Source organism: Oenanthe melanoleuca, chromosome 5 (genome assembly GCF_029582105.1).
Source record: "Oenanthe melanoleuca isolate GR-GAL-2019-014 chromosome 5, OMel1.0, whole genome shotgun sequence".
In the NCBI taxonomy this organism is placed as follows: Eukaryota; Metazoa; Chordata; class Aves; order Passeriformes; family Muscicapidae; genus Oenanthe; species Oenanthe melanoleuca.
In genome coordinates, this window is record NC_079339.1 from 30268197 (window position 1) to 30390092 (window position 121896).

Here is a 121896-nt window from a genome sequence, read left to right on the forward strand (position 1 = left end):
CTGAATGCAGACAGTGAACTATTCTGATGACTGAGAAGCTGCTTTTTATATAGTTATGTCTCATAGATTCATTGAAAGCAGTAGATTTGTACTAATGGCTGGCAGTGAATTAGCTGAAAATTATATCTGCCTCAGTGCAGGGATGGGATTGTCATGCACCTATTTTTGTCATAGTTGTGGTGATGTATTTTTGGGCATGACTCACATATGCAATTCGCTTTCTGGAATGAACCTGGTAGATTGCTTTGCAATTTTCATTTTAAGTGGAGATGCAACATATGGTTGTGTGAATTCATGAGCTATTTTTTCACCATAACAGCATATTTTTGAAATTTTTGGTTTGATATGTGTAGAAGATGTAACAGTAACTTCTGAAAGGTTATTGTATTTAAAGGCACTATTGGTGAAGCTATTATAGTCCAAGGCCTTAAGCAAGACCAGATTTCTAAGTAGTGATAATACCTCTTATTACAGAAACCAAAACAGATAGGAATATTAGGAAAAAACCCACACATTGAATCTAAACAGAAGTAGCAGATGTTAAAGGTAAATACAAGCTTAACTAAATTTTTATTAATGAGATAATTTTGGAAAATTAGAGACAAGTATCTTTTATCTTTCAGACAGAAACTCCCTACTTATTTTTCTTCCCTTGCCCACATAACCATGAACTTGCTCTTCAGGTGAGGTTCTGGAAAAATGAAAACTGACAAAGTTGAGGACTGTTTCATATTAAGGGCCTAAGTTGAGGGGCCTTGAGGAGAAAGCTACATAAAGACCTATAAAGACAATGAACATAGAGCAAGGCAAAGACATTGCAGCGTAGCCAGAAATCAGTTCTGTTTCAAAACACAGATAATACCAGAGATTTAATCATAATGCTCACATAGTTTCTTGATAAACAAAACCAACCTAGAGAACACACAATACACACTACGTGTACAGCAACACTGTGGTGAGTTGTGTGGGATATTTTTTTATCTAGAAATGAGACTTTGTGACAAGACCTCTTTACAATAGACAACAAATTGCCATTGCATGGCTGAAATTGTCTTCCATTGACTGGGCACATTTTGAAACAACTCATAAAAATTTAATAATCCTACTGTTTTACTTAAATAAAATAAAGGTTAAGACACTTGTATGGTTGATGAAGAAATCAGTATCTTTGCCATTACCCAGTAACAACCACTTGGCAGCCTTTTGATAAAAAAAAGGCAGGTAAAAAGATGGTGAATATTACTCTTATCATTTATTTGCCAAGTCAATATATTAATTGATTTGGGTTGAGTTAGTGGTTGCTTAGGCAAGGATTCAGCTTCACTAAAGCCTGGGAGTAGTAGAAGAAATTGAGGAGGACTCCTCTCTCCAGTAGGAGATATTCTCTATCAGCTTCTAATGACAGGGAAAGTGAGCTGGGGTTAGGGTAGGGCAGGTCAGGAAATCATCAAGGGGCAGAAGAGTTCAGAGGCAGGAAACAACAAAGGCTGAGTCGACCTCCTGTTTTCAGAGTTCTTCTTTCATGACCTCATAGGCCAATATTCTCCTAGGTCTGCTAATGGTGAAAGACAGAAGTGCTTTTTTCCTAAAGTTACAGGCTTTATCTTCTTTCATGTGGGTTCAACATTTTTATCAGCCTTAAGGAAATCTTCATTCAAAAGAGATGAGGAGACCTGGCTCTCCCCAAATTCCCTGTGCAATCAGAAAGATATAACTGTGCTTATGCTAAGGATAGAGGGACAGAGTACCTGTGCTGTGTCCTACTTCCTGCTCAGTCAGCTGCTGTTCCAGTAATCTGAAGCCATTAAACTGACAGAGGAAAAGGAGGGCTTCCCAAGGCAGTGGCTGTGCCACAGCACAGATATCAGTCAGTTCAGAAATGGCCTTTGGTGCTCTTCTGTAGATGCTTTTCAGCCATGCATGTATGATTTCTGCTCTTCATGAGCAATAGAAATGAGCTGCTGCTGGTGGGTTCTGCTAGCATACCCTTGAGTCTTTCTATTAATTCTACTCCTTTTAGGGTATCAGAAAGTGTTAGGCACACCCTGCCCTCACACTTGTCCCCTACAACAACAGTAAAAAGGAGTGTCTTCTGTTGCCTGAAGCAGCATCCTCTCTGACAAGAATCATAGTTTCAGCATTGCTTAATATTAAGTGACCAATTCTTTGATCAGAGCAGAGTCATTTACTGTACGTCCTCCTTCCTGCTAGTCTAGGCACACTGAGATCATTAAAAAGCTAATTTATGTCAAAGTTACCTAAAAAAATGGCTGCTTGCATAGACTTAGGGTCTTCACAGACAACTGAACACTTTAGAGTAATTTGCAGGTGAAATTTAAAGAACTGATTAATATCAACTGCAAAATACATGGGCAGTAAACATCTGTTCCTAGTTCTTTTCAAATGTGGCAAAACTAAAAGCAAAAAACCTTTTTACAATATAGTCCTGCAGAACTTGTTCTAGGCACGCTGAAGTGGAATAATATCATGGTTTCAACTTTAAACTGAAATGATTTTTTTCTTCCTCTCTTTCATTTTTTAATTTTTATAATTTTTTTTTATTTTCTGCCTAAGTATCAGTCAAAGCTTATATAATGTTAGTGCACAAGATTTCATTAAGCAGGAATTCAGCATGCATTGCTGTTTATGGGAAAAAATTCAGGTCACAAGCATCTTTTTTCTTCCCCCTTCACTTAAATGTGCTCCTTCTCTCATAGGTCCTTAGCAATTTGAACTAGTAGAAGCATCTTCCAAAGAATGGGAAAACAGACAAAGAAAGTAACAGGTCTGTTTTCCAAACTTTTTTTTTCTCTTCTACCCAAAGCTGGCAGGAGTAAAGCCTTTACTTCTGTGGAAAATATTTTCAGTGAGAAGTCTTAGATAGCATAGCCTTTGTGGCTCTGATTTGGTGCAGAATGCAGAGTGGATGGACAGCAAACCAGCTAGACTGAAATCTTTGTCTCTGCTACTCTAGTGCAGTATCTATTGTCTCACTGTGGCTGACATGCCACAAAGATCTTGGAACTGGGAGGTGTCTTTTTTGTAAATATGTCTGTTAGATAAGGGAAGATGCTGCTCCTTTTCAGAACAGCAAAGAAACAAGCTTCAGAATGCAAGACCAGGCCTGTCCCTTCAAATTAAATCTTGGCTCTCAGGAATCCTGCAGCAGAGGAAATCTTTACCTTTATGGAGGACAGTGTTTATAGAGCAGATTATCTATGTTTACTGTAGCTGGCAACAAAGTCACCACGGAGTGTTTTTCCTAAAAGGAAAATCATTATTGTCTGTCCATACTGAAGGTGTTTCATTAAGATGAGGAGCTGCAGACTGCAAATTGTGGAGGGTGTTACTACATTTCTTTCCTACAAAAGCTGCAAACACCTTGCCAGCTGCACTACTGTCCTTCCATTAGCTTTTCTGACTTGTATTACACTACTTCTTAACCCCATTGTGCCAGCTAATGCAGAAATAAAGAATAAAATCCAACCCTTTTTTAGCTGAGCCCCCTTAATACTCCTTGGTGGGGCATTCTCAAACATGAAAAACATTTGCATGAATGAAAGATTGCTGTATGTCTTTGACATCAATCTGAACTGCAAAGAGAAATTACATTACCTGGAACTGGAAGTGATTTTACCTTAGACAACCTCAACACCCAACAGTCTGAGTCAGCAGGAAAACTGTTTCTGAGTTCTACACACACTAGAACAAAAAGTGCAGATTAGTCTCCAAAGAAATACAGCAATAAGCTGTTCACCTAATGAACCCCCATAACTTTGGGAAGAAATTCTGCTGCTACTGAAGTTTAGTAGGATTTTCCCATCAACTTCTGAGAAGCCAATAATTCACTATTAATTCTTAGAGCTATTTTTGCCTTCCTGTGTCTCTTCCTGAGGTGAATGAAGAAGACTGGTGCAATTACTGATGTTAAGATTCAGTGCTTTGGATAAAATTCAAGATATTTTAATTCTATTCTGGTCTGAAAATTTTATGTCAGCTTTCATAGGTTGTTGGGAGGATTTTTCAATGTTGACTATAGTATAGTAAGCACACCTGTATGCTGGCTAATTTTTCAGGAATATGGTAACATTACTGCTGGAAAGGAGCTGGATGACTCTCTTGCTACCTGAGAAAAATTAGATCATCTCAGCCTTTTCAAAATCCCCAGGTCAACATCACAAATAAGAGAAACAAGTAATATTGTTTATTTTTACTACAGGCATATGATTTCTGCTGTCCAAAATCAATATATTCATTAATCCTTCCTAATTTTTTTTTTAATAATAAACACATTGAATATTATATGTCTTCCCATTCACACACACACAGACACAGACACACACAAGTCACAAATTCACGCTACAGCTCCTCTTGAGTCTCTTTAGGAATGGCTATTCTAGTTCTGTTGGTATCATGCATAATTTCTGATTAATGCCAGTGCTAGTATCTCAGACTTTAAAGTATGGTAACCTTCAGGGAACCTTCCTTCAGGGAAGATGTCAGTTCTTTTAATTTCTCTTTAATCTCCACTGTCTCAACAACCTCTACCTTCTTTGTTTAATGTATAGAAAATCTATTATGAAAAAAACTGGAGTAGAAAAAAAACATTAGTTTGGCTAAGCCTCCCAATCAAAACTTTTAGGTCATTTTGAAATCTCAGAAAAGGAACATGTCTATCAGATATAATCTCAAATGTTTAAGTGAAACAGAGCCTTCTGTAGAGTTCAGCCAGACTGTAGAACCCTTCTTCCTGTGACTCCTACTGAAGAGTCCTCAGAATTATTGAGTGCCTTCAACTCCCCTGGAAAAAGTGATTCAGTTTTATCCAGGAATAATATAGCTTGAGAAAAGATTGTGTCAAACAAATGTCAGAAAGTCAGGGTTTATTGGATTTCTAATGTACAACAACAAAACCTGAGGATGTGAATTTCTGATGTTTCATTGTTAGAAAATAAAGAAAAGATATGAACATGGCTAAAGATGTGTCACTTTTCTAATTGGTAGGCAGATGGGAAGTGCAATTTCTGTGATACCGAATCTTCTGAGAATTTGTGGTTTTGTCCAGCTGAATGTCTGGTCTGAACTTGGCTAGATGATAAAAAAAGGAGATCTAATTTTTTGGCCTACAGTATCACAGAAATTGTTCAGCAGGAACATGAAAGCCTGCATGAGCTGAACTGGAAAGCAAAAGGATATTGTGTAATAAATAGGAGTTGAGAAGGTGACTGGGGAATAACATTTTCCATTACACCAATTCAAAGCAGAAAACTCAGCCTCAAGTTTTTTTTCTCCCTGTATGTTCTCTCTCTTGGTTTCTCAGAAAGGCACTCTCTCTGTTCAGATATAGATTCATTTTTCACTTCTTATGCAAATATTAACAGACTGAATCATGAAGCTAAGTTCATCACAATGAGCACTTTTAAACAAGACTATAACTGCCAAGAGTTCATGGTGGTTCAAGGGCTTTGCTTTTACAGACTTCTGCAGAGATTAAAAGTTAGTTCCAACACAAACAGCCCTTTCACTAGAGTCTCACTGGTGATGACAATGAAATAAACTCTTCAGAAAGCACACCATTAATAACATCCTTTCCTTGTTTCCAAAAGAACTATCTGTGGTAAATAAGATGGATGTTAATTTTAGATACTTAAACCCAAAACTCATTGAGGAATAATGTCTTTAGAAGACAAGGCAGAAGGCAGTGTTCTCTCTTCTACTGATGACTCACATAATATGTTGCTAAACAGCAGCATCATCTCAGAGGAGAGGAATACTTCTGTTGGATTCTAGTCTTTGGAAACTGCCTCTTTTTTCTGCTTCTAGGTACCCTCAATAATTACAGTAGGCAGCCTCTGATTTCTTTGATATATCACTGGATGTAGTTTGACTTTTGAGATCTGTGCAAGAAAGATTATAACTAGCAACTCTCACAAGCTTCAGAAATGGATTTTGATACTGAGTTGTTTCTCTAAAAGTGCCTACAAGAATGCCAGTCAGTGGGAATTTTGTTTGAAAGTTGTGCTTTTAACAGTTAGCAGTGGAGCTATTGACAAAAAATGAAAACTTAACAAGATATTCTTCTCCCAAAATAACCAGGATTTCAAGTCAAAAATGCAGCTACTACTTATTTGGAGATACAATTCTAATTAATCCAAGCCAAGATAGCTCTTTCAAGATGACAGTAATGGTCTTGCCTCGTGAAGCCTTTAAAGCTCACTCATTTAGCCCTTGATCCCTTCCTGCCTGATATTACCTTGCCTTGCAGTACGTTCATTTGTTTTTATAATTTCTACAGCACCTTGTCAAAATCTGCTATACTACTTTTCTAATGTAAATTTTGAAAATTAATTTATCAATGTATTATTGGTGAGAAATGGATAAGGGCACCAAAAAGTAGATTTGGTACTATTCTGAGATTTCCTGCTAGAGCAAGGATCAGTCAGCACAACCAGAAAGCTGCTGTGTTTTGAGGGCAGGATAGCAGTGCACTGTGCATGATGGATGGTGATAATCTGGATGTCTCAAATATGAAACTACTTTATGTAATGCAGATATACTGTAATTCAATTTTAGAAAATTTCAATGATTAGGCATTTAAATTATTTAAGTGAATCTTAATGTATCAAATTATCTCAGATTATAAAATCACCATTCTGAAGGTTTATCTTCTTGGAAAGAGCAGGAAATATTTAGTCCTGCTGTTCTTTTGAGGGACTAGTTTTGTTCCCTCTGCAGGACTCAAGATGTTGGTTTATAAAGCAGAATGGGAGCTGTACCCAGCTGCAGCTGTCTCCCATGCTCACAATGCTCTTTCAGTGCACACACTGCTCTCTGCTGGAAGGTTTTTGTGTGTGGATTTGACATGAGAGACCCTCTGGAACCTCTCAATCAGCCTTCAGTGCCATTCATGCTTGGTTTTGTATTTATGCCAGCAAACCATGTCTTTTAAACATGGGATAAGTAAGATTATGTACTGCTAATCTTTTTTCATCTGCATCATCATCTGATAGCAAAATGCTCCCAGGTGAGGTTCCTGTGGCCATTCCTCACTGATTTGTCCATGACAAATCAATTTACCTTCAAAGCATGGTGCAATTTTTCTGATCCTTTTTGCTCTTGTATGGATACCTCAACATTTTCCTTCAGCTTAAAAAGTTTATGGCATGTTGTTTCTGTGGAGTAAATGGCAAAACTCCTACCATGTTTAACAAACACAAGCTGATTCTTGGTAGCACTGCCAGGTTAAAGATCTGTTTCTTTGGTAAATGGTTCAACATTGACTCAAGCCTTGGCAGTGGGGTCTGGGTCAGGTGCTGCCAGTGTGTGTGAGCACACACATTGCTGCTTGGCATTCTTCAAGCATGGTTCTGTCTTTTGAGGCTGTGAGAGCAATTCCTGCCAGGAGGCATTAGCAAAGAATGGGTTAAAGTGGCTCTACAAGAGAAAAGAAGATGTGGGAATGGAAACTGAAGTGGTTTAGCTGTTCACAGGACACAGTAAAAAAACTATGCCCAGAGTGTTCTGCTGCCTATTCCATCCTGTTCAACAACCGAAGTTTTGAAACACCCAAACTCCTTTTGTGTAGATTGCCATAAACTTCAGCCACCTTATAGTTTTAACTATTTTAAAGTGCAGAAAATAATGCATAAAATGACATTTTATTTGTTGCTGGCTAGCTTCATAGAACACTAGTGAACATACTCAAAATCAGCCAAAGTGTCACTGCATGTGCTCAGTAGCTAATATTGAAATGATATTTATAAAAATACATCTTGAAGTAGCATTAAAGTTGTCACTGGCATCTTTGTATGAGTGTAAATAAGGTTTGCATCTGGACTATCTCTAGTCCAGTTGCCTCTGACAGTAACCTCAAAACTTTTGCTGCTCTTGGAATTGCATCAAAAGAAATTTCTTCTTTTATGGAATTGTTTGTCCCAGTGTAAAGGACATGGAAGTGCTTGTGAATACATGCATTTGCATGTGCCCAGTCCCTCAGCTGCTCATTGCTGTAAGACATCCTGGTCTCCTTTGAAACTCAGAGTTAAAATTATGTACTTAGCTGTGTTTCATCAGAAAATTCATACCAAACTATTTCTAGGGTGAAAAAAATGTTAGTGATTTCCAGAAAATTAATAAAATTTTAAGTACCTTTTGTATGTGTGGTAGATTGGACTGGTGGCACTGTCTACTAAAATTGCCCAGAAATTCCATTACAAAATCATTTTCTGTAGCTCCTAACTTTGCCAAACTTTAACTATTTGGCCTGAAATTTTGCATACTGGGTAATCTGCCTCCGGCTGAATCTTTCTGGAAAATTTCAGTCAAAATTACTATTTCCAAGCACTAAATTAGGAGAAAATACATCATTCTGTCCATATCAAAATGTTCTGGTTACCTCTTTTGTGTGAAATTTGAATGATTCGAAACAGAAACATAACATTTGGAAGGGGTGGTTGAAGTGTCCAGCCTGTGCTCTTTGTTGTTGACACTGAACTGCATCTTGAACAGCTTAAGACTTTTTAAAATAAAAAAAAAGAAAGGCAAAGATTAAAAAAAACCAAACCAAACAAACCAGAATGCAAATATTTTAGTCTGCAAACAGTGACTAGAGGTTTGTGAGGCTTCTAAAGTCATGGCTTTAGAAGGCTGCTACATGTACTGATGGAGATTTCAGCTTGAAGTGAGCTGAGATTTTCTTTGGACTAGATCAAGTCAGGGAATGGTACCAAGAGTGCATGTGACAAGAACTCAGCACTGTCAGTTCCAGGTGTCCTTGCTCAAGCTGTGCAAGGGACAAACCTCTCTATTTTCAGCACATAGATGGCCAGAGGTGTTTGCAGGAGAAGCTTGTTAGGACAAAGAGTTTGGTGGACCAGACTGAGACTTGAAGCATCCATCTGTAAGGAGGGAAATAGAGATAAGGAGGGAAATGGAGATCACAGAAACTTGGAAATAGAGAATAGGGCTGTGGGATGACCAAGTTATTTGACTCCAATGAGACCTGTGCAGGGCTAACTTTTTGGGCTGGACGTTGAGTGCCAAAGGACTAAGAAGGGAACTTGAAGGCTGGAGTCCTGTGAAAATAGCACTCTGCAGTCCTTTAAATAAATATTGTAGTAATGCCCATACTCAACAATGTTGAATTACAAGTACAATTTTGACATTTACTGATATGTACAAAATTATTACTGGAATGGGTATTATATTTTTAATGCTCTATTTTAGTGTGCAATGTAAATGAATTCCATAATTTCCACTGTTAGGCTCTCATGATCCTCTAGATTTGAAAAACTGAACTTTATACCTCACTGGAAGACTGGTAGGCTTTCCTTCTGATTTGTATAATGCCCACATCATAACCCATTTGAGTGGCAATACATCAGACTTCATCTCACTCATTAAGAAAGTGCTATTCTGGGCTGAAATTCCAGGTTAATATTGTTTCCAAAGACAAAAGCTAAATAAATAAATTTTTTAAAATTTAAATTGAAAGGCATTTATCCAGGATAGAGTAGTGTTTGCTGTGGTGAAGAAAGCAGTTCATTAATCTGGAAAGGGCTCCCATTGGATGCAAGAAATTAAAATTGCTGAGATACATGATTTATAAACCTCTCCTGTGGGAAACAGGTTAGAACTGGATGGAAAAGTAAGTCAGGATTAGTTCCATTCAACTGCTGAAATTGGTTCCTTCACAGTCTGGGCTGAACTGAACTCAGAGTCTAAACTAGCTTTTAATTCAGCAACATTTATGGAAGAATTTGGGTTAGAATGGACATTGGAGGTCATCTGGTCCAAACCCCTGCAAGAAGCATGTGTTAGTAGGAATACAAGAAACCAAATTAAGTCCTTGTGCAGAAAACTAAACAAAACTTTAGACATTTTAGCTAAATACTGTTTTTCTTATAAGAAATTACTCCCTTTGCAAGAAAAACACATTTTTGAGGTCAGCAGATCAGTTTATATCTTATGTCATATGAGAGCAAACAATGAGGGAAGAATTAGTAAAATTCCCAATACAAGAAACACAAAGTGTGAGATTCTTGAAAACAGCTGTTGTGCTATTAACATTCCTCAGACACTGAATGATTTTCAAAGTGGCTTTAAGCCTTGCCAAGTTAATTGACATTATAGCTGGGTTGGTTAGGACAAAGACTATTGGAAAAAAGGCCTTATTATTGTTCACATGGGTCAAATGAGGGCAAGTCTTAGCTGATCTGTGACCTGCAAGGTTAAATGTTTGACCCCATCAGATTGTCAGGATGGCAAAGAGAGCAATAGAGAGAGCTGCTGGGTTAAGCAGCAGTAGTTCACCCATCCTGTCCTTTGCACAGTTGCACAAATATAAACATAAAGAGAAGAATCTGTTTCTAAGGTATGACAAAATAACATCTGAGAAGTTTAGTAACACACACAGGCTCTGTCTCTGAGAAGTTGATCATATCATCCAAATGCTCTATATATGGAGACACCTCTGTGAAATTTAAAAATCCTCCACTACTATTTGCTTCTGATTTGTGATTAAAAAGAATGTTAGCAGCAGTATGTAAGCACCAAATAGTTCAATATAAATATCATAGCATGCAATCCTTCAAAAACATTTAACTGTTAACAATGCTTAAAAACAAATTTCTGCTATGACTTATCAGCTGGCCCCATGAGCAAAAATGATGGGATAGTTTAAAACTGTTATCATTGTGCTAACCATAGTTTTTAAAAAAATGCTAGTATGGTATGCTTGAAAGCAAACATAAACATGGAACTTTATGCTGGAAATTTCCCCAGCTACTTTCCTTTGGTCAGACATAAATAAATCTGTGTGGCCCATGTTTTTAACATGGTTGGTTTTTAAATAATAATGGATCTGCACACACCCTATCCTGCTGCAAAGACTCAACAGTTGATAAAGTGGGAACCTGGAGGTTAGTTAGCAGTGTGTGCTTTGAACTGTGAGCTGCTGTGATGGGATTAATGTCATTTAACTCCAGATACCTGAGATACACTCATTAAATTAGATTTGAGACTGAGGGGAGACCTTGTTGTCTTCAGCATCCTCACGAGGGGAGGAGTCAGGGAAGGCGCCGATCTCTTCACTCTCGTGAGAACTTGAGGAAAAGGCATGAAGCTGAGCTGGGGGAGGGGGGTTTATCTTAGATATCAGGATAAGGCTTTTCACCCGGGGGTGTTTGGGCACTGGAACAGGCTCCCTAGGGCAGTGGTCACAGCACCAAGCCTCTCTTTGTACAAGAAGTGATTGACAATGCTCTCAGGCACATGGTGTGCTCCAGTGCAGGGCCAGGAGTTGGAATGGATGATCCTGATGTGTCTCTCCCAATTCAGTATATTCTGTGATTCTATGATTCTGATTCTAAGTTATTGTGAGCAGCTTGATTCTGGAGGACAGGCTGCACCCTCAAATTTGTGTGAATCACTGTTTTCCTTAGCCCAGGACTATCCAAACATCACTATCCAATATCCAACAAACCTTCCTGTTGCACCGGACGGTAGGAAATTTCAGCAGAAGACCTGTTTGGTTAAGCAAGAGATTCTTAGCCTGTGGAAGTGAAAGGGATCTAAATGCAAGCTGCAACAGCTGAAGAGGAATCAGGAACAGTCAAACTCCTCTATATTGTTGCAGTCAGCCTACGAAGAGAAAACCAGCACAAACTGCAGCCCTAGAGGCTCAAACCAAATGAAAGGAGTAACTTTTTAAATCAGGTAGCACAGCCCTGGAACAGGTACCTAGAGAAGAGGAGGCAATCTCCCTGGAGGTTTTCAAGATTTGACTAAAATGAAATCAACAGTCAACCTGAGCTAGGGGTGTGAGAAGGAGGTTGGAGTAGACTGAACTTCTGTCATTTTAGAAATGTTCTCAGACAATTATAAAGAATCCATTTCTCTACTATACATCTGTTCTTGGGGAGGAGATCCACAGTGGCTTGAGGCCCTGTAAATGCCTAAGTGTTTTGGGCTATCTGGGCCAAAGGCACTGCAAGGGACAGTGGAATGACTGCAGATCTGTAACTCCTGAGAGCTAGAAGTCTGCAGCTCCTAAGAAAAGCAAGTGCACTAAAACAATACACAGCAACTGCTACATACTTACTTATTACTGAAATTTCTAAAGGTTAAGTTTTTCCCAAAATTTTAACATTAAAAATATTCTGCGTGTTGCCTTTTCAAAACTCCATCTTTTTTACATCTACTCTCACCTGACAGCTCAAACTTTTCCTCCATTCAATCTCTGACTGTACATTCCTTCATTATTTGCAGTGCTTGCTAATTAAGTGCTATCTGCAAACTTGGATGCCTTTGCTTTCCACATCACTGTTACGTTATATTTGCGTAAATATTTGAAATCTGGACCTCTAACACTGACTCCTGTCATCTTCTACTACTGGCATTTTAGCTTGAATACTTTCCATTTATGACTACAGTAGATTTCCTACTAATGCAGCCAAATTTATGTTTAAGCATGCCAGTTTTCTTCCTCTCCTCTGACTAGAGCAGAGAAACTCAGTAGCAAGAATCAGCCAGATTTCATGCATTTTTAAAAATTAAAGTGTCAAAACCAGCAGGTTTTAAAGCTATATGCTCTCTTACTTCTGCTAAATGTATTGATCACTTTCAAATGTTTTCAAACTGAGTTTGTGTCATGTGAAATACATTGTCTTTTGCAATTTTTCTCATAAAGTTCACTATTATAAAAACTTTTTGTGATATTTTTTCATGAATAAGATCCTATTTCCTTTTACATCTCGGTATGCGCAACTGTATATGCTTCTGACTGCACAGGAATACATACACAGCACATATTCAGGATGTAATAATTTTATTTGGAGGAAGTATGTATTTTTTTTTCTTGCACGTTCCCTATCATTGAAATGCATATCTTGAAGTTTCAAGTTATAAAAATAATCTTATTTCCTCTAAAACTCTCTACCATGCAGCTGTGCTTGTGTATATGCCAACTGATTCATCAGCCTTCCTTTCAAACCACTTCAAAATCTGCACATCCCTAGGGATCTGTGGTCTTCCAGAAAAGGTGCTGTTTTCACATGGAGCTTCTTCATGGCCTTGCTTGTCATATTTATCCTTCTTCTTCAATAATTGCGTCTAAATATACTTTTATTGGCTTCATTTTAAGAGTATGTTTCTATATTTACATTACTGATGATTTATGTGAAATACAAAAATTAATTTTCTTATTTGAAGCACATATACCTGTTTTTCACCTTGTAGGGATTTAAATTAAATTCTTCACAACTCCTCAGCAGTTTGTAATTTCCCACAGACAAAACCAGAAGTGACTACTATTATAAACAAATAGAATTATTTTTTATGAAGGATTGCCAAACACTGCACTTCATAGGCTATCCCAAACAGTGCATGAAGTGCACATCACTAAATAGAATTTTGAGGTGTGCTTTGCATATTGATAGAAATACTTCAATACCTAAAAGACAAAGGATAACAGGATATTTTAAGCAACATTTTGAAAGAAGTGTTGAAGACAAATTTAGAGTACTTAACAAGTGCAGTTCATGTTAAACATGAAACATTCTCTCAAGCAAAGGTGACAAGTTAAACAGTAATTTTTTCTAAAATATCTTTTAACAAAGCAAAACCATGGTCCGGGAAATGCCTTAATATATACTAAGAATATCCTATACAGAGAAAATAGATTTAATATCTCCTCTTTCTTCCCCATAACATGGTCCTTTACCTATAATTCAAAGGTCATTGTCTTTTATGATTCTTACTAACTAATTTCAGCCAAATTTATATTCTCATGGAGGAAGGAGATTTTTTGCTGAGATTTGATTGTCAAGTCTGGCCACTTTATCAGCTTTAAAGATAACCAGGTTATCTATAAAGTTAAAAGATGATTCTTCAAACAAAGAAGTTATGAGCCCCTGAAAATAAGGGATCTTCACTGTGAAGTTCATCTCACAGAATGTGAATTAGTCAGAAATTGTATGAAACATGCTTGCTGCATGAATATCCTTTTGTATCTAGACTTTAGCAGAGCAATATAATACAGCTGTACTTCACATTTTTTCTATTTTCATTACCAGGTGACATCACAGGTCTCTGCATACATTTAATTCATTTTCTCAGGTATGTTTGACATTAAAAATACAGAAACAGATCACATACACTAAGCTTACACTGAAAACAAAACAAAACAAAACAAAACAAAAAAGTCAGTTTTAAGGAAAATCATGGGACTTATCCTCCTGACCCACCACAGCAGTCTAGCTGCTGGAGGGCTCCCAGTGAGGAATGTTTAAGAGATGCTGGGCACATGGAAACAGCAGAGTTTCCATGCTGGAAACAGCATGGTGGCCTCTTCAATGTCAGCACCTAACCACAAACTGATTCTGAGGGCTCAGCTTGAATGTCTAAGCATGACTAGCACCTAGATAAGGCTTTGGACTCTAATCCAAGTCTGTTCTCAGAAGCCTATCAGGAAAGCATGCCAAGACACTTCCAGTTAATATGAGGAGTGTGTCTTTTGCTACCAGAGTATTAGCTGCAGAAATATGCTCTGAAAAGGCATGTGTGTGGGTAGCACACCTCAGCCCATTGTTCTCCAGTCTGCTTCTCTGGTTTATACAGCTGTACACAGTGGCCTGAGCAGGCAGAATTCACATGGCTGTTATCTATCAATAATCAGCATCACTTGGTGCAATTACAGGAGAACCTGCTGTCATGTGGAGTTGTGGGACAGCTGTCCCCTAAGGCTATGCCCTAGGGCTAAAGAGAGGTTATGTCTCAATACAACTCTCATATGATTAATTTAATAATGTATTACATGCCATGCTTCCTGAATGTTCCATTGTGTTCTCTTTTTTCCTATCAAAGAGCTATTCAAAGTAAACAGTGACCTCATCAATACCGTCTGAAACTTACAGTAAATGGAAATCTTCCAAAACCATAATAGAAACCATATTTCAACAGATGTAAAAAGCAAGATGAGGAGTGAGAATTAATTTGGATGTGAATGTTACAATACTTGATACTCAACTTTGCTCAACCTAGTCTTTTTGCTACGTGCATTAATCTTTGTCATGTAAGGATCTCGATTTAAAAAAAACAAAGAAAGAAAATCACTACTTCAGCTTTCTGAAACAGTCACGGCTTGGTGAAGAAGAGAGAAGGAATTTTACCTCAGAAGATAAAAAAACAAAGCAGAAAAATTTGTCCTGCAGGAGAGAGGAGCATGAGTACTGTCATGACTGAGATTTTCAAACCTGCAAAGGTATTTGGAAAAAGAATAATTTTTAAAAGAAGTATTCGTTAGCCTATTCATTCATGACCTCTAAAATGCCACCCTTCAAAAGCATGCAAGGACTGCTAGAATAGGAACAAAGTTGCTATTCAGGCATTTTTAGATTGATCACAGTCCACAAGCCAAGTAAAATAAAAGATCCTATCAGAACATCTTTGTGTTAAGCTGCAGGTGCTTACTTCCAGCTTGGAGAAACGGCTGTCTTTGCCTTGCTGATAAATTTGGATTCTCTTCATCTCTGAAACTCAGTAAATTGTCCAGGCTACAGTAATTTTTTATTTTCTATATAGAGCGGAACACTTACTAATTTAAAGGAAAAACATCAGAGGTTTGCACCTTGATTTGGGATCTACACATTCAAAAAGTTTTTTAAAAGCAGCACTTTAAAATAGCAAGGAATTAGAGGCTTGGATTCCAGCTGGATGCCTTTATTTTGGTTGGGTGGGTTTTTTACCTGTAGATTAGCATCTCATATAATAAATTCTAAGGCTGGCTGCATTTTCTCTTGCAGTGCTAATGTGTTCAAAGTACTGAACACAATACTGTGATTTCTATCACATTAATAGAAATCTCCTATCAGAGTTGTCCATCACTGCTGTAATATCCTGTCATGAAATCTGTGCTATTAGGTGATATAACAGTGCTTACACCCATTAGGAAAAAATCTGAATAAAAAAGTCATGTCAAATCTACTAAAGACATGTCACACACAGCAGAAATATAATATAAGAAAATAATATATAAATTTTATAAAGCCTAATATACAGTCAAAAGTGGTTTCATTATATTTGCCTGTATTTCTATATTCATATTTTCATCATATGCTTTCTATCTGACAGCCACAGCCATTCTAGGTGGATGAGATTTATCCCTCAGAGTCTGAAGGATGTCTAGTAAGTATACAAGGGGTTTATCACATTTCTATAAAATGTATATCTCCCCTTAAGAAAATTATGATTATTTGGTTATTCATGGTACTGGGAGAGTAGTATTTTCTTTCCTTTTTTTTTTTTTTTTAATAACCATTAAAAATTGAAGAAATCTCATTAGAACATGTGTCAACTCATGGTCTGCTTGCTGATGTTTTTATCCTTTCTACAAGCTGTAATCCTTTGTGGACAGCACACTCCCCACTCCCTCCACTGGACTCTATCCTAGAAGAAGATGCTAGTTCTGGTCTCAGTAGCATTTTCATTTTAGAATAAAATAAGAAAGAGGATTTCATGTAGGTAGAGAAGGGTGTACAAGAAAGTAAGGTTGTAGAGTGTGATAAATAACCAGATCAGCACAGTTAGCAGCTATCCTGGAAAAGAAGGCTACAAAAATCAATAGTATATATATTTCCAAATAATAATTTTCGTGACAACCTGAAAAATACTATATGCTAAGTAGCAAGATCTTGATTCAATGGAAGTGCAATTATTTTAATGCTGTGTAAGTTCACATACCTGTTCTCAAATTGTAGTTGTTGCAGAATGGGGAGAATTTTGTTGTTTTATTTAGGCCTCACAGCATGAGAGCAAAAGGCTTTTTCTTGGAACAGATCCAAGGTGGTGTAAGTATATGGTACTTTTTGTCTCTATTCCATGTTTTTCAGTATTTTCTTCACTCCAGCTCTGTATCACAGGATAAGTGCTCTTCTGTGTGTAGTGGGTCTGGAGGGGAGTGACATGCCAAGCTAGAATACAAATTGGCAGATTTCAGTAAATAAAAATTACTTCTTCATTTCAGAGTCTTCATTGGTTCATCCTGTGGGGTGGCTTTTTCCTCCCACACCACATTGCTAAGAAATTGTATAGACACTTTCCTTTTGTCCAATTCTGTCAGCATTGCTTTCTCTCAACAGAATGACTCACTGTTGATCTGGATTCCCTGTGTATGGTATCACAGTTCTGTGAACAAACTTGTTCTCGTGGTAGCCTGACATCATCTTTATTACGTGGTTCTTGTCACAGGACGGGCCAAAGGAGACTACCTGTGTCTTGTCATTTCAGCAGCACTTTGACAGTATGCCTTGCACACTTTCTATTTTTCCTTTGACCCCATTCCTTGCCTGACAAAGCTATATAGTAAGTCAAGCACTTCATGGGTATCAGCTAGCTCCAGTTAGGATTTATATCCCTCACATTTCATCTCAAATGATCTCAGGGCACAGAGGTAAAATATTTGCGTGTTTATTAACTTCTGTGGAAGAAATGTCTCATCTAGGTTACACAATTCACAGTTAAACTTCTCTTCCCTAATAAGCAAGATTGCTTTCACTCACTTCTGTCATCCCCAGGCTCTGTTGTGCGTGTTGGTCTGGAGGCCCATGCTGGCCTGAAGTCTCATTTTCAGCAACCAGCTGTTGCTCCAGTGTAATTTACTGTAAGGCAAGGAACCTCTCTTTCCTTTTAGCTTCATCAGGATAGCATTGGGATGCAAAATGCCTTTCACAAAACCTCCTCAGCTCATGGTCTTTAGCATGAACTTTTTTTTCTTAATATCTTGAACCCAGGTCCATGGCAGGTTGACAGCATTTAGCCTGAATTTGTCCATTCTTTGGTAATAGAACCTAGTTGTTTAGTGAAAAGCAGTGGATAGGGCACACTGTTCTTTACTGGGCAAGAATAGGAGACATTACACAACATGCTCACAAATTAAAATAAATCTACTGTTATGTGGGTACCTCGAGGGAAAATGTCTAAACTAGAAAAGCTTTGTCTTTGCTACAGCTTCAGCCCTATCAAATCTAGGTCCTTACTTGAAGGATACAATCTGACTGCTTGCTGTTGCCTCTTCACACCTCTCTTCCTTAATACTTAGAAAGCAATAAATGTGGTCAAGTGCATGTGAGGAGCATTGAGTTCTGACCATGGTCAAACAGGTTACATATGTTAGCAATTTAGCAATTAGCAAGTTAGCAATTGCAAGTTAATGGGGCCCTATTTTTCTTAGTCTGTCTCAGTCTCTTGCAACTCTGATTAGTGTCTCACACTAAAAAGTCTTTAGTACAAGCTAAAATGTGTTTCTATTGTGACCTCACATCCACTGGTCAACGCAGAAAGGGACAACATGTAAACTGTTGCTGCAGAAAACAAATTAATGCAATGTGCATTTTGGAAGAGCAGCTCCTGCAGCATCCTGCACTGAGATGTATTGTGCCTTTAAAGTATTTTCTTCTAGGCTCCCTGTTTTGTGACTGAGAGGTTTGCTCACAATATATATCTTATAGACACCATCTATTACAAGTACCATACATGAGTTGGATAATGGCTATGAAGTAATTTTTTTTTTCCTATAGGAATATGTGACTTCCCATTCAGAAAGAAAAAAAAAAAAAATAGAAGTCCACAAACTAAAAATGAATAATGTATTCCTGGAAAAAGACAAAATATTTCAGGAGTAGGGGATGTTTTTAACTGCCACATTTATTTGATAAAAAAATATAATCTCCTATTTTTAAAACTTAAAAGATATATGTACTTTTTAATCTATTGTTCTTTCTCTGTGCAATGTACAGGTGAAAAAGAACATGGAAGGAACTGTGTGGTTCTAAAGGCAAAGTCTGGTTTGCATGTTTTATAACTGCATCCTATTGGGCCATGCCAATTTTCTAGTTGTGTGGAAGAAAAGGATATTCAAATTTTCATAACTGTCACTCTTATATAACAATAAAGTGGCATAAGGAGTTTGCAAAGGTATGAGAATTAGTTTCACAAAAGTTGTATTTAATTATTTTTTGAACATTTCTCCTTCACCACTACAAGAGAGAAATTCTTGTCATATATTAGACAAAGTTTTCTGCATGGCCAGGGTTCAGGTGCTATCTGCTGGCCTGGTCCAGGCATTTCTGCTCCAGCCACAGACTGATAATTTCTGATGCAATTGCTTCTCAGAATCCTGTCCCAGTGTCAAAGGCATTATAAGCAATTTTTTAACCTTCATTTCAGTTATGGGAAGGAATTCTAAAGCAAGAGGAAATTTCTTTGCTATTTTATGGTTCGAAGTTGGGATGGAGAGGATCAGCACCAATACCACCCCACCTCCCCTAATATCCAAATGACAGCACTGGTACCCAAAAACATGCTACATGCAGCACAGTAATCTCTTTTGTAGTAAAACATAAGTCTTTAATACAAATGGAAGAGACTGGAAAAGTTCTGACAAAACATTTTCTGGTAGGAATTTGCTGGTTCATGCAGATTGAAATCTGTATCTGAGACACTGGTATTTTCCCCTGGTTCTCTCAGAAGCCTGGAAGCTGGGAGCTGCTATGGATCTGGGGCTCCAGCAGTGAAGAGGGCAGCTCTGGAACAGGTCTAAAAGGAGCAACCTCCAGGGCAATCCTTTCCTAACCTGTCTTGAGAAAACAGCACTCACACTACTAATGCTTTTGGGGAAGCCCAGGGACTGACCTGCTCCTGAAGCTTCACTCCCTTTCACAGATAATTATGAAATGTTTGGCTTTTGCTACCAAGTGGAACAAAGTCAGATTTCGCAATAATCAAAATCCGGCATGAAAGTCAATTAGTTTTCTCTGCAAAGCTGAAACTATGACCACATACTTCCCACTTGTAGCACCTGCATGAAGATGTCAGTGCTGAAAACCTGGCAATCCTGGTGAGGTTGTGTTCAACTTAATTGGAGATCAACCTCTTGAATATAAACTGTTTCATTGCCTATTAGATGTTAAGGTCCTGTAGAGCTCCCTGATGCTAGAAAGAATAAACAAGGATGACACTAGATATTAGATGATACCTAATATTGGAACTTGGAATTTTCTTGCATTTGAAGTTTTAAGATGTGGCATTAGTAAAAACATGAATAATCTCAGTGGGAGATAAGAAGAAAGATATAAATTCTCTCCAATGAAATAACTTTAGACTTCTGTAACCTCATATATGCAAATACATCTGAGCTTAAAAAAAATCTGCAAACAAAACAACACATTGCAGTTTTAAAAGAGAATTCATAGAATCACAGAATGTTTTGGGTTGGAAGGGACCTTAAAGATAATTCAGTTCCAACCCACCTGCTGTGGACAGGGACACCTTCCACTAGACCAGGCTGCTCAGAGCTCCATCCAACCCCCAGGTTAAACACCTCCAGTGACAGGACATCCACAACTCCTCTGTGTAACTTGTGCCAGTGCCTCACCACCCCCAACAGTAAAGAAGTTTTTCCTAAGGTTTAATCTAGACCTAAGCCACATCTCAGTTTTTTAGTGGCTGTCAGTCTGAACTTTGGAGAGAAGAGCTGGAGCTGATTGCCTTGGGGAGTGACAATTGTCTAGTGATGGAGGGGTCTGTCTTAGGCTGAATATGAACAAGGTGTTTTCAATAGATTGCACATCAGCTGATGCCATCTGCAAATGCCTTGAATTGATACATAGAGTCGTGTAGGACATAGTTTTGTAGGAGAATTTTATTGAAACCACTCAATCAAAAGTAGGAGAAATGCCTTAAAATTCAATTAATTTTGTGGAACAGTTCATCGAAACCCATAGAAGGAAGATCACTCTGCACTGAATACTTGAAGTTTCCAACTTAGACAGCTGAACTTCAGTTTCTAAATGGGGCCTTTGTTCCTGAACATATCTGGTTTGTGTTTGAACACTACTGCATCTTAAAGTAGTTCCATTTCATTGACAGGAATTATGTTTTGTTACTTAATCGATACTGTTAAAAATAAGCTTATGGAAGACCCAGGTAAATATATTGTCCTTTATTCTGTGTCAGTTTTCTTCTAAAGCGTTTTGTGGTGTAGGTTTAAGTTTTTGTATGAAGACAACTTTAGGAATGTTCTATTACTAGATTTCAAAACAGCAAAGCAGGATATTAGTACAAAAGTTGTTTTTATATATCTGAGAAATAGACTGATACAGATGTTACAGTAATTAACCTCATTACTCAATCAGTGACCCCTTTATTGAGCCTAGAGAGCAGAATTAGGTGTTCACATAGCACAGTAACACTTCTGAAATATACAGAAAACTCTAATTCTGGCCAATAAGGAAGGTGAAATACTGTATTATAGTGTGTAGGAATATGAAACTATATTTCATTATAGAAATCTCAGAATCCTGAATGCAGTTAAACTTACCAAACTTTGTTTTGCTATGTGAACCCTAACCTCATAAAGCTACTCATCAGAAAAAGGGAGCCTTAGAGGAAGTGTACAGAACACACATGAAATATGTTTTTCTAGGGTGAATAAACAGCAACATTGTTACAAGGTTATTTTCATGTTTCCTTCTTATATGACTAATGATTTTTTTTTTAATTATTGAATGGGGCTTTCATATTTCTCAAGATATTCAAGAACCTCCCCCTCTCAGTGTCCTCAGAGATTTGCAGCCAGCCTTACTCAGAGGACATTCCGGACTTGTCACTGCACAGCTGCTCTTGGCAGTCAGCCCTCCAGGCAAGGCTTTGCCAAAGCATTGCTTGGACCCCCCAACCACTCTGCTGAAACAATCATTAGTACTACGACTTTTGCACAAATGCTAAATATTTTTTGGCTTTAAAATTAATTTTATTTACTTCAATTATAAAATGCACTCTATCTTTGACATCACGGGATTTGCTTCTCCAGCCTACCGTGTTAGCTGCCATTGATATTTTACATTCCAGATGTAGGCAGCAAGGTAGGACAAGCTTTAAAGTCTGACTTGGTGAGAAATAAGATTCATTACATTTGTTTAGCTGCATGCTTGCTTTTTCCACAGGGAGTTATCTACTTCAGAGAGTGTTCCCTTTCTAAATCTTTGAAATGCTTCAACTATCAGTGGCGCAAAGAAACAGAGTAATAAACCTTACCTGAATAAGGTTTCTTGTCTTTCCATATTGAATTCCACTCTGGTAATTCCATGGGTCTGGTCCCAAAGTATTTGATGCCAATCAGTGAAAGGCAGAAAGGTGTGTATTTCTTTTTGTCCTCCTCTAGACTTCATAGAATGGTTTGGATTGGAAAGGACATTCAAAAATCATCTAATCCCATCCTTCTGTCATGGGCAAGGACACCTTGCTTGAAGCCCCATCCAACTTGGCCTTGAGCACTTAAACTTTCAAACTTCCTGTTCTGTGTGAATGCCAATAAGTTTGATGCAGGTTCTGATAAGGCATAAAAAAGAAACAAAACGAAAAAAACAAAGTAGATTGGAAATTATTTTTGAAAAAGCTATGCTAGGGTTGGATATCTTGGGCATTTCCAACATCTATTCTTTGTAACATCTTCTAAGGCTGGAGCATTTGGAACCAAAACATCAGGGATTCTTCTTCCACAAGTAAAAAATTCCCTGTAAAAAAAGTGGCAATAATGTTTAGAGAATTTTCAGCATAGTTTAATAATAAAATTTATGATAGATTCTGCTTTTTTTTTAGTTCAAAGCAAACTTTCTTGTTTATTTGTTTACTTTTATTTGTTTTAAAGTTAATGTGGTGAAAAGAGAGACAAGAAAAACCTCAGAAATCTTTTCTGCCTCTAGCAAGAAGAGCACAAGGCAATAACAGTGAAATCTTGCCCCCTACCAGTATGAGGTCAAGGGATTGTATTTGGCCCCAACTGAACAACATCCCCCAATACACCATACTGATATACTACAATAACTATGACAGTGTCCCTAAAATGCTGAGAGGGAATCCATGTCTGCCTCTGTTCCTTTTTCAGCTGTCTGTTTCTCTACCCTGGATTTCATCCATGTCCTGTGTTCTACTCATACAGTAGTGAAGTTTTTTTAAGGCCAAACTCAAGTTAACATTTTAGGAAAAGACCAATTTTTATTGTGCAAGGATTTTTTATCACTACTGATTTAAACAGTTGATCAAGGGGATGTCTTAGACAATATTAGTTAATGAGTAGTAAATGTTTTTAATGGCAATTACTGGAATATATGTGAGCTTGTGAAGCTGGAAAATAAAGTTCAAATTCTTAACAACTGCTAAGAGGTTGCCTTAGACCCTTTTCTCAATTGCTATGGTACCATTGTCTTTGTTTGTTCTTAGTACCTAAATATCTTGTATATGGTTATTTTAGTTTCATGAACTATGTAAGGTAAACAAACTCTAAATCTGATAAATTCTTAAAAAAAAATATACTATTTCATAGAATTTTTTGTTTTAGGTATGGACCTAATAAGTTTTACCTTCCAGTAGTACTCTGCCTATGTCATCTGGATTTTACCCAATCAGCTTTTGAACTTTCCTGTTGTAGTAGTAAGATCAGAAACCTAGCATAAAGAAAGTGTTTATTTTTATTTTCTTTGCTTAAATTGCAAGTGCTATACGTTTATTCCCTATCTCCAAATTTTCAGCCTATCACCAAACCAAATGGAAAACCATGATATGAAAAATGAAAAGACAAACAATACCAGGCACAAATTTCTCCAAAACAAACTTTAGTTCACTTAGAACAGGATGACTCAACCTTCCCTGATAAAAAGTTTAGTGACTCTTTCACAGGGGAATCAGAAAATTCTCAGAATGTACTTTTATACCACCTCCTGTAATGTAGGGATTCTTTTTCCATATACAACTTGTCCTGTTTGTCACTCACAACTTCTAACCCATGATTAAATATTCCTGTTTATTGACTCAGCCAGAAAGAAATCCACAGGCCTGCTACGTAAGTGACCTTTTACAGCTGTGCTGATGTCTTTGTTATTCTGACTTCAAGTCTGAAATACAACAGATGTGTACTGGAATTCCTCCTGTGCTTTACTATTATTATTATTATTATTATTATTATTATTATTATTATTATTAATTTATGTATATGAAGACTTTGAATGGAATAGCATTCTAAATCACAGAAGACTGGAGAGTTATCTGAAATTTTGCAAACTACTTTTCATTCTTTGCGGAAAAGAGCACAGACTAAAGTTATTTTGACTGTTCCAAATCTTAAGTGATTCCTTTGGGCTTCAAGACAGGTGAAGTTGGTTTCTCTTTTATGTGTTAAAAAGCCATAAAATTCCAGGCATTATTGACACGATAGTTCTTATAGTTTTTTTAGGACCATTTTAGAGAGCTGACCCTGGACTTGTGTGGGATCTGCTGCTCCAGATGGATCCCTACAAATCTATAAAGTCTGATATGAGAATCCTTGACGAGCTGGCTTGATGTCATTTCAAAGCCTCTCTCAATGATTTTTGATCCTTGTCCCCATTTTCAAGAAGGGCAAAGAAGGAGGACTCACACTTTCCATATGACAGAGATGCTCCAGTCCCCTGATCATTTCTGTAGCCCTCCATTGGGCTGTCTCCAGTAATTCCTTGTCTTTCTTGCATTGAGCCCAGAACTGGACACAGCACTCCAGGTGAGGCTCACCAGGGCTGAGTAGAGCGGCAAGATCACCTCCCTTGACCTGCTGGCCATGCTCTTCCTCATGCACCCCAGGATCCCATTGTCCTTCTTGCCCACAAGGACACACTGCTGGCTCAGGGACAGTTTGTTGTCCACCAGCTCCCCCAGGTCCCTCTCCACAGAGCTGCTTCCCAGCAGCTCAGCCCCAGCTGTGCTGGTCCATGGGGTTATTCCTGCCCAGTGCAGGACCCTGCACTTGCATTTGTTGAACCTCAGACAGTTCTCTGCCCATCTCTCCAGCCTGCTAAGTTCCTTCAGAAGGGCTGCACAGCCCTCTGGGGTATCAGCCACTCCTCCCAGCTTTGTGTCATCAGTGAACTTGCTGAGGAGGCATCTGCCCTTCATCCAAGTAATCAATGAATAAATTAAACAATACTGGGCCTAGTATTGGACCTTGGAGACACCACCTAAAGCAAGCCTCAAACTAAACCCTGTGCCACTGATTACAACCCTCTGAGCTCTGCTGCTCAGCCAGTTCTCAAAACACATCACTGTCCACAGCTCCTGAGCTTGCCTGTGAGGATATCATGGGAGTGTCTAAAGGTTTGCTGAAGTCCAGGTAGACAACATCCACTGCTCTCATCTATCAGTTTGTCCCATTGTAGGAGTCAATTAGGTTGGTTAAACAACAGCTAAATCTCCAGGAAAAAAAATCAAACACCTAGGCAAATGTAGTATGTATTAGGAGAGGCACTTTCAAGGGAATGCATTAATTTATTTTTCCACACAGCCTGGATTGCATACCCAAACTGAGAAAATATGTACAATTCTGCTCTCTCCCTTGTTTGCGGAAACTTAGGTAACTGTAACAAAATTACACAGTTTATCAAATCTAGATAAACAGAGGTAGAGAAGATGGACAGTTCTTTTCTTGAAACACAGCCAGAATAAGCATCTGTGAGGAGGAAAGAATATTCATACAACATGAAGAATAAAACATGAATTTAGACTGGAATTTAAAAAGTTTCTCACTCTCAATGAAGTGAGTTTCTGAAACAACCAATGAGAACATAAATTGAATAAATATGATGCAGTTGTTTTTACTGCAGCTCCATAGATTTGCTGAGCTTTTAATTTTGTATTTGTGCAATAAAAATAGAAAGCAAAGAAAAGGTTAAAAATGAAAATTTACAGGAATGTGCCTGAGATTTTTTTTTTAAACAAGCATGCTTTATTTCTTTGGAATGACGAGTTACATGGAAAAACTTTATGTAAATATGCAGAGTTAAACACTAAGCCAGTAGCTGTTCCTTCACTGGAAACCTGAAAAATGGCAAAATTAACATAAATACTACCTGCAGGAAAAATGTATTCATCTAGATTTACACAGCACCCTTTTTTCCAAAGGATCTTTAAAAACTCTTTAGACTGTACCAAACCAATAGCCTGTGTGAAAACCTAACTATCCAAACTGAACTACACTCTTACCTAGGAAAGGTTCTCATGAAGATCCTGGTTTTTGAATCCATGAAGATAAAAACCAATCTGAGTGTGTGCAGTCTATAAACTTTAAAAAGAAGTTTGTATACTCTTTTCTTCTTTGCTTGCTATAATCCTTCAACCCCTTTTTTTGAGATAGAATATGAATCAAAATATGTGACTACTTTAGACCATAGAGTTGTCTATTTTCCCCCATTCATTCCTGACTCATTCCTTATAACGTCTGACATCCTTTTTTATCAGCAACTGAATGAGAGCAGAGGTTATCTCTGACCATGCAGTTAAAGCTTTGAACATTGCTGCACAAACTTGCAGACTTATGGTTTTCATGGTAATTTTACTTTTTCCCTTTCCTTTTCACTCCTTGTTTGTAAATGATACCAAATCAATTCTTGTTTGTCTTAGTATTCAGTTAAGACACAAAAAACAGATTCTGAAACTTCTTAATCTCTCAGTGTGTTCTTAATCTCTCCACTGTGTTCTAAATTCTCACTTATATCTAACTCAGAGGCATTTGAGGCTTTTAAGAAAAATTTAAAAAAATAGCAGCTTGTTTTTGACTCACAATGAAATATGATATATGCTATTTATTTATTTGTTTAGCCATGGGTTTACCTGTGCTGCAATAGTCCCTGGGGACACTGGTCAATTGCTAGACAATGTATGGAATTAGAAAACAAGCACCCAAACATGTCAGAAGTCAAAGGGTGGGAAAAGAGAGGCTAATGAAGAGAGACTACTGGAGAACTGAAGGGGATCCATCAGCCCGTATCAGGACAATAGCTTTTGGCACAAACTAGCAGTACCTAACAAAGAAAGATGTGATCCATGGCAAAGGACATGAGTGCAGAAGCACTCCAAGGCCAGACAAGATAGCTGCAAATTGGGAAGGGTGGGAAGATAGTAAGGAATTGAGAACAGGAATGGTGAACAAGGCAGTATGTGAAAGGAAAAGTGTGAAGTCAAGTAATGTGAGAAGAAGGTAATAAAGAGGGCACAGAAACGGGATCTGAAAGTTTGCAGCTGGGAGAAGACAGCATTATTAAGATGAAAAGCAAGAAACAATCAAGTTAATTTTCACAAAATATAGGGAGGCAGAGAGGAGAGAGCGATGAAGAGAAACAAATGGGATCAGTATGGGGAAGGAAGAGAGAGAGAGTCTTTAAAAGACTGTCCAAGTATCAACTGTGGGACGTGTCAAAGAAATATGAGCACACTATGAAACTTTTCAAAACTGGGCAGCACAGTGAAGGTGCTCCTGTGCAGACCTGCTAGGAAGCTGTTTTTCAAGCATAATTTTCCTGTCCATGACTGAATCATGTTTTTCCAAGTTGAAGAGAAAAAACCCTGAGATGTTTTCTTGAGACTCTAACTGATGACAACATATTTACTGAACTTCTCACAAAAATCATCACATAAATATTTGACTCTGATTGTGATTTCAGCAAGTTTATTTCCAAGAGTTTGATTTATAGATAAAATTTCGTGTGCTATGACTCCAAGCAAAACAACAAAACTGAGATTATATGAGAGGCAAAGTTATTAGGCTTTGTTGTAACATATTATTTGCAGATACCATTTTTTATTTTTAGGGTATAAGTCAGAGAAACTAAATTAAGCTGCAGATGATCCTTTCTGTTTTAATGATGTGAATTTCAATATTGACTTCTGCTCCCCTGATAAATTCCTTGCTGTAGTTTTTAGATACAAAGTCCTGCAAAGCAATGCAAAATCTGAGTACTGATGAATTTATAGATTTAAAGTAATGTAAGACTATTCAGTACAAAATAAATGTAGAGTACTAGTTACAATCTGATTTATGTGATTGCATAATGCTGAGACTTTGTTTATAGCTGTGGAGTAAATTCCTGACTTATAAATGAGAACTGAATCAATTGAAACATTTCTAACTTTTTCCACAGTCATATTTTTAGAAAATGAACTGTTTGCCATAACGAGAAATGCAAGGAACAGGTTCTATCTTCCATGATTACAGAGCTGAGCTGTCTGCTTGACAGCTGAGCTCAGATTTTACTTGTCACTGAACTTGATGAAAATAAGTGTAAAATATATTTACTCTTTTGCTTTCTACACCTTTTGGACCAAAATCTCATTGCTTTAAAGTAGTGTTATTGAAACAATTTGAATTACAAGCCTGTAATACATGTCCTTGTTACTTGAAATCAGTTCTAATTCTAGTAGCAGCTGAAAGAAGCGTAATTTCAGGACTGTTGAACTGGTGCAGCAGAGATTATAAACATTTGTAATTATAAATGTTCTCTCTAGTGCATGAAAGCCAGTGAAAGTTTTCTCTGGCTAAGGACGTAGTATCCAACATGTCAGGACCTCATCTGGGCTTTGCTCTCACTGCATTTTGCCCATTCTTTTTATGAGTTGCCACAGAGCATGTATGAGGACCCTATTCTTTTTTAATGACTGAAACACCTTTCAAACACTGTAAGTAGGCTATATGTTTTCTTACTTCGTCAATTTTCCTACTTCGTCAATTTTCCTACATCTAATTTTAATATAAGGAAAATTTTGTAAATTATAGGAAATTAAGGGTGATAATATATAAGTTTTGCAGCTCTGCCATATAGGAAACAGTTAGCTAATATGAGAGATGAGAAGTATTTAATGTGTTGCTTAAAACAAAGGCAGTGAAGTCCTTGTCCAGACACTGGACTGAACAATATTTGGGAAGCAAGCTCTCCATAAAGTAAACTGAATATACTAATGTACAAGCTTGGTAAAGGAATTCTAACTGTGTATATAAAATATTTCCTTGATGAATAGTCAGCAGCTCTGGTTTCTGTTTAAATTCCTCCTTCCACAGTCATGCATCTAGGAAACCAGACTGGAAAAGATTAATTTCTGGCATTACCAGATTTACTGGAACAAACAGAAACACATTTACTGTGAAGAAACTCTTTCTGAAATAGGCACTGATGTTGTCATGTCAGATGGGGTGGGCACTGTTAGTCTGTGTCAGGGCCTTCAAAGAAAGGTTGGCAGGAAAGGTCAGGATGCACTGAAGAAGCATGATGTTTTGTTTTGTTTTCCCAGAACATGCCACCTGCTTAATATGAAAAATGACACCAAGCTTGAATATCAGACCTGTGCTAGTGGAAATGCTTGATCATTTAGGCATAAACATCTGATATATGTGGCCTGGAAATGTCCATAAGAGCTTTATGAGGAACACTGCTCTCTACAGGGAAAATGAGGACATAGAATGGCCTTGACTGGAGTAACTACAGTATCCTGGCACGTTTGTCTCATTTTGCCAACCTATTTTAAAAAATAAGCAACATGTTATTGAAGAAACTACTTTTGTATTTGAGATTTTTTCTCCTTAATAACCAAACAAAGGGGATGAAGTTTTTAAGAAAGATTCCTAAATATATCCATTAATCGATGAACACGCTTAGTTTGTTGCTTGAAAGACAGTAGACAACTGCTCATTGAATAAACACAAGAGTAAAGTGTAAAGAGTAAAAGGAGGGTTGAACTAGGAATTGTTTTTGTGTGAATCTGGAGTTGTGTAGTGGAAAAAAACAAATTCTTTGAATACACAAAAAAATTAACCATTGGCATCTAAAGAAGAAAAATTTTAGTTAGGCTATTGAAGACATTTTTAAATGCCACAGTTTATTATAAAACATGAAAGAAAACAAGCTTCAACAAACCACAGTAAAAGAGAGATAATAATATCTTACATTACAAACATTTGTAAGAGTTCACTTTCTGCTTCTTGGGAACAACTATGTCCTTCTTCATCTTTAAGCTTCCAGTAGGACAAAGGTACTGCAAAAATAAGTGATATAAGCAGCATTAAAACAGTACATAATAAAATCCCTGTATGCATAGGACAAGGGGAATAGTTTTAAACTGAAGGGGGGTGGAATTAGATTGGGTATTGGGCAGAAATTCCTTACTGTGAGGGTGGTGAGACACAGGCACAGGTTACCCAGAGACACTGTGGATGCCCCTGGAAGGGTTTTGAGCAGCATGGTCTAGTGGAAGGGAGCTGAGAACTAGATGATCTTTAAGGGCCCTTCTGACCCACATGCTTCTTTGAGTATATATATATATATATATATATATATATATATATACATATACATTGTATGAAGCAAATTTTATTAATGAATGGGACTAGCAGCTATTAGAAATCTACACAGAATAGTGGAGCAAATTTTTTTAAGAGGTGTATTTGTTTATTATATCTCAAAATCACCATTTTTATAGTGCTTATTTCCATATCATTGTTATCCTTCATGGTGTAATACACTGGAGGTTATAGAAATGTCACTTTAATATTGAAACCAGATGCATATATACAGATTTTTTATTAGATGCTGGCTACCATATATTTATAGCAAGACCACTTACATTTCCAAGAACTAAAAGACAAATGAATGGAAAATTTAAGGCAAAAGTTTCCTGGGTTATCTTTATCCTTGCAATTCTATTTATATTAGCTTCTGAGCAAGTAGTAGAAAAAGTGTGACTAACCATCAACTCTGGTCAACTGTGGCAATTTCTGGAGTCTCATATGAGAGCATATGGTTTATAGTTTTTTATTATCTTCTTGTAGTTTTGTACCCAACGACCAGTTAAAAGCAATAGCCATTTCACTGATCTGTGTTCCAGACATTTTTGTTTTTGTCTTTTATGACATGAAGAGAAGCAGCCAAATCTATAAAAGCCCTATAACAAACTACTATTCCATGCCATTTTCTAAGATCATCTGGGTTTCTCCCATTAATAGTGTATCTCAAACATTCCAAAACAATGAAAAATGTTATTATCCTATCTCAAATCAGAATAGATTATTTTAGTTCTCTCAGCTTGAGAATGGATTGAGGTATCTCAGAAGCTCTCAGCTTCTATACTATGGAATGGATAGCTATTTTTATGCATATTCTCTTGAACAAGTCAAAACATACTTCATCCAGTACATGGGGATGTTTATATTACTTGGTTTGCCTCATGTTTTGTTTTTTCACAAACAGTAAGAGCTTCTGTGTTTTTTAGTGTTGGCTTTGATACTACTCCTGTGCACAAGCTAAATTTTTGTGGTTTTTTTTACCTATTTACTACACTGTAGCTCAGAAGCAACATGACAGTCCTAGCAATTTCTCAGTCTTAATTCTCATTAGTATTGCAACACTTGAGTAATGTTCTTATGTTCTCTGGATCAGCTGACTACAAGAAAATAATTTACTCTTTAATATTCTCAACAGAACTGGGCCTAACTTTTAAGTGCTCTTTTGAATTAAAGAAGCCTTGCTGATGCTGGCAAAAAATACTGTATGATGGACCTGCTCTAAGTACAATGGGCTAGGTGAATTCCAGACATCCTTTCCAGACTATATAGTTCTGTATCTCTATGTTCATCTTACAGTTACATGCACCATTATTTATGGTGTGTGTAGTCCTACCTTTAAGAAACTCTTTGTAACTATTTTCAAACCTAGAGCCATTGCCAGTGCTATTGTTCCTGTAATGCCACTTGTTTGCTGTCTCAATTACACTAAGAATATGAAACAATATTGCTATCTCAAGAAAATGCAAAATAAAGCAGCATTTTTTCATGCTGATTTCACGTTGTTAAAAAGAAATAATGTCTGGTGAGACCTTTGAAATTTATCAAGAGATAAGAGAGATAGTGATGACACAATTTATTACTCAGTTACTTTGGTTTCCTACAGTTAAGATGTTCCATTAGAGTTACCATGCAATTTCTGCAAAACAGCACATGGTATTTTATCTTTTCAAATAATTTTATCCTATTGTAAAAGTGGAGACTATGAAAAGAAAATTAATGAAAAGTGTTTAATTGGGATTTGTACTGTTATTTGGTAAAAGATGATGGCTGAGGCTATGCTCCAAAGATATATCAGTCTTTTTACTTGTATCCTAGTGGTAGCATTTCTATGAGTTTCTAAACCAGAAAATTAAAAATGGGAGACTGTTCTACTATAAAGGAGTGTGTGTTAACTCTTCACCATTCTATTAAGAAATTGTAAACTACATTATTTTCTACCAATGAAAAGAGACAGAGCAGAGATGATCTAACCTGGTTTCTATTCTCATAATTAAATAAATAAATATAATCTCTCTAATGACTCTTTTTGGTCTGTTAATCTCAACTGAATTTAATAATAAAGGAGTATTTGATTACTTCAGTTGTATGGCTAGTGAAACTTAGGCCATTCATGACCTACTTTCTTAGAGGAAGTCCAGTGTAATTAGAAGAAATGGTGTATAAAAAATCCAATCCAGCCTGGTGAAGATGAGTGTGAAATACATACTTTCATCACTGGAGTTAAGAATCATTTTCCTTAAAATATAGACCAAGCAGAAATTGGAACTGTAATCTCTACAGTCAATACATACACATGCCAATGTTTATGTATGTGATATTTTAATGCAATGATGCTGACCAAAAGCCAAATGGATTTTTTCATTTGTGTTTGGACATTTAGACACCATTTGTCTAATGTGGAAAATGTCTGGCTTCCTGTCAAATTATGAGGAACTGACAGTGTAAGTAAAATAGGTAAAATAAAGCTAATATCTATATATCTGAACATTCACTGAATATATACATAGTTTGTATAAGCAGAGAGTACAATGGACTGTTTCTGTGGCAAAGTAAAAGCTTCTAAAATGTCATCTATCTCCTTTCAGCTGTACTCTTTACACAGAAAAGCAAAACCCACATGTATACAGTCAAAAAAACATATCTATGTATAAACATCAGAAATAAATGTATGTAAATGTGTTTTGGGGTTCCATGAGTACATCTCTGCTGCCAATTTCTTCCCCAGGTAATAATTTTTTTTAGGATTTGAAGAAAATTTCTCTCTTAATTAAAATATTACTGCTTAACCATAGCAAGATTTCCTATGCTTGAACCTTCACTAGACAAATGTGGGCTCTTTTTTCTGTTTGAGTTTTTTTTTGCTTTGTATTTTTGTTTGTTTGTTTCGGTTTTGTTTTGCGTGGGGAGGTTTTTCTTGCTTTTTTTTTTTGGTTGTTTTTTTTGTTGGGGTTTTTTAATGTGTGTTTGTGTGTGTGTGACTCAAAAGCAATGGAGGAAACACCTGAACTTGACACAAACTTAGAAGCTGCAGGATAAAGAAAGAAAATCATCCTACTCTTCAACAGGCAGCTGTGGTGGGAACCCACTTCAGGGAATATGGATCTGATCTGCTATCCATATATGCCAGTTGTCAAATTCATAATTAAAGATGCATTGGTGCATAGATGATGATGATGATGGAGTACTATGTTTTATTATGGAGAACTTGTCCTTTCAGGCTTAAAGTATGATCTTAATCCATAAAACGTCTCTGTGGATCATACCATTGCTGAAAAGGACAGAAAAATTTGGTTTTGCCCACAGTTCTCTCTGTGTTCCAGGCTGTATACCAGCTGCTGTAAATGCTTGAACTTGCAAGGTGTCAAATCTTCAAAGAATTTTGTAGATTATTTAGATTTACACACATGATTAACACATTGAAGTAAATACTCTAGTGCCTTTAGGCTCAAGTGCACGGCATTTACAGTAACAAGCCCTGAGCAAGCTGGAGAAAGGCACTGGAAATTTATTTGTATTTCTTTGACCACTTGCCTAATGTAACTGCTTAAGGGCAGCCTCGAAAATTTACATCTCTTGTTAACTTACTCTACTTATTTACAGATACAGATATTTATTTTTTTAAAAAACCAAACAAATTCCAAAGTTAAAAGTTTATGTTTCTTTTCTCACTGTCAAACCATATTCACATTCTGAAAGGATTGTAACAGGGTCTCAGAAGCAAATCTGTAGTCCTTCTACTACTGACTGTCTGTCACTGAGCATTTACATTCATCATTTATTACTTTGACTGTTTTTAACAGCAAGCCAGTAAAATTTTGCTCTTTAAACCTATCCCTGCTTATGATTCTGATCTGCCATTTCACCTAGATTACTCTAAGGAGAAATTGTAACTATTGCTAGATTGAAATATATTATTTCAGCAATACATATCAGCTACAGTGGGCCAAAAGACAACACTAGGCAAAAAGTTTATAGGCAAAAAGCAAACAGAAATAGATATGCAAAACCTGATCTCTTCTTTAGAGGATTTAATAATATAACTGAAACAAATAATTGCCTATCCACGTATCTAAGAAGCCCATCTCTATTCTGAAGAGACCCAGATTGCTTTGTTAAAGAAACTTATGCAATTGCTGACGTGTGACTTTAGCCAATAGCTTCCTGCTGAATAAATGCTGAGGGCATTCTTGACATTCCTCGAGGGAGGTTCCTGGCCAAGCTTTGGCAGCTCTGTCCATCCCAGTTCTGTACTGAGTGCTGAGCTGCACCCATGCAGAAGCCAGCTCGTGTCAGCACACGCCGGAATTTCCAGACATATATGGATAACACTCATATGTGAACAGGGTGTTCCTCACCCCCACACACAAACCAGGACTGGAACGTGCTGAGGTCTCACGTCATAGATTCCCAATGAGTCAATCACATGAATCCAGTGCTTTAATTTGGTACCTACATCACCCAGGCAAGGTAGATGCCTTTCTCCTGTCTTTATGTTTGTTTTGTTTAGTTTTGTTCTAGTTTTTTTTTTTTTTTTTTTTTTTTTAATAGAGTGGAATTCCTTTGAATAAGATGGAACTTCAAAGTTTTGAGCATTTGATTTTTTTTTCTAAGCTTTCGACAGAAATACTCTGGATCTCCAATAAAGTTTATTTTTTCTCAGCAAACTGTCTAAAATTATTACTTGTGCTATTTCACAACTTTTGCTTTCTTCAAAATGCTTTACCTTTGCAAGTCTGATTTAAATGGAATCAGAAAAATAAAATAAGCATTGATTTTACACCTTCATCTCATATGTCTGTGGAATTCTACAGTTTTCACTAAATTCCTAAATAGTCATAAAGGTATATTTATGACTTCTTTTGGCTTAGAAAAGTGAACATTCCCATTCAGAGTCAGTGGTAAATTTTCTTTGAAGGGCAGAAGTATCAAATGTGCATGAAAAGCTCTTTATCAACTGAGCATTTTTGGCAGCCAGTTATAAATGTGTTGACACCCTTTTCTTCAACAAGTACTGACTACCCGTTTCTTTCATTCCTTCCCAAAAGTCCTTGCCTACTCTGAAAATGCACTCATGTTACTTTGTATTAGGAAGGACTCAAATAATAAAATACATCCCTCCTGCCCCTCTTTCATCTTTTGCTATCTCAGTGTTGTTTCCAGTCTTGTTTTGTTTGTTTATAAGACTTCCCTTGTTATTTATGCCCTTTTCCTACATTGCACTGACAGTATTTGTGCTGAAGTTCACTACCAATTCCTTGGTCCTCTTCCAGGGATTTACTTGCTTCTTAATTTTTTCCAACAGCAATTAGTATTTGCATTCACACTAGAGTATATATATAAATTGCTACTCCTCTTTTACATTGTCAAGAGATCCATGACCTCTTGTATTATGTTGCATATGAGGAATAGGCAGGACCAATAGTGTGGACTCTAAGTATGGAATAATACTGAATGTTACAAAATGGTCTGCTGCTGTAGGTGATTCCAGTCAAAATGTCAAGTAAAGAAAATAAAGTATCCCAGCATGGACCAAGCCTTGTCAAACTGGAGACATGCTACAAATACTAATTTTTCTCAAATGCATATCCTGGCATTATTTGCCTCAAGCCATTGTTTATATTCAGAACCATCCAGGTGCATTTATATGTTAGATAACAGAGAGTCTGGGGTTTACATAGCATATAAAAATTTGTAAATTACCCATGAAAATGTATCATCAACATGACCTGTTTCTTTCCCTGTGTTCTTTGTGAATGGATCATAAAGAGAGTCTATTAGTTTTGGTGAGAAGTAAAACAGAAATATAACAATAAGGTATATATAAAAGATGCTATGAGAAAGAGATACAAGTTTCACAGTTAAAACACCCAGAAACAATCCAAATGTCTTTGAAAAAATATGGCTTTACAATATTGAGCTTCTTGTTCCATCACAAAGTATTTAAGAATAGTAATTTAAATTAAAAATCTGAAAAAATCTACATATACAAGGGTTCAACAATAGATTAATCTGTCTATTTAGTCTTATTCAATAAATCCCCTCTTTTTTTTTTTTTTGTCTTTTTCTGAACTTCCACCAGCTCTACATTCTGAGTCAGAGATTTTTTTCTTGCTATATCTTTTAGTACTTAGTATTGTGGACCAATGGTTAAGATCAGGAGCCCCTAGGAAGACTAGCAGTACAATTAGTATTTTAAATACAGAAAGGCAAATAAAATAATGTTTTCCTTTGTTATATTTTATTTCCTTTTATCTAGTCATACCTATGCATTAATCTCTACAATGTCCAGGACAAATGTGTATAACAAAACATATACCAAGCTACTGAAAAGAGAAAGGCCTTTTCATGGTAGTGCTCACTTGTCTAAGGTAGGATAACGTGGATATCTAAGAAAGAGAGTGAAAACAGGATTAAACTAAACCCCTTGGATTAACATGGTAATTATAGGACATCCCTTGCTTTTTTGGTCTCTCTGTATTTCAACTAAATGGAGATGAACAAGTCCAAGCAGGGATTAAGTGAAACCCAGCAAAACATCCAACAACTGCTTTTGAACTACATACTGTTCTAGAAACTTGAAGCTTCCTTATTGGAAAATGCTAGGAATTGTTCCAAACAAGCTAATGTCCTGGTAATTGTATTTTCCATCATTATACCTCAGACTACATTTAAACTAAAAAGGTTCTCTGAAGCCAAAAAAACTATAACTTGCTGTTTACGCATTTTAAGTACTCTTATTTAAATAAAATTTCATCAAAATGTCCTATTTGATCAGATACAACTTTCAACATCAATCCTTTTTAGTGACAACTTTGGCCTGAGCAAAAACACCATCAGTTGCTGTCTCTCATTTCATTACCCAGTATAACTACTCTACTGTTTGTAATCTGTTACTATATCATGGGTGTTTCTAAATTGCTGTTTAGCTAACACATGTATTTCCTGTGTGTATCTTCTGGCTCAGCCAGAGGAGTTTCTTTGAATCTTTAACACATTTTGGTATTTTTACACTCCTGTCATGTTTGCTTGATGGCCATTCTTGCGAATATTCCCCAGAATGTTTCAGAGAATTTCACATTGTCAGATAGATGGCAAAGGTAGCAGAGAGACTCTCAAGTGAGCAGAGTTAACACAATAAACAAACATGGTAGCACTTCATCTCTCTTTGTGAGCATAATCAAAAAAGGATCAGTAAAACTGGCATGCAAAAGTGGTTAATGTGCTTTTCCTGTATGTTTTTTCTGCAGCAACGCTATCAAAACATTAAGGAAGAAAAATCCATGACGTTACAGGATCAGGATCTCCAGCCATTTGAAAACTTAAAACAGTTTTTAGAATAGTAAAACAGGAAGATGACGACACATGAGAGTGTAAACAACACAAAAACTGATGTGAAATGTTTTACCACCATATCAATCTGATTTAATTGTTACTCTATATCCTCCATATAAGCACAGTTGCCCACAGTTCAGTAGGGTACTACTGGTGCAAAACTAGGGCAGATCACCTTTGGCAGCAAATGGCTTTGTCCCCATCCCCCATGGCATTCTATGGGAAAGCTGACAATAGGTAACATGCTGATGGGAAGGTCTTGCAGGGGGTACTGAGGGGTGAACAATGAAAAGTTCCTGCAGGAGGTACCTTTCAACAATGAAATCCTTAGAGCAGAAATCCTCCTGCGTGATGAGAAGAAACTTCAAAGTTTTTTAAATAGTGGGAATGGTTTCACAGACACTGATTCATGGATCCACATAACACTTGCTATCAATGACCAAAAAAACCTCATACACACCTCAGAGCGCCTGTTCTTGTTAAGATACTGTTTTTAATTTTTACCTCTATCCATCTGCAGGAATTTATTCCTATACTTTTATTTTGGATTCTTCTGTGGCTGTGTACAAATTCGTCAGGAAACCTGTCTGCATGTCATTAGGCATCTTCCCAGGCTGCAGTGCCTGAGGCAAGCACACTAATAAGCTCATAATATATTATTTCATTCTAATACCAGACATTTTTAAAGAGCAAGATGAAAATACTCCTGTTAGATGTGAGCTGCCTTTCTAATACGATTTTGGAGAAAATAAATAGGCACATTTCTTTTGTAAGAGTTGCAATGAGACAGGAGAACTAGAGTGCTTCTTGGAGGGAAAAATATGTAGTAGAAAAACCTTGAGACATGTAGCCAGAACTAGAACTGTAGTTTAAGTAGATTTATTCCCAAGGTTGATGTGAATTTCATTTTTAAAAAATCTTAGATCATATGAAATTATTTCTTTTCAGCTTCGGAAAGGTAAAAAAAGGAAGCTTGTGCAAAAAAAGAGAAAAATTCAAATGGATCTGACTTCATTCTTAAATCAGTGTGTTCCTCAGTTTGGCAGATCACAGAGTAACTTAGGAATTGTGTAATATAAGTTTGACTCCAAATCCATGCAAAATGCAGGGTGGCCACTAAATTTTTAAACAAGTCTTAACACAAGATGTTTAGGCTTAGACATATATTTCTTTCTTTCACTGATCCTTAAAAGATGTTTTTTTAATTACTTGTATGTAGATAGGTGAATAGTAAAACATTTGTGAAAAAAAAAATTAAATCCTCTTATTGATTCTAAATAATTGTAATTATTGATTCTAAATAAGCATGATCACCTATGTTTTATACAAAGTATATAGAAACTACTTTCTTGTTCCAGAAACATCTCTGATTATTATGAAGGTCACATAAAAGCAGAGAAAAGATTTCCATACATCATAGTTCCATTCCTCAAATCTTCATCTTCTACAGATCACTTAGTCAATTGAACCAGATACTGCAGAGTGCCAAACAATGGACAACTCTGTGAATAGGGGATGTTTCTCATGTCATAATCTATCCTCTCTGGCATTTACATTCAGTTAATGGAATGTGGAGTACCAGTCATCCCTAATAACTAATTGAGACTTAAGATCTCTTAAATTTAGTGTTTCAAGGAATATAAAGGCCAGCTGAAGCAAGGATCAACTTGGAAACAGGACAGACTTTCTGAAGAGCAAACACAACTGGCCACAGTTCTAACCATCAGGTGGAGTCTTCCATGTAAGAGGTCCTGCCCTTGTGAAAGACAGATTATGATTCAACTGCAGGTTTTGGGGCTTAATGCAGAAATGGCTGGGTGAAATTGTGTGGCCTAAGTTATGCAGGAGGTCAGACATCCTGTCCAGAACAGACTCTTCTGAGAAGGAAATTTATAAAAATAGAACTATGTAACCCAGTGAGTGTACCAAGAATTTATTTAGGCCTTGGGTTCAAAATTCTAATGTACTTTTCCCCCACAGATTCCTAAAGCCATTTATAACAGAGCAGATTCTCATGACTACTTATATTTATAGTTTTTCTCCCTGGTTGTCACTGGTCACATTTTTAGGCTTTGCATTGCATTTTAAATAACCTGAGTCATTTCATGTTCGTGTTTACCACTCTAGTCCTTATTTTATGAGGTTTTTCCATGAGTCTGAAATGATAAATGTCCTTTCTTCCTCTCTGCTGAAAAGTCACAACCACAAGTCATCCATCACAGCTCAAATTTGTCCCTTAAAATTTTATCAGATCACTCACAGAAGAGATAATTCCAAGATAGAAGTTAAAGCTCAATTTTTCTTTAGTTCTCAGAGGAGATGAAAAGACCTGGCCTTTCTTCCAAAAAATTATTGCCACTTTTTTCTTCAAATTCTGCATAGAAAACTAACTAAAAAAATATATTTTCATTCCTGGCAACACAAGCACTTGCAGCTCCTTTTAGGGTTTTTTGTATGCTTTTTATACTGGAAGGAAGGGAGCTGAGAGGGAAAAGGGTATGTTGTGGTTGTGTCCATCATCTGTCTCTCTCTCATACACAGTGCACTAGTTTCAAGCTTAAAAAAATAAACACTTCATTCACAAAGTGCAAGAAACTAATATCAAGCACTGTGTCCAGAAACTTTCTTTGAAGAACTCAGTACACTCAGCTCTATGTTGTATACTATCCTTCATTTTACTCTGAATGATGAACAGTCTCCAACCTGACTGAGATGTATCATTTACAGCATCACTCTTCCCATGTGTAATAGACCCCTTCATCCAGCTTTCTGAAGATATTCCATACATGCTATATATGTAATACATAGCTAACATAGCTACATCCATGCTACCTGGCCAGCAGTTGGCTGCAGTGCTGGGACCTCAGTGAAGCACATGTGCCTTCAGCTTCCCTGTACTTTGGCAGGGCTGTGGCACTCACTCCCAGCATGGTGAATACATGAGTAAGGTTTGCAGTTCAATCTTTTGGTTTCTACGTCTTCATATTAAGTTATTAGTTTTAAAGGCAACATATTACAGAGGGAAAAATAAAGTGATGTGTGGAATTGGCAGTAGAGATTTTTCTCAAATGTTTGTGAGGATCCCATTTCTCACAGATGTTACTGCCAAGAAAGAGACTCTATTTTTTTTTTAAAGAAAATAAGGATTGTTAGCAATAATTTTCTGCCTAAAGTATTTCCCCATTCAAATGCCAACCTTACTGTAAAACAAGAAAGACTTATTCAAAAATATTTATTATTTCAAGTGGGAGAAGAAGGTAAATAGGCTTAATATATGGAACTGAAAAAATTAATCCAACAGCTGTAGAGGTAACTACAAAACTATCTTGCAAAAGACCTTGGAGGAGCAGAAGGAAGGATGGAAGGAAGGAGAGAGAGACCAGACACCTTTCCAAGGAAAGAGTCTGTTGCCTTTAATTGTCAGCTGCAAAAATGAGAAATTACAAAGCTGTGTGTCCAAGATTGAAGCCTGAGCCTTTATTAAGCAGGCAATCTTATATTAACGTACTCTCAGAGACCCATAAATGGCTGAATCACGCCTACCCTGTTTTGTGTATTCTTTCATAGTCTTTCTTTTTAACTGATAGGCAGAAAAAGTGTTTCCTTAAGGAAAGATCAGGCAGGATGGTGGGTCATAAATTTTTATTCCTCTGACTGCTGTTTAGGGCATTAATAAACAAGAACTGTGAGTACTTATATACGTTTGAGGAAGAAGTCCTCTGCTGCAACTACTGACGAGACCTGCTGACAGTGAAACTGATGCAGGGCACTGTGCAGGCCCTGGCATTAGGAACAGGAGGGAAGCACTCAGCAGAGCCTGCTTTCAGTAAGTTGAAAGGATAAAGCAGGTTTCCTCCTGACTGAACAACTGTCAGTGATCACACAAAGTGAAAGGAAGTCAGAAACCAGAGCAGCATGACCTGTTGGGATTAACTACAAAAGCTAATTTAGAAGCCCCTGCTGCTGCCAAAATTATGAGGACAAAGAATTTGGCTTAAAGACACTTTCTTTCTCTTCCTTTGTAACTGAATAACTCCAAGGTGATGCAGAACATAAATCTGCTAGAAAAATATGGAAGCCAGCAGTTTGTTTTTCATATACAGATCTGATACAATTACTGGTAGCAGAGATGAAATTGAGGTAGAAACTATGAATCCCTAGGCAAATCTCCTGAAAATTTAGCGTGTGTTTTGGGAGTGAAGGTTTTGGTTGGACTTTCCACTAATGGGCAGACAGAATGTGCTAAGTCTGAGTCCAATTCCATGTTTTTCTTTGTTTTCATTGTTATGATAGTCATGGCTACTGCTGCAAAATTAGGCCATTAAAAAAAAGGCAAGCAGCCCATGCCAAATGGTTCCCATTTGAGCTAAACTCCTTGGGCTCAGCAATAGACAGAAAGGTACCTATTTACAACATGTGTTTTCTGCTTATTTCTGCCCTTGACTTGTTTTGGATGATACAGTGAGTTGACAGATGAAATTTCCTTCCTAGGGAAAAAGGCTGATATTTTCCAAACTATTTTCATCCCAAATTGGCATTTTCAGAGACCAATATGTTTAGGAAAAAAATCAGTTCAGAAATGTCAAAATATTTTTTTTAAATCAAACCCAAATATTCAACGTTTCCCAAACTCTTTTAAGTTTGCTCACACATAAACTGGAGTCATGTTGCCTTCCTAGGGAGTGCCAAGGGCATTATATGGATAATTATACCTATGCAGTAAGTGTCTCATCAGATTTTGAGCTAATGGAAAGCTGCTCAGAAATCAGAATCAGTATTTGTCTCACACCTGTGCTATATATGCAAAGAACTGGCCAGGATTTATATCCTGGACCAGCACTGTGAGATCCTCACAATGTGAAAATCCCAAAGCAACGTAGCAACCATATTGTGGCACAGAACCCACAAATCCTTGACTACTCTTCTCAACCAAACAGCTAAAAAATTCTGTAACTTTCATCTGTTGCTGCAAAGCATCAATGACTCACAAGACAAAATCACAATCAACCTGGTCAACTTCACCATAGACCTACTCATATAAGTTACACCAGCACTTGCAGAGCTAAAAAGTAGGAATTAAATGGTCTCTTGGGATCTGTGGAAATGAGGGATGGTATTATTCAGAGGGGGGAAAAGCAGAAATATTCAGATTTTGTCTCCAGAAGAATTTATGGTATTTTCTAGAGGCTTCACACGTCCTTTAGTCTGAGCTATTCTTTTAGGAACATTAACTGTTATGTTTTGACTAAAACATGAAGAATGTTCTTTTCTTGCTCATTTCCCCACCTTTTAAAAGAAAGTGCATTTTGTAAGGGCAGTGTTCTCATAAGAGCATTTAAATGAAAGAGAAGTATGACTATGTTGTCTTGCAAACTTCATTAAATTGTGCCTAGAACTCATTTGCTTTGTTGACTCAAATAATGGAATCAATTCTTGCTGTAGGGATTCTTTATATGTCCCAGAGCATTCATAACTCACTGAGTTCAGCCACCTACAAGTGTTTAATTACAGACTGTCTGTTTCATATAAAAAAATGTGTGCCAGCAGTCTTTTGGCATAGTAAGGTATGAGCTTTGTAGATCTGCTCATGAGCACCAGCAGCAGAAATGGGGAAAATTACTTCCCCACAGTTACTTGAATATCTACGATTCTGGATTTTGGAATGATTAGGTATTTTATCCTGGAACTGTACTAAATTTTGCATTGAAATATATTGTTTTCCCTACTTCTCTAGCCAGAAATGTATGTACACTTAAGAATAAAATATAAAAATTAAACTCACAAGACAGCATTGCCCAAGATATGAGCTCAAACTTTGTCTAGAAAGAGAGAGAACCTAGGTTTTGAAAATACAGATCATCAATATGCTACTATGTGAAGATGCATCTCACAATTCATAGGCTAGACCTGTAAAAATGTCCTGCATTATTTCATCCCTGAACTGACTATTTTGAATATTTGAATTGACTAGAGGATGGAGGTTTCTTAATGTCCACATTTCTAAACTGGTTTTTTTCCATCATAGATTTCTGCACAAAATCTTGTCTTGTGGTAAAATGCTGAATTTCTCTGATAGAGTGCTTTTAAAGCTAAACCTAAAGATTTGAGTTGAAAAAGACAGATTTTTTTTTTTTCTTTTGTCTTTTCCCTTTTTTTTCCCCCTTGACATTTGGAAATGCCATTATCTTAAGTCCTGTGGTTTTTTATACAATACCTTACCTCTCCTGTCTCTGCCTTTGAGACTCACGGCTGCAGCGGCTGTACAAAGCAAAATTTCCTTTGAATGTCCATTTCTGAGGAAAAAATTCTGCTATTCTTAACTGCTGAAGTTTGAGTCCCCAGTGTACCATATAGAAACCTCAGCCTCCTCTACGTGAGACGCCGCTGCCCCACCGCAGTGAAGGACCCTGTGTAATCCTTTGTTGGCAAACATTAGATAGACCAAGATGTGAGGACCTACTCTGGAGAGTGATGTTGTCTTACCTCTGTCTGGAAGACAGAATACAAAATTGAATTAGGCAGGACATAAAGAAAAAAGGCCAAGTTGTTTCGATACTTGAGGACTAGGTGAGCAAGATTTTTGTACTGCAAGTGGAAGTTTAATTGGAAAGGTGAGGAGAGGAGAAGGGCTTCCCAAAGCTACAAGGGCAAGCACAGTGAGTCTGAGTGAGGCCCCGCCAAGAAGGTGCCATTTTCACCATCTCCCCTTTCAGCACATGTCACCATGTTGTCAGTCAATGGGAACATTTGCATTTTGGGCTCCCAGATCCTGCTCCTCACTGACCGTGACGGGCCCTGTCGTGCCTGCAAGAGGTGTTGGCAGGGAGGCCAAATGTCCAGGGGGCCCAGAGGCAGCAGGAGCTTTGGAGAAGGCCCTGCTTCACTGCTGTGGGGATGTCCCAGGGGAAGGGACAGCCCCTGGTCTCCCAGTGCTCCCCTTTCACTTTCTTCCAGCAGCTGGGTGCCCATGAAGTGCTGAGCTGCACAAAAACCCTTGGGTGGCAGTGTCTGACCGCAGGGCTGTGGGTGGCATGTGCTGGGGCACCGGGCTGAGGCAGCCAGTGTCCCCTCCATGGCCCCTGCCAGAAATGCAGGAAAGTTCTCGCAGCAAGCAGGGAGTTATGCAGTTTCACACCTAAGCCCTGAGCCAAAAGGGTGGAAGTGGCATTTTCAGGTTCTCACCATCCAACCAGCTGGAAGGCCAAGGGTCCTCTGTGAGAGAGGCCGAGGGTGAGATATTCCCCTCTGGCAGCTCCCGCTGTGGGCCCGGTTTGCTCCTCTCTAGGCTGTGCTCCAAGGTACCTTGAAGTACACAAGTCCTTGAAGCGTGAGCTCATTTGTTAGCATTTCCACTTCTGGGGAAAAAAGGTCATAAGAAGAGATCATTAAATGTGCAGTGTTAATACAGCATGGCCTCTAACACAACATGCGTTTTGCAGTGTTATCATATCCAGGAAAACAGCAGCTTCAAAATACCACCCAGAAACTCTTGTTTGGAAAGGATAACTCATAGCATCACAGCCCAAATGGATTTGCCAAACAATACTTTACCCTACCTCCAGGACACCAAATGTATCCCTTTAAGCAACAATCCACTAGGCAGCATGGTGACTGCTTCTGCAATGGGTTTGCTTTACAGAGGTCAGGAACACAAAAAAAGCCCTACACATATTAATGCTTGGAGAGAAAGATGGGGGGTTTTCCATATGAAATCAGTCTGGTGATAATTTGTTAGTAAGCCTCAAAAATACCCAAAATCAATATAATGAATAGTTGTGAGGTCAAAGGAAATTAATGAAAATTTAGAAGTTTTGGATTAATACTTTAAGAACAAAAATAAATGAGACATAAGCATGTAATAGAAATCTCACTGAGAAAACAAATTACAAAGCAAGGTATATACCCATACATTAAAAAAAACAAAGGGAATGCCCTGGTTTCTATCTTGCTTTTTCAGACTGTCCTCATCTGCAGTCTTTCATATAGCAGGGTATGTGGAATAACTTCCTTCAGTATCTGGAAAGAGGGAAAGGGAGGGAAGAGCTCTTCTTTGTTCCCCTGAGCCAGTCACAAAGAAATGTCACCTCTTCACATCTGAAAGCCCTGCATCAACACACTCTGCATACCAAAACACAGCTATCCAAGCCTGGCCCATCAGACTTCTGACACAGCATACATCCAAGTCAGGTCTTGTCATAATTATAATCACAGTATCTACTGACATTCTGACTGTGTGCAAGGCTATGCATGTGCACACATCCTGATCTGAAGAGAATGATATGCCTGACATAGCCCTGCAACAAATGTATGCATTTTGTTTGCCAGGAACTCTTGGTGGGAGACAGAGGAATAAGTCATGGAAGAAGTTTGCTTTTGTAATGTTTTTCTTCTTTTCTTTCTTCCCAGAGATGCATTTTGTACTCTGCATGCATCTTTCAGTACTCATCCTTGGACTCCTGGAAACAAAAATCTAGAATGTCAAAACTTGATAAGGGATTTAAACAAACAAAAAAACCCCACACACAAACTCTATGGAAAATAGATACTTCAAATATATGTAGCAGATACACATTTTATACACATACATTAGTAGGTGTATATATATCTGTCACATATGAGAATATATGTGTATACATGAAGACATGATATTTAAAATGTGCATACACCAAGGTGAAAATCCTCCAAAATCACACCAAAGGGATAGTCTTGGTCAGAGAGGGAGTAGATTGGTTTTGCCTTTTAATACTTCACCATCTAAACTCAGGGGATAATAGTAAGCAAATGTAATTTTGGAGTTTAGTCATCTAAGACTCTTACAAGAAGTTTGACTCTTGATATATATTGGGGGGTGCTTGTCCATGTAAACTTCTAGGAATTACATATATGTGAGCTTGCACCTGGAATGAATCTCTTCTAGGTATAATTAAAAATGTTTTTACAGATCAGCAGGTCCTAAAGCAGAACTCACTGGTTTTTTTCCCTTTGACTTCCTTTACTCTGATGGATCTTAATGACCATGTTTAGCATCTGATAACCTAAAAGGGCATTGCTTAGCATAAGGGTGAAATCATGTTATTTGTGCTTTGATGGCTATTACTGATTCTCATATGGGAACAAAACATTCTGTGCAGAGAACTCATAAATTTATGTCTCTTTTATTTATAACCTGTTCACTTCTAGGACATAGGACATTCAGATTTACGGGGAACAGGAAAGAGAGGGTTGTAGTTGTTACTCCTGTTCCTAGCCAGAAATGAGGGTGCTTGCAGATTTAATGGTGCTAACCAACCAAAGAATATTTTTTCCCTAATATTTTTATATCTGTTCTCAAAAAGAGCTACATTTTAAATCACCTTCAGCTCATGAGCACATAGGATAAGGAGATTTATCACACTACAACTTTCTGAGTCTGGAAAGTCTTATAAATGCCTAATCACAGTTTTGTGTACTCAATAATGCAGAAAAGTCCAAATTTAAGGTGTAGCAGTTGAAATGCTGCTATATGCATATGAGGGGTTATAACTGGTCTCAGCAGTTATATGGCACAGAAACAATAAGGTGCTGAGCTGGTTGCAAGGACTCCCACAACTGGCACAGCATCAGCACTCTCTTCAGCATTCTGCACCCACACCAGTAGGCTGGGTTTGGGCAAGACCCACTCCCAGTAGGCTGGGAGTGAATAACCAGGACAGCTGACCCAAACTGAGCAAAGGGATATTCCATACTAGATGACATCTGCTCAGATATAAAACAAAGGAGGAAGCATGGCCATACATTATGTATGATATTTGTCTTCCATTTTAACCACTGCTTCCTGGGAAGTGACTGGATACTGCTTGACGATGGAAAGCAGAGAATAAAGGATTTTGCTTTTTTATCTTCGTTGTGCATGGACAAAATTTGCTTTTGCTTTATTGAACTGTCTTTTTCTTGATCCATGAGGTTTTTTCCATCTTATTTTCATCCTCTCCCTGTCCTGTTGAGGAGGGGAATGATAGAGTGACTTGTTAGGCAACTGGTGTCCAGCCAAGGTCAACCCACCACACATGAACATGGATAAGTTCCAGCAGCATGGAATTATAGCCATCCTTAGTGCTGTGTATAACATTACTTGTTAATATGAGCCACAGTACTGACAACTTCCTGGAAACCTTAGCAATGCAGAGGTTTGAAAGAAATTGAATGACCTGTAGTTCATAAACAACACAGGCTGAATAAACTGCTTCTAAAGGCATCAGAAACTCTTGCTCATAGATTTATCCTTCACTTCTAAAACTAACAGTGCTAAAAAGTGGCATGACTAAAAAGCCAGTGCAGCAATAAAAATTCCAGTTTGACTCTAGGGATAGCTTCAGAGACATTGTGGTTAGCATTTTCTCCATTATTTGCAAGCTGCCAAAGAGGAATGTTCTTTATTCTGGATTGACTTTGGGAAACCTATTAAGATTTTTAATTGCATTCAAAAATATATTTATGTTTTGAAATCTAGTCTGCAGGAAGTTTAACCTTCATTAAGGTCTCTGAGTGTGGCTGAGACTTATGTATTAGGAGGTGCTTAACTTGTCTCTGCCCAGTAAAAGTACAAGGAATAATGCCAGTTCAGGGAATGAATAGAGCAGAAGGGAAGGGGGGGAACACAAGTTATGAGCTGCTTTGGTCTTCATACTCAGGAAGTCCTTACCAACTTCCATTGCCTCATCTCATCTCTTCTATTAGAAGGCCTTTATAAATTACAGGAATAAGTCACCCATCGCAAATAACTTCACAACAGAGAGCAACCAAATGGGACTGAGACAGGATAGGAAACTCCCTTTTCCTACTGCAGATAGTTCTGAGCTGCTTGCATTTTTTCCTCTCGGGTAAGGATGACAGTCAAAAATCTCAATAATTTCCACAAACTGAAAATCCAAAAAATGTGTGAGCTTAGTGCAAATGGAGCATTTCATTTCAATGCTTTAATTACATCTTATTACCATGCTGATCTTTATTAATTTTGTATCTAAATTTGCTAATATTTCAAATATTTTACTTCTGTAAAAAAAATCCTTGACAAAACCAAAAGCTTTCTAATTCAAGAGGTTGAGACATAAAAATTAATAATTAAAGAGCAAAGGGAAATGTAGGGATTCTTTTCTTAGCCATCAGTCTGAGCCATAACTCAAGTTTATAACAAACACTCTGTATTTTGGTGTGATGGCTCTTTGGTGACCAACTCTTTTTCCTATCTGCTTGACTGCAGCAAAATTTGGATCAGGCCTAGAAAGAAGAAGAAGGCTTCACTCATGTACTAATAAGTCAATGGAACATCAAGGAGAAATATTAATTTTTTTAGCCAAGAACGGTGGAGCTGATCACAAATAGAGTGTATCCTTTGGCAATAAAAATTTTCCTCTAGTCAATTCCATGATTAAGCCAAAGCCACTGCTTTGTTCCTCCACCTGTCTCAGTGAGTCAGAAATGGTTTCCTCTTGTTTTCCCTTCAAATCAGATGCCAATGCCCTGCCTGGACTGCAGAGGCACAGGTGGCGTGCCCACATTTGTGAATTGCTTAGCCCTTGCAATCTTGGCAGCCTGTCTGAGCTCTGGCAAGCATTTTTACTGAATGAGATAGCAAACAGAGGGGGAAATACACTTTTCATGCTGCTCATAGTTTTTTTTACTCTAAAAATAAGGAGGTTGAAAAATCTCATCAGCATAATCTATAATCTGTTTGTAACTGTGACAAACTAAAATTCAAAGGTTTGTTTGTTAACAGAAGTACTGAAATGTTTTAGAGTTTAATAGAATTCTAAAAGTTGCAGATGAGATATATATGTGTGAGCCAAATTTTCACATTCATGTTGTAATGCTACTCCAAACACTTCACAAGCATAGGTAACTTTGTACCTGTGAGTTATGCTGCTGTATTAGAGACATCTTTCATTTACTGTATACATTTTAGCTTATCTCCTAACTGCATTTCACACCAAATTCTCACTATTAAAGCACAAAATTGATGGGTTTTGCTGAAAGTTCTTCCAAAGCCAATATGAGTATGAACAACATGAAGAGGTGCCATCTATACAAGTGTCATGTCAGCCCAGGCACTGTGCTTCCCACCTAATCACAATGGGAAAGAATCTGTATGACTCAGAAGTAGGAAAAGGAAAATAAGCATCAGACCTCTGGACTGAGTAGTCAGCTTGCCAGTGAGGAGAGCTGTCAGAACCAGTGAATTCTCCTCTGCCTTATTTGATGGACTGTAGAACTGTGATTTCTGTCCCTATGGCATCCATCTCCACCAGAGAAAGGGAGTTCTGATTATCATTGTTTCAGTGATGGCAACAGATTCAGACACTTTGAGGCATGGAGTTGCTAACACATCCCTAAGAACATCAGTAAACAAATCAACCCCCAAACCCAGAAGAGTATGCATGTGCCCACAGTGTGTGTGCATGAACTTCAGACTGACTCGTCTCATGCCATACTGATGAGCAATATATTCTGGCCGTCCTTTTCCCATGCAGGCTTAGCATAGCTGATTTGTGTACTCAGCACTGAAACCTACACTTTTCCCAGGACCCATCAGGTCAGATTGCCCAGAACCTATTGCTGCTTTGATGGCTCTCATCCTGCTTTCAATTGATGTGGCAGTGCCTGAATACATATGACCAAAAGCTTGATATAAAATTCATTTGTCTAAACACCACCTATTTATGTTTGATGGCCTGAACAATTATTAATCCTGATTGGAAATATAAGTCATTGTGTCTGCAGTATCCTGTCACAGCAGCCCCGTTAGCTCCCCTGAGGCCAAATTCTCTGACAATGCACATAGTGTCCGGTTCTTTCTGCACACAGTATCGTGCCCTAGCTGAAATCCCAGGGAGGAAACCTCTTTTTCTGTATGCTCACTAGTGTGAATGATCCCCAGGAATTTTCCTGGTCTGCCAGTGTATATCCAATAGGACAGGAGACAGACCCTGTGTGCAATAATTTTCCACGCTCTCAAAAATGTTCAAAAATGCCTTGGCACATGCACACCTCATCTATGGTGGGCACAACCTGTATCCTTCCTGCTATAGCATGAGCTCCCACACTAGTCCTGCATCTGGGTAGAGCCCTGAAGGAACTGGAGCTTTCTGTAACCTATAAAAAGAGTGGAAAGCTCCAGAGCAGCAGCAGGCCTGCTCTTTGTGTAAAAAAAGTGATACATTCCTCCTCCCTTCCTGCTTCCCTCCCTTAGAGTAGACTCTGCTGCATCACTGCCAATGAAATGCAAGTTCTAGGCTGTTAGATGACCTAATCTGCCTAGCACACCATCACATACAAAATCCAGAAGAGCAGGCACCCTGTTGCATGGATGGCTGGCACCACCCCCTCCACCCAAAGCTATGTTGTCAGCGGGTATTCCACACAGCCCCACGAGCCAGCCTGTGCACAGCACGGTGAAGTACAGTGGTACTGGACCAGCCACCACCAGGGACTGCTGTGGGAGAGCCAGGCCCTGCTAGATTCCCAGTGCTCATGGCCCCACGGCTCCTCTGTCCCCCTGTGCCACCCATCCACAATACTGTGATGGGGTAGGGGAGCCCCATGGCAAATATCCCCCCTCCCCACCCCCAGACACACAGCTATGTCTCTTTCCCAGGCCAGGAAATGGCTGGCAAAACCAGGGGAGACAGTTCAGACACACGCAGTTCAGGTGTGGTGGAAAAGCATGGTTTGGTTTCTATTGACAAATATCCCAGGACTGTTGAGTATTTACTTGATATGATGTGGTGGGAGGCTTCTAGGCAGCCATGAACCTCAAATGTTGATCTGCACAGAACTGAGCACATGAGAGGTTAGTTGCAGGGCAAAAAAACGAACGTGCTATCAGTTGATTATTTTGCCTTTCATATGCATTCTTCTGCAATGCCACCTTTCCTCTGTTTCCTGTGAAGCAATAAAAGGATTATAATCTTCTGTAAAAGATACGATTATGGAGAATCCAGAAAACCCTTTAGTCATAGAGTAAGCTAAATTTCCTTAAGGTCAGAATGGAAATGCCTATAGATTTTTTATTTATTTTTTTTCTATATGCATCATACACTCATTTGCTAATTTTGCTTACATTTCCTCTGCACAAAATTAAAACAAGTAAATTCCTAAAAGACAATAATGAATCAACCAGAAGAACCACAAATATGGTTTTAACTCTCCTAGTGTTTTCAGTCTAGCGTTAGCAAAAAGTGGTAAAATATTATATCCAGAATATTTTGGATATCTTGCCCTGTGAAAATTATTATTATTAGTCAGAACTGCCCACTACATAAAATAAAGCAATTTTAAGCTCAGTTTATAGAGAGGTTGAAGATTGCCATTGTTTTTTTGGTTTTGTGATTTCTTTGGAGGTTTTAGTGTTTGGATTTTTTCTTTGGTTTTGTTTTTCCCATTTATGAAACAAAATATCCTGCTTGGTGAACTGGTTTGATGATGGAATTGCTCCTGAAAGTTATTTGTCAGTGAAAGGAGTAATGAGAACATAATAGCTAATCCCTGAAAAGTTCAGTTGGATTAAAAACAATTTGAATGTTTTTTTGGAACAAAAAAAAGAGCTATTTGCAGATGGTCCTCATTAGAAACACTGGTGGCAAGAGTTATTTCACAGCTCTAATAGAATGTCTAGTCAATATCCCCTAGGCCTTAATATTTTCAGTTTCAGAGATTAACATTCTTGTAGAATTCTGCTTGCATTGAAGAAATATACTCACCATGCACACATATAGAGATACATATATACACATATATACACATATAATCCCTTTAATGCAAGCTGATAACTATTTATAGTAATATATTTACATATATTTATATTAAAGAAAAAAAATTAAATGGATATGATGTTGAGAAGCCTACTGCTTCAGTTTAATTTTTCTTCTTTTGAACCTGAAACTAAAGCTAAGAAGGTTAGCAATTGATTTTATGCTATACTGGCAGTGTCAATTTCACATTATCATTGCAAAACCAATTTCCTGCTATGAGGAAAATGGATGTACCCTGGAGAACACATCAACTTCCATGTCACCCTAATGCCTTGACTTTAGCTATGGTACCACACACAGGCAGATAGATATATAGCTATCCAGCCTGCATATATTATCTGATTGGCATGTTCACTTGCTCCTTGACTGCCATAAATGAGTGGCTGTGCAGGTGCCATTAGCACATGCATCTTTTTCTGAATGCACCATTGTAGGAGTAGCTGAAAAGCTGTTTGTACTACACAGTCAGAAAGTTGGCAGCAGGACTGGGTGAAAAATGGCAAGTATGTTTCAAGAAAAAAATAAAAAACTTAATGTTTACTCAACATTTTTTTAATCAAATACTTTTTAGGTTTTGATTTTACAATTATTGTATTTTATTCTTCTTACCTTTCTTCCTTTGACACTTTTTTTTCCTACTCATTTGATTTCCTGCCCTTTGTTTTTAATGACCAAGTAGAAAAGAATTTCGAAAAAAAGGAACTGAATGAATGAGAGGGAGGAGGAAACAATAGCTATGAAACTGTAACACTTTTAGTGAGTTAATTTAATAGAGGTATCTTTGTCTACCTGTCTTAAGATAATAAATATTCCAGTAGGTGAAGCTCAACTTGATAAAACATATTTGGCTTGCTCAGCTTGTTTAGCTGGGTATAGATTTTGACCCTATCCTTTTTCTCTCTTAAAAATGGAATTGTGCCTTGTTAGATAACACTGTAAAAAATTACTGCTTCCTTTTGTTTCATTTGTTGGGTGTTTGCAATTTATGACATGAATCAGCAGATACATATGTTTCATGCATATGTATAACACTTTTGAAAAATTGGCAAGAGTAATCTTTGAGTTAGAAAGGAAAAGAAATAAAAATTTTATGTTTACAAATCTGGGCTTAAGCTTTTCCTCCATCTCAAGATTCATGTGTTTGCTTTCCATTTTAGCAGCTGCTGGAAGCACTCTTCAATAGGAACCAAATAAATCCATACCACCTGTCTGTCTGAAATGGAGGCCAAATCATTCTGTTATTCTATCTCAACATTTAAGAAGCAATAAAGCATCTCAACCTCAATTTTCATGCCATGAAAAAAACAAACCAGAAGGGGAATAATAAGATCTTTGTTAGGCAATTTACAGGCATGTGACTTGGAATTACAGTAAAATCTTCATCATTGCTCCAAAAATTCTTTGCAATCTGAAGTGCAGTGTCTTCCTCTTCAAATTTGGTAAATGCTGATATGTTACTGCTTGAATTTAATGCTAACCTATATCTATATTACTGCAAGTTACAATTTTAGGTCTTTTGATATATATCTTCTCCCTCTGTTATGTCTCATGTCAAGGTGGCTTTGCAGAAACTTACAGATTTGTGAGTATATAAACAGTTATCTGAGAAAACCATCAAGATTCTTCCAGAAGCACATGCTGCTTTTATCCCTATAGACTCAAAAGTTATTCTGTTCTAAACTCTGCAGGTCTCCCACACAATTTTCATAAATAAAAGCAAACTTTGAATCCCTGCCTTTAGTCCTAAATCCCAAGGTAAGGATTGACTGGAATATACTGGAACAGATCTTTAGGTTTGGATGAAATGCTAGTCTTAGGTCATTGCCATGCCTTTCAAGCACTCAAAAAAACTACTGTAATATGTTATTTTGGTACTGGGCCATGCAAACCTTGCCCAAATTTTGAGTGCAGGAGCTGTCAGCAAAGAACTGTATAGTTGTAGGCAGGAGGTGCTTCAGTGCACTTCAAATGAAACTTGTCCCCTCATTTCGCTTCAAATCAGCTGATTAGAAAAAATGCATTATTGTGCCAAGATGAAAATACATAAGCCAAACTAATAATTTGTTTTTCCAGTGAGAGTTTCATACAATCTATTAAATAAAGTATCCAGAGCAGTTATCAACACATTCACTGGGGTGTTAATGGAGATATGGTAAAGCAGTGTATGACAGCCAAGGGACAGAGTGCACTTCTTACTCACTCTCTCCAGCCATGAAATCAGTAACTCAGATCATTTGTCTTAGTCATCTGCTATTACTTTGGGGTGAATCAGTGCGTGGACGTTTAAGGACATCCCAAGCAGATTTGTTCATTTAACAGGGAAAAAAACAAAACAAAAATAACAACTGTTTTATTTGAAAGCCAGGACTGAGAGAGATTTAGTTTAGCTAAAGCAATATTTGACATTAGTTCAAGTTGGGCAGGAGTTCAGCCAGAAGTTATCATATGATTGGGTTTTGGGGTTTCTAGTTTTTTGGAAGTCTGTGTGAAATGATCTAGTAGTGGTCTAAGTCCAAATTCCGAAACATAAGTGCCTCCCTTCCTCCCAAAACCCCACAATTTGCAACACTGTTAAGAGTCTCTAAATAGAAGGAAAGTCATACAAGCCCTAGTCTGCTCCAGGTCTGCTGTGCACGTCTGAAATAAGGAGACTGGGGACATGAAATGACATCATTACCTCTGATCTCTTGACAATCCCTCATTAGGAAAAAAAAAAAAAACCTCTGAGAAAAAAAAAACAAGAAAATAACTACTAACCACACAAACTACTCTGTTAAGGTGATTGTCTTTACTCTATAGATGTCAGCAAGCACTTATTGCATTGTCACACTGTTGTTGAGCCTGGCTTAGAGTCAGCAGGATCTGCAAAGTTAGGCTGAAACAACTTACTATGACTTCTTTTAGAGCTTTGAAAAGCATGCGCCCTTGAGCTTTGACAAAGTTGACTTTTCAGTTATTTGCCTTCTAGGAAGTTTAAAATAAAATATATTAAAAAATACAGAGGTTGAGAAGAAAATACAACGAAAAACACTGCCATATTTAAAATACATGGAGTTTTCCACTTTTAAGGAAAGTTTTTTATGTCTATCACTCTAAGCTTCACTGCAACCCATGAAACACATTTAGACTGCATTTAAAGTAAATATCCCATGAAATTGTTTCAATAGGAAAGGGAATAGTTCAAAGTAAAGGAAAAGCTTTCACTAATCTCATACATGTAATGCTGTCTTTAACTATACAATTTGCCCATTCCTGTCAGAATTTTTCAGAAAGTATTTCTTAGAGAACTGTAATTAAGAAGGTAATTTTCTCAGTAGTATTGTTGTTGGCCTCCTCAGTAAACAAGTTCTATTTCTAAGAGTACAAAATGATTAATTCAGCACTTAAAAATATTTGCAAACCAAATTCCACTAGTCTAAAAAGTAATGCAAAGTGCATGAAGACATGGGATATTTTCTTTGTGAACACCAGTAATAACACAGCAATAATGATTATATACCATTTCTCCATTTGTTAGTTGAATTGTTTTATCTCTCTTCCTCTGCCTTCTTCTACATCTCTCCTCCATCTTTCCAAATGAAATTTTGGACTAAAAATTATGCTTGTCATTCAGGGTTTCAATTGAAAATGAAATTTCAAGCTCCAAAATATGGCTTCAACTTCAGATAAATACGCAAAGTACCATTAAAACAAGTGTTGAAGTTAAGAGTTATGTTCTGTATCTGTTTAGTTATATTTGCTCAAACTTTGGAGTAGCTAAGAGTATCTTCTATCCTGAACGAGCTTTACCAAATCACATGCAACCAAATATTGAAATGAAGAAAAACTGAAAGTTATTTTTTCTACACAGTTTAATTTGACTTTTTCTCATTTTTGTACCGTACTGAAAACAGCAGATTGAACTGCAAAAGTTTTTGGTCATATTTTATGTCTGTTCCATTGCAACAAGCTGTGAAGGCTATGTGGCTGCAGCCTATTTTTGATTCACATCAGTTAAAAAGTTAAAAGCTGAAATCAGGAGAAGAACCAGGCCTATGTAATCCTACAAGGATTGCAGAGATATATGGTTTCCTGGCATTGATCACAACTGTTGGATAATGGCTCCCCTCAGAGGTAGTACAGGAAGCACGCACCAGTCCAGTAGGTCTCTTTGCTACTTGATGGCAGAATGAAAGAGATAGTGCATTATATGTGAGCTTTTGCAAACATGTATTGCAAACTCCATCCTACAATGTGATAGAGTATGCCAGTTTAGTTATTTTCTAATAACTAAATAAAATAAAATGGGAAAAATAAATGACTATAGCTAATGAATACAATATATTATCATTAATGATGGAAGTATACACAAGAAATTAAAAATGAAAATGTGATATCAAGGATTAAGATTCATTTTACAAAATATAGTGGGCTTTTAGGTTGCAATAGAAGCATGCAAAGGACAAGCTTACCTTACTATTTTCTAATATTTCAGCTTCACAAAACTAAAATGAAGGCAAAATAAGGAACAAAATATTTCTATTGATTTTGCAAGCTAGAGATGTGAATGTTTGTCCAAACAGATGTTTAGAGTGACTCTGTGCCAGGCTCTGTTGTGTTTTTGAGAATGCTCCTTCTCAGTAATGTCTTTTAGAGTGTCCCATAATATCCTTTAAAGCTTACAAGCAAACTTTCTTGCCTCAAAGCTGTTAATTTAGGATAACACATCACCATGAACTCTGTCCTATACTTCTTTGAGGGATTCTATTAAAAAACATGAAGATGACTCCTTCCAATATTATTTCCTGACACTTTTATGAGTTGCATAAAAATGTCATTAAACTGACTTTAAAAAAAGTATTCTAAAAGATTTCTAAAAAGAAATTATAGTTTGACCATCAGATCATTGTGGAATGCATTAGCTTGACTGGTTTATTAAGCAAGATAATAGAATAAAGGATAATTTAATACATTGAACATATTTTTGAGGTCTACTTATTCTTCAGATTTCTCCAATAAAAGAAATGGAGAATATCAAATGAAACTAGCACGTGGCAGATTCAAAAATATCCAGAAGTAAGTGGTTCTTCACAAATGAGGGGAAACACTCCAAGTCAGAATTTTCTGAGATGACCACCATCAGCACAGGAAAAGTCTGGAAGCTATAACTGGTGTAAGAACTAGGAAGTCAGCTTACTGCTCAGTAGCAGCTAAAGTAGCAAATAAAATTGTAGGAATTATTAGGTAAGGAAAAATGACAGAGAAAGAAAAGAACAGAGTTTTGTCCAGTGTAGACCCATGCTGGATAGTGAACCCTATGTGGAGGTGAGTCCCTTGTCTCTAGAATGAATACAGTGCAGTGGGAGAGGTATGGAGAGGGACAGCAGCACTAAAAGGATGTGCAGCAGCTGCCATGCACGGAGCAGGCGAGTACCTGGGGCTCTGATGCCTGGAAAAGACTCAGCTGGGCAAAAATATGACAAAGCTTTATAAAATCATGAGTAAAAATCCCCAAAACAGTGGATGGGGAGTGACTTGTCATCACCTCTCCAAATATAGGAAGCATAGACCATGAATGAAACCTAATGGATGGCAAATCTAAAGCAAGCCCTGGCAGATATGTCTTGCCTGAATACATCACTAAGGTGTGGAACAGCCTGCCTAGTGTGTAAAGCTTAAGTGAGATAAGCAGGAGACTGGAGACATCATGTATTTCATGTCTGGCCCAGCAAAACATTTAGTGACAAAGTGCAGGAGGCAGGGAGTATTTTATTTAAAAATTATTTCATTATTCTGTTGATAAAGGACAAGTCCAAGTACATTTTTGATCTCTAAAGGAATTTCAGATTTAAGCATAATACTTAACAGAAAAAAACACACAGAAAGGTATTTTATAGTCTCTTAGAGATTATGAAATGGCAAGCATCACCTGGAAAACAGAAAACCAAGATTAAGTGTAATTTCTCTTCTGTCAGTCCTTGCATTGGTAGTTCCGAAACACTTTTGCACACACACAATTTTTCTCACACTGTTATAAACTTAGCCAGTAGTATTCTGCATTTGTATTTAAAATGGATTAATAAAAAAAAGAATTGCTGCAGCACTCTGGTTTTCAAAGCTTTGGTCCATCCCTCTCCCCCACTGAAAATTAAATCTGTCACTACAGTTGTGTGCTGGTTCTGGCCAGGACAGGGTTAAGTTTTTGCAGTAGCCAGGAAAGGTATGGCCAGGACCCAGAGGTTATTCTATACCACCTCCCATCATTTTCCAGGGCTTGCTTCTGAGCCAGGATATTGGGGTCTGCTGTCACTGATATTGTTGTTACTGTTCCTTTTATTATTTAATTGTAATTTCCAGTACATTGTTTTTATCTCAACCTGTGCTCTTTACATTTGTGCCTCCAATTCTTCTCTCCAGCCACTGGCAGGGGAAGGGGAGAGGGAAGTCACTGAGAGGCTCTTTCACTGGGAACACTAAATTGAAGAATATTATTCTTAAACCATGATACATTGTCAGGTTACAGTGGATGGCATGGGGAGAGCAAGTCTTATTTAGTAGGTAGGTCTGAACATAAACCAATAAAGAAGGTGTGCATAGTTCTAGCTAAAAGAATAACAAATTAAAATTCGGGTTTTTTCCAAACACTCAGGAAAGGGTTTTTTTTTCCCCAAATGTGAGCATTAAGATGTGAAAAAATTGTTTTGTGCATCTTCTGTCATCCAAACAATAAACTAATTAATTTCCTGGCCACAAAAGCTGAAAGAACTTAGCATTAATTATTGCACTACAAATTTTAAGAGCCAAACACAATACAAAAGGATTTCTTCATAACCCCTTGTTGAGCACAATTTGAAACTGAAAAATGAAACAAATGAAGAGGCTGTTCTCTTTAGTAATGTATGCTATGTTAATTAAAAACAAGATCTGAGATGCCAGTTGTAGGATTCTTCGTGTGTTTTCCACAAAGAAAACAAAAGTGCTGTTTTTGTAAGTCAGTGAATTTCTCTAGTTAAAGAAGCAGACACCCAAATCTCAATATAATCTTAGGACAGACATTTAACTGAGAATATTCCCATTAGAACATATGTAACAACTGCTAAATGGATGTTCTAAATGTCAGGATATTTACCAGGGATTATCTCAGATGTCAAGTGTCACTGTGGAGTCTGAGTTCAAGCAGGATGCATAGTAATTCCTGAAAAATCAGAATCCACTACTGTATTGCAAACAATGGGCTATTAAGCCAGAGCTCTGAAAATCACCTCTCCTTTCAAAACTCTATGTTTTGAGTAGGTTAAAAATTCACAGAAGTTCCGAATACAACAATGCATCTCAATGATGGAGTGATAAAATCTCACTCTCCAGAAGTGAAATATTGCTCACATGAGCGAATGAATTAGTGCCTTATCTATCCTTTAGAGATCTGTCCATTACAATTAAGATTTAAGAATTAAGACCATTATCCAGCAAATATTCTGACAGCATTATTTTCTCATAATTTTTGTCACCTCTCAGTATGTGACTAGTTTAGCCTCTATTTTTGTATATTTCAGAACATAGAACCTGCATGAGAAAAAAATCTACCTGAGCAATTTTTTATTGTGTTATGTTATGTTATGTTATGTTATGTTATGTTATGTTATGTTATGTTATGTAATATTTTCTATTCTATTCTATTCTATTCTATTCTATTCTATTCTATTCTATTCTATTCTATTCTTTCTTTTATTATATTCCTACAGCTAAAAAAGCCAGTACATACTATGCAAATGAAGGCCACAATCTTTCAAAAGCATCTCTATGTTGCTGACTGCTCCAAAGACATCTCACTCACTGTGAGCATGGAGGTGACATGCAGTGCTGGCCACACAATATATGTGGCCTTGTGAAAGTAGTTCCAAAGTAAACCTCAGAGATATTCTGTCTCACCAGGGGACAATCTGTCTCACTGCCACCAGTATGTTACAGCTGACATTTCTACTTAACAACATATGGAAGCAGTGTACATATATATATAAATATATATATTTGTATACATACTTTATATGTGATGTGAGGTGCCATTTCTTTCCAGAAGTCAAGGGATGGAGAAACCCAGTACTGCTTCTTCTCTCTACTAAGTGTTCTCACATGGCTGTTGTTGAATATGGCCATTACTGGCTTGAGAAATAATGGCTTCATGTACCACATTATAAAAATAGAAATTAGTCAGTTTTCCAATTCAGCTGGCAGTTTTTGTTTTTAATATTTTTATTACTGCAGACATCATCGTCCAGCCATCTGCTAAAGATGAGACAGACAATAACTGAGTAGAACTGGAATGAATTTTGCTGTATCTGCAGCTGGGCATTTCATTACTGTATTCTGATGGGGAATTGATGGGGGAAGGTATTTTGTTCTTTTTTTAGAGGCAATCAAAATGTGATGCACAGGAACACTTTAGAGTGAAAAAAAGATACTGTTTTTTACAGGAAGACTGGAAGACCCATATTGACCTTTGTTTACCACTCTCCCATCACTGTTGTGAGAAGCAGCAAGTCTGTCTCAGTTCCTCCTTCTGTCATTCCTGAGGCTCTTCTGATAACTGAATTATCAATGTTTCTGCAAAACTAAGAGAGGTGTTAGGCTAATCTGCCCCAGATGCTGCAGCTCTCTTGTATCTTGCTCTAGCTCTTCATGCTTCTTTTCCCTCTCCTCCAGAGTTACCCTCCAAAGGAAAAACATGACCATCCTCCTTTGCAGAAATTGGCAGTCAGCATGCTCTTCCTTCCTTAAATCCAAAACTACTCCAGAATAGATAATTAGGATGAGTAGCTTTGGCCAGCTACAGACCATATTGTTTATCAAAAGGGCAGAGCACTTGCACTGGGGTAAGTGTGCTTTACTATGTATCAAATATCTCTAGGAAAACCACATTTTTTTAAAGTTTGGCAAAAGTCAAATAAAACAGTGCCCATTAGGGTTAATATTAAGTCAAATATAGTGAATAGGGTGCAACCTGAAAGCACAGCAGCAGCTTTCTGCACACAAAAGTTGAAAGTAAAACCTTGAACTCCTTGAAGTTTTATATTAGAAGTTTCAGGGGTTTGGTGGTCTTTAGCCAAAACTGCTCCTACACAGTTATCCTGTTGATCTATATCCTCTCATTACAAATACAGTTCCTTCTTTTTTAATTTCTATGAGATTGTTAATTAACTAGAAAAACTCACTGGATTAAAAGATGGTTATAAACAGAGTATTTGCCACTTGTGTAGAATTACAAAAAAATGGAAGAATTACCTGTATCAACTTCAACAAATCTCATCATGAAAACACTGTAGAATAAAAGAATGGAGGAAACACAGCTAGAAGTAGGACATAAATGAGCCCTGATCCACTGCCCACTGATGTCAGTGGAAAGACTTGCACTGACTTTACCAAATGAGGCCTGTTGTGAAGGTCTGAAAAATGCTAATGGTATCTTTATGCAGGATATTTTCAAAACAAAATGAGGTCTTTTTTTTTTTTTTTTTAATCAATGGGTTTTACAATACGTCATCACTTCACAGAATATCTGTGACCATAAGCAAGAAAAAGCAGACAATGAAAAATCTTTTTAATTAGCCTTCAATTAGTCAGAAACTTATCTATGTCAAGAAATAATATAACAGAGGAAAATATGTAGTAACATGTTACAGCTGTTCATTTTGGAAGACAGAAATAAAATAATTTAATTGTTGTCTTCTTACATTTTTACTTCCTCCCTCATACCATATTTCTCTTTGAGAAATCTCTCAGCAGAGTAAAATTGGAACACTATACAGGAATTCTTGCTCCTTTTTATTATTTTACCATATGAGGGTTCAGGCATGTTGTCAGGTCATTTGACCTCCTAAAGTGCATTGGCAGAACTCTGATATTCATGGCCAAGAAATTTTCCTTGTTTCCTTTCCTAAAAGTTGTTTAAATGATAATTTGTATTAATTATAGAAAGTACATCCTAATTAACTGAGGAAAGACTTTTTTTTTTTTTCCCCAGGCATCTCTTATATTTTAGCTGATGAATCCAATGATGAGAGAGATGGAAGCTGACTTTCAAGTTGTTATTTTAACTTATTAATAAAAGGGATGGCAGTGATGGAGCAAGAGGTGATCAATACACAAAGAAAAGATCAGACACATTTGCATTTTGGGTCAAAAAATATCCATATTAATAGGAGAAGATATGAGAGTAAGCTTTGAAACAAAGCTTATATGGTGAAAAGTGATATATGGGATCTTGATTTAGAAATTATTCTGCTTACTGTAATGACTAAAAAAAACCAAATCAAAATGAATGGGGATGACTCTTCCAAACTGAAGTGCATACAAACAGACCTGAGAGTGTGCTTTTTCTGTAATATCTATTCACACCAGAGGAGGTTGTATCATTGGTGCATATTAACCTGAAGAGGGGTTCCCTTTTATTACAGGACATGTGCTTCCAGAAACAACAGGATATTATTAAATGCAAATTAGTATCAATTGATTACCTAGATAATTCTTCAAGCTTATATACCTTTTCCAACACAATTTTTAAAACTTTAGTGACAGAAATCAAGAGCAGAAGACATATTGCAACAAATAGAAACTTTTTTACACTTCCCATCAAGAGCAAACATGTATTTGAAGTCAGTTTTAGATAAAGTATTTACAGCCACTGAAGCAGTCAACCTTTTTTATTTGTATAAATAACTCAGTATAACTGAGCTTAATTTTTTTCTCACAGTTATGAATTTTTTCCCCGTGGAAACTTTGGGTACATTTTCAAAAGTGCTTATGCACTTTAGGTGGTTTTCAGCATCTAAAGTTCTGCATTTATGGTAGAAATCGTAGCAAATTGAAAGTGCAAAAGCATTCAATTTGCACATCCTGGAGCTCCATTAGAATAGCCTACCTCAAAGCACCAGTCTGACAAAGCCCTTAAATCTGTTCTGAATTTCTCTCTCAGCCAGAATCTTCCCTATTTCAGCAAGGCACCCACATGCTTTAAGTCAAGAACTAGTTTTAAAACTTTGATGAAACAGAGCTGAAAATTTGCTTTACCCATTCAAAGTACTAGAGCAAAGTTTTCTCCCCCTTTAACTGTAGGTTCTGTGCACTTTGCATCCCTTGTGAGCTGCTGCTCTTATACACTGCTGCAACATTGTGGAATGCACCATGTACAGACAGACAGCATCTACCAACACTCCTCAGAGTGCCTTAACACTTCAAAGCAATAGCAGTTTTCCATATGCAATATATATTCCACATCCAACTTATGAAAATAAATAAATTACTGAAAGAGTCTTCACATAACTTATTGGATGAATGAATTTGAAGTCAAAACAGGATTTTTGAACAGATACACATCTTTATTAATAAGGCAAGCAAATTAGATCAGGGTAGAAGTGGGAGAGCTCATAAGGGAGGAGAACATCAGCTCAGTGCAAGTGGGAACACTACTCTGTTCCAGAGGTTAATATGTTTAAAGACAATCTCAGAAATGACCAGCTTACTTTACAGTAGTGACTTTACATCTTCATATCCAGATCAGATCTAATATCTTAGGTCAGGTTTCTCTTTTATACCCCTAAATACTTCACCTCTTCAGTTACCATCAGTGAACTATTACAAGTCTTGTCAGCTACATGAGGCTATGGATCTTACTTAAGAAACATCAGCTTCACCAGAATTTAAATCTAGACCACAGAAATGTTTAAAACAATTAAAAGGAAATGTAGTCACGTTGCTGAGCATGTACCCAGGTACAGACAGATATTGCATACTCAGATTCTGAGAAACTAACAAAAGTCTCTAACTCCTCTAAGATTCAGTGTTACAGTTCTGTTCCCCACAGATCCAGATACTATTTCTGTTGCTAGTGTTTTAATTCATTTCCTATTGTAGAACTTTCCTTAGCAACTTTGAAAGTTGCCAGTACAGATACACATGTAATATCACATACATATCCGAGACTGCAAAAATTCAGCTCTACAGTTTAATTTTTTTTCAAATGTAGTTGAATCACATTTAGGACAATAATCCTGTCACATGCAAGATCTCCTGTTATATATGGCTGACTGATGACATGACTAATATTCTCAATACTTGTCCTTCTACCACATTGAAATTCATGCTAGATAAAGGATATGCAAGCAAAAGGTTAAATGACATTTGTCATAAATGGTATCTGAAGTAACTTTTACCTTTACTAAAAAAGTTGTTTAGATATTTATTGTTACTTAGATATTTATTTATTAATTTCATGTCCTCTAGAAATTACTTCTTAGTCTAGATCCTATCTAGGATTTCTTTCAGATAGTTGATAATTTTCTTTCTAGTTATTCAAATATGGCCATGTCTAACGTCCTGTTTGCTCAAACAGGAGTTACGCAGTGTCATTGGAAAATATGCAGAAGAATCAACCCAATGTTTTCCAAAGTATTATGCTAAAGCTTTTTTTTTTTGCTCTGCTGCAACAGGTACTATCACTGTTTTTTTCCCTTTGGAGGCCATTACTACTTGAAGTGAAACTCTCAGATGCAGAGGGATAAGAGTATGTGGTAGGACTGCACAGATCAAACCATCCCTGTCTCCTATGAGACAGACACATATGAATACACAGCCAAGTAGCCCTTTAGAATTCACAAGAAAATAGAAAACAATTTTAAAATCTAAGGAGGAAACCATAAGTTTAATAAGGAGGTTAAATTAGACACAAGCCTGCAATATGCATACCATAAGGGTATGAAGAGGAACAAACTTCATAATGAGTAAATGTATCAGCATACAAAAGCATCTGCACAACAGATGCATCTTTAATCCTTTCCTCTGGAGTAGCAATAGCTACTTTCCTTTCTCATTTTGACCTTATTACTAGCAATTTTTATAAGACTTATACCTATTCAAAAAATAATACTCAGTTCCATGTTGGGCAACACTAATTACAACAGTAGGTGGTTGTTGAACTGAAAAATATCCAAATATATAAAGAGCATTCATAAACATTGCCAGGGACAGGAAGCCTAGTACAGAAAACTTGAGCATTATCTGCCAGAAACAATGAGTGTGGTACTCCACAGGGAAAAATTGTGCCACAATTTTTTGCTACATGTGGCACTTGGATAATTTCATCTGGCTTTTCACTAAGGTTAAGAACTGGCATGTTTCACTGGAAAAAGCTGAGGAGGTGTCGAGGCACTGAGAGATAAAGCAGGAGGTTCACAACAACTACTCCCATAAGAAAATGATAGGCAACAACCCAGAAACTCTCTAAGCTGGAATCACAAGGCTTGTCAAAGGCAGATAAGGCCTGGGAAAAGGAAGTAGATTACAAATATAAGCATTCTGAAGAGTTCTTCTTCTATTTATTCTGTGAAGAGCTAATATTTCCTGATCAAACTGCCATTCCTCAATTTAGTGAAGATCAGGAAGGGACTGCATACACTAGTCACTCTAGAAAGTCTGAACATAAAGAGATAAATCTTTAAAAGTGACAAAGGAAACCAGAGGATGCTGTATATCATGTAAAATCCTTCTAAACATTCAAGTGTCCTCCATTTCTAAACATTCAGGAGTCCCTGTCCTTTGAAGGGACTCCTCAAAAGACAAACTGAAGACAGAGTCCTTGGCACAGCTCCCAGAATAGCACATGTGCTCCCTCTGGTATGATTTAAGGTGTCTGAGTATCATTTATGGAAAACAGTTTTTTACTGAACCTATATCTTCAATTATTGCAAATGTGCTCCTTATAGTTCAATAAATAACATCGTTGAATATCTGAAAGTCATATACTGCAAACAGCTTTTTGTCCAAGTTTCAGAAAGAAGTTTAAATCATGGAAAATACCTAGAGGCAGAAAAGTACAATGTGTTTTCCAATGGTTACAGGAAAAAAAAATTATGAACTAGGATTCTTTGGTTTTATTCCTGATTTTATCAGAGAGACTGGCTTAAGACATATTCACCTTAGGTGTTTCAATAGCTGAAAGATGCTTGGCCACAGCAAGATGATTCACAGTGCCACTTAGGAACCTTTCTCCTTAGTCATCAGCAAAGAGATTTTCTGGGGGTATGAGTATTGCCAGGCTCGCAAAAGAGTCAATGGAGACTGATAGACTGCTTTTAAGAATGAGTCAGAGCAAAAGCATCAGATAGTTATTCCTGTAATTGCACTTTGAAGGAGCCCATCTCTGACTGTCCACTACAGAAAAAGTGCCTAAGAAGTATCACTGAGTTTCTTGGCCTCAGTGAGTCTTAGGGTAACCAGTGCCTCCACGTTTCATGTGAAAGCTCAGCCAGTTAAGGACACTGTCACATCAGCCATAGGATCTCCCATTTAAGCTCCAGCTGCCCTGATCACTCAGGTGGCCTCTCTGCTGTCTGTGGCTGATTTGACCTGGGGAGAGCCACCCTGGACCCACCTCCATGACTGATAGGAGTGTACCTGACCTGGAACATTTGGCCCACACAGTCCTATTTAAGCCTGGTGCCCACACTGTACAGGCTGGAATCATGGGGACATAGAGACTAAACCAGAGAAAATTCTTTATCTCAGGTTTTATGGCATCAGTGGTAACAGGAAAATACTGAATTTCTGCTGGAGCAAGTTTCTGACATGAGTATGGTTTTATAAAACAGTTCACAAAAACAGAAGCAAGCATTTCAAGACTAGATGGTGACTTGGGGTAACTAAACTGTCCTAGGAGTTACCTGGAGGTGCACTGGGATGGGCCTCTCTTTGGTACTGACATTTGTATTTCCAGGTAGTCACCAGCTTTTGAAAACAAATCATTGGATAAACAGCAGGACCTAATTAAAAGAACACTTAAATATCAGAGTTATCAGACTGCTTTTAAACTGTGATTTTAATAGTCTAGATTCCCTCTGATTCAGAATCAGTTTTCTGGGCAGTGATACTTCTTCCTCTTCTCTTAGCTTGCCTCCTGCAGTTCTACATATCCCAAAATAAGGGCTTCAACCTCCCATCTCCTCATCTTTAATTTCCCATCTTCAACTACACACTTCAATTTCTCAGCTATTGCCCTTATATGAGGGGTCTCAGCTGCATCCACACAGGTCAAGTATTACCCAGTTGTATTGCTCCAAGGGCTGTGCTCCCTGAGCTGTGCCATTCCATGTGGATGGCAGCTTAACAGCCTCTATTACTGCACTGTCCTGCTTTCTCTGCATCTGGATGTCACAGAAGAATGCTTAATGTCACCAAATTATTCATCTTCAAAAGCTACAGTGACTTGCATATGATATATTTTCAATGCTTTTCAATGCTCTGATTGTTTCTGAGGGACTTAATTCACTTGTTTTGGTTTCTAGAAGACACTATTTCTTAGTCCTATGGGTTTAAGCATTTAAGAATTGTATTAAGGATTTATTAAATCAGTAATTTTTTCTTGTTTTCATATTTTAAGCACCGTAAATGTACAAGAAACTTTTTTTTCAATAATTATCACCTTTTGTTGCTAGAAAGTTAAGGGTGAGTTCCAAAAGCAAAATCACTTTCTGAGTAGTGAGTCCATCCAGACTGTGCAAAACTGAGTTCATACCAATAGAGCAGCTCTGATATTAATATCTATATACTGTAACTTCTTTGTAGTTAGACTATTGCCTGGAAAGTTCTCTTTCAAAGGGATCTACAAAAAAAAAAAAGATTAATTTTGAAAAATCCAATTAAGAAAAATATCTGGTTTCCAATAAATTGAAAAAAGAAAAAAGCCAGAACCAGTTAAGAATAAAGAGGCTAAGTTAATCTTGAACTGCTTGAACTCTTGAATCTACAAATGAATTATGGAAAATCTGACAGATGAAGCTAGGTAAAATGACATAATTTCATTTCTGCTTCTGTGGGGAGAAGAGGAAAGGGGGAAACTATTGTGGTTTTGAAATCACAACAGAATGAACTCACTCTCATTCTCTGACCTATTCATTTCTCAATACTTATTTTTATAGCTCATGTTACCAAGTTGTGTAATGATAATTTATAGGTCAGCTCGACAGAACCAGGCAGACAGTACAGAACATGATCCTTACTGCTCCTGTTCATAAATACAGCAGCCTATATTACTTCTCTCTCCTAGACTATTTGAACTTTCCTCACAGAGGTGTGTAATGAAAGGAAACACAAGAACAAAAATATGGAACAAAGGAGAAAAAGGGTGGACCTTTATATATAATTCATTGAAAAACATTTCTAAAAGCCCAAAGAGAGCAGCCAGCAAGGATGCCATATTCCAAAAGCAATTCAGAGAATGCCCACAGAATTGGTGCCCACAACACAGACAGATATCTATTTTTTCTGGGTTTATGTCTACGACTCTGGGTTCAGCATTTCAGCAGCTCATCATTAGGCTTCCAGCGCAATACGAGTGTGGCTTGCCATGAGTGCAGAACTGATAATTCATCCGTCACCAGTAGTCAAATCCAAGCCTGCCCAGACATAAACACACACACTAGAGGCAAAATGTGGTTCCTATGTATAGGAAATTATATTTTCAGTTAATAGGTTAGTTAAAAATAAACTCTTGCTCAATTGCAAGGGTTTCCTTCAGTCCATTTTATTAGTAGCATTAAAATACAAAGTCCAATTTTGATTTAAAAAGACTATTTCTACTTTAGCAGTGTCAGGTGGCTGGGTTCCAGTATTGTGTGAATACACTTTACATTCTTCTAAACTGAGCATTTTTCAAAGGGACAGAACTTTATATTTTGAAAAATATCCCTCAGTGGTTTTCTGCCAGCTGAAGTATCCAAAGTGTCTGCCCTCAAGAAAGATTCAGTACTTTTGGCAACATTTGCAAGCTAGTCTGTTTTTTCCAATCCAGAAACATTTTCTTTGCCAGACTGTCATCTGAAATAATGTTCTTACAGAGAAAGTACATGTTCAGTATGTTTTGCACTTATACACTGTAAAAGACAAGGAGTTTGGAGGTCCTAGAGGCTGGCACTGGATTACAACAGCGATTACTTTCAGATTGAAAGTGAAGACACTGGAAGATGGCACAGTGATAATAAAAAAGCATTCAGATTTCTAATACCATGACTAGGCTTGCAGGGTCATGGGCCATGAGGCAGTATCAGTGGAGGAGGCTGTGATATCAGCTCAGCCCCTCATTGAGACGAGGGGAGAGGTCAGCACCAGGTTTGTGACATTTGGCCAAGGCACCCTGGCTGAGTAACTGACATACATGCCCCAGGTATTTCCAAGGGGAAAATGCTGAAGGACAGCAATTCTCTTGATGTGATAGAAAACTCCAAATTTTAAATTACAAATATTTTCCTCCTTGTTCTATGGTACTTTTGGAGTGAGGGTTTTTGAATTATTATTTGAACAATGGGCTATCCTAACAATACAAAATTACAGATTATAATGTTCACTTTATGAAAAAAACAAATAGGATGAACAAGCAATCAATCCAAACAAAATAGGATTTGGAATCTACCATGATTTCAGATTTTGAGGGATCTGTGGGAACCTCTCACAAACCATAGCCTATCTCCATTAGAAAACTGACAAAGTTGGAGAATTTAAGTATGTGAAAAGATTTTCAGATGTGAAAACAGTGCACAGCATTCTAAAGGCTTGATCAGACACAGCTGGATATCAGACTATGCCTGACAAACGTAGCTGTCTCCCCAGCCGCCTATTAGATTCTCCTGACAGAGGTTATAAACTCTCAGCAGAGCAGGACTGGCAAGCATTCCTTATCTGCTTCTCTGTAAATGTAGACAGCTCATAGAACACAGACAGTAGGCAGAGGCCTATGCTGCTCTTTTACCTCTTCTGCCTTTCATTCCAGAAGATATTCAAATGCAGGGCCCAACAACTTGCAGACCAATCACTCTATAGTCTGAAGCATCATCACATTAATATTTATTAAGAATGTGTCAGCATTATGACAATGCTAATATTCTTCAGAACTACTATTTTTTTCTGGAACAGCCTTTCCTTTTAAGTTTCATGATGAACTTGGTTTTCTCCTCCCTCTCTCTTTTGAGTAAAAGAAATACAGTTTTCTGTGTACATTAAAACAAGTACTACAGAAATTAAATACACATACTTCCTCCTGACAGTCTTCTAGACTTGTTTTTCTTTGTTTTCTTTTTGGTGCCCTTTTTTTTGCTTGTTCGGGTTTGGGGTTGTTGTTTTGTTGTTTTTTTTGTTTGTTTGGTTTTGTTTTTTGTTTTTTTTCCTTAAAATATGGTCTCAGAGTTTAAAGAACTCACTAATCAAGCTTCATGGCCTAAATTCTTACAGAGAGCCTGGACTTTTATATTTTTTAATCTGGTCTGAAAGAGTAGTACAAAAGGTGACATAAACTGCCAATAGGTGTCTTTCAAGAAAATCACCTACTCACAGTCATTAAGAAAAATACTTCTCTTTATATCTTTATGAAGCACATAAGTCTTTTGCTTTTCTTCTCTGAAAATAACTACGAAAAATGCAATGGCATATATTATCCATAAGAGCAGATGAGCTAGGATTTGCCCAGAAGCAGTTCACAGAAAGGAGGTGTTTTTACATATATTTACAGGAACAGCTCAACATCTGAGCACAGCCAACCTGTCATTCCCAAGCCAAGGAGCAGTTACAGGCCTGTGCCATCCAGTTCCAACACCCACAGTAACAAACTGCAGTCTCTGAGGTGATGGCGAACCATTAGCGAGCCCCTCCTGGGACATTCAAATATGTTTTTAACACTAAAGCCCAGCTTGCATTCAGCCTGCAGAGACATCATGCAAAGACCATGGATGACAAGAGGGGCTGCTGGGGCACCCATTGAAAACATTGGCTATCATCAATGGAAGTTTCTATTCCTCAGACTTCACCTACTTGTCAAACTTTTAGCAAGATTTCTCCAGTGCCTTCCTTGTGTAACACATTTCTCCACCTCAAAGTTTTCTTTGCACTGTTATTTCCATCAGTTTTTCAGTTTTTGCTTTCAGATTGCCCCAAGTAGAGTCTTAAAATAGCCCTGCTCATTTATTTCTCTTTTACCAATCACTAGATCTGAAAGAGTATTTCTGGGAGCTCCAGACATTTTCTATCATCTGCTAAGCCCTCCCTCCCTTCCTGAGATCCTGCCAAAGGCAGCAGAGTGGTCACTGAACTTAAAGGGTCAGTCACAATGTCCAAAGGCTTTGTTAAATAAATTTTCCTTAAAAATAGAGTGTCCAGCTCTATTTGTGACAGTGCCCTGATATTTTTAGTATCTTGACTTAATAATAAGAAAAACAAAGCTCAGATAAATTCTCCTGTTGATTTTTAAACCAGCAGTCTGAAAGAGCATTTCCTTCTTCAGTCAGAGCTGAATTGAGCTGTGACTTTGGCATCAATAGCTGGATAATGCTTTGTGTTTTAAAGCTTGTTTACTAGGCAGCTTCTACAAACACTCATCACTGTACTCTTTCTTTCAGTGGCATGCACAGGAGATGGCAGATTTACTAACTAATTAGAATATTTGAAATCAGCAAGAAAAATACCACTGTCTCTTTTTAACCAAAGAAACAGAGGAAATAGCCTAATGTGGCATTACTTATCCAAGAATTAATGGTAAAAAAAGGTTTAATCCTTGGACCATCAGGTCTATGGCTGTGTGCTTCAGCATAGAACTCTACCCACTGGATTGCTTTGCTGTAATATAATAATGCTTCTTTGACATGCCACACAGCTGATGGTCTTTAAAAACCATAATTTTTTCACAGAACTAATTCTTCATACGATGGACCTTGGTTGCTTAGTTCTCTAATACAGTCACACAGAAGCTCCTGGTCAGATTTAATCACGTTTCTGTTGTGACTAGCCCTTGGGAGACCACAGCTAAGATTTCCTGCAGTCCATACAACCAAGTTTTTATGACTTTATTCATAAGTGTTGTTTGAAATTAGACAATCTGTCTTTTTCCACATGTTGGAATATTTTAGCAGTAATTCTAAACTGCCTCAAATAGATGTTGTAAAATTTTCTGCATCTGTGTGGTTTTTATATTCCAAATTTTTGTTTCCATATTACAAATGCGCATGGCAGAATCTAATAAATCTAATGGTTCTTGCAGTTTTGTCCATTAATACTGTGACTGTAAGTCTAGGCAACAGGCAATATTTTATTAATTCTGAGTATCACATTATTCACAACCATCATGACTGCAGGAAGAAATGTAGTGTAGCAGAGCAGTAAATTAACTAGAGGGTACTGTGAAATCTGGGCCCAAGGCTATGGGCAACTGAGTTAGAGAGGTACAGACTGGTAGAAGGGTATCTCAAGGTCTGGGGAAAGATTCTCTGCTATTTCTTCCATGTTAACAGGAGGCAGCACTGAGAGCAGATGTAATGAAGTATGTTGGGGTATTGAGCAAAGAGAATATCTGGACAGGTGTGTTGGTTTTGGCTGGGGTAGATAGTGGCTGGTACAGTGCTAGCTTTTGGATTTCTGATGAACACAGAGCTGATAATAGAGTTGTTATTGCTGAGCAGGGCTCACACAGAGCCAAGGCTTTTCTGCTTTTCCCATGGCAATGCTGTTAAGGAAGCTGGGGGTGCATGGGAGACTGGGAGGAGACACAGCCCAGACAGGTGATCCCAGTTGACAAAGAGATATCCCAGACAATACGACAGAATTCTCAGTATATATAATGGAGGGGAAAGGAGGAATGGGGGACATTTGTAGTGATGGTGTTTCCCAAGTCACCATTACAGATTATGGGGCCCTGCTCTCCCAGGGATGGACCTGCCTGATGATGGGAAGTGGTGAATAAATTCTTTGTTTTGCTTAGCCTGTGTGCATGGTTTTTGCCCTTCCTATTAAAATGTCCTTATCTCAACCAATGGGTTTTCCACCTTTTACCTTTCCAATTTTCTCCCTGATCCCACTGGTGGGCGAGTGGCTATGTGGTACTTGATTGCTGGCTGGGGTTAAACCCCAACAAAAGGTCATAGCAGACACTGCCATGGTACCAGTGAATGTTGAAACAATCATCATAATAAATTATTACAGAAAACCAATCAGTGAGATCTTTACAACACATGTATTTAGCAAGAAAGGCAGCCAAATGGTTACATTCCCATCAATACTGAAGTTACACATGGGGAAGGAAGGACAGAAGAAAGAGAGAAGGAGGAAAGGAATGAAGGAGGGAATGAGGGAAGTAAGAAAGGAAAAGGTGAGGGTGAGAGGAAGACGGAGGGAGGGAAGGAGACACTTTGGAAATAGTTTTGAATTTACAGAAAAGAAAATACTAAACAAGCACCGAAAAAGGATCAAAATAAGAAGAGAAACTCTAAAATATAAGGCTAACTGCAGCAGACAATATTTCCTGAGAATTCAGGCTCACACATCTAATTCACACATATGGAATGTGGCTCTGATCAAGTCCTACATAATACACTGCAGTTATTCAACTAAGTGCTTTAATGCTTCATGGAAAATTTCTAGGTCTAGGAAGCCACCTCAGAGTGTAGAATGGTAATGCTTCCATTCTTCAGAAGTAATTTGTATATCCAGGAGATCATTTACATCTCAAAAAAAAAAAAATCACATTTCAGTGTGAAAATGAAAAGAAATATTTCTAGTTCATTCAACAAACCAAATCAAAACATTTTCCTTTGTCAATATTGGGATATCATTTCAATTTAAAAATAAAAAACATGACAAGCTGTGGTTATTTTTGCATACCTATTTTGAAATGTTTCATTGCAAACAAGAAGAAAAATTGTATTTCACTGACTTGATTTGCTAAGAATTGAAATCAAGCAAGGAAATGTTGACATTTCCTACTGAGTGGACATTCAAATTTGCATCAAATCTAGAAGACAAGTGTTTCTTTTTCAAGGAAATATCTGATTCCACTAAGCAAACATTATCAAGGCTATGATCTCTGATACAGAGATACTTAGTGGCAACTTGGTTTGTGAAAAAAGGAAATATTCAAAGTCTGTTTACATAAATCAGTGAAGTGCAAATGACAAAAACTTTATTGTGCAATTATTCTTCTGTGCAAAAATAAAAGATTATTGGCCAGAATATTGGAAGACTTGATATCTCAGTGTTTTGAAACACAAATAAGCCACTCTGGAGCAGATAAAGAATGGCAGCAATCCCCACACCATTTCTCCACATGACACTGAATCATAAACATGCGGTTATTTACTTCTCTTCTGCTAAAATCTTTCATGTTTACTGCAGAATAAGACTGTGAAAACAGCAGAACAGCTGAACCACAGTAATGTTTCCCAGCAGTGAATTTTTCATATGTCAAATTTCTCAATTGGCAATAACTACCCAAAAAAAAAAAAATCTTTTTTTTTTCTTCAGGTGCTTCTACCTCAAAGTTCATAGCTAATGTGCATTCAGTGACCATTGAACAATTCCAAGTACTGGCAGACCTAATAAATATGAACATAATTTTTTATTGTTTTGCATTGAAAGGAGCGTGACAAGGGAAATACTTGGAGACAAGTGAGAGTGCATCAAGATACGAAGGAGCTTCTCAGAGGTTTTATTTAACTTGTTTGTTAAGACTGGAATTTAGCTCAGTACAAGACTTTCTGTGACTTTCTGGAAAAAGTTTTTAATGAAATGTAGAACAGCTGTGCTCTCCTGCAGTTGCATTAAACAACATCTGTTACAGAATCCTAGCAAAAAGAGTTGATTCAGTTGAATGCAGTTCCGGGGATAGCAGGAACCTGCAGAATGTATTTTTAAAACGATGCCATTTTGCCATATGGTTAGTGAGTCAAGAAGAAACTTGTATCTGATTCTCCCCGTGTATTCCAAAGACCCTACTGCAGTCAGGATGAGGCTGCCCAGCTGTAGTAACTGAGAAATAATCCAGTGTGAGTTTTCTCAAGCCATGAAGATGGGCTCCTGCTTGCATGGTGCAAAGCACAGAGGAATAGAATGGGCATGGTTAAATTAAACACTACCAGAAGCTTTGGACTGAATCTCAGCCACATACAACTTAATGCTTAGTAGAACATATCCCAGAATTGTTTGAATGACAAGACATTATTACCTGATAAGAACTTCTGTCTTTATTGGGGAAACAAGAATTCAGCCAAAGCACAAGGAGACTGCCATTGCTTGAATTTCACAAATCAGCTTCTGTGCTGCAAAGTGGCCATACTAGCAGGTGATTAATTTTTCATTAGGGCAGGTCTTGTGAAGTCAAGGTCTGAATCAGTTAAAAACTCTTTGATTTAAGTGTTTTGCTTCTAGCAATCTGTAGAAAAAGGTGCCATGATCAACATCATTTATTCTGCTTCTCTGACAGGTAGTATCAGCATCCAAACAAAATAAACAATCAAAGTTTATATTAAATTCTGAAATTTCTCCCTATGATGTTCATGACTGGTGTCAAAGTTTTACAGACCAGACATGAGATGTTTTGTTTTAATTTATAGCCTGCATACAAGAAATTAACAGATAAGCACAATGGCTAAAAGTCTACTCTAAGATATTTAAACATGACCAGTTTTTATTTAATGCAACACTACCCTCATCCCTCTAACTCAGGTAAATAGCTCAGAGTTTACATGTTTATCTGCAATTTAGAAATGCACAATTGATCATTTCTTTGCATGAACTGAATTAACTCCTTGAGCGTATTTCTCCTTGGTCCATGTGCATGTTTTAACCACAATAAACAGGAGAGCTCTTTGGTTACAGCCATTGTACCTTATGATGAACTTGCCTGAAGCAGAGAATGAATAGCTGAGAATGACTGCATACTGCCTGCTTATGGCCTCAGATAGGCCATAGATAGAAAGGCTCTAAGAATGTGACATTATGATCCTAAAAGTCTCCTGATCCTGGATTTTATACAGTTTGTTATTCTGGCTGTTTGAGAGGAATCTGCAGAATCTTCAGGTTTACATTTGTGTATTTAAAAATCCAAATACCTAAAATCAGGCTCTATGGCTCCACAGATTTCTGGAGTATGTATGGGCATGAACCTAGATAAATTACTAAGTCTTGCTCCCCCATTCTTCTCCTACCCCCACCCCCCACCAAAAAAAAAAAAAACAAAAAAAAAAAAAAAAAAAAAAAAACCAACAAAGCAGTTATAAGAGAATTAAAAGACAGGGAAAATATAAAGAAAGACCAGAGAAATATAGATTGTGATATTTTATAAAAGAGGTACCTGAGTGGTACAGAGGTACAGAGTGTGATTGTCTGTATTTGAATAAAATTGTGACTGGAAGTCCTTTAGATTTAAATATTTAGATATTTAGATATTTAGATATTTAGATATTTAGATATTCAATAGATGCAAAATCTATCACTTACTTGAAAGAGAGCTAAAAATTTTATATTAGAACTCAGATTTTTATCTAGCAATGAGGATAAATACCCAGTGGATTACCTATGGTTCTAGCAAATTTATTGTAAATGTCTGTTATCTTGTTTCTAAACTAAGGGCTGCAACTCAAATGAGGATTAGTTATGATTGTACTTTGTCTGTTTTTTTCACCAGAAAATTTTATTCACAAGAGTCCTCTGGGTTTTGTAATCTGTTCATCAATTAGATATGTCAAGGGGAATAATAACTCAGGTTCAGTAAATTCATAGAATAATAACCCAGGTTCAGTACATTCATAAAACATTTGTTTCAGAAATCAATCACAGTCCTTAATTTTATCACATCTTTGTGTAGTTGATAGTTTGACTACATTAAGAACTGAATGTGGTAGCTGTTACTCAGAGAATACCAAGCAAATCCTTTTTAGACACAAGGAAATGCCAGCTGTTAATAAAGTGGTGTTAGCAATGTGCACTGGATGTTTTCATTCAGGAACAAGTCAACATGGGACAGATGTGAAGATAGTTTCCTACCACACCTCTAGTGTCACTGTGCACAAAAGAAATGTCCGTTTTGGGTGACAGGCTGTTTCCCTGGAAGATATTTTTGGAGCTAGACAAATTCTTTGGGCACCAACACAAATGATGGAATCAATCCCAACTCCTTTTTTCAAGTTACCTTCTGACCTAGTCAAAACACTCATGCAACTGATCTAAAAATCAGAAACTGCAGCTTTAGTTAGTGCTTTGAAAGAGAGGGGTTAGAGACAGAAACCTACATTGGTTTTTCTGAATCAGGACAATGTTGTTTTCAGGGATAGCTGCTTGATTTTTTCCAAAGATAGCCTTCCCCCTTTTCTTTTTTTCCTCATCTTAATAATTCCTCCCTCCTCATGGTGTTTTGTTTAACCATGTTGTTAGGTGTACACACTTCAAACCTATGTGCATTATACCATGGCCACTGTAATTGCCCATGCAACTTTCCAGTAACAGTACTGAAAGCAAAAACAGGGGAAATAAGGACACACCATAAAAAGCAGGATTCCTATAAAGCTCTGTCTTTCCCAGCTAGGTGTGACATTGTTTATGAAACAGCAGGAGGATACTCCTTTTCTGGCTTCCAACTTTCTGTCTGCCCTGGGAAATTTAATCTAGGTAACAGTAGGCAAAAATATTACACTTTGACCAGATTTCACACACTGTGGAGAGAAAAAGGGTTGGGACACATCTATTTTTAACCAAAAAGTTTCTAAAAATGATTCATTTTTGTGTTCTCGTTCAGTAAAGAAAATAAAGAGTATTACTTTTTGTGGTAAGCCACACAAAAATAAAAATCTGTTAGACTTTGATTGGAAAGGAAAAACAACATGGCAATAATACACCCAGTAGCAGATTCAAAACATAATAAATCTTATTTTCCCTCTTTTATTTTTACTTTTTTATTTTTGAACACCAAGGAGTGTCAAATTCTAACCTTTCGCCTGAAGAAGCTCAATTTACTTTCTCCCAAGTACGGACATGCAAGAGAAAGAATTAGCTAACAGAGTAAGAGCAGCTTGGCTTTACACTTCTTTACCTCCATCAGCTGAGAAACATTATAAAGATGCCACTAGACCCTCAGGTTCTCTCTGGTTTTTCAGAAGGCTTATTGTGGGAAAGCAAGACATGGAATATAAGCTACAGTTCACCTCAGTGTATGACTGTCACCACAGAAGGGACTTCTAGAATTGCTACTGATTTAGAATTAGATTTACATGAGTGACTTTTGTTATTATATGGATATATCCTAATTAGATGAGTTTGATATGGCACCTACCAGGATGGCACTTAAGTGCCAGTGTGGTTGTCTGCACATTGCTTTGTCTCTTGTTCCTCCTGAGAAAGCAAGTATCTTGTTTCTATTGTTACTTGTATGTCTTCACAATATTTTCCTTGTATGATCAAACATTTAGAGGCAGAACTGCCTAATAGAGTTTACAAAGAAAAACAAGAACTGATGTTCAATTTATCATTAAAGGAATACTCAGCTCTTGGCAATAATAACACTTTGTGAACATTTCCCAGCTGTCAGACAGAGCTGTATCCAACAGTATTAACATCAAGATTACTTAATAGGCCTCATTTTCTTTTTCCTCAGAAACGTGGATTATTTAGATCAGATGCGATTTATTTGCTCATTTCATATGATATGGATTAAAGCTGGATAAGTTTACATGAAAAAAGCAGATGCAAAGTTCTAGCTGAGCTCCGTGTATTTTTAATGTTCTAAATAGGGCTTTCTTTATTTGAAGCATGAGGAGAATTATGCTTCAAGGTCAGAAACACAACAAATAATTTGGAAGCTTGCAAGCCGCGATGGAGCTTCTTTGGCAACATATTCTATAATTGTGACATACCACTAAAAGTCCAAAGATCATGTAGCTTCTGTGCTACATTGAGTTATTCTTCCCATCATTAAGAGATTTGTTTTCAAAACTAGGTGTTACACCATATTGTGGCATTTGTGACAGCAACAAGAAAGGCATTTGGTTTGTTCTCCTGATGTGGTGTGTTATCCTACTTGTTCTATAAATATGTGTCCACAAAAATGAAGACTTAACCATAACCTATGAGACTTAAGTAACTGTATGACATCCAGCTTTGGAAAGCAACAACAAAAAGTCTTCAACAGGAAAAAATGCAGTCTTTTCTAGCAATAAGCTACAGCAAATCTGCAGACAAAGAAGCAGAAATGTTATGTCTGCCCTTATGAAGTTCCTACATTTATATAAGCTGCCAGTAGCAGATTTTCCAGACATAGACTGAAGAGAGATATCTGTTTAGTGTTATGCATGACATTACAATATTTTATCTCAAAAATATGAATTTTTAATAAAAGTACAAAAATTAATCTGGGAACCTTATTTTCCTACATGTTCAGCATATTCTAGTGACAAAAATATCCTGCAATACTTAGATTTCAGATATTTCTGAAGTAGCAATCCTGTGTTTTTCCAACAAGCTTGTTTCTAAACAGGAACATTTTTCTGTATGATGCACTCAGAGACAAACTCCCAATGATAAAGGAAAGCAAGAGATTTCCCTACCATATGAATAGGGAAAGCTTTCCCTAATACATGAATGATGTGGTTAGGCAAAAAATGAGAAAATTAGTTGCCTCTAGAAAAAAGACAACATATAAGAAAGTGGACATCAGGCAGTATTGGTAATGAACAGCAAGCAATTATTCTGTTCAAGTGCAAACATGTCACTTCATAACTGGGTCAGTTACAGATCTACACAGACATCCATGGCGGAAAGCTCATGATAGAAAGAGACATTACTCAGTGTCCCGTGCTGGAATCTACTTTACTGACTCAGAGGATCCTTGGAGCCTGCAAAGTTTGAACGAAATCCAGATACAGGATTTTGGCAGGGGCCTCTGAACATACACTTGGAGAACAGCTTCAGTTTTCAAGCCCTTCGGAGAAAGTTTACTGGACACATGCCGTTTCCCAGAAATATCCTGGGTTTTCAATGGGAAATGGCATCCATGACTTCAGACTGTCTCACAATGCTAAAAAACCATCTATTTCTCATTCAACTAGAGAGCTTCTGGGTAGTTCCAGGCTGAAACATGGATTCCCTATTTGTGAGGGCCAAGGTTCCATCCTGCTCATAGATTGTGTAACAAAGAGGAAATGCACTTTCTCCTAAAGCTACACACACTGAATCATTCACTTTAGGATTTTAACTCTTCAAGGATGTAAAAACATACAGAGAGGCAGAGGAAGACTGCTCACAGGAAACTGAAAAGAAATCAAGGGAAGACTAACTAAAATAGATGTACATACCCATGTCCTTTTCTCTGTATCAGTTTTCCCAACAATCGAGATACCTCTAACCAGAGTGAAGATACCTACGATTACTCTGATCCTTGTATTTTTGGTTGTGACCATTCTATTCAGAGTTTACATGCTTTCATTTACCTTCCTTGATTTCATAGATAAACTTTCCTTTCTCCTGCCATTTTAATTAATCTCCCCATGTCCTAACAAGATATATGTACACACATATTCTCCTAGAATTTTACAGACATGGATCAATGTATTGCTTTTACGCGTTTCAGACTTTTCCACCTGAAAAGAAATGGGTTCTGTTCCTCACATCTTCTCACATCTTCAGTCATTACATTGTCCCAAATTATTTTGTCAAAGCAGTTGTCTATATTTTTCCCATGATCTTTTTCTTCATCCAGCAGAGATGTGCGGCAGCCAAAGTTATTAAATGGCTGACCCTAAATTGTCATATCCTTGAACTAGACTATGTAAAAAAAGAATAATTGGTGGAACTACTGTTACAGTCATGCCACCTGCTTCTTTCTAGGTGGCTTTCTCTGGAGTGATCACACTTTCTTTCAGTGTGGGCTATTGTGAGGAGGAGAGAGATGGGTCCATTTCATGGTTGCTTTAATTGCCTATTTTAGGTCTGCATGACAAGATTTGGTAGTGGGAGGATTGCAGGGGTGGCTTCTGTGAGATGCTGCTAGAAACTTCCCCTGTGACACACAGAGCCAATACCCACTGCTGCTGAGCCCATCAGAAATGGCACTAGTGCCTCAGGGAAAATATTTAAGAAGGGGAGCCTGCTGGAACAGGCATCTGGAAGAAACTGTGAATCCATTAGGAGAGGAGCTTATGCTGCAGCAGAATTTCTGGCAGGCCTCATGACCCCTGTGGGAGATCCATGCTGGACTGCACTACATGAGAGGGACCTGGTTCATCAGGAGCAGTTCTTCAGGAACTACAGCTCATGTTAAGCTTCATGCTCATGTTAAGAAGTTCATGGAAGATTGTATTCCATGGGAGGGACCCCACACTGGAGCAGAGGGAGGAGGAAGAACTAGTAATGAACTGCCCTCAATTGCCATGCTCTGTCCCTCTGTACCACTGCAGGGGAGGAATTATAGAAATTATGACTGGAGTTGAGCCCAGGAAGAAGGGAGGAGTGGAGGTAAGGTGTGGAAGAAAAGTGTTTAAACGTTGGCATTTATTATCTCATTACTCTACTCTTGTTTGATTGGAAAGAAATTAAATTAATCTTCCCCTAGTGGAACCAGTTTTGCCTGTGACAATAACTGGTGAGTGATCTCTAAATGTCCTTGTCTCACCCCACAAGGCTTTTGCTGTATTTTTTCTCCCCTATGGAGCTGATGAGGGAAGTGATAGTCTTTGGTGGGCACATGGCATTTAGCCAGGGTAAATCTGTTACATTCTCTTTTTTCTTTTTTACTGACATGAAGAGATGGGGTATACAGTGAACTGGCTTGAAGCAATCAGAAATGGATTTCAGAGGGAAAATTAACCCAGCATGACTTCTGTTATGTTCTGGAGTCTATTACATAAGAAGGAGAAATTAAAAAAGCCAACCAAACAAGCATTTCTTTAACTAACATGCCCTTGGGCAAGAAATCTAGAAATATCTTCAGTAATCATTCAGAAAAAATAGTTTCAATTCAGTGAGAATGGTAGCAGAAAAGGTCCCAATAAAAGACAGTAGAGTGGAAGGGTAGAAATTACTTTCCTAGAAAGGAAACCATAGTTAATTTCTAACCAATCCTTAAAGAATCAAGGGAGGTAACACCATGGTGCAGCATGATTTGTACTTTTAAGGACTTGATTGAACAGTTAACTACTGCAGAACCCTTTCTCTGAGTACGGTTTATTTGAACAAATAGAATAAAATGTCTTTTTATATTGATTACTGAAACTGAACAAAACTAAGACTAGGTTAGCACTACTGAGAAATGTTCTTCACAATTAGAAGTAGCATCAGATTGTTAATTTTTACTGATGTTAATGGACTTGCTCCTAATTAAATCAGTGCTCACTCAGTCTCTGTTCTTTTGATGGGGGAATGATATGAGTTTTCAGGTGAGTTCTTCTGTAAGCAAAGGAAACAGATTTTTAAGAGAAAGTTTGGAATCCTACAAAGTTTACAATATTATACACACATGAATATCTGCATGTTCCTTGTTAAGGAAGATGCAGAGTAGGCTAATTTTTTTATTTTAATTTTGTTCTTAATGGATCTGTAATGGTTTGAGATAGTAGAGAATAAATTTCTAAAAGGAAGCCATTTCCATGCTGGGAATATACACTGTTATTCACTTGCAAACTCTTAATAGTTTCTAAACCTCTGAGCAAATTCTTTAAAAAATTTCTGCTTAAAATAGAATTCACATAAAACTCATTAATAAAATTGTGATAGGGAAACAGTCTGCATGAGCAACACAACAGAACAAATATTTGGTCCTGCGTGTATTTCCGTTTGAAGCATCCAGGAAGATATTACAAAGAGACTGTACAAATTGTTAGCATATTTTCTAAGCAGAATAGGAACTGTCAAGGAATTGCCCATAATATTTCTAGTTATGCATTCCTAAGACACAAATAAAAATTCTTCTGCACATCACTCAATTTATTACAAATACTTCCTGTTGAACGCAGAGATAGCTTTCCTTTTATGGAAAGATAAAAGCCACACCTGCGTTTTTCTGCTTTATATCATAAAAGCACATCAAAACTTTTTCCTGTAGTGCAACAGGAACAGCCCATTTGTAAGGGCTTGAATGACAACTAAAAGGCCAAGCCCGTCTTCTGTTTCTGTATTTGCTTTTTTGGCATTCGTTTTGTAAAATAGCCTACTACTAACAAAATACAGTAGAAATTTTATGTCTGTTAACCAAAAAAACGGAAATAGTGTAAAGCAGTGGTTGTCAGCTAAATCCATTTCATCTGTGAAAGTACTGCTGTTTCCACTAGTCAGTAGTCCCAGTTTTTCACTCACTCATGTCAGCCATGCCATTCAAGCAAGTTTTCAGAGAACCTTGCTTGAATCTCTGGTACAGTACTACTCCTGTGTAACATCTAAAAAATGTTATCAAAGTATAATTTGCCCCATTTAATGAGGACAGAAAAAACACTGAGATCACCAAAGTCAAGACCTTGGGAGATATTAATATTTTCATACCTAAATCAGTGCACCAAAGCAGTATGCTCCTGCCACAGTAATTAACAGCATTCCTTGTAAGAAAAAATAAGCATTTCAGTATTTCCTAGAGGAAGGATTTTAGTCTTGGATAATAATACCAATAATAATACATTTTGATTTGGGATTATATTGAGGATGACATTAAGTGAATAAGCCATCCTATTTGCTCCTCTCTCCACAAAGTAGTGTGGGAGGCAGCAAAGTCTGAAGGATACTCTCAATAACCCACTAAGTTCTGAATGTTGTTCTTTGTCCTTCACTGCAGCTCAGACATCTGGCAAACCTCAGGCGAAACTGCTCTGCTGCACAACTAATCCCTTCCATTGCCTCTTCAGTTGCTCAGTGTTTGTGGAAGGCCATAACACCCTCTCACATTGCTTTCATTAGCCTTTAACTTTTGCAGTCTCCTACCTTTCCCTTTCTCTGTTTACAGCTCTCAGTCCTTTAGACATAATAGGTCAGATTTTGGACACCATTAGTGGAGTAAGGGTGCTTTTGAAAACAGTGTGAACATAATCGGCTGGGAAAATGCAAAATTGGGGTGCATTGATGGCAGACAAGTTTCATTCCCAAAGAAATCAGACCTAGAAAAGTGCTGGTCTGCCACCTATGCCACCAGTATATGGGCATTTTTCTGCCTAAATTAGTTCATGGTACAATAGAATATCTCTTTGCATTTGTGACCCTGTACCAGACTGCAAGAGACAGCAAACAAACTGGGTTATGTTCAGGTTTTGAAGGAATGTGAGGCAGGTATAAGTTGAATAAGATGTGTCTGTGCCAATTTTAAAGACATATGTGCCCTTTTGCTTAAAGAGCTATGTAATGTAGCTATGAACAACCTGTACACACATACTTCCCTTCAGTAAGAGTGGGCACTATTCATTTGTACTAATTGGTTGAACACCAAGAATTCGCTCCCTTCTTTATGGAAGACATGAATGATCAGTCTATCAACATTCAAGCTATCCTAATTCACAAAAAAGGGAGCTGTACAAGAGGCTGTTCAGGAGAGAGGGATCCACGGGTTGGAGAAGAAAAGGAAGTAGAGAGTCATGGTACCCAGGGATGAGAGGAAAATGAGAGAGACTGGAAGCATTAATTTCCAGACTTCTGATTCTGTGACTGCAGTGAATCATCAGAGCAAAAGTAACTCTCAGAAAATTTGAAGTTTCACGCTTCAACTCCCAGAGGTTTTTTTCCAACGAAGAAAAAAAATATGATCTAATTTTCAAAAACTATAATCTAATTTCTTTAACCTCTGAACATCATATGTACTGTAAGGTTATACTAGCAAAGTATTTGAGACACTTTTCATAAAAGGGAGAGAGGCAAGTCCAAATATGGTTAGCCAGTGTTTATAGGGCTATATTGTTTTAAACAATTTTTGGAAAATGCATTATAGCCAGCATTTCAAACAAGTCTCATGCTCAGTGTAAAAGAGGCTTTCCTGTATTAATTCAAAGTGTTCTGAAGCCCAGACACAACACTCAGCAGCTCATAAATTTGTCAATGGATGAATTTAGCTTAAGAAAAATAAGCTGCATGTATTATAGGTGTGGTAAGGAACACCACCTATATTCTTCCAGTTGCTTTGACCCTTTCCAGTTGGTTGCAATTTGTTATAACTTTGCCAAATTCTAACTTCCAGTTCAGTTTTTTTTCTAATTATAGTTACAAGCCTTCCATGCAGTTAGTTATCTGCTATTTGAGCTATTTGGGGAATTTTCAGTCAAAATAGCTCAGCAATTTCTGAGGGCAAGTGAGGGGAGAAAATCGAAAAAGCTTTTCATGTCCAAAGTGATAAATTCCTTTGCTATTTAAGATACTGAAATGTTGCCTTGCTTTGATGCAGGATGTCCCATTCCTAACTCTGTTCAAAATACATACCTTGTCCAAATTACAAAAATTGCAGAAGGCAGAATGAATACACTAAACTGTAGAGTGGATATTTGCTAGCTGGAAAACGTTTCCTAAAAGCTCTGCCTACACTGAATGTGCAGCAGCTGTGGACTGAAAAAATGTTCAAATGTTTTAAATATGGTTCCCATGACACTCTTATGGGAAAATCAGTGCTGCTGGGATGGAGTGGGGTCCAGCAGCTCCATAGGGGTGTGGTTGGGGGTGAAAGGGTTCCCCAAGACACAGCCCAAGGCAGGGCTGGGTTCAGCATGGCCTCAGCCCCAGCACCAGGCACATCTCTGGGGCCATGCCAGGGTGTGGGGCTGTGCATGGGCAGAACAGCACCGTGGGGAGCTGGAGCAGGCCCTGCTGTGGCATCACTTGGGAAGGGGCTCATGAGCAATGGATGGGCTGACACGGGGCAGGGACAGCAGTGACAATTAAGGACAGCCTCACCCGTACACCCAGGCTATGGCTGGAACAGGTGTGAGCTGACCAGAGAGGGGAGACTATGTAGAAAAGACACATGGAAACTGTGAACGATGGTGGTGAGAAGGATAAGCACGAGGAACATAGCTGAGTCAGAGTTACAAAAATGGGCAAGTGGGAGAACAAGCTGGAGACAGAAATGGGTCCGTGACACAACCTGCAAAACAGGCAGGACATAAGAGATTTGGCTCAGCCAGTTCATGTTTCTTTGCAAAAAATTGAAAGAAACAAAAAATTGCTGAAACTGAAGATGTTTTGATTCTCAATAAATATCCCGTAGAACTTCATGGTTCAACTGCTACTGAACAAAAGTGATCATATATTAGTACTTCCATCAGGCACTCATTATTTGAGTGATGGAGTTCCACACAGTGAATCTAAATCCACCATCCTTATAGCAATCAGGAGGTCTCAGGATGATACCACATGAAAAGTTTCTGGCTGTTTCAGTGTCCCCTTTCAAATGCCTGGTATTAGTGTAGTAGGTTAGGAGACAGTTTGTGTGGTCCTGGATTGCCTCAAAACCATCTGCTCATCCTCAGTACAATAAGTCCACCTTGGGATTCAAACAAGGCTTTTGTCTGTGCTGCTAATAGACTTCAGCAGTGCATACATTTTCCAGATTAATAACAGCAATTTAAAAATGCCATTCTGCCAAAGTCATACTGAGAAGCTTAGTATTAATACCTGAGGTGTGGCCACCATAGTAATAGCTGGATATGTGATGGAAAATGAATGGCCAATGGAAGGAAATAAAACCACAACAAAATTTTGAGGTATATGATCCAAAGTCATTAACAGAAATAAACTTAATGAAAAAAACAACAGAATATTGGAATCAAATATGTAATTGGTTTCTCATAAATTGCTAGATAATAAAAAGACAGCTGTAACTGTGCCTTTTTGAGCACTCAAAATTCAGTCAACATTAATTTTAAATTGGTTTATTTTTCTTTTATTGCTATGTCTATGTGGGGCTGTAATTCATGAAGATTCAGAAGTATTTTGAAGTGATGAAATTCCGTTTCACCTGAAATACTGCCACTTTTGGCACAAAAAGACCCTCCCAAATAGGTTTTCCATAACAGAGAAATTCTGTAATTAAATTAAAGGAAGTGAAGAATAACTTTTGCCAATTGAAAACATGTAAGTAATTTAGTTGGGCTAAACGCAATGACCAGAACTGGAATTTTGAAGGCAAACAAAGATTAAACACTGTGCTGCTACCAAACATTCCTTGGATTCTTTTGAAGCCACAAGGGGAAAATTGTCAGTTTTCCATCTCCTCTGTTTTACTGGGTCATGTCTACAAGGGGACTTGTTGCTTCCATGACAGGAGGGATCCAAAAGCCTAAACAACTTTCTTCAGCTCTAAACGACAGTTGTTTGGTCCTCAGTTATTTGCCAGCATTTCTTCCTTTGGCACCAATGTTTTTCTGGATGTCTCTTTTCCATGATTGTCAATGATCCACTCTGGGATTATACCACATACTCTCAGATTTATCATCAGTTTCCTGCCATCTTTTCACTCTGTTTGAAATACAAGGATTTCTCATCTTGAATCATACCTTCAGATCTCATCAACAGAGTTAAACTGATTTACTAGAGAAGAAAGTTTACTTTTGACTTCACTCATTCAAATTGGAAAAATGTTTCCTGATTTTGGGCAATGCACCTGGATTAAAACCTCTCTCTTATATTTCACTAAATTTTTCAGTTTAAGAAAAGTCAAACATTCTTAGGTCGGAATACTAAATTTTCTAAGAAAACTATTACAGGAACATAATAATAGATAGAATTCCATATTTTGTAATTGAAAACATAACCATTCAAAAATCTGCATCTTAAGACAATGGTCCAGTTATACAAATGGAAAACTGATTAGAAGGAGGAGTTGCCCATAAATAGGTATGGACAACTGTGTTCTTCCATTAAGCTCTACTGCAAAGTGTGATATTCTCCTCTTTCTTGCATTGCTTGATTGTTAAATGGTGATTTTATTTGCAGCTCTCACTCCCTTTTCCTAAGTTCTTAGGAACTTATTTTTCATCTGAGTGCTACCATTTCTCCTTCCACTTTCACAACCGAACAACTAAAATTTTCAGTTAGGGAAAATGGAAGGAAAAAATTAAGTGTTTCATGGATGTTAGAAAAAATAAGACCCAAACACTAAGAGTTCCTGATCATTATCACACAATTTTGTGACACTAAAATGAAAAAATTAAGTAGGCAGAATGAAATTTTAGAATTAAAAAAGAGGAATATTGTCCTAGAAAGCTCAATGCATCTACATGAAGAGCTGTGTCAGATTCCTATACTCTGAATGTCCCATTGAGTACAAATGAAGTGAAAGACTTGTATGAAACATCCGAGAGGCCCATATGTTAGTATCTGTTAATAAAATTCTCCCACAGTGACTTTTTCAGAAACAGAAAATCAAAATTGCACATATGCTTGCACACATGCATGCATTCATGACTGTGAATTGGTCACAAAAATGGGATATACCCTCATATATATAAAAATGTGTGTATTATGTATAAATCACATGCATTCATTATGGATGTTTTTATGCATATGATAGCAAAAACATTCCTTCAGGCTGTACTGCTATGCTAGCAGGCACTGTGTCAAAACCAAACAAAGAGCCAGTTTAGTAGGTTTGCTCTATAAGCTGGAGTGTACAGAAGTTTACCCATTTTCCTCCACAGGTGAATATTGTAGATCTACCCTCCCTCTGCGTTCTGTGGGTCCTTATTAGTTACAGAATTGAGGACTCACTCTTCAATGATTGCCATTTTACCCTAGGAGATCATGGAAACCTGGCAGTGAGAAGCTTGGCTAGCTGCACCACAGAAAAAACATACTGCTGTGTTTTAGAAACTCAGTGTTATAACACAGCAACTATATCATAGGGCTTTTTCACATATTTCCAAATTCTACACTATGTTTAACATTGGCATGACAAATATGTCTGGAAAGGCAAAATTTTTTGTCCTTTCATGGTGCCAATTTACTGTTCGAAGGATGCACAGACCACCTCGGAAGGGATCAAAACACTTAATTCTCTCCATTTTTGCTCCTTTTATTCAGCAAATGGATGTACCTCTAAAGTTATAGTTCAGAAACTGTTCCAGCTGCTTTCAGCCAAAAACACATTCAAGAATGTCTTGACAAGGATTTGATCAGGTAGCAAGGTCATGTCTTCATCATACATGCAGTCCTCTAGAGACAACCCTTGGAACAGCAATATGTTTCTATCCTATATTTCACAGAGTAATTATAATGACATTTTATATCCTATAGGAATTTCAGTGATGCTTCCACAATATTGACTACCATACATAATGACTACTTATTTTTCTTAATCTATATTCTTGAGTGTATAACCTTCTTTTCATTTTGTATTAAGGCAGAAGAGGAACTGGACCTGTCTAGGGGAATGTCTGGCTGCAACACATGAATAGTTGTCATTGTCCTTATATTGTCTACTCATTGAACAAATACTTAATCTGCTTGCTATTTTCATTAATATTTAACTGACCAAAGTTCAAATAAGATACTTGAAATTTTAAAATAATTATTTCATCTGTCAGTCTACCTGATCATTTATAAATAACATATTAGAAATTATCTTTCATTTTTTCCTTTTTTTTGCTGACTTTGGACTAGCCTTTCTCACATCCCTCCAAAGCCTTTTTTGTTGTAAATGTTGCTGGGTATTTTCCTTGTTTAGGCAGCAGTGTAAAGAGAAAAGGCTGTTGAGTAGTTGCTGATTTTTTCAGTACGGCCATTTCCTATTTCACAGACACAAAGTAGCCTTGTTTGCAACAGGGCATTTCTGGTGGACCAAATGATGGCTCTAACAGATTTAGCTTTTGGCAGTAAGAGAATGTTATTCCTAATGCCTGCTCTTCTTTCAAATGGCAACCATACATAGAAATATGTATGCATTTTAAACAGAATTTCTATATGCAGACTTGGGGGATTTATTTTCAATATCTAAATAAAACAGATTTTTAAATGTAAATATCTTGCTTTAAAACCTAAATTTCTGAGAAACCCACAAAGCTGTCAAAGTACATTAATTTTTGTTTCAAAATCCAGTGTCTAAGCTATAATTTTTTCCAAAATCAGATTCTTTAACTCTTTTTTATGCATGAGATATCAACACAAATAATTTATATTCAGTTGAATCTGAAGGTCTACCTCAGTAAAGCATTCAAGTGCTAGTATTCAGAAGAATACTTAATGACATGACTAACTGTGAGGTGTAGAGTTAGGCAGGTGCTTACATTCCATTATTAAAAATGCTTTGCTTTCTGAGCAATATCTCAGATCCAGCTGGTATAAAATAAACTGAATTGCATTGGTTCCTGTTGGAATTGTAAATTGTTTGTGACAGAGGATCTTTTTTCTATATAAATCTGTGAATCAATTAAAACATTTTTAGTCTTCTAAAAAGAGCAACTTTCATATTTATGAACAATCATAGAGCCAGTTTTGATAAATATTCTATTAGAACATGTTCAGTAGACATTAGAACTGGGCATTTATGTGCTTCAAGTTTTGATAAATAGTCTCTGAAAATTTCCCCAACAGCACTTCCCCTCATATATTCTGAATGCTGATTATTTTTCTCCATGGATTGGACAGTTTGGTTTATGCAACATGTTAGGCTCCCCTTAGATCTGATCCTGATTGAAATTGAAATAATACAATTAACATTAACAATGCTTTTCTTGAAATATTCCTGCTGAGATCTGAAAAGGAGATGACAAACAGCACACAACAAAAATTTCTCCTCTGCTGTTTGAAGTACAGTTTTACTGCCATGCTGTTTTATGCACATTTTCTTGGTCTCCTATAATCCCATAACAGAAACTTCACAATCCAAAACCAAAGGAGACTTGCACACCACTGGTGATAGCCACACACTCAACAAAAAATTTGTAATATTTAAGTAGAAAAGGTACATACTGGTCTCAGTCTTTTATTATGCTCTTCCATACCAGAAGAAGTGAGTTTTGAAATTACTACTACTACTACTACTACTACTACTACTAGTAATCATATAATTAGCATTTTAACTCTAGGATCACGGATTAAAAATCCAGCTAATTTCTACTTCAGTAACTTTTACAGCCACAGAGAGACCAGCTGGCATAACTAGACTCTACCCTGCCTGCAGTAAAAGAGGCAGGGCTGACCACAGTTTCCTAGACTAACTGATGTCAGGATATCAATTATTTATTTGCATGCATGAGAAAGACTGAGTTTGGTTTTGTAAATTCATATACAGCCATGAGGGTTCATGTGTTCATATTTTCTTAAGGGCTGCTATTTGTTTTCCCATTATTAGGTAAGATGTTGGACAGCAAAAAGAAGCCCAAGCAAAGGGGAAATTAAAGAAATCTGTGCAGAATATTTAGCCCTGCCCAGGACAAGTTGCTGAAAGCATTTGTTTTCAATCTTATACCAATAGTGTTCTGTTTAGTTCTTTGAGTGTTCCCTTCACAGCTGTGTATGTCCTTGCCTTCTGTTCAGAGCTAAAGTTATTTTTGCAATTTGTTTTGCTCATCTTTATTTTTAATAGATGTTACTCTTATGTGATTAAATTGTGAGTGGCAGAAATATAATGGATCAGAAAGGAATCAGTGTCATAACTTCAGATTTCCTGACCTTCCAGTCTCTCTGTTAGTCAGGAATTGTAAACAACACGAAATTCATGTTAACACTTCTATTTTGAGATTGTGCTCAATATTTCCAAGTAAGTTTAAAATTTAGGACCACAATAGAATTCTTATTACAAATTTTTTCTCCTAGATACTCTCACTCCTTTCATAGGTCTATGTCATTATACTAAAATGGTTTTCTTGTTCATAGCAAAATTTTCCATCTTTACAGCAAAGTGTATTCATCAAATTGGCTTACTGTAAATTTATATACCTTGATGAAGAGGAAGAAGAAACGGAAACACAAAGTCTTTTGCAACTTTAAATGAACCTATGCTCTATTGCAGATGTTATCACCAGTACTTAATAGTACTTAATAGACTGATCAGAGGTTCAGTATTAAAGCAGAAAAGTTAAAAAGAATTTTAGAGAATAGTTAATAATTTTCAAAATATTTTGTTCCTAGAAAAAGGTAGCACTTGAGAAAAATTTGAAAAGAAATCAACTTTAACTATAACATATGGATTATTTGCAAATTTAGGGGAAAAATACCTTCTGCATTTTTAAAAGAAAAGCAAAAAATTCTACAGATTTTAAATGGTTTTTTTACAGTTTTAACTAAGCAAAAACAAAAAAAAAAAAAGTCCACCTCTATAATTATGGCAGATTTAAAAAGAAAACATATACCAAATCTGTCACAAGAAACAAGACAAACAGGTTTTTCTCGTGTTTCCTCTCTGCCTATCCCTAGCCTTATTTTTATGTTGACTTTTCTTCAGTTAATAGCTAAATTAGACTGTAAACCTTTAGAAGAAGTCATAATTATAGCTCACTTCTGAAGTTTCCAGAATGATTTGTAATCCTGCAACAACAGTAAAGCATGGGGATAATTTTTGTTTTCTAAAGTGTTGGGTGGAAATTTGATGGAAAGAATCCTTTCCAACATTTCTGAAGTTCTAAGTTTTAACCAGTGGCAGTTATTATCTATTTTACTTTTTGGTCATTGTTATCATAACACAAACAAAAAAAACCAAACAGCAACAAAAATAAACCAAAAAAAAAAAAAAAAAAAAAAAAAAAAAAAAAAAAAAAAAATTCAACCAAATAAAAAAACCCCAAACCAAAATCAAAAAACCCCACAGATGAATGGAAATGTTGCAGCAATCAAGATGTCACAGCTTTTTATGAACTCTGCTTGAGTTTTGCCTTGTTTCTGTTCTCTAAATTTTTTCCTACCACTGTACAAAGATACATTCTGCAGAGAAATCTTGCAGTATATTCATTGGCTTTGTCTAACCTTGTTCTGTGTTACTTCTGTGGAAACATTTTTGTCCTTCCACAATGGAAGATGTAGATGAAGGGCAAAGCTGTAACTGTATGGACATATTTAAAGCCTAGGAAGAATAGTGAAGTCTAATCTAGAGAAACAATCTTCAGCGAGAGCTAGTCTGGCCCCAAGCAATGAATAAGCACTTTAATAAGTACATTTAGTAAGTATCTTATTATTGCAGTGAGACAATAAATACAAATCTCTTCTAAAAAAAAAGGTATTTTTCTCCCCTAGTCCAGTTTATTTTACCCAGCATACTTGCAAACAAAAAGGAGTGGGTGCAGATCTATGATTATATGCAGAGTGAAAAGCTGATTGTCCCTTTATCTCTTTGGAAGTTTCCAAGGGACGCTTCATTTTGTAGTGACCATACTCAGCTGTTACTAATGAATGGTTTCAGAGTCTGACACACAACTGGAAGATATTAACAAAATATCGGCAAGGAAGGAGCTGTTGACACATTGCAACATCATTTATTTAACTTTTGGTCCTGGGGATTTAAAGAAACTATTAGGGCATCACTCCTAAATCCTTTATGAAGAAGAATCATAGCTTAGACAAGTTTTGTCTTGTGGAATGTTTTCATCCAGCTCTCAGGAGGCTAAATGGCAAGTGCCAATATCAGCTCATGGGACATGAGATTTTTCTTAAGGGAAAAGGCTTCAACACTATAGAAATGACAAGAGTTGGGCAGTTCTTCACTAGAAAGAGTATCACAACTGCTTTCTTACACTTCAGATATAATTGAAGGAATAAGTAAGTACAAGAGTAACCCTGAAGATGTTGTTTGTGATTCATTCTAGTATTGCCTTTAGGGCTTTTTGTCTGGTTAGTTCAATGAATTTGAAGAGTGTTTGATAAGCAGCAAAATTATATCAGACCAGGAAACAACCATGCTGAGTGTGATAAATTTCAGTTCTGTATGCAGACAGTAATTTCATATATATGGAAGTTCACCTGAGGCAGAGCTAAGTATAGAGGAAAGGCCCCCAGGAAAGAACATTCTAATGACCCCATACTTGGATTGGCTGACTGTATCCAAAATCTTTGCTGCTCCCACAGTCAGCAGCAGCATGTGGGAACAGAGACGCTAAACTTCCTGTACTATGTCACAGCTGTAGAAGGCATGTAGAAGACACAGCTGAGAACTGTGTCATATTGTAGCTATTGGTCAACAGAGAGAGGACATATAAATTCCTGGCTATTTCACCTTAATGAAGGCAATAACTACAAAGTGTCTGAGATACCTGTGTTCAAATGTGTCTTTGACTCTGGCATCAAACACAGCATGTGCCCATGCAAAGGATGGCGTATCACAGTACTGCCCATGATCTGTGAGAAATCCATGAAGCTATCCTGGCTGTAAGTTCACTCATAAAGAAGAAATTAGCTCATTAAGATACTGGGCCAGAATTGTTAATACATATACCTCAAAAGTTGGCAAGTACTGTGTCACATAGAAAGGTAGAAGAGTGAATAAGTGAAGGAACGAGAAGAAAACAGAGAAGAGTAAATATTTCTGATGGCATAACAACAAAATATTTAGTTGCAGGCCTGAGCCATTTATTGGCCTGAACTTTAAACAAATATCTCTGCCAGCTGAATACTGGCCAAATGGCAAGTGGCAACCTCTCCGCAGCCTGATATACACACAAATGAAAAGGTTTTAGGTGCCAGACACCAGGAAGCCAGTGCTTTTAACACTACCACCCTGTAATTTATAGCATCTTGGTTTGTGCTACTGCAGTTAAGGGTCTGTTAATGTTTGTCTTCTGAATTCTAATTCTCAAGGGCTTATAATTTGGCCATTAACGTGCTCTCAGTATCAAAACCTCGGCACACATAATGGCTAGCCAAGAACAGTTTTTAGGTAATTTTTTTAGGAAGAATGTTAGTTGGTTTCCAAAATATGAGAAAGGAAGGAAAGAAGGCAGGAAGGAATGACTAGTTAAAATAGTTAAAGATTATAATTTTGTGTGCTCAATGACTTGAAATGTCTTGAATTTTAAAAGATGAATTATTGCTATGAGGTGATATTATTTTTCTTGCTTTAAAACTTTTTCAGATGAAGTCTTTTGCAGTAACCTAGAATTTCAAGTGATTTTTGAATGGCAATTATTTATAAAAATCTCATCCACTCAAAGTGCCACAGATTCACAAGGATGAAGATGTACATTGCTGAATCCTACCACCATAATTTTAAAGACGTGATTAAGAAGAACAAGAAAGGAAAACACATACTTAGGAGTGGTTTTATCAATTTACAGTCCACACTGTTAAAGCACTTTGAGTTCTAAACAGCATACTTCCTCCAAGTCTTTTGTGGTTGGATTAAATAAAGGAGTTTTAGCATGGACAGTTCCTGTTCAGTTACAATGAAATCACATCCTTCTCTTTTTAATGAAGATAAGAGCAAAGAACATCTATGGACACCCAGGAGTGCCAAGGTGGCCTGTACAACCCACTGTAAGTTTTGTGCCTCACTGTAGTGTAAGTGGTGCAGATGGAAAGTGAGAAATAGAAATTCTAAGCTAAAAATCAATCAAAAAACTACAATTTTTCTTTACTTTTTACTTGAGCAAAGTATGAACTACGGGAACAATTTCAACCTGCAATTGGCTTCAAGCTGAGAAGTCTTGATTAGCAATATATTTTAGTGAAAGTTTTGGTTAGGATGATCCTTAAAATTGCTCAGCATGAAGTCCACTCCTGAAATCTGATGCTGTTATTGTCCTTTGAAAAAAGGACACACTGTTTAATTACTTTTTAATTCTACCATATCTGTGCCTGCCATAAGGTGCATAGAGCTCCCTAAAAAGCTCTATTACATAAATATATATTATATATTATATAATATATATATTATATAATATATATATTATATATATTATATAATATATAAATACATTACAAGTACTGTGTTGTAAACACCAAGTACTTTAAAATGTTATATATAAGGTAATAATTTATTAGTCTCTAACTGAAGTTTACTTGCCTTCCACCAGCTTGTTGTCCACTGGCACCCCCAAGTCCTTTTCCACAGAGCTGCTTTCCAGCTCTCTGTACTGGTGCAGGGGGTTATTCTTAAATTAGCAGTTTACCCTCTACTGAGCCATTATGTCTAGGGAGCAGATAACTTACAGCTGCAATACACAGAAAATATTTCCAGGTCATATACACTGTATAAAAATATTTTTATTAATCTAATAGGTTGAATGAAATATATATGCTTTCAGCATTACATTCAATGAATTGGCAGTGGTGGAATCCTTAAAAACTAAGCACTAGTTTTTTACTGCATGTGCTCCTTCTAATCTGCTCTAGGCTGCACAGACTGGCATATGTGAAAACAAGAGTGTGAGAATAAAACAGTGACCATGGTAAGAGTGATCAGACATTGCTATAAGACAAAGTGCTTTATTTAACATTTACTTGTACTATGAGTTAAGGGCTAAAATATAAGCTGAGCAAAGGTTGAGAAAGTATTGTATATTCTGTTTTCACTTATTTTTGGTTTTGGGGGGATTTGGATGTTTTTTTCTTCCTTTTCCAAGTTATGAAAGCTCTTTATTATTGGCTTCCACATTTGGCCCACAATTTGGACCAAAGCAGTCAGCCAGTCAGGATGTTGTAGGAAATATATTTGCCCAAAGATTATAACTTGGCATAGGCTAACTGCATTCCCTGATGCTTTTACCTTAATGTTCTGATAATAATATTATTAGGATTCAATCACCAATTTATGACCAGTATCAATTGTAGAGGCTGACTGATGGCTTGCTTTTCTCACCTCTTTTATAAAAATTGACAATTAAATTGCTAATTTTGGATATTTTAAATGAATGCTATTATTTACATTTTACTCAATTGGATTTCACTGTGATTTAAGGTAAATGGTAAAAAATCTCTATAATTGTTCCACAACCAGACCACATAAAATTTTCAGATAGAGATAATATATTTTTACAAATAGCTAGAAAATATGGACAAACTTGTGTCTCTCTAGCCTGAAGATTTTGTATGCTTGAAAGCCTGTTTGCTTTACCCCTTTATAATATTTATTTATCTGCACACCTGGACCAACCAGCACTCTGTGACCATGAATGCAAACAAGAGATCACTCCATGACCGCTGGCTCTCCAGGAAAGGTCCCAGAGAACCCAAAAGAAACCACTGTGCCCCACCTGTGTGAAATGGATTCAGAAGAAGTCTTAGAACTCAGGAGAAGTCTATTCCAGCAGCTCATGATCAGGTGCAGGAAGGCAAAGGGAGGATGACTGAATCTAGAAGTTTTCTTTGAACAGCAAAAAGTGGGACATAGCTGCAAGTACATTTGTCAGGTTATACACAGTTGTATTGCAGAGCCCACAGGCTCTGGACTGCAGTTTAGTTTCACACCAAGTGAACAATACTGATTTAAGGTGTGTAAAGAAACATTCAGGAAGTCAGGCAGAACATGTGAACAGAAAAAGACTCAAAATGTGTGTTTCAATTTAAACAAGAAGGTAGTGTATTCTTCATGAGACAAACCACAAGTTTTGACAAAATGTCTTTCTCAGATTGCCTTTCAAGGTTACATGGAATTGCTCCTAAGTGAATGCCCAGATGTATGTTTATCATTTTAATTTAAAACCAGACTTCCTTGAAAATGACAAGATAGTTTTACAGTGAGCTATTTTTTTCTGACCAAATGTTGGTAGTGCAGTTTTAAATAGGTTTTAAAGGAACAAAAAAGATAATAAAACAATTTGCTCAAAGTTTTGATTGCAATGCTTTTGCTTTTGAAAGGTACATTTGAATTCTCTGCAAACTATCATTTCTATAAAGGCTTTATTAAACTTAATTGAAACCTTTTAAGGAAAGTGATTAGCTGTGCTACTATGTTAGGCATCCACAAAATGCAAAGACTATGGAACACAACCATATGTCAGATGACTATCATGGTCCAACACAATTCTAATCAGGGCTTTGCTGGAGAGCAGATATATGAAATATCCAGCCAAAAAGCACATTATTCTGCTGTAGAGCTGCTGCAGTGGGAACTTTGAACTTTAGTTTGTGTATACAGCAAGGACTGTACAGAAACAGCTGGCATGCATGGGAGTTTCTCTCCACAGCATGGATCTCTGATACACGGGGCTGCTCAGAGAGAGGGAATCTCCTCTAATTCCAGACAACCACTACTAAGGCCTTGAAGTACTTTTTGCTCTGCAGGCCACTTTTCTGGGCAAAATACCAAGTTTTGTGCCTTCACATTCAAGAAATACTCTGAAATTATTTTCATTAAAAGAGAAAATAATGATACTTTTAAAGAACCTTTGCTATTTCTTGAATTATTAGCTTGTTCTTCATCGCTGCAATGATGTCATAACTAGGTTTGTACTTAGCAAGCATGTCCAAACTTTTTAAAAATTCAGTATACTTTTATATTCTACGGATATCTCCACTCTCTTCTACTAGGAAGCATATATTTTCCAGTCATATTTATTAAAAGAAATCCGTCTATGGACTCAAAATCACTCAGAGGAGGGTTTTTTTGTAGGTTAATTTTGTTTTGGTTAAATTTATAAGTTAGGCCCATAGAATGGAATAAATCCAGTGCAATATTAGGACGAGAAATGAATGGAACACCTGAATTCTTTCATATTTTTATGTTAACTTGACAGGGCTCATAGTTGCTATACTAGGAAAGTTAATCTTACCTGTTCCACAGGTTATTCAGAGAGCAGACACGTTTTTATTTATTTATATCCATTATACTCAGGCCATCTTCTTTTAAATGTTTTTTGTACATGGCTTAAAATTTTCAGAAGAAAAAGGTAGGAAGACATACCAAATGGAACAGAGGTGTTGTGCTGTGGATTTTACAGAGAGATTCATGCAAAATCTGCTATGTGTCTTTATACATCACATTGTTATGATGTCTTTCAACAACAGTACCAGAGAGGCTAACTTCATCCTATTTCCAGGGTATTCAAAGGCCCAGTTAAACATATTTGGTCTGATGAAAGTGTAATGTGGGCAAGGGATCTTCTCAGGAGTATGGCCTGCAAACAATTACCACAGGAAAGTCTAGCCATACCCATTTTGCCTTGGGGATGATGATTTTACATATATGCTGAGATAACAATTTATAACAACATAAAACATTGTGTCCAAGATATAGAAACACAGAGTCATATCATGCGATGTTGTTTTTACAAAGTTAATTTTTAAGGTTAAAACAAGGCTTCAAAACAAAAGACTTCCCCTTTGTGTTGAGTTTCCTAAAAGGAATAAAGGGACAGCTGTATGAAACTAATGACACACATGTGACTAATCTTCAGTAACTCAGCAATCCTTTAAGGATGCAGGGTGTCCCTTTAGAGAATATATAGATTACATTCCTTGACACTAGAGTTAAAGGAGTGGTTATTTCATTCCTATGTATATTATCCTGCTGGGAGATAAATAGAAAACTACAGCATGCAAGAATAATAAATCAACTGGTGAAAATAAATCTGATGTTTTAAAGCAGTTATAGCTCATTATCAGTTTGAACAAAAGCCATCTTTTAAGCTTATACTGATGGGAAACAGAATAATCTGAAACCACTGGAAATCACTCGAGATAAGAAGAATGAGGAACTGTTGAATTGGTTGAGATTGAATGAAGCTTTACTCACCCCTTGGACTAAACATTTTTTTCCTGTTTTTTCATCTGTACCTATTTCTGGGACACCAGAAGATGAAAACATCAGAAACCTCTTTTCATTACAACATGAGCTGTTTTTCATTTCCTTATAAAAGCGTAACCTGGAAAGAGCAGCTCACTGCCTAAAGAAATATTTTGAGTCAAAGAAATTAATTCAGAGAAAAAAGCTGTTTCTCATGATAAATGCAGCCACTAAGGACACAAGTCTTTACTAAAAGCACCTGAAAATCTTGTTTAAGTGCAATGGGACAGTCACTCCCTGGTGGTGAAATAGGGGTAGCACACTCGGCAGATATTGAGAATTCCTTTGCTGGACCTACTCGACACACTTTTATCGAGGAGGGAATTTATCTCAGTGTATATGACTCCTGAAGCATCTCTTGGGAGTATAGAGTGTGTGATTTTTTTTCCACCAATGTTTTTTAAAATTTTCCTTCTAGTTTTGAGTCACTTGGATATATACATTTCTATTTTCCAAAATAGAAGCTCAAGTGAATACCTGAAAATATAAAATATGTCTTATATATAGGCCATATATAAGATATATATTCATCTTCACCTCAATATTTTTGCTAGCCATCTGCTAAAGGTGCAGGGTAGAATTTTGGGAGATTTTATTCCAATCAAATTTCAAGCATTGTTCCTGTTTTTATTTTGTTTCTTTGAAAATATGTGTCCATGTACTGTGGAAATCTTAAGAGCATTCTCATTGGTTACCACAAAATTATCACAAGTATATGTCCTGTTCTAATTGCAGGGGGAACAGTTGTGATCTCAGATGTTTCATTCTTGGCAAATGAGAATGTTTAATGGTAACCACAGTATATTTATTTCGAGTCACTTGCTTAAGTATAATGTGTTCTGTGCAGATAAGTTTTGAAGTGAAATTCCAGCTACAACCTGTTTTAGTATATAATTTAAATGTATTTTCAGTAAATACTATTTTTGCCTTGCAAACAGAGGCAAAGTTTTCCTTCCTGTGTTAAAATCCTACTTTTTGTTTAATTTTTAAATTATTTGGCTAATGCTGCAAAATCTGACAAGTAAGAGACATTTTCTATGTTTAAACAGCATATAGGAGTCAAATTACTCAGGGACATCCAGGTCTTCCCTGAACTAATGCTCTTGTTTTTTTAAAACATGTGGTATAACATTTCACTTGTATAATTAATTTTGTAGGGGTTTGGGGCTCTGGAATATATTATTATTTTGAATATGCCAAGTTATTAACTTGTAAAATGGAGAGCTACTCTCATCCTAATAAGTTTGGGTCTTTAAAAAGTTTGAGCAACTGCTGCATAATATAATCTATATCTAAACTATAACCTATATATTACATTGGAAGGAAAAATTCTATTTACTTACTCTTTTGAAAAAAACCAGCATGCTAAAAGTGCCACCAAAAATTTGTTATAGATACACATTGAAATATGTGACAGATATAGCAAATTGAGTGTCAATTACTTGAATGTACAGTACCTATAAAATTTTGTTACATATTCATCCAAGTCATTCTATGGAAATAGAATAAATGCACATGCACCTAGTTGAGATGGTCAAAACACTTAAAATATGGACCAACTTTATGGCTTCAGTGGGATGAAAATTTCTCCCTATCTCTTGACATCTTGACATCTTAACAACTGCTCCAAAATAAAACTAGCAAGGCAAAATCTGCATCCCCAAACCATGGGTGGAATAAGACATGGGGAATATTGTGTCTTTTTCAAACAAAACTGGAGGGGAAGTTTATGAACATAGAGTTAGTTTTTCTAGATTAGCTTTTAGGCAATGTATCAAAGTTAAGACCCATTTATTTTCAAAAACTAACTACCAGATCTTTATTTGTTCCCACTGATATTCACTGTTACCTCTGTATAAGTGCAAACCTGCTTGCAGATTCTTTTCCTGATATGGTCTGCTGAAATATTGGTTTGTATTTATTTAGAGGAAAGAGTGCTTGATGCTGAATTACCCCAAATTTCCCTTAGCAACACAGTGTTCAATGTAAGTCTTTCACCTATATCCCCATGTATCTCCATTAGAGATCTCTTAAATTTTTTTCACCATTTCATGAAGACCCAGGGAGTAGAGTGAAATGTTGCTGGTACAGACACAACTGACCTTCAAAGGTGCAAAGCAGTTGCTGTGAAAAGTTGAACTTTACTTTCCATTGACTTCTCTGGAGGAAGCAGGGGATATGTGAAACATTCAGTACACACTAAGACCAATCCCTAACTTCTCTTTAACCTTTCACATTTTTCCTAACAGTCTTTCAGGAGATGATGAAAACAGGCTGAGAGACAGAGTCTAATAATCACATAAAGTTACACGGAATTTCCTCTTGGACAACCACAAGGTTATACTATCCAGGGACCTAGCTGTATTTATGGAATACAGGAAACCTATATCTCCTTTCCTTCAAGCTTTAAAAATAAACAGTCTTGCATAAAAACACACAACTGCCACACTGTGTCTCACACCATTTTAAGGCACCTTACCTTGCAGTGTCTGCAGCCAAAGACCTTAGTGATGAGGAAGGGAGCCTTCTGTTTCCCTTAATGTACCTCCTCAGGCACTGTCACCTACGGAGCACTGAAGAATTCTGTATGTATGAAGTGTTGAGTGCTAGACTCTGAGACTTTGGGCAATATACAGTGATTGACTGATCATTTCACAGATTTATTTAATAGAAGAAATTTAGAAACTACATAAACCTTTTCAGTAACAAGCTCATACACTTTTTAAAGATAAATGAAATGTATCTGAATTAATTCTGGTACAGGTCAGAAATTACCAGTCAAGACACAGGAAATATACAATTCCTGTGGGGAAAAAAAATTAAGAGGATTCTATAAGTCTTTCTTTTCCGGAGGTGAAATGTCTATAAGGGGCTGCTTACTCCATTTTTTTTCACAAGTCAGGAGGTTAAGAGATCATATCAGGACAATTTTGTTAGCATCTGTGAGTGGGAACTAAAATAGGCCTAACCTCATGAATCTGCAATTCAACCAGTCTGAGTTTAAAATAACAGACATAAATAATGGACTACTAGAAATCAAGCTAATGTTGATTATTATTCTAAAATCATATTTGATTATTCACTTCATACTGCTCACTGGCAATATAAAAGTTGTTAATATTAAAGTACATCTACAAGTAATTGAAATCATGACAGCAAAGAATTTGGAAAAACCCCCGCTATTACCCAGATTTCAAAGAGGTGTGATATAAGGGTGGTCTTACAGTTACATATTCATCATTTCATCTGAGGCCTCTTCTGAGACTGCCAGTTACTATTAAAAACACTAAATGCTTCCAATAATACTACAGATACCTGTGTCCATTAAGAAACAGGTGATAATTACCTTGCAGTTTAATTAGTTGCTAAATAGTTGAAATACCACAATGCTACGTATTTTGTCCCCAAATAGATGCCTACCTACAATGCTTAAAGTCCATTTACAGTTCTTAGAATAATTGCCATGTATTCAATGGTGCAGCGTCTCACAATGCCTTGGATGCAACATCTAAAGCTAACAGTAAATCTGCAGCAATGGACTTGGGTTTTTTTCTTTCTTGACATTTACAGAAAACAATGTCCTCATAGTTCAGGGACAGGAAAGACTAAATTCAGGCTGCAGTTTTAGCACCACCCTGACTGCTGTGTGGTTCTTTCAAAACCTTTAACTCAAAGGACGCCACATTATCCTTGGTAAGATTTAGCTTCCAAGAGGTAAGCAAGAATTTCTGACATTCATTGAAAACTATGCTGACTTTTCCAAAACCAAACACCATCATTTGGTATTCTTAAGCCAAAATAGTAAACTTGAAATATCATGACAGACCTGAGAATGATGGATAATGTGCCTTCAACTCCTATGGCAACGAGGAAGGCTGCATCTACATTACCTGCTCCTTCCAATAACACTGTGGAAGGTGCAGCAGCAGGACTGCTTTACTGGTTTTCCTAGGAGCATTCTCTCACTACAGTTACACTGTATTTTCTCCTGCTGGACATCACCAGCTGACTCTCTATCAAGCTATGAACCATGAAGTTTTAATCCAGATCTGAAACAGATTCTGCCTAGAATTTGAATAGGGATATCTTCACTGTTTGGCCTTTTCTATACCAGTACAAGCTTTTTACTGCATGCATAACTTACTTTTTTTTGCTGAGTATTTTAACTGAGGTAGCACACAAGAAGATATATTCCATATCCCAAACAGTTTACAGTAAACCTGTATGTAAGCTGCAATGAGTCCACACGCAAGGAATCATAAAGGAAAGAAGTGAGGTGGAGTGTAAGAATATACTCAGAGTATAAAACATTTCTTCACTGCTCACAGTGGTCTTTGGCTTCTCTTAAGATCCTAATAATCACATTTCCCTATCATTCTGCCCATTTTAGCTGCTATGTTAGCTAGTTTAAAGTCAGTGACTTCTACCTACATATCTAGATTAATTTTTATCAATAGAGACCATTGTGACAGCAACGATTTTGTTACTTGTCTCAAAAGATGGATATAGGATTCATTTACAGAAATTATCATCTAATTAAACAATTGAATGCATTTCTCTATTTAATCATAGAACATACCTTATAAAGTTTCTCTGGTGATCAGGCTATCCTTTTTGAAAATGGTGAACATTTCTGCATGAGGAAGAGAAATTAGTGTAAATTGCTAGGAGGATTCTAGAATAAAAGCATAATTTCTGTTCTGTTGATCTAAATTTTAATACTCATGCAAATCACCTGTACACGAATGAGATGAATAGAAGGAAAAAAAAACCCCCACCAACAATCTCAGGGCAAACTTCATTATCTCAGACTATCTTACTTAAAGATGCAGAGCTGAGAAATGTCAGCCTCAAATACCTGAAGCATGTGGCGTCAACCTGAATATTGTCTGCAGTTTTGGTCTGTATAAACAATAATAGAATAAAGATATTAAACTATTATAGAGCATCCAAAGAAGAGACACATGTATGGTGAAGGGCCTTGAGGAGAAGTGTGAGGAGTGGCTGCGGTCACTTGGCCTGTCCAGCTTGGAGAAGAGATTGAGGGGAGGCCTCATCACAATCTTCATCTTCCTCATCAGGGGAAGAGGAGGGACAGGCACTGATCCCCTCACTGTGGTGATCAGTGACAGGAGCCAAGGGAAAGGCCTGAAGTTTTGATGGAGTTGTTTTTGTTGGATATTAGGAAAAGGTTCTTCACTCAGCAGGTTGCTGGGCACTGTAACAAGGGAGTGGTCACAGCACCAAGCCTGACAGAGTCCATGAATTGTTTGGACAATGCTTAGGCACATGATGTGACTCTTGGGCTATTCTGTGAGTTGGACTCAATGGTCCTTATAGGTGTCTTCCGACTCAGCATACTCTGAGATTCACTGGGTTATTTTCAGTGATTGGAAGGCAGTACTTTTTCCAAAACAACCACAAGACTCAATACTCATATAAAACAAAAAAAAACATTAATTCAAACATCTCCTGTGGATACATTCAGATCATATATAGTACTATAGAGCACTCAAAATACTTGGGAGGTAGGGCATGAGCAGCATTAACTGGTTCAGAGTGATTTGATTTGCCTGCAAGCACAGCATCACTGACACACTCCTCACAGCCCCAGCCAAAGGCAGCAAACATTCCACCTGCTTGGTCCTCAACATGATGAACAGGAGAAACATACAGCTCAAGAATTAATGAAACTAAATACAATATCTGTACAAAATGTTCTAACACATAAAAAAGGCAGATATGGGTCCCTGTTGAAATCAGTGACTCATCTGAATTTCTAATTTACTGTGAAACATTCTTGGATAATATCACATACTCAGAAAAGAAATGATAGATGGGAGCACATGAAGTTCTCTGTAAATATGAATCAGGAAACCAGGACATAGTTGAGGAATCTTTTCACTAGCAAATCCAAGTTGAAAGAGAAGGAAAGACAGAGGTCATGGTTCTTTCCTTGGTTAAAAAATAAGTAAACAAATAAATAAAAGGCTAGTATTAGGAAAAAGCAATTCTGTGGCTATTGGCCACAGAGGTTGTGTTATTCTCACACATTCCCAAGAACATCAGACTCCATTCATGTTCTGCATTTTTCATGGAGAGGGATGGATGACTTCATAAAGTCTCATCATTATTTCTTGAGTTCTTCAATTTTCATTGCACTGCACTGAAAAAGGTCACTACAAATGAAATAAAGGACTCAAGTCACTCACCAGCATTTGTCTTACTACTTGGCAGAATCCGTATCCCCAAGCTGAATCCCCGCACGGAGCCGTGGAAGAAACAGGTGCCTCCAGGTGGCATAGGGGAAGCCATTGTGCTGGGAAGGGTCACAGTGAGATAACCAGTCCTTGTGCAAAGGGATGAAGCCTCATGTCCCCAGAATGTATTCCAGCACTGACAGAACCAACAGGGCTCTGCAGCAGATGTAGCCACTGGAAATGCTGTATTGGTGGAAACTTAACTGTTGGGGAAATTTACGCTCCTATAATTCTGCAGCAGCTGCTTGATAGTTTTGTGACTAAAAGAGGTACCTTACTGCTAAATTTACACTCATACATGTCCTTGTGAGTCCAGCTCCTGATGGTTATATTTTCAGACTTTTTGATCTTCAAATAATTTATTAATAACAGTGTGCCAACTCAACCCTTCTGGAACTAATGAATTATACATTATAAGTAAATTCAATTAAACTAAAGCTCCTTTATACCTAACAAGAAATAGCTGACTTCTTGAATAACTGATTGAAGTGGACACTTAGAAACTAATAGATCTCCCAGTCAATGGAACCATGTATATATTTTGTTTCACACAATCTACTTTGGCTTCCAAAAAGACAAACTACATGCTAACAAATTCCTTAATTAGGTTACTGATAGAGAAAGCAGTCCCAGTGCATTGCTATAAGCAGCAATGTGTGAATTTTCTATTCAACACAGCAACAGTGGGCTATTTATTCGACTTATGTGCATAATTAGTTGTAAAATTACGGGTGTTTTTTTTTTTTTTTTTCTTTTAGCATACAGTAGTTATTCTTTATGGGTCTGGACTCTGAACAAAAATATTTCCTTTAGACTTTGAGTAATGCTTTCTTCAGGTGAGCTCTGGCAAATGCTGTTAAAAAATATAAATCTGGAAACCTAGGAAGTATAGAAAGCGGAAGGAAATTACTTCAGCTTGGCACGAGGTACAATATTACTTTCTTTAAATAGAATGTGTCCTCTGTCCTTAGGAACCCCTTACAGGTTAATTTAACATTTCATTATACCTCTCTCACTCGCCCTTGGCTTGCCAGAAACACACCAGGCAGCTGATATTACAGAATCTGGAGTTACAAAGACCTTATGTTTACATACACTATTTTTCACTTCTTTCCAAATGCATGGTTGATTGGCACCTTTCTGATTTATCAATAAATGATTTTTTAAAATTTACTAGAGAAAAATAGCACATAGTGGCATGTGCATTACTAACAAGACTGTAGGTAAGTTTAGACAGTATCATACATTTGTGACCAAAACTGACTGGTGTTTTTTTTGGTTTTTGTTTTTTGGTTTTTTGTCACCTATTCTTATCTAAGCGAATAGAAAAACACAATTTTAGAAAAAAGCTACATTCAAACTCAAGCCCTTGAAAGAGATGTATGGTTATACATGTGATATTCTTAATACATAATAGGAGCCAAATAGGTAAAAAGTGTCAAAGATAACAGCACTGTTAATGCCATTACTATAACTACTTAAAATATACAACTTCATGCTGTAGATATTTTGGAGAAGATTCTGAATGGGTATAGATCCTTGTAAAATACTGTTAAAACTTTTTCATAAATTATCTGAACGAAAGACAAAATGATGTCCAGGAAAGTTCAAGAAATAAAGATACAAAGACTAAATAATTGCTAAATGCAAAGATTAAAGACTGCTCACGGGGAGTAATCTTTATAGTTTTCTCAACTTACTTTTTGGGACCTGCATGTTTTAAAACACAGCCAAACGGAAGCACACAGCAATAGCAATGAAGGAACAGCCTCACAGAGCAGGGACTGTGACCTGGAACATACACTGAAATGGTTATTTTAGATAGCCTGGCCATGGGGAAAGACAGTCGAGTCCTCTCGTGTACACTAGACATCCAAGTAGTGCCTGAGAGAACTGAGAATATTAGAGAAGATACAGGTGTTAGCAGTGCTCAAGTCAAAGTTGTCCTATTTTTGCATAAATAATCAAATATGCAGCAATAGAAGAATTATTCTAAAGTTTATTAACTAGGACACTTGACTTTTCCAAGTGGATAACCAAGATGGATTTCCATGTTTTGGCACGTCAGAGCTCATGCACTGTGAAAGGCTATGGACAACTCATCTGAGACAAAGTAATCTTAAAAGTATCTATTTTACAGACCCCTCCTTTACTGGCAAAATTGATCTACTACTTCTTAAGAAGATTCAGATGTTGTCTTTAAATTAGAATGGAAACAAATTATCTCTTCCCATTCTTCTAATTAAGATAACAGTCGCTAGTACTATTTCTCATGCTTAAGTTTCCTAAGAAGAAAAAGTAACCTTTCTCTGAACTCCTCCCTTGCTTTGCCATTAACTAATCAGTAAAAACACGCAGGTGTAAAGTTGATCTGACAAACTCTGTTGAGAGTATATGTGGTATAATTTCACTGAATCCTCAGTGCAGGACAGAGTGTTGGCTAAACCCAAAGGTTTATCAAAACATGGTGATAAATCCCAGATGCAATCTCAGCTTTTCATGCTTTCTATTTTGTTAAGATCTTGAAAACCACTCATGGGATTTTTGTTGGGTGTTTTCTTTTTTCTCTCCATTCCACAAATTCAAAGTAAATTGGTCTGGCTTCTGGTACCTGGCACACTGGCACACTTCCTCTTAACAACTGTGAGCCTGTCTGAAAAACAGAACAACATCTTTGAGATGTGGTGTTTATATGGGCAACATTCAGCCTCTGTAGTGAATGTGGCCCCACCTTCAAAGAAACTCCTGAGCACTGCTCACCTGATGAAAGCATGAAGTGTTTTTCTTGATTTACATGGAAGCAGACAGTTCATTAACTGAGCTGAAGTTGAAGAAGTAAATGTAATGCACATGCAGATGTTTCCCTAGCTACTTGATATCAATGTTGCTACAGCTTTCCTAAGAGTAAGAGTACAAAGACAGCAGTGATAAGGCTTAGCAGAATCTCCCAGCAGCTAAAGGTGAGCAAGCTGTTTAAAATATTTGTATCAGGGCTACATAGGTCAAAGAAGTTAAATTAATGCAACCAAATCTAAATAATTAATATATAGGATGGTACTATGCACTGCACACAGGACTATACACATACTTCACAGAAACGATAATTTAATATGGCCAAGGGGTAAATGGAGGCCTGGCACTCACAAAGCAATCCCTAAGAAATCTACACTTTTAAAAAAGTTTTTTAGGTTTCCAAGCTTCAAGTAAAATTATACCTAATTATTTATATAATTAGGGCACCTCCTCCAGCAGCAGTCATTCAAACTTTAAACTTGGATAAGCTCAATTCCTCTGGTCACTATAGAAAGAGTCCTTTCTGCTCAGTTGTTTTTCAGAAATTGTTCTTTCCTTGACTAAGAAGGTTTAAAATAATAGTCTCGTGAATATGCAAAAAGGTGTTCACAGTATGAAAAAAATATTTCAAGCACAAAATTAAAATAGATAAACTTTAATGAACAATATGGATAATGTTTTATACCTATCAGTTCTTAAATGTCAAGGCTACTTTCTGCTGTCTTTCAATCAGAATCCTAATTAAAATGACACCTCAACATCATTGAGTTTCTCAGCTAGAAAACTCAATAGTAGCTCCCTATTATGGTTGCTTTTCTTGGCTTGTTACCAAATCCTCGCCACAGTCATAACAGCTACAGATTAATCAACCTGCTTTTCCTCAGTTCATTAATTTACCTACTTTGCTCATATAATCTGTCTGTGTGGAATCTGAGGGTCTTTTATTCCTATTGCAAAAGATCCTGTAATTTGATCCTTAGTTCAGCATTAAGAGAAGGAGTCTTCACAGACTATCTATAAAAGAATGCCTCGATTATCACTTAACTTCTGCTTCTTACACTCTGACATTCTTTGTGCCATTATTTTTTTCTTTCCTAATGAAAAATTTGTCTCATATATTTGGACACTGAAATAACTACCTTCTTTATTCTCCTCCTTGGCATCTATCTAAACACCTTTCTATCTTTCTGTCTCCTAGATTAGTATTATGTTTATCTTAGATTTTTAAATCAATTTTTCCCACCATTGTAGTTTACTGATGTAGAAGACAATAGAGTGAACAAAAAATAAAGTGAAAAAATCAATGTGAATGGTATTTGTGTATGCTTAAATACATTTAGTACTAACCATGCACTAAAACCAATGGCTTCTCTTTCTGTCTGGAGATACTTATAGTCTTGTTTTCTTATAAAGCTGGACAGTGAAAGAGAATTTTGCTTGCAATTTTTTACTTTTTTTGCAAAAAAAAAAAAAAAAGAACAATTTTCAGAGCAATTTCTGTCTATGAATATCCAGCATTAATAAAACAAAAATCAGAATGTGTAGATGGTTAAAGAAGGAGATAGAAGTCTTGATAAAATAAAGAACAGAGCATGTCTGTGATTTTGGTAGGCAATGTATACCCAAAGGCCTTGTTTTCCCACTGTAGAGACAAACAATTTTTCAAAAGTCCATGTTGCTTATTTATTTCCAGTGACAGGAGAATACAGTGCCCAGGTAAAAAAACAATTTTGAGCCCAAATTCCAATTCCCAAATTGGCTATTCAGCTGTATCCTTGTAACCACATTTCAGATTTTGCATTCACTACATTTAGTCAGTGGTGTAATGGTCATAATATGCTATTGTGCAGCCCTATGTTAGAAACCACATGCTTTTCCCTGACAAATACTCGTCTAGTCCTCAATGCTCAACATAAGAATTTTACATTATCAAATTCCAAGAAAGAAAATTTAATTTTCCAATGTTCATACATAGTAACTGAGCTATGTCTCTCAGCACACTGGAGAATCATTCATTTCTGGATGACAGTTTATTTAGGGTCTAACCTATGTAGATATATTTCTTAATTTTAGAAAAATAAGTCAATGCACATAGTAAGGTAATTAATCTTTCCATTATGCCAGGCAATAGTAAGAAATACTCATGTCTTCACCTTCACATTCCAGCTTGAATTTGTAAGCATATGATTTAACAACCTGTTTCAGTGTGTCATGGAATTTTTGTACCTGAGATACACAAGGTGAAGCCAAAAATATCTTCTTAACTCAGGTTATAGTGATCATTATCTTTCAATACTGTGTCTCTCAGTATCCCTTTGGGTAAAATGTCCAACCTAGAACTGGATAAATGCATCATGTGATGGGTGAGCCTCGCAGGTTGGGCACAAAGCATCGTAGTGAATGGGGTCACATCAGTCTGATGACTGGTCACTAGTGGGGTTCCCAGGGCTCCATCCTCACCTCTGTGCTTGTCAATGTCTTTATAAATGACTTGGGTGCAGAACTTGAAGGTGTATTAGGTAAAATTGACGATGATACTAAATTGGGAGGAGCTGTTGACACTCTCAAAGGCAGGGAGGCCCAGCAGAAAGACCTTGACAAGGCACAGGGCTGTGCAATCACCAAGCACATGAAATTAAACAAGGGAAAGTGCTGGATTCTGCACCTGAGATGGGGGTACCCTGGATACATGGATAGACTGGGGAATAACAGACTGGGAAGCAGCACTGGGGAACGGGACCTGGTGGCCCTTCTAAATGTGAAGAATATTAAATTTATTATTCTAAATGTTAATGTATTTAAGTTAGTTGTCTCTTCCATGTTGCTCTTCCATATCTTATTTTATGTCTACCTATATAGACAGCTTCTTCCAAAACATTTAGGAAGCCCTAAAAATGCAGGTGAGGCTATCAAAATTGTGCTTTTAAAATTTTTATAGCCTTCAGTTCGCAGCTGGAGTCCTTTCTGGCAAGTGAAATGAAAATCATCACATTATAGCAATTTAAGTATGGATTACTAGTCTCTTAATATGTTTCTGATCCTAAAATTGTTTGTCCCTGTCTAGAAGCATTTTTTTTTTAACCTGGATTTAGGAAATTACATGGGAAGCTTAAGAACAATATAAGCAGTGACTAAGTGAAGATCTGGAAATCACTTTCTTAAATTTAATTCTTAAATTCTTCTTAAACTCCAATCTCAGTGCCTAAGTTTTGTATTTACTAAAATGTACTGTGATTAAATACAATGCTAAGAATGCAAGATTAATCACAATAAAGTATTGTAAGAAAAAAAAAATCAAAAGTAGGAAGACCTGACCACTCTTAAAGCAGAATTTGATCAAAATTCATTGTCAATCAGCTACTGAATTAGGTCACTGGAATCTAAATCTGTTTTTGAAAGTGGATGGCCTATGCATAATACTATCTTCTGTGTTTTGGTATGGCATTTCAATGATTTTACAGTGATACTCAATATATTATTGCAAATTAGCAGGACTTAATCAAATGGAGACACACATCCCATTTCCTTCTCTTTTTAGCCTATACAGCGTCACTTGTTTTTACTCAGAAGAAACCAAAGTATGCCTGGAATCGTAGTTTGGAAAAAATTTGCAGATTTGTGGTAGTAGTGGCATTGACTACCTGCCATGAAGCTTTTTAATGAGCCTCACCATCTCCATATCAAGTTCAGCAATGAATGCAATTTGATCCCAAAAGAGCCTTTTTCAGAAGCCATGTAACCTTTAAAGGACCACCTATAATATATTAACTCTATTTTGATGAAAAACAAATCTGCTAGATACTTAACAGACTTCACCCTGAAGTAAAAGCTGGTATATGATATTGTTCTTGGCAAAATAGCCTCAGCCTCCTTAGAAGCTGTGATTTTATATTACCAACCCTTTTCAATAATAATGAACATAGGGTAACCAAAAATGTTACATGCAGAAAAACACATTATATGCCGGAGTTATCTTATTCTTCTAATGCATAAGGATCAGATTTATTTTGCTATAAATCAAATATAAATTTTGATAGTTCCACTTACATTCATGGAGCTATCTCAATTTATAGCAATTCAGGTCTTGCAATTGCATTCTGCTCCCTAGAAATAGAGGTAATTGTGACTGGTTATGGTACATGATGTACCTTACCATTTTGAACAAGAAATTTGCTCAGGTTTGCTCTTGTGATGACCTAATCTTTTACCAAAGGATGAGCCGTCATTAACAATGTTGAAACTAAGTAGCATAAATTGAACACTTTTACATTTCAAAGATGGCATAACAGAGAGTCAGGACTGAAACATAAAAGGAAAAATCCCAAGCCATATAAGCAGAAGGGAGATCTAGATTTCCAGCACCAACATTTCAAAGTTTTGATGCATTCATGTCCTTTTTCACAGAGAGAGGTTATTTGAAAAATGTGGCCATCCATCTAGTTTTTGATCATTAATTCTTTCCCATAGAGTTTGGGATTGACAGGCTTAGGGTCATCTTTGACAGTAGAACCAGTCATCTTGAAAAGATGTATTCTTATGGACTACATTAAATATATTTCATTAAGAAAGATCCAGATAGAAATCAATAATGACCAAAAAAATTAATATTTTTTGGTTTTCTTGCTTGGGGCATGGGAGAGACTAGTATGTGCAGTTGTTTCCACTAATCCTTCTTAAAATTCATTTGCTTCTTTCTGGGATGTTTCTTAATCAAAGATCAGACTGTTATTGCATGAAATAAGCAGCTGGAGAAAGGTAACTTACCATCCCCATTTCTCAATAAGGAGAGCTGTCTCTACGTAGGATCCCATGCCATTACAGCACTGTAATTATTTGGTGGAAGTGCAGGAAGAGCCTCACTAAGAATGTCTCCATGGCAATCATTATGGTACAGACTCTGACATTTCAAGTTGAATTACAACTCTGCACACCACACTATGCACAGTAGGCACTACAACCAACGATGCCTGTAGAGGCTAAGCTGGAATGTTCACTGGACTTTGGGATATTGCAATTCTTATTTTTTCTGTAGCTGAACATCCAACTGTAAGTATTGATGACTCAATATTATGCACGTTTTGCTGTAGTTAGATCTTGTTCTTCCACAAAGCAACTTGTGTCCCTCATGCAGCAAATGGACTGCAGGCAGACATAAACAATAAAAAGTCCTTCCCATACTATGGTCTCATCTTTTCTACAACTCCTAGTTTCTTTTCCCTCAGATACAGATGAATACAAATAAAGCAAGATTGAGTGGACAGTGACCATTACACCCTTGAACTTAATTTTCCTTTCTTCAAGTCAACCAAGAAGAGAATTCCACTGTAAGGGAAATCAGGTCAAAGAAGAGAATTGCTTACCACAAATATTGTTTAATCAAAACATAAATACTGAACTAGATCATATGCAATAAAAAAACTTGCCTTTTAGACACACATTTTTAAAATATTCCAGTAGTTGGACAAGGGGCAACAGGCACAAATTTAAACACAGCAAGTTCCATCTGAATATGAGGAAAACTTCTTTTCTTCAAGGGTGACAGAGCACTGGAATAGGCTGCCTGGAGAGGTTGTGGAGACTCCTTCTCTGGAGATATGCAACACTTACCTATGTGATCCTGTGCAAGCTGCTCTGGATGAACCTGCCTTAGTGGGAGGGTTGGACTGGTTGCTCTCCAGAGGTCCCTTCCACCCTCAAACATTCTGTGACTCTGTGCCATCCTGTGATTCTGAATTGTACACACACCCCTTTTCCTTCACTCCATGCATCTCTCATTCTTGGAGTTTGTCTCACCCAGCTTCCATTTTGAGCTTTTCTTCTCCTACTCTCATGTTGTCCCTGCTGGCTTCCATCCAACTCGTTCCTTTTTCCTCTTATTTCCTTTATTCTTTAGGTGACTCAAGCTCTCTCTCTCTGCTCATGCAACCAAAACTTTTTGCATATTTTTGTTGTTTTACAAGGGCCACGTCAGGTCACTACCTGTTATGCCTATAAAAACATTTCTCTTTCTTGCACCCCCTCTTTGTGTGTAGGCCTCCACATATCCCCCAAGGGCCACTGGAAGGTGTGGAGAGGTCCAAACTGACAGAAGAGATCCCAGAAAAGTACTCACTCTCAGCCTAAAGTCTCTAGCAAATACCTCACTGTATTTCTAAAGTTTAGTTTTTACATGGAATTTATAATAACAGGAAAGAGAAATATACAGACTTTCAGTACTTGGAATGGCAATATGTCATGTGGCTAGGAAAGGTATGTCTGGGAGTATCATATAGCTGTTACTCAGCCTAGAGACAGAGGAGCTTTGTGTGGTGTGCTGAGGCTTCTTGAGCAAGTCAGACCAAAATACAAACACATGGCTGAGGCTGTTCTGAGACTGACATAGACAAGTTTCACACCCAAAAATAAGTAGCTATTTTTTATTATGACAACAAAAATTTGTAAAGGTAAAGAATTAAGTCCCAGTATTAGACCCATCTGACTCCACTCTCACAACAGGCCAACCTCTCTCTTCCTGCAATCTTCATTCAGGCAAGGACCAGAACAGTTTCATTTCAAAGCACAATAAAGAGAGACTTATGGATCATGCTCCATCAAGTAGGGGACAGTTGCTGTCTCTGGAGACCTCACAAGTGAGAAGCTAGCTTCTTTATCTTGAAAATCAGCCATTCTGAATTACTCAAGAAAATTCCATATTTTATTAGTTTCTAATCATGAATAATTGGATTTAAAAGTTGCAACCACTCAGATTTCCAGCAGTAATATAGGAATAAAAATATTATCAAAAAGTAAAAAATGTTTGCATCTTAGAGTGTTTTTTAATACTCTATATTCCAATGTTCTAAAAGATAAAAAAGGGAATTGGAATTTTTCTCCTTGAAACTATAAATTACAGAGGGTCTGTTTAGAGTAGGATACTCTAGGGTTTGTTCATGCATTAAAAAAATAAGCACAATCTATAGGGGTGGAAGAGAAGTGGTTGTTGAATACTTGCATGTTTAACACAGAGCATTCAATATTGTCATTGAAAGGGAACAGATGGAAAGATCTCAATCATAAAGATTAATATAGGATTTCCTGTAAGTTGCCTTAGTAGGAGTTAGGCATTTTCAAAGCCAGCTTGGCAATAGTGCACTTATTTGGTGAAATTTATGATCAGGAAAAGAGCACTCTAGAGGAAGGAAAGAGGCCAGTTTCTTCCTTCCATGCATTACAGAGGAGCCCCACAAGTCATCAGTAGCATAGGTCCCTTTGATGTACATTTAGGCAAAACCACTTGCAATTGGATATACAAGTAGCATATAAAACATATTTCTGGCAGCGGAAAACACAGTGTCTTACAGAAATTACATGTACATCAAAGAGTTTGAGAAAGAGATCTTTGTGATGATGAGAATGGATCCCATACGATAACCAGTCACTCCATGCTGCACAGGATGAAGCTAAACCAAAAAAAAAAAGTGTGCCACACAGAGTGAAATTGGATATTCCACAAAAAAGCCACCCAAAATCCAAGTCAATTCATGCTAGAAACTTAATTTTGTTATTGGCATGCTACTGACTACATTACACTGTAGGACTCTATAGTGATTTCTCCAGTGTGTTGTAATGTAGGTTAAATACTTACAAATAGCAAAGCAACTGCAGAAGTGAAGCTTAGTGGGTTCAGAATTTGGCTTTTGGAAACAGTGTTCGAGAATTCTCTGAATTTAGGCTCTACTCAAGCACAAACATTTACCAAACCATGTACAGTACAGTACATGCAATAACATTTACTGAGCACAAAAGCAGGCGAGATAAGCAACCCCTACTGCCATTCCCTTAGGAAATTCATGGTTTCTATGTATTGTAAATGCCTATACAGTTCTCAATTTATAAAAGGTATTTTCTTTTGTTTCTTCTTAGTGCATGGAGTTACCTTGCCACTCATTCTAGATTTTCAAGATATCTGCCCTAACTCAGGATGCGTGATAACTCCTGTTATCATACTCAATTATTTCTCCCATCACCAAAAGAAAATTAACACCTTCATTAAGCGCATTTTGTGAGAAAATCTAGATACTCTGGAGGAGTTGCAAGTAGGTTCTATGGAGCACACAACTATGGTAAACAATGAAATGTAAGCAAAAAAATGTAAATAAGAAACCAATCACTAAGACCTGGTTGATTTGAAATATTAGGGAAATTGGATTTTTTTGTGTCTTGTCCAGAAATCCTCTGTTTTAGTCAAGTTTTGTACCAATTGCATTCTTGCAAAATTCATCCTCTGTTGCATTGCTGCAGAACCACCAAATTGGTTCAAATATAGTAACGACCTTGTAAGCATAGACTTGAAAAGAAATTAGCCCACAATCACTCACTAATTCAATATTACCACATTACCTATAACTACTGTTTAATATTAGATCAAGGGTCTGAACAAGGACCTGGGAAGTCAGTGTCCTATTATTCTGTGCAAAAGCATTTGATATTGTTTATCTGAAATGGTGCACAAATTGTTTTGTCTAAGGCATACTCCACTTTTGTTATTATTATTTCTTATTTCCCTCTATTAGCATGTTGCTAATAAATTATTATGTGGTCTACTTTTTTTCTTTAATAACCTCAAGATATCTCTTAAATCACACAAACACACTTTCCAATAAATACTAAGTAATAAATACTTATCTGTAAATGCATCTAAATATTTTCAAGAAAAATAATTTTTTTTATGGAGAAAAATGTCATAACATGCAAAAAATTCCCTTAAACATCTTTAGCCTAATTCTTTTAAGAAAATTGTTCTCATAGTCATTTCAATTTCTTGCAGACCCAAAGTTCCAGAGAGTCTTCCATTTATGTAAAATCATAACTATTTCAGTATTGACTCCCACACAGCTCCCACAACAGCTCTAATTCCAACTACGGTGATGCAATGTTTATAAGGGCTGAAGCAAATACTGCTGCTTCACAGAGGGGATGTGAACCCCAATGTCACTGGCTGTTCCTGTCTCCTGTGTTTAGAACAGCAGCCTCCACTTAGAGCTTCTCAGAAAACTCAAAAATTCTCACTGGAAGATAAAATTAAAGAATTTGAGCCAAAAATCTCTATCATCTGGCTCCACAACACAAAAAACTTTGCTTATTTTTTACCACTTATTTTAAATTCTGTATACATATGTATCCACAGACACGTAAGCATTTCTTCTTAGTCTCTAGGCAACCTGATTAAAAAAAATGTAAAGAATAATAAGCACATGGGCTACAAAAACCTTTTTAACCTACTACACCAGAAATCTTAAATACTGGGCAAATTTTTGTAAATACTTATTTAGGGAACCTGAAGCACAGATGGCAGAGCTGTGTGCAGAGATGTACTTTGTTTTCATAGCAAGATCCAAGCTTTCAACGTTTTTTTTTTTTGAAACACTGCCAAAAATGAAGTGGGTGGCAAGAGCCAAACTTTCCCATTCAAAAGGCATCTGTTGACTGCTGAAAGGGGCCTGGGAGTCCGACTGCAATTTGTCATCCCACAGTACTCTGAAACAGGTGGAAGACAACCTGAATAGCATCTGTCATCATTTCAGCCCAACTCCCTAACTACTGCTCACAAAAGGAAGCACATAGGAAGATATGGGCAGGAACCTTAGGAAGATAAGAGCATTAACTAGCCATTTAGTGTAAGATGAAAAGTCTGTCTAGTTCTGTCTCTTGCAAAGTTCTGTAGCAGAAAATAAAGTAAGTCATTAAGAAAAACAATGTATAGAACAATATACTTACACATTTACATAATTTTCATCTTTCAGTAAAAAAAAAAAAAAAAAAAAAAACCTCATATATTCTAAAGTTCTTTCCACAGAAGGTCTATTGATAAATCGTTTTGTCTGCACAAGTTCCAGGACTAAATTTATTGCTGCTTCCAGGAAAAATACTAATAATTTTCAAAGAAAGGTACAACAACCTGTTTCAGATTTGCTAACACTCTTAATTAGTTTCCAAGCATGAACACTGAATTATTTTCAGCAGGACATGGTACGGATTTTCCAAAGTCTGGATGAGAATTCCCACATATAAATATCAAATTAATAAGACTAATTTTTTGTCACAATTACATCATTGCAACTCTGCTGTAACTACAATGCAAGCACAGCAAGATACTATCATTTTTGTTTATCCCTAGCTAGTCTCACTTACGGAAAACAGTGACTATAGCTAATTTTTAAATCCTGTGGCTCTCAGCTCCACTGTGAACTATGCAGCTGCAGCCGAGAATTGGCTTTATTACTGCTGCATTTCCTGACACCTGCCCTCCACAGCTCCAGCTAGCACTAGTCACCAATAAAGAAGTCTACCAAAGTCAAAACAAGAAGTTTTCTGTCATATTGGGTTTCATGATCTCAACAGACAGAACAATCCATGACTTGGGATTCCATCGGTTGCTCTCAGATGGATGATAAACCAATAAAATTAAAATCAGAATGTCTCCGTAGCCTGTGGAGTATCTTCTCAGAACCCCACTACTTTCATTACATCTTTATCAGGTAGAAGAGAAACACAGTCGGAGAGACTTCCTCATGACAGTTCTGCAAAACTCAGTAACTTTGTGTTTTAATTCACTAAGTGACAAGAAGTACTTACTCCATGCCCTCAAATAAAAGCTTCATGATTTGACTTTTTGATGCGTTTTCTTTTCCTATTAACAAAAACCTGTCATTCTTTGTCTGTCTTTCCTAGCCAGCTTCAGTTTGAACATTTTAAAAGATAATGAGTTATGGAATTTATTGGCCAAAGTCCAATAAATCTTAGTAAAATACAATCGCCTATTTTTCAAAACTATGTTCCAAGGAAATGAGTGATAAACAGAGTAGTAAATGTAGTTGAGTCAATGAGTTATCTGCCTGAAGAGTGCTTACCTTTGCAGCAAAGACAGAATGTTTATTTGTGATGAGAAACATTACTGGAGATAATAATGAATGCAGTTTTTATCAGTTGCTCTATAAGAGAAATAACTTCCCAGTATTTTTCACTCTTTATTTTACTCTTCAATTATTCTCATGTCTCCAAGTACCCTTTAAATAATATTGCTTGCAAAGCCAGCCAAAAAGTGGCTCTTGCCTCTAAATAACTCTGAAGAATTTATAAGCTGTTTTTCCTTCTATGCTTGGAGCGACTCCCAGTGGAAGCCAAATCCACAAACCTGCAACTCAACACCAGGAATGACAAGTTAATCTTATCAGTGTTGTCAAGGTCTAATCCAATGACCTCAGGCATATGATATCTGACAGATGGTGAACCACAATAGCTAATTCTATTTCAATTTCAATGAAAGCCCTTTTAGATTATTGTTTTCTTATGTGTTGTTACACTGAGATACAGTTCCAAAGACACAGTGAGAACTTTCAGTCCAGACTTAAATTCATGTCCTTACAAAGCCTCTGATAAGCATCATAGTTCAACCAAGTAGATGGTAGGCAAGTCTTCAGAGATGCAGGGATTTGTTTCAGATAATCAGTATCCAAAAGCCGAGATGCTGAAACAACCTGCAACTGTGCTCTCTAAATAACTCAGTTCTGGACACTTTTTTGGAAATTTCTTCTACTGAGACTAAGGACTATCTAGAAACCATATTTCATGCAATATATCAGTTCCCCTGCTTCTGGACAGAAACAGGAGATAGCATAGCTAAATTCATTATGAAAGTAAAAGAACAAACTGCCAAATACCTGCAAACCTTGCTGGATATTTGAGACATTTCAATCCAATTGGCCAGTCTTGATTAAAATTACTCATATATTTCTATCAAAAACAAAGAAGGCAAATAGGTTCTCAGGAGTATCAGGAGGGTGAATGTTTGGTCTCTTGCACATGCTCTCAGACATACTACTCCATATTGCATGTCAAGTATCAGGAAAACCTCAGATCAATCTCTGTGGAAGCAAAACAACACTTCCTTCTTTCTATGGTGCTGTCTGGAAGAAGCTATAAAATGAGTTTCAGGTTTATGACGTGAAATCCTCGATCTGCTCAGATTAAAGGCCTACCTTCTGCTGACTCTAACAGAGCCAACATTTTGTCTATGAAAAGCTAAGAAAGAGCTGCAGAACCTGAGAGGAGGAAGGAACCAGGCTCTCAGCCTACTTAACAGGTGTCTATCACATGTTCTTAAATGTGTCTGTGGGTCTTTGCTGCTTATGGAAAAAAAAAATTTGCAGTGTCCTTCTTACCTCTAATGAGAGTTAATTAATATCTTCCTTGGAAAATGTTAGCTCTGTCAAGAATCATGGTCCTGATCATGATGAAAAGACATGGCTTGCCTGATCATATACAGCAGAGGAGAATCCTTCCATAGTGGCTGCAATACATGAAAGAAAAAATGCAGTTACTTGATAATCATGTCTTGTTGCACATACATCAAGAAAAGCTCTGGATGGCTGTGACTAAGAATATTGTTAAAGCCAAGTACACTGAGATTGCCTTGTTCTCTTGTCTATTGCAAAGTGAATCTTCTCCAAGGCCTCCCAAGATCCCAGTAATGTTTCAGCAGATACAATCTAGTTTTGAGTTATTTCAGTGAATAATGTAATTAGATTTGAAAACACAGTACTTTCTTATCTTTGAATAACAGAATCAGAGAATGGTTTGAGTTGAAAGGACCTTTACAGATCATCTAGCCAACCCTCCTCCTATGGGCATAATCATCTTTCCATTATCCATTTTTTTTTGTTTTTAAAATATATTACTGTATATACTCTTGAAAGTAAACAACTGTAAATCCAATTGCAAATTCCAAGAGTGAGGGCATAAACTTAAGACACTAGTTACAATGGACAAATGAAATGTTCCAGCAAAGTAGTTACCTACTCAGAATATTTGCACAATTATTTTGAAAAACAGAGAAAAGTTTAATGTCTTGAGACATGACTGTGTAACAATATCTGGTTTGTAGAAGGCTATTTATAAAAGTTTAAATAGGTATAAGTTATTACAGAAGACATCTAACAGAAAGAGCAATAGAAAAAATATATCTATTTACCCTATTCCAGTCACATTGACTTAATAAGAAAGTTAAGAAGTATGTTTAAATCCCCCAGCATTCTTAATTCATTGACCTTAGCATTGTAACTTGCCTAG

General features: G+C 37.0%; 1 long non-coding RNA gene across 1 annotated transcript; it reads right to left on the minus strand.

The window, feature by feature from the left end:
* Positions 1–28942: 28942 nt before the first annotated feature.
* On the minus strand, positions 28943–107365 carry LOC130253816 (uncharacterized). Its single transcript, XR_008840614.1, has 3 exons — positions 105949–107365; positions 104316–104369; positions 28943–29880 (listed from the first exon to the last, which is right to left on the minus strand). It is a non-coding gene; the product is annotated as an uncharacterized LOC130253816 (long non-coding RNA).
* Between the last annotated feature and the right edge of the window lie 14531 nt (positions 107366–121896).